Source organism: Chiloscyllium plagiosum, chromosome 3 (assembly GCF_004010195.1).
Source record: "Chiloscyllium plagiosum isolate BGI_BamShark_2017 chromosome 3, ASM401019v2, whole genome shotgun sequence".
NCBI classification, from domain to species: Eukaryota; Metazoa; Chordata; class Chondrichthyes; order Orectolobiformes; family Hemiscylliidae; genus Chiloscyllium; species Chiloscyllium plagiosum.
Genome location: NC_057712.1, coordinates 74,035,230 through 74,176,850, shown reverse-complemented (window position 1 = coordinate 74,176,850; position 141,621 = coordinate 74,035,230). Strand labels below are relative to the sequence as shown.

The following is a 141,621-nucleotide window of genomic DNA, read 5'->3' as shown; positions in this document are numbered from 1 at the left end:
GGTCTGTATTAGAGTCTGCCCTGTGAGGGGCACAGTGAACATGAGAATTATATTGATATCATTTTGATTTATACACTTGTTTTAATACCTGGCATTAAAAAAAATTACAATGTCTTTATAATTCCAGCTTAACTAAACTCTGTATAACTTAAAATGGTGGGTCATCCTCAGATAAAGGTGTCTATAAACTGTTTGATAGCAACAGTTAATTAAGGAAACTGATTTAAAATGTTTTTTTTTTAACTGGGGACTCAGAAAATTCTTCAGTTCAAAACATATAGTGTCCCAATGCGATTTAACATGGAGCATGACTTGAACAGAGTACTAGGAGGTAGGTGAGATGAGGGAGTTAAAAGAGAATTGGAAGGAGGTGTTGCTTTATTTTTAAAACCATTTTTGTCCCATAGGAATTGGTTCTCACCCTTACCCTTAAGTATCCGATTTATAGGTCCAAGGGGAGTTGTTTGGGGAGTAATTCTGCTTTCTCTTTAATCATTAGTTTATAATAATAGTCTAAAAGTACAACTTAAAGCATGGCAGCTCAGGCATGTGGAATGTTGGTGAGGGATTCATGAACATTTCATGTAACTCAAATTAGCATGTTCAGCCAGTATCACCATCTGCAGAAATATGCGCTCCGGGTTGGAGTCTCTGTGCTGCATCTGCAAAGCAAAGCATTGCATTGGATAGAGCATAGGTGAGCAGAGAACCAGGGAACAGGCGCATGCTACTGTGGCTCCAGACATGACTTCAGAATGCTATGTTGTCTCCTAGTGCCAGACTTAAGAATGTCACAGCAGCAGCAGGACACACAATTTGGGGAGGGTGATCAACCAGAGGTCGTGGTCCATATTGATACCAGTGTGGAGAGGAAGGAAATGTACTGCTGCAGTCAGAAGTTAGGGAGCTAGCATGAAAATTAGTTGTTAGAATCTCACTAGTAAATAATATCCAGATTACTCCTTATGCCATATAAATGTGAGTACATAAATGGGAAGATAAGACAAATGAATGTGGCTGGAAAGCTGATATAGGAGGCAGGGCTTGAGATTTCAGGGACACTGGGAGAAGCTCTAGCGAAAATGTACCCGAACAGAACTGGGATTGAGTTCCTTGTGCAGCATTTTTCTAATGCTGTTGTGGAGGGATTAAACTAACTCAGTGGTATGGGAGCAAGGAGAAAGAATATCAGAGAGGAATACCAGGGCGCATAAAATACTGCGGGAGACAGATAACACTACAATAGAGAATAGTAAGTTAATAGGTAAAGTTGAAATAAGGATTGAAATATTCTGCAGTGATTACTGTGAATACACCGAATATAGACAATTAGACTGGTGAGTTACAGGCACAGATGACATGGATTGCTGATGATGTGGCTGTATTAAAGACTAAGAAGAGCAGGACTGAGTGTTAAATATTCCTAGATACAAGATGTTCATGAAAACTAAGAAAGAGTAGGAGGAGTGACAGTTTTGGTTAAGCAGAGTATTACATTGCTGGAGAAAGAGAATGGTTTTGTTCTTGAACCCTGAGAGACAATCTGGCCAGAACTAATGAACAAAACAGGTGCAACTGCATTGCTCAGATTAGACCACCAATTAATGGGCATATAGGAACACATTTGGGGCTTTTGTGGTGCAGTGATAGTGTCCTTACCTCTAAGCCAGGAGGCCCAGGATCAGTCCTACCTGCTCCAGAGGTGTGAAATAACATCTCTGAACAGGTTGATTTAGAAAATATCTTCACACTTGCATTCTGACATTTCTCTGGCTCTGCATTCCCATAAAGCTTAGGGTGGGCCTATGATCTTTCAGTCTGTTACACCAGTGCAGCAAAAATATAAAGGCCATCAATTAGTGGGAAAGACATAGAGGAACAAATTTGGCGTTCGTGGTACAGTATCCCACTTCTGAACCAGAAATTCAAGTTTCACCCGCTCCAGAGGTGTGTCATACAATATTAATAGGTTGATCACACAATATTAATATATCAAAGGAAAAAATCTGCAAGTAAATCACAGTTAGCAAACATTATATTTCTAAAGGGAGAATTTACCACTATTCTAGACGATATTCAAATAATTAATGTAAAATGGAAGAGGAGGCAACTATTATAAATTGTGTTCAGGAGAATTTCCTCCAGCAATGTGTGTCCAGTCCAATGAGAAAGGACACATTGCTAGACCTGGTTCTTGGGAATGAGACGGGCCAAGTAAATGAAATGTCACTTGGGATCATTTAATAGACTGTAATTGTTGAATCATAAGGTTTTGCATGATGGCGCAAATGAACAATGAGCAAACCAGAGTAAGAACAATGAACTGGGAGAAAGGTAACCTCAATGGGTCATGAACAGATTGAGCTACATAGCTAGAGCCAAAGGTTGGTGGGACAAATTTTAACTAAACAATGGGCTATCTACAAAGAAGAGGAGCAAAGTCAGATAATGAATGAAGACTGGCAGCTAATGAGAAAGGGAATCTCAATCTTCTATAAGCCGTAAATAGTAAAAGGAGAAATTAGGCTATTGAGGCATTAAATATCTTTACCGAGCAAACCAATGCTATCCAGGCCAAGGCAACAGTGAAAGAAATTCAGGCACCAGAAATATTGAATAAATTGTTAGTACCTAAAGTTGTCGAGGCAATAGGACCAGATGGGATGCATCCAAGGGTACTGAGGAAATGAAAGTGGAAAGTGCAGAGGTAGTGGCCATGGTTTTTCAGAGATTCTTAGTCTTGGAAGTGGCCTTGGGGGACCACAAAATTACAAGCATCAGACCCTTGTTCAAAAGAAGGTGTAAAGATAAGCTCAGCAATTACAGATCAGTCAGTTTAAATTCAGGGGTGCAGAAACTTCTGGAAACAATAATTTGGAATTGAATGTTTAGTCACATGGTTAATTAAGGAGTGCCTGCAAGGAATTCATAAGGAAAAATCATGTTAAATATCTTCACACTCTTTTGAGATAACTAGAAGATTGATGAGGGTAGTATTGTTAATGTATTTCATACAATGTTGTACAACAGATTTGTGAGAAAAGTTAGAGCTCATGGAATAAAAGGAACAGTAGATGTGGTACAAAATAGCTGAGTGATAGGAAACAGAGTACCGGTTAAATATTATTTTTCAGGCTGGAGGAAGATTTGTAGTGAGGTACATAGATTTCAATATTGGGAACTTTGCTTTGCCCAATGCATGTCACAGTGGATAATTTCAAAGTTTGCAGATTAAACAAACCTCCAAAAGAACATTGAACTTTATCTGCACCTATCTGCCCAAATTATCAACTTGCTAATGTGAAGAAGTGAGAAGTGATACCTTTTGGTAGAAATAATTTGCACAGTGTCAAGTAAAGGTGTTTCTCTAAATACTGTGCAGGCGCAGAGTGACCTGCATAGACGTGTGCATAAATCATTAAAGGTAGATGGAGAGAGCATCCTAGGCTTTATTATGAGGGTATAGAATGTAAGAGAAAGGAGCTGAAGATGAATTTATGTAAAACTTTAATTAGACCTCAGATGGAGTATTGTGCACATTTTGGGATGTCACACTTTGAAAATAATGTGAACACATCAGGGATGCAGAAGAGGTTTGAGAATAGTTATAAGAAGAAGAATATTAAATGAAGAGGGTTCAGAAAAGACTTACCAGGGTGTTGCTAGGAATAGAGATGTAGCATAGAGTTATAAAAATTGGCTGGATAGTCTGGGACTTTTTTTGCTGGAGTGTAGGTGGTTGAGGGGTGACCTGCTCCTGTAGCCATTGTGTTTATGTGATGAGTCCAGTTGATTTCTGGTCAATGGTAATCCCAAGGATGTTGATGGTGGGCGATTCAGTAATGGTAACACCATTGGATATCAAGGGCAGTAGTTAGATTATCCCTTATTGCAGACGGTCTTTGCCTGGCATCTGTGTGCTGCGAATGTCATATGCCACTTGTCAGCCCAAACCTCAATGTTGTCCAGGTTTTGTTGCATTTGAGCATGGACTGCTTCATCTGAGGGTTCGCAAATGGTGCTGAACATTGCTGACCTTATGATGGAGGGAAGGTCATTGCTGAAACATCTGAAGATTGTTGGGCCTAGGATACTACCTTGATGAACTTCTGCAGAGATGTTCTGCAGCTGATATGACTGACTAACAACCACAATAATGTACCTGGCATGACTTCAACCAGTGGAGAGTTTGCTTCCTGATACACATTGATTCCAGTTTTGCTCATTTTCCTTGACACCAATAGATGCTGATATCTTGAAAAATGTCCATATTACAGAGGAGGAACTGCTGATGTCTTGAAACACATAAAAATGAATAAGTCCCCAGGACCTGATCAGGTGTACCCTAAAACTCTGTGGGAAGCTAGGAAAATGATTCCTGGGCATCTTACTGAGATATTTGCATCATCGATAGTCACAGGTAAGGTGCAGGCAGACTGGAAGCAGGCTAACTTTGTGTCACTGTTTAAGAAAGGTGGTAAGGACAAGCCAGGGAACTATAGATCAGTGAGCCTGACGTCGGTGGTGGGCAAGTTGTTGGAGGGAATCCTGAGGGACAGGATGTACATGTATTTGGAAAGGCAAGGACTGATTAGGGATAGTCAACATGGCTTTGTGCATGAGAAGTCATGTCTCACAAATTTGATTGAATTTTTTGAAGAAGTAACAAAAAGGATTGATGAGGGCAGAGTGGTGGACATGATCCAAATGGACTTCAGTAAGGCATTTGACTAGGTTTCCCATAGGAGACTGGTTAGCAAGGTTAGATCTCATGGAATACAGGGAGAACTAGCCATTTGGATACAGAACTGGCTCAAAGGTCAAAGACAGAGGGTGATAATAGATGGTTGTTTTTCCAGACTGGAGGCCTGTGACCAGTGGAGTGCCACAAGGATCGATGCTGGGTCCACTACTTTTCATCATTTATATAAATGATTTGGATGTAAGCATAAGAGGTATAGTTAGTAAGTTTGCAGATGACACCAAAATTAAAGGTGTAGTGGCCAGGGAAGAAGGTTACCTCAGATTACAACAGGATCTTGATCAGATGAACCAATGGGCTGAGAAGTGGCAGAAAAAGTTTAATTTAGATAAATGTGAGGTGCTGCATTTTGGAAAACAAATCTTAGCATGACTTATATAATTAATGATAAGGTCCAAGGGAATGTTGCTGAACAAAGAGACCTTGGAGTGCAGGTTCATAGCCCCTTGAAAGTGGAGTCACAGGTAGATAGGATAGTGAAGGTGTTTGGTATGCTTTCCTTTATTGGTCAGAGTATTGAGTACAGGAGTTGGAAGGTCATGTTGCAGCTGTACAGGACATTGGTTAGGCCACCGTTGGAATATTGCGTGCAATTCTGGTCTCCTTCCTATCAGAAAGATGTTGTGAAACTTGAAAGGGCTCAGGAAAGATTTACAAGGATGTTGGCAGGGTTGGAGGATTTGAGCTATAAGGCGAGGTTGAATAAGCTAGGGCCTATTTCCCTGGACTGTCGGAGGCTGAGGGATGACCTCATTGAGGTTTATAAAATCATGAGGATACATAGACAAAGTCTCTTCCCTGGGGTGGGAGAGTCCAGAACTTGAGGTCATAGATTTAGGGTGAGAGGGGAAAGATATAAAGGAGACCTAAGAGACAACTTCTTCAACTCAGAGGATGGTATATGTATGGAATGAGCTGCCAGATGAAGTGGTGGAGGCTGGTACAATTGCAATATTTAAAAGGCATCTGGATGGGTAAATGAATAGGAAGGGTTTGGAGGGATATGGGCTGGGTGCTGGCAGGTGGGACTAGATTAGTTTGGATATCTGGTCGGCATGGACGGGTTACCGAAGGGTCTGTTTCCATGTTGTACATCTCTATGACCACACTCGGTCAAATGTGGTCTGAATGTCCAAGGATGTCACTTTCGCCTCACCTCTGGAATTCTGCTCTTTTGTCCATGTTTCAAGCAGGTCAGGAGCTGAGTGACCCTGGCAGAATCTGAACTGAATGTTACTGAGACTATTGCTAAGTGGGTGCTGCTTGAAAGCACTGAATTATTGAATCCCAACAGTGTGGAAGTAGGCCATTCAGCCCATTGAGTCCACACTGACCCTCCAAAGACCATCCCCTAATCTATTCCCATAACCCTGCATTCCCATGGCCCATCCACCTAACTTGCACATCTTTGGACATTGGGAGGAAACTAGAGTGCACAGAAGAAACCCACACAGATATGGGGGTGAATGTACAAACTCCACTCATCAGTCCCTGGTGCTGTGAGGCTGACTACTGAGCCACTATGTCATCCCATGGTTGATGATAGCTTCCACCACTTTACTGATGATCGAGAATAGACTAATGGGGCAGTAATTGGCCAGCTTGGATTTGTCTTTTTTGTTTATAGGACACACCTGGAAAATTTTCCAAATTGCCAAGGAAATTCCTGTCTTGTAATAGAACCTAGTTAGGGGGAGTGGAGAGTCTGGAGCACAAGTCTTCATAACTATTGCCAGAATGTTGCCAGGGCCCATAGTCGTTTGGAGAATCGCTTGCCTCCAAACACTTCTTAATATCATGTGGAATGAATTGAATTGGCTGAGGACCACTGGAGGAGGCCAAGATGGATCATCTATATCTGGCGAAAACTTGCTGCAAATGCTTCAGCCTTATCTTTTACATTAATATATTGGTTTTATCCATCATTGAGGATGGGGATATTCATGCAGCCTCCTCATTCTGTGAATTGTTTAATTGTCCCCATTAATGGATGTGGCAGGACTGCAGATCTTAGATTTGATTCTTTGATTGTGGAATCACTTAGCTCTGTCTAGATTAGATTAGATTTCCTACAGTGTGGAAACAGGCCCTTCAGCCCAACAAGTCCGCACCAACCTTCTGAAGAGTAACCCACCCAGATACAGTTCCCTCTGATTAATGCACCTAACACTATGGGCAATTTAGCTTGGCCAATTCTCCTGACCTGCACATCTTTAGACTGTGGGAGGAAACCTACGCAGACATAGGGAGAATGTGCAAACTCCACACAGTCACCCGAGGCTGAAAACGAACCTGGGACCCTGGTACTGAGAGGCAATAGTGCTAACCACTGAGTAACTATGTGTTGCTTATGCTGTTTGACATGCAAGATCATCTATTTGGGTGCTTCATCAGGTGGATACCTCATTTTTGCATATGCCTAGTACTGCTCTTAGCATGCCTTCCTGTAATCTCCATGAACCATAGTTGATCCCATGATGTAATGCTAATGGTTGAATGGGGGGAATATACTAGGACTTCAGGCTACAGATTGTGTCAGAGTACAATTCTGCTGCTAATGATGATCCATCGCGTTTCATGGATGCCTAGTCTTGAGTTGCTAGATCTGTTTGAGGTCTGTTCCATTTATCATGGTGACTGCATGGGTTTCCTCCCACAATCCAAAGATGTGCAGTTTAGGTGAATGTGCCGTGCTAAACTGTCCATAGAGTTCAGGTATGTATAGATTAGGTGTATGAGTCAGAGGTAAGTGTTGGGAAATGGATCAAGGTGGGATATTCTTTGGAAGGTCAGTGTGGACTTTTTGTGGCAAAGAGCCTGTTTCCACACACTAGGGATCCTACAAGCCATCTTTCATATTCTCAGGATCCCCAAAAACCTCATAACCAATGTAGTACTTTTGCCAAACCATAATAACACAAATCAAACTTATTTAATGGATTATTTTTCTTGCAGTATTGTGATGCTGTTTTAAACCTCAAGAGAAATCTGCTACTGTTCAGAAAATGCCACAGCATTCTCTTTTCTCCATAGGAGATATAGATATCCTCAGTGCAACATTTGATATGTCAGATAGTACCTCAGTATTGCAGTGATGTGAAGCTACACTGAAATCTTGCATAGGATGACTTTTTTTGATTCAGAGATAAAATTACTATCACTAAGTCAGGCACTATCTGGTAAACAGCAAGCAGCTGTCAGTGTTTTAGGTTGATTGAAAACATCAGTCAACCACTTCAGAAACAGGTGAGACATGAACCTAAGCTCTCAGGTACGGAGGTAGGGATACTATGAAAGTATCACGAGAGCCCTTCTGCTTGTGTTCTTTTCAATCTTTGTTACTCAACAGTAATTACAGGTAATTAAGAAGTCTGAAGCTATATAAATGAGAAGTATTTTCTATTCCTTCAAATTATTTTGTATTTAATATTTCCCACTTCTCTTGAACTTTAAATAATTATACCATTCCCACTTGCCCAAACAGGATAGCTGTTTTTATCACTTGCTGTAGCTGAATGGGTAAAGAATCCAATGGCATGTGGGCCTTCTGAGCAAGAGAATTCAAATACAAAAGCAGAGATTCTTGCTGCAACTGCACAGAACCTTGATGGGCTCATACCTGGAGTATTGGGCACAGTTTTTGGTCTAGGAGAAAGTGAGGACTGCAGATGCTGGAGATCAGAGTAGAGAGTGTGGTGTTGGAAAAGCACAAATTCTCCTGCTCCTCGGATGCTACCTGATCTGCTGTGCTTTTCCAGCATCACACTCTTGCAAGTTTTTGGTCTCCTTATCAGTGGAAGGATGTTCTGGCTATTGAGGGAGTGCAATGAAGACTTGCAATCTGAGGAATCCGTCTGGTAAGACTGATATATGAAAATCCTGGATCGGTTTGACTATATTTAGTGGAGTTTAGAAGAACAACGGGCATGATCTCATAGAAACCTATAAAATTCTAACAAGACTAGACAAGGAAAACTCAGGAAAGATCTTTCTGATGACTAGGAAAGTCCAGAACCAGGGTCACAATCTAAGGATATGACTTAGTCATTTCTCCTTATCTCCATCGTAAATGGCCTTCAAACAAAGTGGTGAGCCTGGGGAATCATCTGCCACAGACAGCGATTGAGGCTAAAACCTTGAACTGTTTTCAAGAAGTTATTAGTTACTGGGACTAAGGGGACTTAAAGGGATAAAAGTATATGGGGAGAAAACAGGAACAGAGCACTGAGTTGGTGAATCATCCATGATCATACTGAATGGCTGTTCAGGTCTTGAAGGGCCAAATAGCCTACTCCTATCCCCATTTTCAATGATCACCTGTTATAATAGCTGTATAAATTAAAGTTGTTTTCAGTCATTGAGTTAGTGGGTCCAAATAATCTGTTTCAATCAGGTTTGATCACTAAATGCATTAAAGGTTTGACATGCTCTAAATCAGAATTCTGACAGTTTTGGTTTGAGGTTTGTCAATAAAAATGAAGGGATACAAATTGTTCTAAACTACTGCTTCCCCACTTCACTCTCTAAAATTACCTAGTGTCTACTCTTTTGCCACTGACTGAATCCATGTCCACAAAAGCAGGTACACAGAAATTACATGAATGACAGCTATTACATTCTTTTAGGTCTTTGGGCCATCTGAACATTGGTCACTCGGGCTAACAGTTAAAATATATTCAGAATTGAAGAATGATTGGAGGGAACAAAAAGTTAGCCATAGCTGTGAAAATGTCTTGAATGTTGCCTTGTATGCACCCCAAAGAAAAAAAACTCAGTTTTGATGTACTTTACTAGCAATTCAACCTGCCAACATCTGAACTAGAATTTAGTATAAGAAAAACAAAACTCAAACCTTACTTCGGCAGAAGGGCCCAGGCCAAGTTCAGATCGAAGTCCTGACCCATTCAGCCAAACAAAGAAAATCCATGCTCACCTGTTATAATAGCTGTATAAAAATTTTTTATTCAGCCTATTTTTCTAATCAACCTGTTCAGAGAGATGTTATTACACACCTTGAACCCACCGCCCGCTCACAACTCTAAAATAGCACCAAGAAAAAAGGGAAATCTGCTGATAATAGCTCTGAACTGAAACTCCTAATTGTCATACTGTTTCTCAATAATTCAAGAAAGCAAAAGGTTATCATAATGCATTAAAAATTAAAATAGAAGGTAAACCCTACAAACAATACAGTGCTAATAGCAGACATCTTATTATATGTTGATTCTCTTTTTAGAAATACCTTTCAATGTCAAATGATTTATAACCTTAATGCCTCCTCTGATGAGTTTTTGATGTAGTTAACAGGACAGAAAATGCCTCTAGTTTAGAATCAAATGGTTGATACACAAACTGGAAAATAAGTCCATAATCAATTAAGTAACAAGTATAAACTTCCCTCATCTAGATGAGCAAAATTAAACTGTTAACACAAATAATTTCAATGCTCCTGCTTTTTATCTTCCAATGAACCTTTATGGACAAAACCTGCTTCACATTTAAAGGAAAAAAAACTTTCATACAAAGGCATTTTTTAAAAAAATACATTTGCCATTACATAACTAATTTTACTAGCTGCTGTTTTGAGTATAAGGAAACGTGTTGACTTTTATGTACCAATATTCATAAACAATATTTCATCTCATTATACAGATGCATATATTATGTATTATATTCATAAACATCAATAATTTAACCATCCCCTACGGAACAAAAAAGGAATATTGAGGGAGAAAGCAATATTACAAGATGTCCCTGAAATTCATTCTGCCACTAAGGGTCAAATATAGTTGAGAACTAATCATAGCATTTGGCCAGCACATCAATTAGGTTGACCTTTTTTTGTATTGTAATTTTATGTACTCAATAATAAATGAGAGAAGATTCATTTTGAACTTTCAGGATGAAACACTTAAGGAATATTTTCATATAGATGACACTGGAAATCAAGCCATTTGAAGTAGAACGATGTACAGTCATCTGTCCTTCATTCTCCAGTGACATTTGAACTGGAATACAAATGTCTACAAATTATTTTGTACAAGTCTCAAGTACATCCATAATATCATAAAATTAGAATCCACACTTCAGATACTTTTGCCATGGTTTTCATGGCGTGCAGTAGTTTATCTGCACCATCACTGTTATAAATGTAGATTTTGCTTTGATTCATTAACAAAACATCAGACATCAACTGCTGAGAATATGACAAGGAGAACACATTTCACCTCAGTTCTTTTATACGTTAGTTATGTTGCACCTTCGTATTGATACAAATCACTTTCAGCTTTGGTTCCACAGAAAATTTGTACAGCAACTCCAATGTGAAGCTGCTTAATTGAATGTAGACTTTCCAGCAGGTAGCTTCACTTCAACCAGTGCAAGTTAAATAACCTGGGAGTTTTTTTTTTAAATATAACTAGAGTAGTGGCAATTTTGCCAGCTTTGTGTCAACATTAAAATTCAACTTGCCTTTCAACACAACTGTACAGAGAGTGTTGCTAATGCTGATCACAGAATGAACAGAGAATGTTGATGTAATTTTAGTCCACCAGCTCTACACTACTGTATACAGGTACTGCACTTGAAATACAATATACACTCATAAAACAATATAATATTATTGGACACATTACTGATCAGAAATCTCCAAAAATGGAAGAACGGAATACTTAGCATGACCAGTGTTACATTTAAATTTGCTCCAATTTCTATGGTTTTGTTTTCTTCTTCAAAACATTGAATGGACACCATAAAGAAAATTATTTAAAAAGTAAATGGTTTCCAGTTGATTAAATAAATGAATCAGAGGCTAAAAAAAAAGTGTTTAAAAATAGAAACATTAGAAATGAAAATATTCCCATATGCCATCCATTTTGCACTTGTGTAATTGGATGCTTCCTCTACAAATTCACATTTGCAGTTAACTTTCAGCCTCTAATCCTCCCACATCCCTTGCTTCCCCAGCATGGTATGAAAGATTTAATTCATTTTTAAAATCTTAAAAGAAAATCACTTTTTCCCATTTAGTCTACTTTTGGTTTTCTGTAATTATACCTGGATGTAAAACCTGGATAAAAATTATATTCTCATCCAAATTAAGACTTCCCAATTCAAAAGGAAATGAATATAAGCCATAAATATATTGGAGTGTTAAACTAATGTAAACAATACATTAAACACTTTATAACAAGTGAATATGAAATAAATTACACAGAGCTTTTCCATTTTCTCCACTGTTTCGCTAAAAAAGCCAGAATTTTATGCTGAGGCAAGAAGCAAAGATCACTCAATGAATGAAATTCACTGCCAGTATTACTGGTGTTAAAGAATATTAAAATGAGTTGTTATGTAAAAGAATATTCCAGTACATACTGTAATGAGACACTGAGATGAGACATTTTCCAGCTCAGTAAGGATGCCACTACCACGTGTGTTATCATGAACATTGTGAAATCAGAAGTATAAGATCTTGGTACATCAAAGGTTCCTATGCATTCTATTTGGCCACTTGTAACAGGAAATGAAATTGCAAGAAACAAAATCTACATTCCCACAGATGCACAACAAATTTATTATATCTCAAATTACGTGCACCTATCTAATGGTGACTCATTGTCATCAATTGACAAAAGACAGCAAGCTTAGAAATGTATTGCTATTTCTGTTGAGGCTTCAGAAGCAGTGGAGAATGAATTTGGTATTTAAAAGTCAAATCATCATGGAAAATAAGTGGATGATATAATGTGGAAGAAATTTCAAGCTGCTTCAGCAAGCAACTAAACCCAAATGTCAGTGTGTAATAGCAGTCAACAGTCACTTACAGTACAATTTTAAAGTAATGAAAGGGGTTGGGTAGGGACATAAAAATAAGCATAAACTGTAACTTTATAAATAGTTAAAAATCCAATAAAGATGTATGTACAATAGAGTTGCTTATACAAGAATGGTGAGGAAATCGCTGCTGAGAATGAACTTACACTATAAAAGTGAAGTATATTTTCATTATAATATATAAATAGAAAGAGTGTGAACTCTAGTGTGTAAATATAGATAAAACTGGAGAAGCAAGGATTTTTTTGGGGAGTTTTTTGTTCAGAAAGTAAGTTATTTTCATCTAACAAAAAATAATTTGACTGAAATGCAAAGCTTGTTGCACCCCCACCCCCTCCTCTCTCCTCTCAAGTGCTGCCTGACCAAAACATTTAATGCATTTTCTGATTTTATTTTAGGTTTCCAACAGCTACTATATTGTGGTTTTAAAAACCATTTTTTCCACCTAAATAGCTATCTGTTATAGTACTGTGAGCTTTCCCCAGCCTAAATTCTTGTTATTAAGTATTCTTAAGCATGTCTGCACACATGGGAAATTGTTTTGAATTTCAATGCAATATGGACTTCATCCTGCACCTGCACTACTTGAAAACCAAATTCATAGGTCATATTAACTAATTGCAAGAGATCAATGAGTAGAGGCTAGTTCATACAACATGCATCTCTTCCAAGGATGCAATGCACCTGAAGAAATGATCCTACATCAAATATGTCGAGGTCACCTTAACTTTACTCGATGTTCTATTTTATGTCCTTAAAAAGGATAACCTGATCATTATAAATAGTGCATTTCAATTCTGGATTGAAGATACATAAGAATTGAGTACTTACAACAAAGTAACTGTCAAGGTAACATTAAATAATTCTTCCTGCTGAATTAAGGAATGTAGTTCAAGAAATTAGTCTTTCAATGAGATTCAGTTATACAACCTAATAATCTATATCTCACTGACTCATTATTTCTGTATCGTAAAGTTTAAACATAAGATATCACACTTTTACTATTTGTAGATATTAACTATTTGTTAACTGTGAATTTCTATCTACATTAATAGCAACATTTAGTACAATGCAACTACATTCTTTATGGAGAAGGCCAAGGGTGAGGACAGTTCTATTGTACCTTTAGGAAAACCAATTAACAGTTCTGCATATACTTCAAGAAAAAAAAATAGATTTTCCAATTAATCACATATGAAAAACAAGGAGCAAATGCAATATCAAATTTTCCCCAAAGGCCTATGGTTTAATTTATAAGCAACATCACTGAATAGATTGATAGTACATAACTATAACAGGATGAAAGTGCTTTTTTTGTGCAAATATTGTGCACAAAAGAAACCCCAAGGAGAAAGTGCAACTGGCAGTTTGAAAATACCTCAAAAGACACCAACTAGTAAGTTAGCACCTAGTACATGCCAAATCTCCCACTAATTTCAAAACTTAAGTTAGCTGTAACATCAGAACATACAGACCCAACAATTTACTTGTGTTGGTCAATTAACACATCAAAATATTTTCATACATGCAGAACCATTAATAATGCAACTCTATGGTGTACAATATTTGGAACTCCTTAGGCACAGAAGATAATCATGGTGATCCCTTATAGACATTATTTTCAAATATAGGTATACACAGTTGATCACATTCACACAATGTTCCTTCGGTATTGCCAGTCAAGTGCAGAAATATCACTTTAATGTTCAAGTAACATAGGGACAATTTAAGATGAGCATTCTGCACACTCTTTCTGTTTCGGTGTTGCATCTTCTGAAGCAGTTTCACTGCTTGTTCCTGCATCCCCATTTAAGATGGCATCTAGAACTGGTTTCTGTTCTGTCACTATTAAAAAAAAAGTCAGTGTTAATATCTTATGCGAAAATGCATGAAACTGGTAAAGACATTTTAAAATTTATATTAGGTGACATTTTTCACTTTGCAAAAAAAATGTAATGATGTTATATAAATTATAAAACAAATTTTCAGGAATACTGAAGTGGTTAAGTTGGCACACTGACTACCTGCGAGCATCTGGCAACAATCAAAAATACAGAGCTGCCCTGTCACATGGGAAATACGCAGTCATTTAGCAGGGAGAAACAGAAACTAATTTCCAAAACAGAACATCGAGTGAGAAAGAAGAAATAATATTCACCCAACAATTTGGCTGTTAATAGCAGCATTAAATTCAGTTCACAGATCAAAAAAACCTGATCTTTATTGAAGTACATACCAGCTGCATAATAAATGCCCGTAATGGCCTCAATGCACCAGAATACAAAAAGGAGAAAAATCAACCAGAATTTTTTTTTGTGCATATAGAAACGATATTTTTAAAAAGGGGGTAACATATAGCTTGTTTGTTGATAGATACAATAACTCTGCTGGTACTCAAGTCTGGCTTCACTTGAAAATTACCCAATTTGGCAAGGTACTGAAATGCAGCAAGTTCCAGAACAACCATATTATAATTTCTATTCAATCCAAACGCATAGTCATCAGTATTGATTCAGTGATAGAACTCTTGTCCCTGAACCCAGAAAGTCATGGATTTGGGTTCAAGTTCCAATTCAGAGTCTGGAGCATACAATTCAGTTTAAAACTTGTGATGGTACACCAAGAATTCAGCCAGATTTCAGGCAGAAATGGCACTATTTGAAACAAAAGCAAGGCATTCTCTCAGTCTCTTGGCCAAAATACATTCCTTAACCAACATGACTCAAACAGATCAACTGGTTATTATCACAATGTTGTTTATGCGTCCTTGCTGAACACAAATTGGTGTCACATTTCCCTACATTACAACCAATGCTGTGTAATAAGTGTTGTAAAGTGTTTGAAGAGTCTTTAGGCTGTGAAAACTTCTGTGCAAATGTGCAAGCTCATTCTCTCTGTAGTATTTAAAATGGTTTTGTAACACCTTAAGATGTTTAGTCACTCATGGTGAACATTTTGAAATGTCTACCTGCTAGGGGTTTGGCGTCACCACTGCCATCATTTCTGCCAACAGCTGCATTTCTGCTTTCTTCCAGCTCATCAAGATATAAGCGATATCGGTGCCCAGTCTCATCTTCGTAATCCACATTTTCATCATCAGAGTCTATCTCTGGAGCAACATACACCACTTCAAACTCAATCTCTCCTCTCTTTAAAACAAAAAGTTGCTTTTGTTTTAGTCCTGAACTAAGTAATTATACAAATTTTTAAAAAAATACTGGCATTGCTGGAAATCTAAAATAAAAACACAAAACATTGAAAGAATTCAGCCAGTCAAATAGAATTAATAGTCAGGAAGGTAGCAATTACATATCCGGGTCTTTGACTCATTGTCAAAACTCCCACATGATACTTCAGAAAATGCTGAGGCATAAATTTAAATGTCTTCATATGACAAATAAAACTTCAAAGTGAATAAAAGTGTGAAGTAGTACAGTTGGTTGAAGAATAAAGTGACCTACTACTTGGAAACTATGTTTAAATGAGGTAAATGAACTTTGAGATCTGGCAGTACAAATACTTAACTCAATGAAGTTATGATTTGGAGATGCCGGTGTTGGACTGGGTATACAAAGTTGTGAGATTTTTAACTTAACTCATTGAAAGTAGCAATATAATTCACTTTTAGGAAAAAAAAAATCACAGGTTCACTTCTAATGGAACAGCAATGAAGGGCAGCTAGGTTACGCTGAACTTGAATTACACTTTTTAAAACATTTATTCATGGGATGCAGGTGTTGCTGGCTGAGCCAGCATATTTTTTACTGAATGACAATTCTGTATCGAACCTTGATTGGACCAAAAAGGGGCCTGTGAATAGTTATAAAAAGGACAAAGAGGCATGGAAGGGAGATGTAAAACAATTCACTAGAGTTTTGGAATTGTAAGGAAACATTCCACAAGCTGAGACCATTTTTCATTAAAAAAAGTTATGGTGTGACCTAATACAGGTTTTTAATATTATGAAAGGTTTGACAGCGTGGACATATAGATAAAGCATTTCCACTACAGTTGAAAATCAGTGGTAGGGTTCATAAAGTAGATATTATTAAATAAATTGGGAAATTCAGAAGAAACCGCTTCAAACATTGGTTAGAATATGGAACTGCCAAGGAAAAATGAACAGCTGAGGTGAATAGCACAAAGACGCATTCAAGGGGAACCTTGATAAGCAGACAAGGGATGAAGGATATGTTGATCTTAAACAAGGTGGTCTGTATGGAGCAGTAACATTAACTGATATATTGGGTTGAATTGCATGTTTTTATGTTGTTAGTAATTTGAAATATTTCATTTATGCTTTCAGAAAACACTTAAATATTCCACAGTTGAACACTGAAAAAAGGTTATTGTAACCTTCTGTTGCTAATAAAGCAAAATTATTGAATTATATGAAAAAGCAGAGCATTCTTAGATTTGCAAGATGGTATAAATGGACTATAAAAGTTCCTCATTTGAGTTCTTAAATATCTTTTGGGCAAGATAAGTGCAAGTCAAAATGCAGGAAATATATGGTGGCAAATGTCCAGCAAGAAATCATTAAAATTACACATGTAACTTAACAGGAGGTCAGTTTAATTACCTGCTGAGAGAGAATTGTAACAGCTTCTTTGTGTTTGGCATCTCTCAGATCGATTCCATTAACAGCTAGTATGGCATCTCCAACATGCAGGCCATCACATCGCTCAGCAGGTTGACCTTGATGGATTTCTGATATTAGAATTGGAACTCCATGCTCCTTGCCACCCTGTTTTGTATTTAAAACACATTTAGTTAACATCTAAATAATGCAATTTTATTTTATTTTTAATCCCATAAAATTATCCCATTACATGTATGCTACAAAATGTTACAACAGCTCCCAACAGAGTAGTAGCATTCAAATAAACTAAACTTTAAAATCTACTGTAGTGTTTTTATTGATTTACAAGTTTAATGTAACTTCGCTTATTAAATTTTTTTTAAAAACTGACATTGTGACTCAATGTTGTTATGGGAATTTTCTTAACATGCATATAAAAATATCAATGCATGCCCAATATTAGGAAATATAATATAGATCAAAAGGAATACTACACTTGTAAAAAATCTCACTCTCACATTTGAGCTACATTTTGCACTTTTGACTGAAGATGGGATTATAGACTGCATGTTAATATTCTCAGGCAGCATTAAAGCTCCTTTACGGAGGTGCAATTTCCTCCAGACAAGTATTTGTAAATTTGTCACTGTGGTCTTTGGCTCCCAGTCATACCCCGTTGCCATTGCCCAAGATTTAAATAATCTCCCAAATTGCTACTTTGAAACTAGACTAGGAGTTGCAAACATCAGGCGTCTTATTTAAACCCGAGCTGAGATTCATTTATCCTTGCCAACATTTATCAAGCTCAGAATTTTCCTTGCCTTTGTTCCCAAATTTATGCTGCTGCCAAGTCCCTGTTTTGACACTCCAAGATTCAATTTCTTGAATATCTTGAGGTGACCTCCTTTTCCTTTCAAACTAGTTATCTAGATTGCATGATTTGGAGGTGCTGATGTTGGACTGGGGTGTACAAAGTTAAAAATCACAACACCAGGTTATAGTCCACCAGGTTTAATTAGAAGCACTAGCTTTCGGAGTGCCGCTCCTTCATCAGGTGGTTGTGCCTGATGAAGGAGCGGCACTCCAAAAGCTAGTGCTTCCAATTAAACCTGGTGGACTATAACCTGGTGTTGTGTGATTTGTAACTATCTAGATTGCAAACCACAACTTGCTTGTTTTCTCCTTCACTGCCCAACAATTTCATCCTCTGCAAACTTCAACTTATCATACCCAAGTGGATTTATTCATCCTTGTTTAAGTCCCTCATGTGTTCACCTACTCTACCTCATCAGTATTTCCAGCTGCATATCTACATGTACCACCCATTCTCCAAACATTGAGTCCAAGAAAATGAGAAATTAATCATACCTGTTTATTTAGCTACAACGAAATTCTGGGTTCCATGTCAAAACTCCTTCAATTCATCACCAGCCTACTTCCAAAAACTTAATTTCAACCTTCTTCTTCAAACTTAACTTTGCCTTATCACTATAGTCTCTGATGTTGCTTTTTATTTAGTGTACACTTTACAAATTGCTGAGATTTTGTTCTCTACTCTTGTATTTAATGGATGTATATTCTTGTTATATTAGCTGGGAAATCATTACATCAGTTGTTTCAATACAATCTTTTGCAACTTTACTTCAAAACTAGACAATATCGGTTATTAGCTTGAATGAGATGAAAAGTCAGATTACATTCACAAATTCAATCATGATTCATTCATTTTAATATACGTTACAACAGGAGGTTCTAATCTGTTTAACTTTGTACGCCTCATGGAACATTATAAAACTCAACTGTTTAAGTAAATATTGTCATTGATTTGCTTATACCTCAATCAATAGACAACAGACATGGTATCCATCAATCAACAAAGCAACAAGTACAAAATAGTCATTTACAAACTTGCTGCCATAGAGATTTCAAAAAGTCAAATCAGAGAGCCCACAGGAAACCAAGTAGCCTATTTTCTGTGACACAGAACCTAGAGTTTCTTGAGCTCATTTGTCCCATTGCAGTGAGACTTTGTATTAGAGGTGGTTAACTGACATCTCCTACATTACTTACCACACAATCAATACAGATCCACGATGTAAAACACTTGGCACAAAAAAAAAGAGTAAATCTTGAGACACTAGGTGCTACTGCTCATAGAGCTACAGTATATTGCAAGATCGAAGATAAGTGGTGTATCAATTTCAGGTCATAGAAATCAATGAAAAATTAGTCCTTTACAAGATCTACCATTTAAGCCTCCTAAATATAGACAAAAGTGAAGCTCCTGCATCTGGTCTTCAGCATCCCTTGGTTCTGTCCAAACTGATGTTTTCCTGTTCTAGATAGTTATGTGAATCTCAGTAAGTAGATATGAAAGCAGACTTACTGTAATTGATATGCCAAGACCTTCATGATCCTCTTTTACTAACAGGATTTTCCGAATTGGCCCAACACCTTGGGACTTCCTTATAACATTTGGATCCTATTTTAGGAAGAAAAAAATGTTGACTAATTCCAACAAATGAAAATAATGACAAACTTAACGAGCCCAAAAAAGTATAGATTGGAGAAAATAAAATTACATGATTTGCTGAAGCACTGAAAACAAAGCCCTAGTGAAACTTAATCTTGGGACCCAATGATAAATTAAAACTCCAATCAATATTCTGCTCAATTATTAAGAGAATATGAAGTTCAATTTAAAAGACAAAACATGTTATACTTTCAGGACTTTTATTATTCAAAAATTCCAGCATTGGGAGAACTGTATACAGAGATGATGCATATAATGATAATGCCTGGTACCATTCCAAAAAATCCTTTCTGCTCTCTCTTGAAGGCCTTGATATCTATCTTAAAATGTGGTGCTCAGAATTGAATATAAAGGTGTTTTTGTGTAAATTATTTTTAAATACGCATGTCAATATTTGAGGGGAAGGGATTCTTCAGAGATGAGAATTTGTAGACAACCATGGCCAACTTGCAAAACTGACCAATCACCAATACTTTATCAAATGCCTACTGGAAATATATTTAGGCCACATTAACTACATCATCAATAAGAATTATTTTGCTACTTCATTGAAAAACACAAAATGTTTAATGTACATAATTCATTTTCCTTAATTTTGTTAACTTTCTCCCTAGTTTATTGTTTCTGAAAGCTTTCCCACCATCAGGTTAAGCTAACTGATGTACAGTTGCTGGGCTTATCCTTACACACCTATTCAAAAAAACGTGTAACATTTAGAATTCTCCTGTTCTCTGGTCTCAATTCTGTATCCAAGAAGGATTTGAAGGTTACAGGCACTGCCTTTTCTACTCTGACACTGACTTCCTTCTGTATTCGTGGGTGCAGCTGATCAAGTGCTGGTGACATGTCAACTTTAAGTATATCCAGACAATCTAATACTTTCTTTCAACCAAAATTTAGCCCATCGAATGGTTCTATGACTAAGACTTTCTCAGCATCTGCCTTGGTTAAAAAAGTAGTTGTAAAATAGTCATTTAGCATCACGTCCTCTGGCTCCATACACAAATTCTCAAACTGCAGAACTCCAGGGGATTTTCAGCCTTTGGGAGGTTTTTAAATTTACATGCAAGTAAATATCATCTTTTATTGAAAAAGTGAAAACTTAAATTTTACATACGTGCCCAGGTGGCATGGGCAAAGGTCGTTTTGGGTCATTGCGCCCTCGACATGCCCTAATAACAGTTTTATGTCTGTGAAGATGTATTTCTGCTTCCAACTGGTTCCAGAGTTTGTCATGAGCAGGTCCTTTCATGTCTCGACCCAACAGCTGGATTTGTTGCACTCTGCACAAAGTATTAAATATTAGAAAGATTGATGTTTCTGCCCGGAAATGTGTCAACAAAAACAAAATAGAGGCTGCTTGCTTGCTAAACCAATGTGTGACCCAGCTGAAGTTCCTGTTCACCTAAATGGGAACATCAATGTGACAGGAAATAAAAATAAAAGGTACAGAGTATGTACAGTGGACACCTAAGGGAGAGAAACAGGCAAGTACCTCAGGTGCAACCATTTTGCCTTTAGAAACTGAATATTGTCTTAGGCAACATGTTCAGCACAATGAGTTTATCTAAATTTCATGGATTGTTGTGTTACAGAGGGTGAATAATTTCCAGGGAAAATTAGGGATATCAAATGAATGCTGGCCTTAGGGAGTTTCTCCTTGTAAGACAGGCTAGGGCTAGAGGGCATAATCTCAGAAGAAAAGGTTTTTCTCTCAGTGGATAGTGAATTTGTGGAATTCTTTACTAGAGCTGTAGAATCTGGGTCATTAAGCACATTCAAAGCTGTGATAGATTTTTAATTGGTAAGGGAATCAAGGGTTAAGGGGAAAAAGGCAGGAAAGTGGAGCTGAGGACTAACAGATCACCCATGATCCTATTGACTAACAGAGCAGACTAGATGGGCTGCCGTGCCTGCTTCTGCTCCTTTGTCTTATTGTGTTACATTTCTCACACCCAGAATTCTTGGTGAAGTCTGCATAAAATCTACCACACGAATTAAAGGTGTTTTATATAGAATATGCTAATTGAGATAACCTGAAACTCTACATAAGATAAAGATTATGCTCATCAAATGCACCACTGTAAAGTGTATGAATTCCAATTTCCTTCGACTCAGGTTGTGACAACTTAATTTTGTTTTAACACCTTAAAATGCTACCTTATAGGTGCATCACTATTGCAAATGGTAAAGAAAGGTGATTTTATTTATTGGCGTCATAATTTATCACAATTGAGATATTAAAGGAAGATAAATAATTTATGTCTGCAAAGTCCTGGCTTGCTTTCTGTTAGAGATACAATAACATACATTATGAGTGACTCCTCACCTGCCTGCCAGCTCTTTATCAAGGTACTTCGCAGCCAGCCTTGCACCATATACCTCAGCTTGCAGAACTGCTATATGGCGACGCAAGGCTTCATTCTCTTTTCTCAGCAGTTTCACATCAGCTTCTAGCTTTGCTTCCTTCACTTTTTCTTTTTTATTGGATTCTAGTTCTTTCTCCTTTCCAGAAAAACAAACACATTGGTTACCAATATATGTAATTTCCCTCATTTGTATATATATTGCCCTTTGAAGTTGCAAGCATTGCCAAGATTGTGTTGTCTTCACACTTAATATCAAAGTCAAATCCTAAAGGATGAGAACAATTTTGGCTCAAATGCAATAAGACAGTCCAACATAGTATTCTAATAAACTACTCAAATGACAAGAAAAATATTTCATAAGATTGCAATACTTTAGGTAAAGTAGGAAATAATAAACATTTAGCTATCTTAATTTTTAATCTTCAACTGTATAGAAACTGAAAAAATATTCTATGAATTAATAGCAGAGATGTGGGAAGTGGTAAAATACATGCATTTAACATCACTAATTATCTTAAGCATTAAATCTACTGGCTGTTATGGCTCATAAGATGAAGAATATTCACTGCACTTAGAATAATTTATAAAGACTAGTTTTATTGTGATAAATGACAAACTAATAATTAGTTTCTAGCAGATCTATTACACCTAGGTTAAAAGCCTTTTGAAAAATGTATAAAACTATGCTTTAACTAAAATACTCAAAATTAAAAATCTTCAACTAACTGAAGTTAGCAGAAATGGTCAATTTACATAGCTTCAGTAAATCATTCTTAAAATATTTTTTAAATTATCATTGTTGCTCACAGCAGTAAAAATAGTCTAAGTTTTACATTTATGAAAGGACACATTAAGTATTGTACTCTGTGACAACCATTAATCCAGCACTCTAGTTCAAAAATCTATTACCCTGCGTGACTTATAATGAAAGAGTAAGATCAATGGATGGCAGTGACAGTTGCCAGTGAATCCACAGAAAAGTAGTCACATTAGTGCACTCACTTACCAGCTCATCCACTGAAAGGACAGACTTAGGGCAGGAAAGAAAATGGTATTAGGAAGATAGCAGACATTTTAATACATTTTAAATAGTTAAACCTTATTCACAGGAAAACAAAGGAGTAATCAGTGAATTTTGTGCAATATCAAAGCAGAGATTACATTTCAATATTAACACAAACTTACAAACTAGAAGGTGGTCATTCGTACCTTGAGCCTGCTCCATCATCTAACAAGACCATGGCCTCCGCTTTCCCCTATAAATTTTCACTCGTCAGTCAATAATCTAACTAGGCTTTATCTAACTTTATAGGTTCCACTACGCTCTGGGCTAAGAAGAATTCCACAGGTTAACAATCCTCCCCTATCCTCAATGAAAGACCCCTTATTTTATAAACTATGTAGCCTAGTTCTACTGTCTCCCAAAAGAGAACACATTTTCAATATTTGTCTTGTAAAGACCCTTGGCTCTTAAGATTGCCTTTCATTCTTTGAAAGTCCAATGTATGCATGCATAACCTGTAGAAACTTTGCTTATAAAGCAATTACTTCATCCCTGGCAGTCAAGAGAACCTCATCTGCTCTGCTTCTAATACAATTATATTTTATTTTAAAATAGGTGATGCAAACCATACACAATGTGTGAGATGTGATCTCATCGATATTCTTACATTCCACATCCTTTGCAATAAATAACAATATCCCATTTGCTTTCCTAATCACTTGCTGTACCTCCATACATTGTGATTCCTGTACCAAGACAGTCAAATCTCTTTGTCCCTCAGAGTTCGGCAGTGGTTCAAGAAGGCAGCTCACCTTCTTGAAGGCAACTAGGGATGGACAATAAAGCGATGCCCACATCTCATGAATGAATTTTAGTAATCCTCTCTCCATTTAATTAATACGGTGCTTTTGTAGTCTGTGTACTAAGGGGAAAGGTTCCCAATTTCTTACATTATGCATAACCTCTCAAAGTTTTGACAATTCTCTGAATCCATCTACTTTTGCTTTATGTTCTTTTCACAACTTACTCTCCTTTGTGTCATCAAGTTTAGCAACTGGTGATGTGGCAGTGCCCTACCTCCGGGCCAGAAGGCCTAAGTTCAAGTCCTACCAGCTCCTACCTACCTTTCATAACATGACTGAAAAGACTATTTAAATATATTTCCAGCATTTCATGCAAGTCATCAAAGGCTGTATGATTAAGCTATGTGATTACATTAGTGAATAAAGCAACACTTCCAATAAAACATCAAAAATAAACCCTGCTTATGGCAACATAAAGTGAAGAAAGGTAACCATTTCCATGGGCCACTGCTTAGAGAAAACCTGAAAGATTACACTATGAGGCAGGCCACCATACAACAACTTAAATATTATTGACATGTGTTTGAAGCCTCAGAAAACCCAGCTGATGAATTAGGACTGCTTCTTGGAAAAACCAAATGTATTTACAATACAACTGTGGCGAGGAGAGGCAGGAGTGTTTCTCCCCAGTCTACCAAGTTTACCTACCCCAGCTTACCATCAGAACAAGCTGAAGACCATCCATCCATTCCTATACCTCCGCCCAGGATTGGGGATCAGAACCTCCTCAACTGATTAGTGACCATCCACTAAGTCCAGATTCCAAACCACACTCTGATGAATGCAACTGCAATCTCATGGTCTATTTCTGAAGTTAAGGTCTGTTCATCTACATTCTCAGCTCAGAGAAACAAGCCTGCCAATCAGGCTAGTTTGCAGGAAAGAAACCTGCCTGAAATTAAAAGATGCACAATGTGGAGTTAAAACCCTGCAATGTGTGAACAGCCTAGATTCCAGAAGAAAGCTGCTACTCATCCCATTTACTCCCATCACAAAATTCTCCTCTAGCAATAACAAGATCACTGACAGTGTTTCCAGAGACAGCCTGTACAATATCTAGTATATCCATTTGACTGCGTCTTAAAAGTCAGTAGGAATGGACTCCAATTTTATTACATTACTGTTAATGGATGGAAAATCACAGCAAATTTCAAGCGGTTGCATCTGATTTCAGAATCATCCTTCAGGACTCTCAGCTGAGAACGGTTTTAAGAAGAAGATTCAGCAGATTAGTGTTTCAGTCCACATTGGAGTTATTCATCCAGCATAAAACAGCTTTGTGAAGTTGCAAAGCTTTAGTGAGTAATATACAACATGACATAAGACTAAGTTAAAAATCACACAACACCAGGTTATAGTCCAACAGGTTTAACTGGAAGCACACTAGCTTTCGGAGCGACGCTCCTTCATCAGGTGATGATCAGGTGACAATCACCTGATGAAGGAGCGTCGCTCTGAAAGCTAGTGTGCTTCCAATTAAACCTGTTGGACTATAATCTGGTGTTGTGTGATTTTTAACTTTGTACACCCCAGTCCAACACCGGCATCTCCGAATCATGACATAAGACTAAACTGTGCCAATGAAAAAGTGTCTCAGGTTTACTGATTGAGTTGTCCCAAATTAGCTGATCTCAGCAGGCAGCAGTAGAGAACAGTAACTGACATCAATGTATCTAAGCTACCTGGAAATGCAGGCTAGAGTGGGAGGTACAGCAACAAAATTTTCATTTTTGATTATCATTCATCAGTCTCTCACTGAATATATGCATGCTTCAGTTTCCATGAGAGCTTAGAGATGTCATTACTTTCTAAGGTTAAAAATTTAATGAGAATAAAATATCACAAAATGGAATAAACCATGAAAAACCCAGCCTACAGAAGTAGTAAATGTCTCTGGGGAAGCAGACTTTTTTGCTCGTCTTTGGAATATTGAACTGTGGCTTGATAGGCTCAAGGAAAATTGATCTGAAAAAAAAAACCCTTGAAACAATTCATCCTAAATAAGGGTGAACAAAACAATTTTCATTGTTTGTGAACTAAAGTAGCTTTGTTGCTAGAACATACTAGTTTAGCCTTGATTGAGCTGGAGTCAACATTCTGCCCAGTCTTAGCATGCAGCTGCAGTTGGACAGCATGAAGCTGGAGAAGTTGATCATGTACTTCTTTCTCTAACACAGCCTTCTCAGCCTGGGTGTCGATTAGCTCTGATTTCAAATCCAGTAACTGAGCCTGCAGAGGAAAATGAAAAGCAGATGGTAACAGCTGAAAACATTGTACAAAATGAAAATGTGATCATTACAAATCTCAAAGGTTTTATTTTATTTGTTTACAATGAATATCTGAATATATATCAGGTTCTATCTGGTTCCCTCATCAATTATATAAAACTACATATATCTAAGTCTTGCCTTCAGAAGTAAACTTTCCATAGTCCATCAGGAATTCAACCAATTCAAACAAAGCAAACTTTTCAGAAAAAAAACCACATTGTACTCAATTTGCTCATGTTGCAGTTCAGCAGCAAAAAGATACTCAATATATGAAGTTCACTTATGGTTTAGTTTAATTGAATGTCTATGTTTAGCTTACAGCATTATTTTATCATGGAATCAAAGATTTTAAAAAAGAAAATTAATGTTCTAAAACAGTGGTTCTCATTTGGTGCGTCATAGCAACCAAAAGGTGAGAAGTATGCTATGAAAAGTTCTCGAGAAGCAGCATTGCTTTAACTGAAGGTCAAGGCTGTATGTGCGCTTCCAAACTGCTCTGGAGTCTCAGTGCCGATTATTGAAGGCAGTACTTGCTGATACCAGCCACCATTATTTACAGTGTAAGTGCAAGTCTCCAGAGCCCTGTATATGTAGACTTCCCCACAGCACACATGAGATGTGAGAAAAGTGGGTGTGCTGGGGAATGGTTTGTCTTATTGGAATGTGTCTTGATACAGAAAAAGTTGAGAATCACTTCTAAGCTCTAGGAAATTTCATCACAACAGCATTAAGCATACAAAACAACTATGAGAAGAAATTACATGCCCCAAAATATTTTCTTTATAGCTTAAAACAGTAACCGGAAAAAAGTAATTTCTCCAATGTGCAGTACCACACTATACGATAAAGTAGAACCTGTAACACACCCATGTTTGACATTCTGGGAGCTTGCCAAACAAGTCACCACCATACCCGATTCTCAGAATTAACTGTACTACCATGTCTTGCAGATGCTCACAAGTTGTGGTAGCAATTTAATCCTTGTGCCAATGTGTATATTTGAACATGTTTCTTAACATGACGTAATCATTAATTTTTAAACTCTTCTTCCACCTATTTCCAGCATGATGATTTGCTACACTACGTGCATTGACTTTCAGCTTGGTATTAAATGTCTAAAGGCTGCGACAAACCCTAATACTGCCATCAAAAGATTAAATACTTAACACAGAGACTGAAGAAACATCAATAAACATCTTAAATAATAACATTAACTGAAAAAGAGGAAGCATGAAATCTTCTTTTGTCTCAAAATACTTATCAATTTACTCACAAAGATGCAATGCTCTCTGCCTCAATCACTCCTTGTGGCAAAGTATTCCATGCTCCAGCAACTTCGTGAACAAAGATTTCTCAACCATTGTTCAATTAGATTTAAATCAATCACATCACTGGTGCACTAACCAAAGGAAACAGGTCTATAAATTTATCCATACAGCTAGATGAGAAACCACTTTGACTACAATCAGATAGCCAAGTGTGGAATTAAACTAGGGCAGGACCATGAAGATGTTCAAAATAGAAGAGATGATTCGGAGATGCCGGTGTTGGACTGGGGTGTACAAAGTCAAAAATCACACAACACCAGGTTATAGTCCAACAGGTTTAATTGGAAGCACACTAGCTTTCGGAGCGACGCTCCTTCATCAGGTGACAATCACCAGCTCCGAAAGCTAGTGTGCTTCCAATTAAACCTGTTGGACTATAACCTGGTGTTGTGTGATTTTTAAAATAGAAGAGGATTTTGAGGAGGATGGCCTACTCAATTGTGTCAAAGGCTACCAGGGTAACGTACTGCACACATCGAGGCTCTGTCTTTGATTGGGATGCTTCCACTGCTCTGCAGAGGCAGAAACTGGACTCAAATTATTTGAACATTTTATGGAAAAACCAGAGGACACATCTAACATGGAGTCCTTAAAAATAAACAGATATTTTTTGATGGAAAAATCAATCTTGGATGGTGTGCAAATGTCTTACATATAACAAAAAACAAACATAGCTGATCATCTTGTGTATTTCCCCAAGATATATGTGGCCAACAAATTATTTTTAAAATTTATTTTCCAGACATTGATAATATTGACAAAGCCTCCTTCTTGGAGTCTGATGTTTTTTACTTTAAAATCAGTTCTGAAAGGTGATCATCTCTGTCGGGGTCAGTTTTTGAGATTTTTGAGAAGATTTGTAGCTCAGGTTGATGATATATACATTAGCTCGCTGAGCTAGAAGGAAGGTTTGTTTTCAGACATTTCGTCACCATACTAGGTAACATCATCGGGGAGTGTCCCTGGTGAAGCACTGGTGGTATGTCCAGTCTCTCTATTTATAGGTCTTGGTTTCTTAAAGGTGGGTGATGGCATTTCCGGTTCTCTTTTTCAAGGGAAGGTAGGTGGGATATAAGTCAATTCTCAGGACTTCTGGTTAGAATGCCATGCCTCAAAGACATGCATGAGAATTCTTAGGAGGCATGGCATTCTAACCAGATCTCCATCAATAAACACATTGATTTAGATCCCATCGACCTTCCCTTGAAAGAGAGAACCGGAAATGACATCACACCTTTAAGAAACCAAGACCTATAAATAGAGAGGCAGGATATACCACCAGCGCTTCACCGGAGACTCTCACTGAAAATGTTCCCTAGTATAGCGACGAAACATCTGAAAACAAACCTTCTAGCTTAGTGAGCTAACTTACATACAGGCCACGATTTATTTCCAATTCCCAATTAACACAAGGAAGGTGATGGAGAAACACCTCTTTGGCTGGCACGGTGGCTCAGTGGTTAGCACTGCTGCCTCACAGCACCAAAGTCCCAGGTTCGATTCCAGCCTCGGGCGACTGTCTGTGTGGAGTTTGCACATTCTCCCAGTATCTGCGTGGGTTTCCTCTGGGTGCTCCGGTTTCCTCCCACAGTCCAAAAAAAAAGTGCAGGTCAGGTGAATTGGCCATGCTGAATTGCCCATAGTGTTAGGTGCATTAATCAGAGGGAAATGGGTCTGGATGGGTTACTCTTCAGAGGGTCGGTGTAGACTGGTTGGGCCGAAGGGCCTGTTTCAACACTATAGGGATTCTGATCTAATCTTTATACTGTGCTGCAGCCAGTGTTGTACATGTACATCATATGCTGTTAAGTAGGAATCCCAGAATTTTGATCCTACAATAATGAAAGAACAACAATACATTTCCAAGTCAGGACAATTACTTGGAGGACAGCTTGCAGACGGCGATATTGTGATCTCCTCGCTCCCTTTTATTTTGCAGATGATAGAGGTCACAGGTTTGGTGGTGCTATTTAAGAAGCCTTAGTAATGTACTGCAATACATCTTGTAGCTGGTGCACACGGTAGCCATGATGCACAGTGGTGGAGGGAGTGAATATTTAAGCTTAAGGAAGGGACCACAAATTAAGATATCTGCTTTGTGTGCCTGGTGTACGTAGATGGTGTTGTATAGGAGAATAGTTCTGAAGGGTTAATGTTCTGTCACACTGTCTCAGTCCACTCTACTAATGTCACACAGTCTGCTACTGAAGAAAAAGAGTCCTACTCACTTCAGAGGGAGCAGAGAGATCTCCCTGAAGATTAATAATTACACTTCAAACACAGGGTGCACTTATTAATATCAATCAATTAACTTCCTTGCTACTTCAGAACAGTGTCTGCTGCTTAGAAGCTCTGTCTATCACTAAAGCACTCAATAGGCTCAAGACAAAATGAAGACAAAGGTAAGTTGGTGACAACCATTACCCTAGATCGATGATCATCTCAAAAGACAAAGAACAGATACATGGGATCACCACCAACAGCAAGTTTTACACAAAACCACTCACCACCCAGGTTTTGAAACATATCACTAATTCTTCAGTGTCACGGGGTCAAAGGCCTGGAAGTACCTTCCTAAATGTATTTTAGGTCTACCGACAACAAACAGACTACAGCAGTTCGAAAAGACAACTCACCACTACCTTCCCAAGTGTAACTTCAGATGGGCAATAAATGCTGGCCCAGACAGTAATGCCCAAGTCCCATGAGTGAAAAAATTAAAACATATGGCTGGGCCAGTTAGCTTCCTAGTTAATGGCGGCTCCAGGATCTATGAAGGATTAAGCAATGGTAATCCCACTGAATGTCAAAACGACATAGTTACACTCTCTTTTTCTGGAGATGGTCATTATTTTGTCTTTGTGTAAGAAAGGTATAGCTTGCCCCTTTATCAGCCCAACCCTGCAGGTTGTTCCAAATATGTTGCATGGAAGTCTGAGGAATTGTGAATGAAATTGAAAATTGTATAATTATTACCAACCATCTCTACTATTTATCTTAAGGCAGACAGAAGATTTTTGATTGAGTTCATGAAGATGGCTGGGCCTGGGACACTACCCTGAGAAATGCCTTGCATGATGTCTTGGTGATTAGATGGTTATCTTCCAATTAGCATTGCACAGAACATAGAAAAATACAGTGCAGTACAGGCCCTTTGGCCCTCGATGTTGCGCCGATCCAAGCCCACCTAACCTACACTAGCCCACTATCCTCCATATGCCTATCCAATGCCTGTTTAAATGCCCATAAAGAGGGAGAGTCCACCACTGCTACTGGCAGGGCATTCCATGAACTCACGACTCGCTGAGTAAAGAGTCTACCCCTAACATCAGTCCTATAACCTCCTCTGCACCCGTTCCAGTGCCTCCACATCCTTCCTATAGTATGGCGACCAAAACTGCACACAATACTCCAGATGCGGCCGCACCAGAGTCTTATACAACTGCAACATGACCTCAGGGCTCCAGAACTCAATTCCTCTACCAATAAAAGCCAGTACGCCATATGCCTTCATTATCGCACTGTTTACCTGGGTAGCAACTTTCAGAGATCTGTGTACATGGACTCCAAGATCCCTCTGCTCATCCACACTACCAAGTATCCGACCATTAGCCCAGTACCCCATCTTTTTGTTACTCTTACCAAAGTGAATCACCTCACACTTACCTACATTGAACTCCATTTGCCACCTTTCTGCCCATCCTGAATTGACAATAAGTCAATGGACTCAAAGTGTTAACTCCATTTTTCTCTCCACAATACAGAAACAGGAGAAATTAAAGGTCCAAACACGTGCTCAGATATAGTTTAGACTGAGAGGCCAATGTACAGGTTTTGTGAGAAAATGTTTTTAAAAAATGTACGATGAGCATGTCACTGGCTAAGCAGCATTTATTGTCCATTCCTAAATGCCCAGTGAACAGTCAACAGTCACCTACATTGCTATGGGTCTGGAGTCACATGTAGACCAGACGAGATAAGAAAAGCAGTTTCCTTCCCTAAAGGATATTAGTGAACCAGATGGGGTTTTCTGACAATCGACAATGGTTTCATGGTCATCATTAGACTCTTAATTCCACATTTTTTTAAAATTCAAAATTCCACCATCTGTCATGGTGGGTTTCAAACCCAGGACCCTAGAACCTTATCTGGTTCTCTGGATCAACAGTCCAGCGATAATACCATTAGGCCATTACCTCCCCTCTAAGACAGGGAGTGAAAGAGACACATCCACACAGAGAAAGAGACACACACAGTGAGACACACACAATGTTGACAAAGAGAGAGATTGTGGATTATGAAGAAGTATTAAATCTGAAACCATACACTTGAGAATGTTGATTATCTAATGCTTAGAAAGTAGTATGCCAATTAGCTTACTAACATTTTTGGTTATCTGTCAAATACCACTGCAATGACTCTTTTAAGACACAACATAAACAAAATACCTTCTACTTAGGAATGCAGAATCAGATACTTTGTTTCTTATTATTAAGTGCAATGTGAGAAATAGACACTTGTTGATGAGATTGGCAATAGACATACATCATTTTACATTTTCCACATTTGTTAGTAAAATTGAAAGGCTGGAGACAGACTATATAATTATTGTTTCAATCTTTGTGCTTACTTTCTTGACCTTTGCATGGCAGTTGAGGTTTATTTAGTAGATATATACACATGGTGCCTGTATTGTGAAAGATATCTTACACGGACAAAAACTACTGTATGTGGCTTAAACAGTGTCATTGTCATAACACCTCACAACAGTAGGAGATCTCTCCAGTAATCTCATTGGTTTCGCGACTTAGCTCTGGGTAAGAGTATGGTGGAGTCATTTTCAATTTAACCTTCCAAAGGGAACTATACAATTCTCTTAAGTGAAAAAAAAATGGAGGCTATGGGTGAAGGACAGGGTAATGGAGCTAGGTGAATTGTTCTTCCAAAGAGCCACCACAAACATAATGGGCTGATTGGCCTTGTCTTTGTCATAACCACTCCATGACTCCTCATTTAGAAATAAAGCCACACTTAAAATATGGCAAACATGCCTGACTGAAGTAACTTTTCAAAGCAGAGGCAATTGTATCTATGCTTTGAAGAAGACTGCATTGCAACACCATTAAAAAGAGCCAAAACGAGGTGACAATCAGTTCGGCATGAATTTCAAGCAGAGAAAATACAATCTTAATCAGTTACTACACGGAATATGGCTGAGGATGTCAGTTTGGATTTTGAAGGAAAGGCATGTGGAAGATTTGCCTTAGATTAGATTAGATTACTTATAGTGTGGAAACAGGCCCTTCGGCCCAACAATTCCACACCAACCCTCCGGAGAGCAACCCACCCAGACCCATTCCCCTACATTTACCCCTTCACCTAACTCGACGGGCAATTTAGCCTGGCCAATTCACCTAACCTGCACATCTTTAGACTGTGGGAGGAAATGCCATTAGAAGATGAAATTTGTGTGGTTCGCATATGGCTTTGTGGCAGAAAGTAGAATTATCTTAGAAAGCTGTGGTAAGGCTATTAGATATCTACTAGCAACCTTTACAAAGGGCAGAGGCATCCACACAGTTGTAAAAAAGGTGGAGAGTCACATAGCCAAAAGCCAATGGAAGGATCTCCACAGAATCATAGAAGAATCGCTTTACTAACAAGAATTAAAGCAAAACAGAGAGGATTATGGGATATTTTTGGAGTAATCCCAGAAGCCTTCAAAAGCTATAATGTTAATTTCATAGTGCTTATTTTGTTTAGCTCTTTTTGAGGCATGAAAACATGCTATTGTTTAAAAAACATGAAATCTTGTGCTGTGGTTCTATTGATTAATTTCAGGGTATTCTGATTTCTGTCCTAAATGCTAGTGGTCCTGAACATGATTACAACAATTGCAAATCAGCTCAGTTTGGATAGCATTACAGATTACACATACACATGCAAGCTATCATGGCATTATTTTCTTGGTACAAGTACAGGTCTACAGAATGATAGATTTAATCTTTTTTCAACGACTTATACCTCTCTGTGACAATCTACCTGCTGCAGTCATTACCAAATTATCATTTAAGTATTTCAGTCTGACATTAAATGTTAACAGAACGATAACAGGAAGTTAAACAAAAATATATTATGATTGAACTCAAGTACAATGTCAGAGGAATGTAAATTTAACAAATATGAAGTTGTGCAAGAAAGCAGCACAGTTCAAAGGATGGTCCTCCACATTCTTTAAACAGACAGGAGGGTTCCCTCCCATTTGGGGAACACTTCAGTGGTCCACAACATTCAGCCTCGGACCTTCGGGTGACGATCCTCCAAGGTGGAATTCGGGACAGGCAGCAGAGAAAAGTGGCCAAGCAGAGGCTGATAGCTAAGTTCGGCACCCATAGGGAGGGCCTCAACCGGGACCTTGGGTTCATGTCACATTACAGGTGATCACCATTGCACTATACACACACCCACACACTCTCTCTCTCACACATACACACAGATGCGCACACAGACACCCACACACACCCTTACGGACACACACACACCCACACTCACACCTGCACCCCCTCACAGACTTAAGACACTCTGCACTCACTACACACACACATACACACAGACAAAGACCCACATGCACACATATATTTTGTGGGGTGAATTTGTACTTGCAGGGTTACATTGTACTTTGCTCAAAAACTGCATGCATTCATGTAGAACTCTGAGCTCAAAAACTGTATGAATTTATGTAAAACTCTCTTATCTCACTTTTTAGATTAGAATCAATCTAAACATCATGGCATAGACAGAGAACACAGGGGGCCAACACCTTCAACATATTGGCTAGCTATCACCATTGTTAACAGCTAACCCGAGAATGCAACTTTAAAAAAAAGGTTTTGAGATTTACACATGAAAGAAGTGAAACTATCACTGTATTCTAACAGATGAAAGGCTTAACAGACAATCAATTTCTCAATGTATAATTTCAGTTACATCACACTGTAAATTTTGGCTATAAATTCTGTGTTACAATCGAGCCCTCCATTATCACCTGATGAAGGAGCGTCGCTCCGAAAGCTAGTGTGCTTCCAATTAAACCTGTTGGACTATAACCTGATGTGTGTGATTTTTAACTTTGTACATATTCTTTAAAGGTAGACTGGCCAGCTTTACAGGTTCCACTGGCTGTTAAAATAACATTTACTACATTTCCTGCTTATATCCATTTTGGTAAACTGACAGCAATTTTAGTGAACTCTCAGTATCCGCATCTTCAAAACAATTTTATTTACTTTCTTACCACACTTCTCTTCCTGACAACACAAAGTTTCCGGCAGCATGTTTACATCATCATGAGGCATCTAAAGTGGCCATGATTGATCATCAACCTCTCTGTTACTGAAGGTTATTTAATCCTGTCCTCATCCAACATTCATTTCCAATACAACTTGCAGGTAAAATTCACACCTAGGCAATTTTCCCATGTGCAACGGAGGGCCAGGTAAGAATAGAAATTCAACTCAGGTCTGGAATCACATCTGCAACTTTCGTAGTTATTGCACGACTCACTAGAAAAGCATGTTTCATTAGAAGTGAAGCATACCTCACCACAGGAAATTCCAAACCTATTTAATATGTTTGATCAAAGCTCCCTGCTAGAATGGAGTTTTGTTTTCCTTTTTGTTTCACATTGAGGGGAAAGAAAAGTATGTAGTTTTCAGGTCATAGCACCTGGCCCAACATCCCTCCAAACCCTTCCTATTGATATACCCAGCCTGATGCCTTTTAAATGTTGCAATTATACTAGCCTCCACCACTTCCTCTGGCAGCTCATTCCATACACGTACCACGCTCCGTGAAAAAGTTGCCCCTTAGGTCTCTTTTATATCTTTCCCCTCTCACACTAAACCTATGCCCTCCAGTTTTGGACTCCCCCACCCCAGGAAAGAGACTTTGTCTATTTATCCTATACATGCCCCTCACGATTTTATAAAACTCTATAAGTTCACCCCTCAGCCTCTGATGCTCCAAGGAAAACAGTCCCAGCCTATTCAACCTCCTTGTAAATCTTTTCTGAACTCTTTCAAGTTTCACAACATCCTTCCGAAAGGAAGAAGACAAGAACTGCATGCAATATTCCAAAAGTGGCTGAACCAATATCCTGTACAGCCACAACCTGACCTCCCAACTCCTGTACTGAAACGCCTTCTTCACTATCCTATCTACCTGCGACTCCACTTTCAAGGAGCTATGAACTGCACTCCAAGGTCTCTTTGTTCAGCAACATTCCCTAGGACCTTACCATTAAGTGTATAAGTCTTGCTAAGATTTGCTTTCCCAAAATACAGCACCTCGCATTTATCTAAATTAAATTTCATCTGCCACTTCTCAGCCCATTGGCCCATCTGATCAAGATCCTGTTGTAATCCGAGGTAATCTTCTCCACTGTCCACTACACCTCCAATTTTGGTGTCATCTGCAAACTTATTAATTATACCTCTTATACTCAAATTCAAATCAATTATATGCATATGATGAAAACTAGTGGACCCAGCATCGATCTTTGCAGCACTCCACTGGTCACAGGCCTCCTATCCGAAAAAACAACCATCTACCACCACCCTCTGTCTTCTACCTTTGATGGAGAACCATCAGGAATGAAGGGCTCCTGCCTGAAATGTCAATTTTCTGCTCCTCAGATGCTGTCTGACATCCTGTGCTTTTCCAGCACCACTCTAATCGTGACTCTAACCTTCTTCACCGTCCCCTACACCGCTAATTTTGGTATCACCTGTAAACTTACTAACCATATCTCCAAGGTTCACATTGAAATCATTTATATAAATGATGAAAAGCACTGGACCCAGCACTGATTGTTGTGGCACAATGCTGGTCACAGGCCTCTAGTCTGAAAAGCAACCCTCCACCATCACTCAATGCTTCCTACCTTTGAGCCAGTTCTGTATCCAAATGGCTAGCCCTCCCTGTATTGCATGTCATCGATCATTTCTAAGCACTCTGCCATGAGGCACCTTGTCAAATGCCTTACTGAAGTCAATTTTGATCAAGTCCACTTCTCTGCCCTCATCAATCCTCTTCATTACTTCTTCAAATATAAACACCAATAGGTTCAGACATGTTATGAATTTCCTCTAGAGTAGGTGAGATATGAACCCAGGCCTCCTGGCTCAGAGATAGGGACATTACCACAACAGCTCTTGGAGTATATATAGACTCCAAGGAAGATTCTGAACAATGGAAGGGGTCCTCTATTGACATATCAACATAATTACATTGATCCTCAGACAGGGTCTGACCTAATGGAAGTATTAACATGAATGTATGACCCTCAGTAAGGGGGCTGATCCAGTGTGGTGGATGGGATGTCTGCTGAGATATTCGCAGTAATCTGCAGATCCTCAGGAAGGGAGAAGGGGTGGGGGATTCTCTATTCCCACAGTCACATTAAACCACTGGTCTGACCTCCAGTTTATGGTTGATCTGGAAGACGGTCTGCGCCTTGTGACAAAGCTGTGCGAAGCAGGAGCTAAGCGCCGTCATTTTCTGGCGGCCCTCGTAGGTAATCTCGGACTGGTCGGGGTCGATCTCCCCCAGGAGCAGGTCCACATCCACGAAGGCCTTGTCAAACTCCTTCTCCAGCACCTCCAGCCAGCGGAACATGGAGGGGCCGGTTACCGCTGCCGGCGCAGCCCCGGCTGAGGAGGCCATAGCCGATGGAGTGGGACGGGAGAGAAAGAGGCAGGTGGCGGTTGGTGACTGCGACCCCGCAGCCTGAGCCCTGCCCCGGAGTTTCCTCTCGCCTCCTCCCTGGAGCCGGCACCGCCTCCGGTTCTGGTTGTCAAGGAACCGACTCTCGATTGCTCGCGCCTGCCACAACAGTAGAAGGCCGAATGAGTGGCGCGTGGAACCGTCGTTCGAGCCGTCACCATGGAGAAAGGGGCGGGGCAAGAACATGCGTTAGAAATATCGGCCACGCGCTGTGGCTCAACCGGCGGTCACACTGCAACAACGACAACAACATTAACTTGCATTTATATAGCGCCTCTCCGCAATAACAGTATTTACATAGTTCTTTGCTGCAACAAGGTTGAAACTTTATTGCTGGAACAGCACAGCAGGTCTGGCAGCATCCAGGGAACAGGAGATTCGACGTTTCGGGCACAGGCCCTTCTTCAGGAAGGCCTGTGCCCGAAACGTCGAATCTCCTGTTCCCTGGATGCTGCCTGACCTGCTGTGCTGTTCCAGCAATAAAGTTTCAACTTTGATCTCCAGCATCTGCAGACCTCACTTTCTCCTTTGCTGCAACAACCATAACTTGCATTTATATAGCTCCTCCATCATGACTAATGTCTTCTTGGAGGTACAACACAAAATATGACGCTGTATCCCGCCCAGAAGCTGCACAGCCCTTTGAACCAAAACTTTACAATGAACCAAAAACGCCATGGATGCTGAAGATCTGAATTGAAAGGTGAGATTACTGAAGAAACTCAGAAGGGCTGGCAGCATCCACGGAGGGATAACCCAATTGTTGGGTTTCTCCAGGAATTTCCTGTTTTTGAACCAAAACATTGGAGGTCAGACGTAGCTTCTAAGGAGTATTGCGAAGAAGAACAGTGAGTTGGTGGGGCAAAGAATTTTATGGAGTAATTTCAGAAATCAGGGACAAAACCGCGAGCATGGCCACTGGTAGTAGAGTGTTTAATGTGCAGGAACCCAAATTGGAGCAACTCAGGTGATCAGAGGGTTGTGAGACTGCAGGAGATGAAGAATATAGGGAGAAAAGGGGACATGAATAGAACTTGATGTAAATGAGTACACAGGCGTGAAGGGTTGGATAACTTCAGGTTCACAAAGAGCAGAACAAGGAGAGCTTTGGAATAGAATGTGTGTTTGCTCACTGAGCTGGAAGGTTCATGGTTTCAGGGGCCTCTGAGAAAAAGAACAGGAACCGAAATCACCACAGGAAGTGACATCACAAACCCAACAACACCTATACACATACATAGAAAGTGGGTCACCAACACCAGTGCTTCACCAGAGCCTCACTGATTATGTTACCTGTTATGGTAATGTAATGTCTGAAAATGAACCTTCCAGCTCAGCGAGCAAACTCACATTCAGAACCTCAACCTAAGCTACAAACCTTCTCAAAACTCGCTAGCTCTGAAATAGTCAAATCTGGAGGAGAGGTTGTATAGGACGTTGGTGAGGCATCTTCTGGAGTACTGTGTCCTGTTCTGGACATCCTGCTATAGGAAGGATATTATTAAGCTGGAGAGGGTTCAGAACGTTTTACCAAGATGTTGCTAGGAGTTGAGGATTTGAGTTGTAAGGAGAGGCTGTATAGGCTGAAACTCTTTAAACTGGCAAATGTGAGGACTGCAGATGGTGGAGATCAGAGTCGAATAGTGTGGCGCTGGAACCATTACCTATGACAATGACCTGCTGTGCTTTTCCAGTGGTACACTTTCGACTCTTCACTAGAGCAAAGGAGGTTGAGAGATGCTCTTACAGAGGTTTATAAAATCATGAGGGATGTAGATAAGGTGAATGGCAGGTGTTTGTTTTTCCCTAAAGTGGCAGATTTCAAGACTAAGGGGCATACTTCTTAGGTGAGAGGAGAAAGATTTTAAAAATGCATGAAGGACATTTTTTTTACACTGTGGTTCATGTGTGAAGTGAACTTCTAGAGAAAGTGGTGCATGCGGGTACAATTACAACATTTAAAAAAACATATGGATAAGTACATGAATAAGAAATTTTTGGAGGGATTTGAGCCAAGTGCAGGCAGGTGAGACTAATTTAGTTTGAGACTATGGTCAGAACGGACTGATTGGAAGGGTCTGTTTCTGTGCTGTATGACTCTATAATCTATAACGATAATTCGAATGAGAGTATCAAAAGCACAATGGCTGAAACAGTGTCAGAACTGTATGATGTTATCAAGGTTGATATTGGCTGTGTTAATGATGACATGAATATGTGGTTGGAAGCTCATCGTGGGATCAAATATAACACTAAGTTTCAGAACAGTCTGATGTAGTCTCAAAACAGTTGCCAGGAGAGGGATGTCATTGGCAGTTAGGGATCAGATTGGAGTCTAGTTGAAACTTTCAATCTTCCCAATATTTATTTGGAGGAACTTTCTGCTCATTCAGTGGTGGATATTGGATAAGCAGTCTGCTAATTTCGCAACATCAGAGAATGTTCAGAAGCCCTTGTTTAATAATATCCAGTCACACAGAGAAGTGCAGTTTATAGGAACAGAAGTAGGCCACTCAGCCTCAAATCTGTACTACCACTCAATGAGATCATAGCTGATTTGTGGCCAAATTCCATAAACCTGACTTTGGTATTATATCCCTTAATACCTTTTTTAAATGAAAAACATCTCAAATTTAAAAGGAACAATTGACCTAGCATCAACTATCATTTGTGGAAGAGCATCTACCAGTCTTTGTGTATGGAAGTGCTTCCTAACATCTTTCTGAATGGTCTAGCCTTAATTTTTATACTATATCCCCTAGTCCTGGAATCCCCAACCAATGGAAATAGCGTATCTTTATCAACACTGTCTTTTCCTGTTAGTATCTCGAAAACGCTGATCAGATCACCCTTTAGCCTTCTAAATTCTAGAGAAAACAGGCCTAATCTGTATGGTAATTTAACCCCTGAAGTCCAAGTATCATTCTTGAAAATCTTTGTTGTACTCCCTTCGAGACTAATATTTCCTTCCCAAGGTGGATTGCATAGATCTATCCACGGTACTCCAAGTGGGATCTAATCAGAGTTTTATATACCTGCAGCAAAATGTCTGTGTCCTTATACTCAAGTTCTCCAGATAATTAAAGACCAGAATTCTATTAATCTTCTTGGTTACTTTCTCCATCTGTTTGTGGCATTTAAAGGATCTATGCGCCTGAATCCTGGGTCTCCTTAGTCATCTCTTCAAACATTCAATAAGGTTTGTCAGGCATGACCCACCTGTCACAAATTCATGCGGACTCTCCTTGATTAACTAAAAACCCTTGAGGTATTCAGTCATCCTATCCTTGACTATAGACTCTAACAATTTCCCCACCACAGATGTTAGACTCACTGGTCTGCAATTCCTGAGTTTCCTCTTTCACCCTTCTGAAAAAGCAGAGTGATATGCAATTTTCCGATCCAGAGAGACAACACTTCTATCTAGGGAACTCTGAAAGTTTGACCATCTCTCTTGTGTCAGTGATGGGTCTTAATTTAAATGTCACGATTTATACCAAGGAGAGGATGAAAGGAAGATTTTGAACAGAAGGCCCATTAAGCTATGAGGTGCTTCACCAAATGGCTATTGATGGAGTGCTTTGAATGTCATTGAAAAGGATATTGAATCACTATTGAAAAGGTAGAATAGGACGCAGTCTGGGAAGACTGGGTTTATAGAAAAGGGTACAAACATTGAGGGTCAAATAATTTTAATCATTCTCCAAAAGCTTTCCTCACTATAGAGTCCAGATTTACAGTGGTTAACAAATATTGGTTCTGTAAGAGGTTTCCCACACATTGAGTTCATGCCCTTTTTGTAGCCTATTGATTTAATCCAGATTAGTTGTTCCCGAATGGTTTTGATATGTCAAGTCCAAGTACATATAGGGTATGATTGATGCTCCCAGGTCAAATTTGTCACATTTACAGAGAGTATCAGTGCAACACATGTGCAAAGGATAGGGAGATAAGTCAATATACATTCCTGCAGAATTGACAGATATTTATCTTTTAATTATATTTAAACCATGAATCTGTTGTTGATTGTCAGAAAAATCCATCTGGTTCACTTAAGGAGGAAAACTGCCATCCTTACCCGGTCTGGCCTTCATGTGACTCCAGACCCTGATTCAACTGCCCTCTTGGGGATTAGGGATGGGCAATAAATGCTGGCCCAGCCAGCAACAACCTAATCATGTGAATGAATAAAGTGTATTAAAATATTTAGTTTTAAAATATGATACACATTTTTGATTGTATGACATTATTTTTGAGGAAAGTAATTAATAGCAATGTAAATCTTTTTTTTAATTGAAGTGTTTCTCTCAATGGCTTCACATATCTCGATGTTGCTTCCTCTGGTATGGAAACTTTTTTTCAACAAGCTCACCTTAGTGAGAGTAAGTGATGGTGTTACTAACAATCATTCTACTTTCATTATCCTGTTTACTGGATGGATTACATGTTCTATTGCACAGAATTAGCAGGAACCTACTTTAGAATAAAGGGTATTAAGCTCAAACTAGCCTGACATAGTGAATATTTTTATGTACAAGTAAAACAAAAAACTTGAAGCACAATACTGCAGCAGATCATAAAAGGTGAAAATATATATGGACAAGAAAGCTTATAATTAAGTACATAACTTTAACCATAAAAACAATCTATTGGGCCCAGATTTGGCCACCAACCCTGTTCGATTTTATATGGCATTAAGTCAAGATGTTCAGGACAGAGAATGGAAGATTCTATCTCTTCAGAAATAAACTTTCAAAGGTATTTGCAAATTGTAATTTATTTAGGATTCTTTGTGTTTTGAATTATTGATATAATCAGATCTTTTGATCTAGTGCGATATAAATTCAAACAAAGCTAACTCCGTTTCAAAATCAATGGTTATTTTATTTCTTATTTTACAATGGACAGCAGCACTGCGCATCAAATTTCTGTTTCATTGTAAATAAACATTCGCTACTTAAGGCAGGTTTGAGATTAATATTGGCAAACTTTATAATTTACTCTTTCAACTTGTCCTGTCACCTCTAGTTACTCCTGCACATATCCACACAGGTCTCTTTGCTCCTGCATCCCATTTAGATTTGTACCTTTATCTTAAACTTTGTCCCCCATGCTGTTCCCACCAAAATGAATCATGATAATGTTCTTTTTGCATGTATATCCTGGATTACTGAAGAAAGCATATTTATATCAGGAGTTCAGGAAACCTCCTTGGTTTATTTGCGAGATAACGTGTTGCAAGGAACAGCTGCAATTATGAATTTATTTTATTAATCCTGGATCAGTCGCTGAATGAACTGTCTTCCAGGTAGTGCTGCACTGCGGTGCTTCTACCATTCCAGTTCGGAGTAACAGTCCATCTTTTGCCATCTTTGGGCAGTTTAATTCAAGGTATAGATTATTTATTTGGTGACATTGATCAGGGTTCGAGCAGCTCTTTAATCTTTAATCGCAGCTATATAGACACATGAACAAACACCGTGAATAAGGAACAAGGGACATATTTTTCTAAACCTCCTTTATTTTTTTGCTTTGTTCTAATTTTCTTGCTCCCTTCCTGTCCTTTCAACGGCCATTCTCTGCAATAATTTAAAGCTAAAAGTGCAAAAGGTAAAACCAGGTAGAGAAAGAAGAAGCGTCAACTGTTGCCCTTTTTCAGCAACGTCGGAATTAAATTTTATTGTAGCGCCTCCTTGCAGCTTTGCGGAAAATTTCTCATTTCTCATTTGCCCATATAACGAAAATTGTTCGACATTTGGTAGCTGCCTGAGTGAGCATTTTAGGATTTTTGACATATCGACTGGATTGGACTTCGTTTAGTTTTAATGGACGAGGGCTGGGGGACCAAAGGGGGTTAAAACCGGTAGATTTATTTTCCCAGCTTAGTCATATTCCATACCTTAACTCCACGAAAGCAAGTGATTTAATGGTATTCCCCCACGCGTGTAAAATAAAAGTAGTTCAATTATTTGGGTTGCTTCCCCTCAAATTTGAGGAAAAGTGATCTGAAGGGGGCACCCGGATTTGAACCGGGGACCTCTTGATCTGCAGTCAAATGCTCTGCCACTGAGCTATACCCCCTCGCGGAAATCACCGTTCGGAATGGCCCTGATGACTGTGTAAGGAAGGGGAAGGGAGCTTTGTTGCCGGCTCTGAGGCTGAATGAGCGCATCCCACTCGCTGACGGACACGCGCCGCTGGTGTTACCCAACTGGAGCGACCCCAGGTACAATAGGTTCTTACAGCCGGCGGCGTTTCCTACCACTTTGAAAAGTTTCGTTTGGACTTTGTACTGAATTTCGGATAATATTTAAAATAAAAACATTGCCCCTACTGACGCTGGGAAATGCTAACATTTTATTTTAGCCGTGTTGATAAAAATGACCTTCTGTACTGATCTCGTTATTGATTGGAGACCAGCTTTCTGCAGAGTGCAACTATATTAATTTGGATTTGGAAATGTCCGTGTTGGACTGGGGTGTACAAAGTTAAAAATCACACAACACCAGGTTATAGTCCAACAGGTTTAATTGGAAGCACACTAGCTTTCGGAGCGTCACCTGATGACGGAGCGGCGCTCCGAAAGCTAGTGTTTCCAATTAAACCTGTTGGACTATAACCTGGTGTTGTGTGATTTTTAACTTAATATTAATTTGGGGTCTTGCACAGCCTCTTCCAATTATAATTGTATCTAAAAATGACGGCATGAATGTGCTACACTCAAGGAACTGTAGTGGAGCTACAGCCTCATAAATCTTGTCTGGCTGTAGTTTCAGATGATTTGTTTGCATTGACGTGGCAAGCCCTGGTGGTCTCTTCTACTTGATTTTCCATCAGGTTGACTTTCAATTGAAAACTAATTAGCAAAGGGTTCTCTTTTAAAGGAACTCAGACTATAAAATTTCAATGGTAACTATGTTTTTAAAATGAAGCGTAAAATGCGAATACTATTTTGTGCTAAACTGAGCACTCTGATTCACTTGGTCAGAAAAGATCTCAAAAAGTCATGATTTGGAGACGCTGGTGTTGGACTGGGGTGTACAAAGTTAAAAATCATCACAACACCAGGTTATCGTCCAACAGGTTTATTTGGAGGCACTAGCTTTCTGAGCGCTGCTCCTTCATCAAGTGATTCATCAGGCAACCACCAGATTAAGGAGCAGCGCTCAGAAAGTTAAGTGCCTCCAAATAAACCTGTTGGACTATAACCTGGTGTTGTGTGATTTTTAACTCAAAACATCAGGACCCCACACCTACCAAAACTCAGAAATAACTGCAGAAAAGAGACAGTCAGTCAAAGTGAATAATTTCATGGACTGGGTACTATCTGGACCTGTGAATGAAAATATTGGCCAGGAGCACAGAAGAATCCTCCAGCTCAATACCTCTCTGCTCGGTAATCAAAAAGGAACAGTAGAGAGATCTCCACTGGGGATGGAGGGGTTCCAACACCATGAACATCAAAAATATAGTTATGATACAAAGCATTTTTTCTTCCAATTGATTCTGTAATTATAGTGTAAATGTGGAGTTATTGCAGAGTTAAGGCCCAACGTGACTTGAAGGAAGAACTCTCACTCTGGTTTGCGTGCAGCAATGTAGGAAAAGGCAAAAGTCCCTCCAGTCTGTTCTACCATTCAATGAGCATGTTCATCTATACCCTGATTCCAGGAGGAGGGGCCAGGTGGGAGTGGACTCAAACATACATTCAGCATATTGCAAATTGCTGCAAATGATGCCACCTTGAAGGAGCTTGCAGTCCAGACCATGGACAATGGGCAAGGAACTCTTTTGCCAAGTGTAGAAATGCAGTTTCAAATGATCCTCCATAGTTGGATGGACTGATAGGTGTTTCTATAGCCATCATCATAGTCCCACACGCTATGTTCTCTCCCTGGGCAAAGGACTTCATGGATATTGTGCAGGAGAATATATGAATATTCTGCAGGAGAAAGTGATTGAGCCAGATGTCAAAGCATATGCTAGTACCAATGATGTACAGAGGGTAGATATTGAGGTCGGGTTGTCAGATTTTCAGGAAGTAGGGCAAAAGTTAAAATGTAGGATCTGGAAGGTGGTAATCTCTGGATTATACCCACTTCTACATGATGTGAGATTAGAAATAGGAAACTGGAGGGAATTAATGTGTGGTTTTGAATTGTGGACGGTTCTAGGCTCTTGGAGCAATGGGATCAGTTCTGGAACAAAAGGTACATGTTTGAAAGGGACAGATTGCACCTTAACAGAACTGGGACCAATATCCCTGTCAGGAGATCTGTATGTATGGGAATGGGCACCAACATAAATAAGGAGAAGAGAGGAATTAGGTGAATAAAATGAGATTGCTGAGCAATTTGAGGAAAAGTTTTTCATACAGACAATGGTAATGACTTGGAACTCACTGTCAATGATGGGGTGAAAGTGAAATCAATCAATGATTTCAAAAGGAAGATTGTGCCTAAGACATGTGCAATTTCCTCATTTTTTCTAGAATGCAAATTATCAGGTCCTGAGGATGTCCCAGTCTTTGGTATCATTATTTTTTGAATACATTTTTTTGCTTACTAGTCATTTTCAATCTTTGAGTCATAATTCATTTCCTTAGACTGCTTTCTAAAATGTTATCATGCCTTATATGCAATGATATCTGTGTCTGTTGAGACCCATGGCTGGCACAAGTCTTTTTTTTCAGTCATTCATGGGTACTTTAGGAGGAACCTAGTGAATTGTTACAGTGCATCAAGGAGCTGGTGTACATTGCTGGTTAGTGGTTTACAATATACAGTGATGCCACCAACATGAATTCAATTCCTGCAGTGGCTGAGGTTACTATGAAGGACACTCCTTCTCACACCTCTGCCCTCCCCTGACCTGATAGGCGGTAGCCCTCGGGTTAAACGACCACCAGTTGTCTGTATCTAATGAGAGAGTGGCCTGTAACTATGGTGACTTTATCTTACACACTCCTGTCAGTGAATGTGTCATACTGTTTAATGAGGTTTCAATCAAGCAGGCTGTTTTGTCATAGAGTAATAAGGCATAGAAACTGACCCTTCAGTCTAACCTGTCCACGCTGACCAGACATCCAAATCTGATTTAATCCCATTTGCCAGCTCTTGGCCCATATCCCCCTCATTCTGGATCAGTGGTGCTGGAAGAGCACAGCAATTCAGGGAGCATCCGACGAGATGCTGCCTGAATTGCTGTGCTCTTCCAGCACCACTGATCCAGAATCTGGTTTCCAGCATCTGCAGTCATTGTTTTTACCCCATATCCCCCTCAACCCTTATTATTCATATATACATCCAGTTGCCTTTTAAATGTTGTAATTGTACCCACCTCAACCACTTCCTCTAGCAGCTTCTTCCATACATGCACTACACTCTGCTCGAAAAAGTTACCTCTCCAGTCCTTTTTAAATCTCTCTCCTCTCACTTGAACCTATGCCCTCTAGTTTTGGACTCCCCTACCCTGGGAAAAATGCCTTGGCTATTCATCCTATCCATGCCCCTCATGATTTTACAAACCTCTATAAGGTCACCCCTTGGTCTTCCACCCTCCAGAGAAAATAGTCCGAGCCTATTCAGCCTGTCCCTATAGCTTGAACCCTCCAGTCCCAGCAATATACTTGTAAATCCTTTCTGCACCCTCTCAAGTTTAAAAACATCCTTCCTATAGAAGGGCAACCAGAACTGTGTGCAGTATTCTATAAATAGCCTCACCAATGTCCTGCTCAGCCACAACATAATGTCCCAACTCTTACACTCAATTTCTGACCAGTGAAAGTAAACATGTTTTTCACCACCCTGGCTATTTGCGACTACTTTCAAGGAAATATGAACCTGCATCTCTTTATTCGGCAACAGTCCCCTGGGGCCTACCATTAATTGTAAAAGTCTTGCCCTACCAAAATTTATGAGGAGAAAGTGAGGTCTGCAGATGCTGGAGATCAGAGCTGAAAATGTGTTGCTGGAAAAGCGCAGCAGGTCAGGCAGCATCCAGGGAGCAGGAGAATCGACGTTTCGGGCATAAGCCCTTCTTCAGGAATGGCTACCACATGGAACCCTAGTCAAGAAAACACCGTGCAGGGCCTCCTGGGGTTCAGACATTCCTGAAGAAGGGCTTATGCCCGAAACGTTGATTCTCCTGTTCCCTGGATGCTGCCTGACCTGCTGCGCTTTTCCAGCAACACATTTTCAGCTACCAAAATTTACCTAAATTGAACTCCATCTGGCATTCCTCAGCCCATTTGCCCATCTGATCTTCTTTACTGTCCACATATCACCTATTTTGGTATCATCTCCAAACTTACTAACCAAATCTCCTATATTCACATCCAAACCATTTATGGAAATGACAAAAAGCTGTGAACCCTGCACTGATCCTTGTGGCACACTACTGGTCACAGGCCTCTAGTTCAAAAACCAACCACCCACCACCACCATCTGTCTCCTAGCTTCAAGTTAATTTTGTATCTAATTGGCTAGCTCCCCTTGGATCCCATGTGATCTAACCTTACTAACCGGTCTAAAATGCAGAACCTTGTTGAATGCTTTGCTGAAGTCCACATAGACAATGCCTACTCTTCTGCCTTTGTCACCTCTTCAAAAAACTCAATCAAGTTAGTGAGCATGATTTCTCACATACAAAGCCATGCTGACGATCCCAAATCATTCCTTGCCTTTCCAATGCATGTAAATCCTGTCCGTTGGAATCCCCTCCAGTAACTTACCCACCACTGACGTAAGGCTTATCAGTCTTTAGTTCCCTGGCTTATACTCACAGCCTTTCTTAAATAATGGCACCACATTAGCCAACCTCCAGTCTTCTGGCACCTCACCCATCCTGCAGGGAATTCATCAACATTCCTTGAACAGCATCTCAGAATAAGAAATTGTCCTTTTCAGATTAGGATGAGGAGAAATTCAATACCTCAGAAGACAGTGAATTTGTGAATTCTTTACCACACAGGACAGTTGAGGCTGTGTCATTTAAGTATATTCAATGCTGAGATAAACAGATTTTTAATCACTAATGGTATCACCAGATGAAATGAAAGATCGTGGTGAGGGTGCTGGGCCGAGTCCTGTGAATCACAGTTGTCAAGAGGCAATTTTGCATGGGGTTGGGACTGAGGTTGTGTTGATAGTAGTTTCCCCACACAGATTACCAAAGGTCAGGAGCATATCAATCTTGTGCCAGAACTCCTGCTTCATGAAGATTATACCCATAATCTCCCAGAGCGCTTATACACCCACTTGTACCCATCTCCAGTACTTTCATCCCAGGATCCCTTTTCTCAGCACCTAGCCACACCAAAGGAGCCACGCACCTCACAGGTCATAACTGTGGTTACTGCTGTCCAGTCATCTGCTACCACATGGAACCCTAGTCAAGAAAACACTGTGCAGGGCCTCCTGGGGTTCTGACACAGTCAGCTGTCATCTGTCAAACAGCAAGGATGGCCAAAGTTGGCACACATGCCATGTGAGCAATGAGCACTTCCTCAGGGCAGTGTGAACAGAAGTGCTATTGCTGACCACCACCATTGCTGGTGTGACACTCACTCATACTATTCTCTTGCTTTGGGCTGTAGTTCTGCAGCATCTCCTAGTGGTCACTCTTCCTCAGTATGGGCAGCACCTGGCCCCTTTCTGTTTTTATGATGTTTGGTTCCTGCTGCGCTTAAGCAGCAGTGCTGAAAGGGAAGATGCCAAAGCCCATACTGTGGAAGATTGGTCAAATGCAACTTCCAGCAGGGTGGCCAAGTAAGATGTTTGGGTCAACTGACAGAAGGACGAAGATGTGAGAAGAAGGCATTGGTGCACCAAGGGTAAGGTTGATGTTAAAGGAGGGGCAAGGATGAGGCAGACATCAAGGGATGAGCAATGGTATGTTCACTGGGGAAGAGGAAGGATGCAGGCTTTGAGAAAGTGCTCATGTGGTCTAGTAGTAGTGACCTTACCTTTCAGCTAATTGCTGGCAAATGGGACTAGATTAGGATAGGATATCTGGTTGGCATGGACGAGTTGGACCAAAGGGCCTGTTTCCATGCTGTACATCTCAATGATTCTATGATTCCATAACTGGGTTCAAATCCCACATTTTCCAGAGGTGTCCAAAACCTCTCCGAGCAGGATAATTAGGAAAATATCTGCAGGCTTTGAAGGAGCACTGAGGACACACAGATCCAAATGGCAAATCTACCTAAATGTTGAGATCATCATATTATAATGAGGCATGCAGGGTATGGACACAGTACTCATATTATAATGAGGCAAGCAGGGTATGGACACAGCACTATGAATTTATGTAATGATTCTATGCCAGAAAAATGGGTTTTGTGGGCAGAGTATGCGGACAATTCAGAGAAAGCAACACCAACCTCAGGTTCAAATGGAAAGCCACTGTACTCAAAACATTAACTTTGCTTTTTTGTCCCACAGACCTGTTGAGTTTCTCCAGCAATTTCTGTTTTGTTTCAAATCTCCAGCAACGACAGTTCTTTATTAACACGACATGAAACTGGAGCTTTCTGGCTTTGTCTCCTGAATGTTCTTGCATAGATACACTGACATCAAGCTAATGTTCTTCTCTGACCACTGCCTCTTGTTGGGTGACTGTCATCTACAAGTCAACCAGCAGCTGACAACAGAACGTAGAAGCTGAATGTGAAACTTTTGACCCCAGGAATCATCGAGGAACTCAAAAGGGACTACAAAAGTTTAACAAGTGTGAAGCCCCTCTTTGAGTCTCCAGCTAACTGGTGGGAAACAGTCAATCGGAACATCATGAGATTATTCATCCTCAAAGGTGTTCAGACGATGAGAGAGAGATGGGGAAAACTGTCTTTGCCTCAGAAGCCTCCACGATAATCTTCCGGGTCAGGGTCCACTCTGTGCAGAAGGTGCATAGGGAGAACTCTGATCATTAGCTTGAAGGAAGAAGATGGCTCAGTAATGTCATCTCAATCAACATTTAAGAAGCATTTGGATGGGTATATGAATAGGAAGGGTTTGGAGGGATATGGGCCAGGTGCTGGCAGGTGGGACTAGATTGGGTTGGGATATCTGGTCAGCATGGACAGGTTGGACCGAAGGGTCTGTTTTCATGCTGTACATCTCTATGACTCTATGACAATCTGACATACTGAGGATCAGGAAATTCTTTTGTGTCAGATTGTACGACATGCAGTCCACAGACAGCGTAGCCACCCAGCATCCTGTCCTCTGTCATGGAGGTCTTAGATGGCAGTCCATGGGAGAGACTGGACCATCAGTTGTCTCTGAATGAGCTAGTTAAGGCCATTGAGTCCTTTGAAATGAAGATAGCTCCTGGAAGCAACACCTTACCAGCCAAGTTATACTCTGTGGGACTTGATTGTCCAGGACCTGCTGGAAGTGTAAGATCATATGCTTCTGTCAGATGGCATGTGTAAATCCATGAGAAAGGTATCAATGCACTCATCTGCAAGCTTAAGGGGGAGAAGGAGGAAATTAGAAATTACCGACTAGTCTTACTATTGCATGCAGGTTACAAAACTCTGTCTAAGGTCAAGTGGGTCAGATCTGCTGTGGGATTGGTGATTCATCTGACAGCCTTGTGTTCCTCAGGGATACAATAGCCTACGTGCAGGAAAGGGGCTGGATGCCTGCCTCATTAACCTGGACCAGGCGAAGGCCTTTGACAGGATATCACACGCATACATGTGGTACATGGTCTCCAAAATGGGCTTTGGGCAGGGACTCCTCAGTTGAATCAGACTGCTCTACACTAACATCGTTAGTGCAGACTCAACCAAAGGGTAGGAATCAGAAAACTTCCCAATCAGATCCGGGGTCAGGCAAGGCTGCCCAGTCTCTGCTGCCTTGTTTCTGTGCCTTCCTGAGTCCGTCAGGAATGATACAAGCCTGGGAGGGGTGACTATTCTGCAGATCAAAGTTTGCCTGTGCATAGTTGACATCACCATTTTCTGCTTGGATCCACTGTCAGTGCGCAGACTCTGCATCTGTGACAAGTTCAAACTGGCCTTGGGAGCCAAGGTAAATCAAGGCAAGAGTGATGCCATGTTCCTTGGGAACTGGGCTGACCAATACGTTATCCCTTTCACCATCAAGACAAATTATCTGAAGGTACTTTGGAGGGTAGAGGGCATTTGCAAAATCTTGGGAGGAGCCAAGGTGAGGCAGAAATTAGGATTATGGGAGCATCACTCCCTCTCCATTGCAGGTAAAAACATGGTCATTGGTGTTGCTGTATGTGGGGCAGGTCTGGCCTATTCCCCAAGTCTGCCCTATTGCAGTCCCCGAGCCATCTGGAGGGAAGAGACTGTCACATATCTCCTTCTGGAATGTCACTTTGCAAAGAAGATCAGGAAAGAGATGCAGTGGTACTTGGTGAGGTTTGTCCCAAGCAGCTCCATGACGGAGGACCCTGTGCTCTCTCGGCCGGTCCCCGGGACATTCACTGAAACAAACATTGACTGCACCTGGAGGACCATTAACTCAGTAAAAGATGCTCTTTGGTCTGCCTGAACATGTTGGTATTCCAGCGTAAAGAGATGGGCTCGACCGAGTGTTGCAAACTGGCACATTCCAAAGCCCCAAACTACATATTGAGGGATATGTAGGTAAAGCTTAGGGCAGCTGTCATGAAGGTGCAGTGGGGAAAGGCCACTGTCTAAGGTCTTTCTGCTGATATATAATGAGGGTTTGTTGAGTTATAAGACTCTCTCTTTGTCTCATGTGTATAAATAATGTTCTGCATGAGTGAGAAATGCCTTTGGTTTTTGCAACTGCAGGAATGTCAAATTTGAATATTTGTTTTTCTTGATATACAACTTCTGAACAGAATCGCTTTAGTATCTGTGAAAGTCAATAAACTTTTTTTATGAATAAAGTATATTTTTGCAATTTAAAAATCAGATGAGAATTCCTGTATCTATCTACCCACAACGCAAAAAATGTAAAACTTTCTTTATACCTATTGAAATCTATTTTTAAGTCTCTTTGTCCCCACTTATAAAAATAGATTAGAATTTATTACAGTGTATATCAAAAATCCCCTTCATGGTTGTGGAGGTAAAAGCTTCTTTGATAAAGGGAACAGTTCAGTTGATGATTCATTGCAAAGGGAATAACCCAGATATTGTAGTGGTGATAATAATGAAACTCAGCGTTCACTGACATTATAATTTGAAACTCCACTAAAGTCCACATCTGTTAACACTGTCAGTGATTCTACTCTTCTCCGTGTGGTGCACTGTTTAAGTTCCCACAGACTGTAATCAATTGGCAAACAGTGAACTGATAAAACCTGCTCTTTCACACTGTCTTTCTATAAAAACCCTTGATAAACTTAATTTGTTTTCTCAGATGTGACTGTGCTTGAAACAGCACTGAGTTCATAATTATTTGCAAAATAGCATTTTCTCAAATTCTGAAAAACAAATCTATAAAAATAAAATTTAAGATAAAATTTTGTTTCTAACCTAACCACCCAGTTACAACAATGTATTTGACTCTGTGATATTAAGAAGTGAAGAAAATCAGTGCATTTTACTTCCTGATTTGCGATCTGTGAAATTACTTCAACATGGCTCCTTACCCAGCTTAATGGTGTCACTACTGCTGGATATCTCAAGATCCTCTTGATTTGACTTCAGATTCAAACTTTATCTTGGGAAAATGCAAATCCTGCAAAATGCTATATTTTAAGTTGGCTTGATGTGAGTAATGAATGCCATCACATTGCAACTCAAAATCTGGACCATGAATATACTGAATGAAAAATGCAAAGGCCAGAAAATCTACTGTTTGAAACCAAGATATAAGCAACTTGAAGGAGATGTTTTCCACTGAAGAAAGTAGTGTTTGAAAGAAGTAGGGAAATGTAGACAATGAAGGAAACAAAATAGTGAATATAAAGGTCTTCTCCAAGACCTGGGAGTAGACAGCCATATGGGACAGGGAGAAAGTGATGGTGGAGATCAGAATCAAAGAGTATGGTGCTGAAAAAAGAAGATGGAAAGTCAAGAGGGTGGTGCCAAATTGGAAGTTAGCATGTAGAGGTCAGTGTGCCAAACTACCACCAGTGACCCCCTTCCCCCCTTGTCTGCTGATTTGATGGTGAGGTTGGAGTTGAAACGGATGGAGTGGAGGGCTGCATGTTGTGAGGGTGAGAGGTTAGAGTCGTGAAGGGGGTGGACAGGTTGAGGCAGTCAATGTCAAGCGGTGTAGAGTTCAGTGCGCCAAACTACCACTATGGCCTCCATGTCTGCTGGTGGAGAGGTCAGCGCTCAGCACCGCCCTCTTGACTTGTCCTACCTGTCCATCTTCCTTCCCACCTATCCACTCCATCCTCCTCCCCAACCTATCACCCTCACCCCCACCTCCATCTACCTATCACATTCTCTGCTACATTCCCCCCAGCCCTACCTCCTTTCCATTTATCTCTCAGCCCCCTCAGGTCACCCCCTCATTCCTGATGAAGAGCTTATGCTCAAAACATCAATTCACCTGCTCCTCGGATGCTGCCTGACCGGCTGTGCTTTTCCAGCGCCACACTCATCAAGCCACATGGGACAGCCAATTTAAGGGATATCTGTAAATATAGTTGACAGAATTTATATGCAGAAGTAGGTTTAGTGTATATCATGTAATAAAGATATGCTTTACATCAAAAATGATTGTGTATATTTACTGACTGAAATCTACTTAAGTTTTAATACTGAATTTTAATGAGTTAAAAAAGAGAAACAGAGTTATGTTTTGAGTCCTACATGACTCTATTTCAAAAAAGAGTAAGTCTATTTCTGTCACCACAGATGTTACCAACCTGTCAAGTTTCTCTAGCATTTTCTATTTGTACCTCAGACAATGTACTCTAGCTAAGAAAGGAATTCGTAATTTGTCCAGCATAATCCAACCATGTAAGCTATAAGCCTTGAATCCAGTAGCCATGATCCAAACTTTGGTGAACCAGTCAGTTGGAGAGAGAAGTTTATATGATAAGTCATTTAAATCTTTTTTGTGATTAACAATTTGCTTTATTTCAGGCCACAGAACAGATGCGGAAGAGATGCTGAAGAGGTTGATCCTGAGTGGGCCATTGGCTCTTTTATTCTCTTCATCCATCTGCAAGTTTAGTTTCTGTCTGTTGATTGACTGTCTACTCACCACAAACAGAATGTACAAAAGTAATCCATAACAACTATCTATTGTCCATCAGTATATTTTAATCATTTCAGTGTTAAATTCAGAAGGGCAATTGAGATGAGCCTGAAAACAAATATTCATATACCTTTTACTTTTAAGACAGCTTAAGGAATTCTCCCAAACTGTAGCTTGCTGGTGTATGTGAATATTGGTGTGTGTGTGTGTGTGAGAAAATCAGAACCTTTTTTAAAAAATTATTTTGATGAAACTGGGTTAAGTACAATAAATCATATTAGTGCTAATGTAATTGGCCAAGTCTTCAAGTAGTGAAACTTTCTGCTCTGGGACATGGGTCATTTAACCACAGCACCTGGTGGAATTTAAATTCAATTAATAAAATCTTAAATTGAAAGCTAGTTGCAGTAATGGTGACCATGAAACTAGCATTAATTACTGCAAAGCCTGTCTTGTTCACTAATGTCATCCACGAAGGAAATTGGCTGACTTCCCCTGGTCTGGCCCCAGATCAACAGCAATGTGGTTGATTCTTAACTGGCCTCTGAAATTCTATGGACAAGAAAAGGCTGAGAACCCTATTCACTTGAAGGGTGTTTAAGGTTGGGCATCAAATACTGGCCTTGCTCATCATGCCCACATCAGATGAAAAAAAATTAAAACATTTGGATGAGATATGAGTGCAAGGCTAACTGCTGATCTTCGAAGTGAAGGTAAGCAGTTTTCTCATCCTCCTCAATACACATTTCTAGGACAGACTGCTAACAGATAATACTTGGACACTGTAAACATAGGAGATAAGTAGTTTCAATTTGCATATGTGAATTTAGAGTCAGCACTATGCTTGATATTTCCACCAACTTGGTTTGATTTCAGTGAAATTAGGCTCAATATGTAGAATGAAAAAAATATTTCACACAGATGTAATTGTAATTATTGTATAGATTCCGAATTATCCGTTGGGTTCACGGGTATGATTATAATAGAATTTAGAATCGATGAGAATGTAATGAGCCAGTAATTGACCGTGATATCTAACACATGAAATTGCAGCGATCACAAATATTCAGTATCCAGAATCTTTCCTCTCATTCCCAGCTAGAGATGCTAAAACTGCGCCTTGCAGTTCAGATGGCTAGAATTCCGGATTCTTCTTCGGCACTTTTAAATGCAGCGAGGGTTAATGGCGAGGTGTACTTTTCCCTTTAAATTGTAAGGGACTCAAATTCATTCCCTCTAATCTTAAAGCTTTGCAGCTCACCTGTAGACCTCAGCCACCTGTGGCAACAAATGTTATTGGGCTTTTGTTTACCTCTGCAGGTTAGAAAGCACAGCGAGGTGATGGAATGTAATATGATTGTAACTATACAAAGTGGTGTTATCTCAACGTTACAGCAGAAACAGGTCAGAATCGAAAAAGAAAACCAAACGGAATGTTCCTGTTTGCAGATGGACATCCCACACAATAGACAATTGAGTAATATGGCCACAACGTTTCTGTTAGCACTACGCTTCTTTGCAAATATCAGGGCAATATACCATTCTCTGGATTTGGCTTTTCCGTTTGTAACAAAACGTTTGCTTACTTTTTAAACCAGATAACATAGTTTTCAGGTATTCTTTTGATCGATGTTTTCTATCAAGCAGACACGCTCATTCTATGAGCGTCTGATGTTTAAAAAGGGGGGAGATACAAAGATACTTTTTTTCTCTCGAAGTTGAAACTGAGATTCTTTCCAGGGAAAGTGGAACTCCTTCCTCATTAATATCGGTTTCTCTGCTTGGTAGACTGGGCCACCAATAGATAATATTGGGAGCTCTTGAATGAAAAAAAATGTTATTAATTTATTTGCTTTCAATTTTGCCTTTTCTGATGTTCTGCCAGAGCGACTGCCCCACGAGATGTGTCTGCGACCCCTCCAAATCGGTGCAATGCTACAGAGTTACAACAGTTCCCAAGGCCATCCCATCCGATACCAGGAAACTGCACCTCGGGCACAACAACATCAAGCAGCTGCGGGTGAGAGAAAGACCCTCACTGAGTTTGTCAGCATCATTTTCCACAGGTTTTGAAAAGCAGGATTTTGCTTTTGTTCATAATCATGATATCGATGTGAGTTTAGTGTCATCCATTTGAATTGATTTATTTCGTTTTCCTACATTCAATTGTAGTTTTCACATTAAATTGTGAGCGGTTTTGTGTTTCGGTGCGTTGGAATGAATTACAATTTCCATTTCTGAGGTAAATGTTCTTTAATACTTAGGACTTGCTAAATTCAATTTGCAGGATGAATTAAAAGCGGTAATGTTTTTGTGAGTACTGTAGAAAGTCTGAATGCAGCAAATGAGATGAAGTTTTGAAACAAATGTGTAAGATGTAAAAAAAAAACTCATTAAATGACTTTCCCTAGAGCAATAAAATCACAAAAAAGTGCTGCTTTTAGGGATCAGAATTTGCCTGTAAATGCTGAGCAGATGGGTGGGAGTTTAAACTTTATAAAATTGAGTTAGATTTTTTGCTCCTAGATTTTCGATTTTTATGCAAGAAGCAAATATTTTTTGAGCCAGGATTATGTTCTCACTTTATACAAAAACTTTTACAACAGTGGTATTTAGTGCAGACACATTGATAATTTCTCTCATTATCCTCATGCAAAAGCTCTTGATCAGTGACAGATTAAAGTGCTTATCTGAATATTCTTATTCACTTTTGGCATGCTTTTTGAAGATGATTAAATACAGGGCAATCAAATTTATATTTGAATATATTCAAGGAAGATGACTATTAGGGTCTTGATGTATATTCTGGCTTTTGGAAGGATCTAGTAATTGCCATGCTATTTGCTCTCTGTCTCTTTCCAATTAACTTCTACCCTTTACAAAGTTATCCACATTCTCTGAAAAAGAACTACCGATTTTGCCTCAACTATTCCCTTTAGCACTTTACACCTCAACAATTCATAACCTCCCTGCTCACTCTTCATTGCAATTTTAAAGTGATAGCCTCTTATTGTTGTCGAGCTAATGAAAGAAAATAGACTTTTCCTAGTAACTCTTATTCCTATTTTTTTAAAAAGATCAATTAAGTCTCCTTAGTACATAAAACATTCAAATTAGGAACAATATTCAGGCCCTCCTGTCTGCTCCACCATTCAATAAGTTCATGGCTGATCTGATTATAACCTCAAGTATACATTCCCTCTTACATCTGATTAACTATTTACCTCCTTGGTTAACAAAAATCTATCTACCTCTGCCAGATAGAGTAATAGAGTCATACAGCGCAGAACCAAGTCCTTTGGCTCAACTCACCGTACCAACCAGACATCCGAATCTGACCTCATCCCATTTGTCAGCATTTGGCCCATATCCCTCCAAACCCTTCCTATTAATATATGCATTCAAATGCTTTTTAAATGTTGCAATTGTACCTGCTTCCACCACTTTCTCTGGCTGCTCAATCCATACACACACGATTCCCTTTCTGTTCAGCCAATACATGCCAGCACTGTTCCCAAACTAAACTAGTCCCTCCTGCCTGTGCTTGGCCCACATTCCTCCAAACTTTTCCTCTTTATCTACTTATTCAAATGCCTTTTAGATGTTGTAACTGTACTTGCTACCACCACTTCCTCTGGATGTTCATTCATATACCAACCACTCTCTGTGTAAAATGTTGTCCCTCATGTACTTTCCAAATCTTTCTCCTCTCACCTTAAAAGTATGCCCCTGATTTTGCACTCCCCCACCCCATGGGAAAGACCCTTGTTATTCACCTTATCTATGCCTCTCAATATATTATAAACCTCAGTAAGGTCACCACTCAACCTTCTACACTCTAGTGAAATAATTCTCTGCCTTTCCAGACTATTTTTATATCTCAAACACTCCATTCCTGGCAACATCCTGGTTAATCTTTTCTGAACCTTCTCCAGTTTAATAATATCTTTGCTATAACACCATGTTCATTATTAAATTTAAATTTAAATCATCGATATACTCAGAGAGAAAAGCTGAAGCTATCACTTACAAGTCTCTTTAAACCAAGGAGGATCCATTTATTATAATCATTTTGTCATCATATAATCTATCTCATAATTTCTTATTTATGCAATTACATTTTCCTATACCATGCACTTGACTTATTGCAATGACAAATGCTTGAAGTACACCTATTGCCTTCCCAACATGTATACAGACTGATAAAATCATGGAACTTTCAGCACAGAAGGATATCTTGCAACCAAATGTTTCTTTGCTGCCTTTCATTGAAAAAAGTTATCAAATTAAACTCACTCACTTGGTCTTTTTGACAATTTTCTCCTCAAGTATATATTCAATTCTGTTTTGCAAGCTACTACTGAATATATTCTAGGTTTTTCTATGTTCAGGCATTATAAAAAAAGTAAGCTAATGGTGAGAATGAAGTTCAGTGGTTGCACATGAGCATAAACCTACACCAGAAGTAGGATGGGAGAAAGATGTGCTGAGATTTGTAAACAAAACTACTGAATTATACACATCAAAAGACTGGTTGGTAAAGGGTATAGTGATACCATAGTGGAAGTCAGTGAGAATGGGTTAATAGTCAAATGACTGGTGACATTTTAAATGCATTGTGAAATAGCTATGGACAAGCAAAACACTGATTCATGAGGTCAAGGGTATGCCAAAAAAAGGTTGTAAAATCTGCAATTTAGGACCCAGATTAAGTTTAGTGATTCCAGTGTCACCGCATTCATTTTGTTTTTTTGGAGTATTTTCTTGTTAACCAATAGAAATTGACCTTTTTCAAGAACTGTACTTTCAGGTAATGCAAATCTGTCTTTTCCGGAGAACTCCCAAAATTCAGCGAATGCAGTAATTGATCTGCCAAAAATATCAAGTGATTGTACAGTTAAATGAATTCAGGAAAAAAACTTGCATGATGAAATGCTTGGAGTAGGCATAATATATTATGCAGGTCAAATAAACTTAAAAGCACAGCATATTTAAGTGGAAAGTTATCTTTTGTTCCAAATTTCTTGTTTGTTCACTTTCTCTGGTTTTATTCCTATATCCCTTTGCACCTTTCAGTCATTTTGTCCACAAGATCTACCTCTTGCTCACTCAACCCTGCTTCCATGAAACTGCTGTGATTCCTGGAGAAAGGGCTGGGGGTGTTGGGCTTATTTTAGTTTTTCATCATTTGTACTTTTCTTTATCCTAATGTTATATTAATGTGATTAGAATAAACCAAGATTAACTCTTGGTGCAAGGTAATCTCTGCTGACTAAAATTACATGTCAGTGTCTATCTTCACACAACACCAGGTTATAGTCCAACAGGTTTAATTGGAAGCACACTAGCTTTCGGAGCGACGCTCCTTCATCAGGTGATAGGGGAGGGCTCAATCCTAACTCAGAATTTATAGCAAAAATTTACAGTGTGATGTAACTGAAATTATACATTGAAAAATTGGTTGTCTGTTAAGCCTTTCATCTGTTCGAATACAGTGATAGTTTCACTTCTTTCATGTGTAAATCACAAAACCTTTTTTTAAAAAGTTGCATTCTTGGGTTAGCTGTTAACAATGGTGATAGCTCGACAATATGTTGAAGGTGTTGGCCCCCGTGTTCTCTGTCTATGCCATGATGTTTAGATTGATTCTAATCTAAAAAGTGAGATAACGGAGTTTTACATAAATTCATGCAATTTTTAAGCTCAGAGTTCTACATGAATGCATGCAGTTTTTGAGCAAAGTACAATGTAATCCTGCAAGTACAAATTCACCCCACAAAATATTTGTGTGCATGTGGGTCTTTGTCTGTTCTGTGTGTGTGTGTCTGTCTGGGTTGGGGGTTGTGAGTGTGAGAAAGTGTATGTGTGTGTGTGTAGTGAGTGCAGAGTGTCTTAAGTCTGTGAGGGGGTGCAGGTGTGAGTGTGGGAGTGTGTGTGTCCGTAAGAGTGTGAGTGTGGGTGTCTGTGTGCGCATCTGTGTGTATGTGTGTTCATGTGTATGTGTGTATAGGAGTGCCTGTGTGTATGTGAGAGGGTGTGTGTGTGTGGGAGCATCTGTGTGTGTGTGTATAGTGCAATTGTGGTCACCTGTAATGTGACATGAACCCAAGATCCTGGTTGAGGCCCTCCATATGGATACCGAACTTAGCTATCAGCCTCTGCCCTATCCCAAAGTTTGCCTTGGAGGATGGTCACCCAAAGGTCCGAGGCTGAATGTCCTGGACTACTGAAGTGTTCCCCAACTAGGAGGGAACCCTCCTATCTGTTGATTGTTGTGCGGTGCCCATTCATCCATTGTCGTAGCCTTTGTTCGGTTACCCCAATGTACCATGTCTCCGGGCATCCTTGCCTGCAACATATAAGATAGACAACGTTGGCTGAGTTACATGAGTACCTGCAATGGTGGTATCTATGTCCACACTCTGACAAGTCTTGCAGCGTCTACCGTGACAGGGTTGTATGAAGTTCTGAGAGCCGGGCAGCTTGCTACGAACAACGATCTGTTTGAGGTTTGGTGGTTGTTTAAAGGTAAGTAATGGAGGTGTGGGAAAGGTCTTGGTGAGGTGCTCTTGGTGAGGAGCCCTCCACTATCACCGATGAAGGTGCTTCGCTCCGAAAGCTAGTGTGCTTCCAATTAAACCTGTTGGTGTTGTGTGATTTTTAACTTTGTACATCCCAATCCAACACCGGCATCGCCAAATAGTGTCTATCTTGTATTCATTTTTTGCAGGCATCAGATTTTGGTGGACTTTATGGCATTGAAGAGCTTGCATTATCTTCATGTGGAATGGAAGCAACGGAGGCACACACATTTTCAACCCTGACAAATCTGAGGACTTTAGAACTGTGGAAGAATAAGTTAAGGAGTGTTCCTAGTAAGCTTCCCTCCAATGTGGAAGTGTTGAAACTGGGTAATAATCAGATTCAGGCATTATGTGAGACTGACTTTGAAGGTTTGGCAAAACTGAAAATCCTTGACCTGCAAAATAATAAGATCTCCAAAATATATTCTCGTGTTTTGTCATCTGCTCTTAAACTGGAAAGTCTCATTTTGGATAGTAATAGTCTTGAGCTACTGTCAGGACCATTAAAACTTCCTTATTTGAAACGTTTAAGCATGCAAAATAACAGGCTGTCTTCCCTACCTTCAAATTTTTTCAGTTTTTTACAATCCCTGCGCTTTCTCAGTTTGTCAGGAAATATGTTTTGTAAAATCCCACAAAAAATGCCACCTTTATTGCGGTCCTTAAAGATGGACAAAAATTTGATCAATGAATTGCAGCTACAAGACTTAGACTATCTCAGTTATCTCTTTGAACTCTCCCTGTCTGAAAATCAACTTTCAACAGTGAATGATGCACTGGCTTTGACCAACTTATCCATAGTGGATCTATCTAAAAATCAACTAAAAGCAGTTCCTTCTAGACTGCCAGCACAACTGCGAATGTTGGATTGCAGTCACAACTTCATTCAAAAAATTTCACTGCAAGAATTCTCCGGATTGTGTGAACTGAAACATTTGTTTCTGGAGTATAACAACATTACAGTTATTGGCATAGATGCATGGCAGCACTGTTTGCAACTTTCGGATCTTGCACTGGAGCAAAACCAATTGTCATCCTTCCCAAAAGGGTATGTTTGTAGTGTTAGGATAGGTGAAGGACAATATTAATATTCTGAGAGGGTGGAGAGGAATGTTTCTCAATATTAAGTATTTTTACCAATGCATTATCAAGCAGAAAATTACCGTGGAATTAAGTATTTTTCTCAGTTTTACGACCAATTATGATTTCAAATGAGGGTTTATAATTGCACCAAATTGTCTCAAGGAGTGGATGTCCCCACCCCTGTAAGAGGACAATCATATCTAGCAAATTTGATTCAATTATTCAAAAAGGAGGCTAATTGTGTAGATGAAAGTCATGCTGTTGATGCAGTTTACAAGATCTTTCATTGCAGACTGGTTAAGAAACTAAGAACACCTGGGAACCAAGCGAATTTGGCAAATTGGATCCAAAATTGGCAAGAGACAGGAAGCAGAAGGTGATATTTGAAGAGTGTTTTTCTGACTGGAAACCTGTGTCCAATGACGTACCTTAGGTTTTGATGCTGGTTCCTTTGCTACTTGTTATGTAAATTTAATTATCTAGACATCAATGTGGGCGATATAATCAGTAAGTTTGCAGATGACACAAAAATTGGTGTTGGAAATAATGAGGAGGAATACCTCCGATCACAGCAGAGTTTGTCAAATGGGCTCATCAGATGAACTGAACAGTGGTAAATGGAATGTAATCCTGAGAAGTGTTAGGTAATGCATCTTGGGAGGTCTACCATCGAGTAATATATTTTGAATGGTAGAATATTATGAAGTACAAAGAATCAGAGGGTCCTTGATATACCTGTCCATGAGTTCTTGAAAGCAGCAGGGCAGGTAGATCAGCTGGTTAAGAAGGTATGTAGGATACTTGCCTTTATTGTTCAAGGCATTGAATGTAAGAGCAAAGAGGCTATGATGGAGTTATGTATAATATTAGTTAAGCTACAGTAGGAGTATTTTGTACAGCTTTGGGTGCCATAGTATAGGAAGAATGGTATTGTACTAGACAGGGTTCAGAAGAGATTCACCAGGATGTTATCTGGGTTGGAGTGTATCAGCTATGAAAAGAGACTAAATAGGCTGGGGTTGTGCCAAGGAGTATCTGATGAAGGTGTACAAAATTCTGAGGGACATAGATAGGGTAGGTAGGGAAAATTTATTGCCCTTAGTAGAGGGGACAAAACCTGGGGTCAACGGTAAGGAGCAAGTGATTTAGAAGGACTTGAGGAAAAGAATTTCACCCAAAGAATTGTGGGTATGTGGATCTCACTGCCTATAAGTGTGGTAGGGACGAAACAGTCAAGACATTTAAGAAGTATTTAAATGACCACTTGATATGCCATTGGCATACAAGGCTATATATCAAGTGCTAGAAAATTGGTTTAGAATAGATAGATGTTAAATGACTGGCACAGATACAATAGACTGAAGGGCGTAATTCCATGCTATTTTAAAAAAACTCTATGATTCTATTAGAAAATAAGGAGGTGTGGGTTTGATGGAGAACAATAAAAGAGAAACAGAAATATAAGTCAACTGAAGCTCTTCAATCTTGCTTCTTCCACACAATGTAAGACTCAGACAAAATAGTACTCAAGAGGGCAGAGAACCCCTCTAATGCATCGCATTCACAAGGAACTGAAAAGAAACAGGTTTTCTTTGGGCTACAAATCAATTCTCAGTACAATTAGTTCAATTCATAATTTTGGGATAGAGGAGAGGAGGGGATAAGGGATGCTGAGAGTTAGCTAGTCACTGATGTTATTTCATAAATTGTGCAAAGAAATGTATTATCAGAAAATCACAGGTGTTTATCATCTCACAAAACATGTCATTTAATTACCAAAAACAAATTGTGTTCTTCTCTTTATTGTATTCATTTATAAATCTCCTAAACGGTGGAAAATTTTGAATGGAATTAATGTTGCTACAGAACTGTCTAACAGTAAATGGGGCTTCCATGTATTTTTAAAATTATTTTAAACATGATTTGATAAGCATACATGAAGTTTCTCCATGGTGGATTTTGCTCATCACAAAATATGGCACCACCTCCAGACATAATTCTAAAGCGATATTAATAATTTTATACAATTTCATGATACATTCAAAAATTTCAATATTGAAATGTTGCAGATAAGCTTGATGAACTTCCTTGAAATGTGTTTGCTGTTTGTGAACAGTGAAAAGAAATTTAAGCTTCTTAATCACGTTACCTTTCCTTTACCTTTTATCACGAGTTATGTCAACTTCTTTATACCGACTAGCTCAATTGTATGTGTGAAATCTGACTAGTTTCAACTGAGATCTGACTGGATTACTTACCCTCTGACAATGGTGAGTATAAACTTGCTGATGAAATGTGATATGTTTCTTTCCATTGCCTGATGACTTAGCAACCTCATGGAATAAGTTACTCGTTCTATCTCCAGTTTGTGTATTTTTTTATTATTCGTTCATGGATATAGGGGTTGCAGGCAACCCTAATTGTCCTTGAGAAGCCGGTGCTGCTCCATGTTCCTGAATTGCTGCAGGCTATCTGGTGTGAGTACACACACACACAGAGTTGTTTAGGTGGGTGTTAATTGATTCCAGCAAGGGTGATGATATGATTCCTGAAGCTGTCCTCTAGTCCCTCAATTTTCTTTGGAAGATGATAACACATATTGCATTAACTTTTATGTGGAGAATTAGTATACACCAAAATTAATACTTTGAGTGTTGCAATAGCATGTCTTCAATTTTCTTTTTCAAAGCACTCAAGATTTTTCAGTTTGCTTTATGAAATCTGTAGCATCTACAAATAAAGAAACATTCCTTAAATTCAGCTTATAAAATGATCAAAATAGTTTTCAGAGGTTACAATGCAAGCACCCTTTCAGTATTCCAGGGAACTGTTTTTGACAGAGGTTATAAATTGTGGTGTTCATCAACCTCTTTTGTAAAGATAGTTCCATAAATTTTTTAATGAAAACTTTCTCAAGCTTCTTCAAACAAAAATGAAAAGGGATCCAGGAGTAGCTTGCATAAACAGGATCTCTACCAAAAGCTGATCATCAGGAGTCTCCCTGAAGAAATACCCTTCTTACAGATCTTTCAATGGCCTTGCTAAATTTTGAAAAAATTATACTGCCCATATTCTGCCCCACACAAATATCCATTTGCCAATTAATCCAAATTACCCTGATTCTGTATTCTATTGTACATTTATCTCAAAATCCTTGTATCTGTTTACGAATGTCTCTGCCGCAGCTTTGAAACCGTGTAGGTAATGTTGCAGATAAGACGTATTTTCCTCCCTTTGGTTGATTGTGAAGCCTCCCTTGCCATCAATTAATTGTTGGCAACCTGTTTTTGGATCTGTAGCATAATGGAGACAGCCTATTTATGCTAAAATTACATCCTCCCATTAGGGTTGGTGCAGTAATAATGTCTGTTTACAACTAATAATTGTATATGTTTATCTCATTCTGGGACAACATTACTATAATTGTTATGCTTTGTCCTTAGGCTTCCTGATACTCTTGTGAGACTAGATCTGAAAGGAAATACTATTACAGACATTTTCAAAGAGTCAGTTGAAAACTTGAAGCGGCTGCGAGTTTTGAATCTGCGTAATAATAGGTTGTTATCTCTTACCCCTGATGTGTTTGGATATTTACCTCGACTGAGACAGCTTTACCTGGATGGTAACCCCTGGAACTGCACATGTGACCTCATGAAAATCAGAGTCTTATTGACTGCAAGGCAAGTGGAGATCAAAAGTGGCTACTGTGCAACTCCAGACTATTACCAAGGTGAGACTTGGCTATCTTCCACCAAGATTCTAAACAGCTGTGGATATAATACTCTACATGGTACAAAAGGAAAGGCACTTCTCAAAATTGCTACAAAGATAGCACAGGAAGACGATAGCTCAAATGTTAATGGTCCAGCTGACAATGAAGATTATTATGACTATGATGCAGACTGAAAACCAATAACCAGCCTGACTTAAAATCTCATTGTGTGATGTAATCAATGTTGCATTGGAACCAGAATTATATGTTTGCAGTTTCTTAGTATTCTCGTTGCTTTTTAAGTCTTATATATACTTCTAGAATAGGTAAACATGGTTTGAAGTGTCTTCCTTGAATTTGTTATTTGTTGATCTACAATTCAAAAATATTCTGGGTGATTTCCTTTTGTTACTGCATGAATTAGGTGTGAGTTGCATCAACATTGATTCAATTCTGCTGAGCAGAAAATGAAGAAGAATCAAAATTATTAGTTTGATATAACTTTTAAAATAGGATAATGTTTTGCCTATTTATTTTTCAAATTTGTTGCCAGGCAAATAGTTTTATTTCATAATTTCAACTGAAATGCCTATTACAATTGCTAATATTGAAGTCAAACAATAGGTATCTTGAATTCAGACCAACCAGAATTTAAATCAATGGCATTACATCATGCAGAACTGGTTTATAACTAGTGGCACAGTTTAACATACATTACTGTTTTAGTTTGATTTTTTAAAAATTACATTAAAATAATATTATTGTTTTTGCCCATTATTGGTTTACTAATATTGAACAGAATTACAAAGAGCAAAAGGAAACTGAAATCAGCAATGTTGTATTTACTTTGCACTGACCTTGGAATCAAGATTTTCTTATTAAAACATTTTATTTCAAGAAATTATCCTTGACTGTTGTATGTAAATTACCACAATCTGCCTTTAATTCAGCTACTTTTTAAGCATTCCTACAGACATTCAAATATGGAACAAATTAATTAAACTTTTTATTGCATGTAGCAACCAAAATAAGACCCTTCAAGTAAGCAAGTTAAGTCTCGCAATCCAACTTAGCTATTACCCAATTAATGATGGGATTTAGCTATGATTCCAAATAACAGCATAGGTCTTTGGATGTCCAGGGTTCGATCCTTGTGCAGTGCTGTTCTCCGGATTCCTGCTGCTGAAGAATCCTCAAGTTGAATTCCGGTTGGATTTTCTATCTTGTTAAGCTTGTGATATGAAATTTGACACTTCTGAAGTCACCAAGTTCTTAGCTTTCTTTCTTATCAGGAGCAGCTTTTCTGTTCTTTGTGACATGTTGCTTTTAATTCCTTGTCCCTTTATCTCAGGAAACAATTAATTCTAGAAAGAGTCATTGCTGATTATTTCAATCCATGAAAGTTACTGAAGTTCTGACTTGTACAGTATCACATGAAAACAAAAGGAGAGCAGAACCTAAAATACAGAAATGTTTAATATTTCACATTTTGTTTTAAAAATTCACATCAGTTTTCATATTGGCCAGTACAGAAGAATGACACTTTAGATCAATAGTACCCACTCAAATACTTTTAATAGGTTTATCAGTGTAAATTTCTTCTAACTTGGTCTCTTTTCTAGCTCAATGTCCGGTAGAGGGAACCTCTGGCATTCAGAAGCAACACTAAGGCTCTTCAATGAATCAGTATTAACAGGATCCAAATCAGAAAGTATAAAGTGGGGAATATGAATCAGATTTAATTGATTATGGAAAGCCAAATAATGACTGGGAAACATAGAAAGAGTTAAGGGAAAGAACTAAACATCCAAGTCAAAACAAACATTTAAAATCTCCTAATACATATTTTCTTTTGAGGGAATGTGATTGTACACTTATAAAAGTACTCTTTTTAGGCCAGCAAGACTGTTCAGTAGAAATTATTGCTAATTATTCTGAAATCTCATATTTCTGACTGCACTAGTCCTAACTTTTTCAACTACTCATAGTGCAGAACAAATGGGTCAATACAGCAAGTTCATACAGTTGACATTATTTTCAGTGACCAGATTATTAGCAAAGACTGGGACAGAAAACACTATAGAGGAATCAGACAAATCTGACTGCAGCTTCTGCATTTCCATGCACAGCTTTGGCCAGATTTCCTCCAATACAATGTGAGAGCAATGACAGTCTCACCATTGCTTTCATCACAATCTTAAATTGGAAGCCCCTAATTTTGAAGCTATGTCCCTGAATCTAGATACCTTAAATCTTTCCTTTTCCACCTTAAACTTTGCCCTCTAATTTCGTACTCCTTCAACCTAGGAAAAAGTCCTTGGCTATTCACCCTGTCCATGCCCCTCATGATTTATAAACCTCTTTAAGGTCAGCCTTCAGCCTCCGAGGAAAAAAGCCATGGCCTCTTCAGCCTCTACCTGTAACTTAAACCCTGTAGTCCCGGCAACTGCCTTGTAAATCTATACTGCGCCTTCTCAGGTTTAACAGCAGCAATCAGAATTGTATGCACTATGCTAAAAATGGCCTCTCAATGTCCTGTACTGTTGCAATTTGACATCCCAATTCCTATATTTCCGATGGCCAGGGAGCCATTTTGCAGTGCAATCTGGAGTTGTGCATCAAGACCATGTAGAAACCTCTGCAAGAGTTGTTCAGATAACATGAATTTCTGATTGTGAATTCTGCCATGTCTGAAACCTTCCAGATAAGCCCTTAAAGTTGGAAATTTCTGAGGGTTCCAACTCATTGGAGTTTAACAGTGAATCAGGAAACATAGTGGATTAAAAATCTGCTCTCAGTTCTGGATGATGATTAAACTGAACCCCAGGAATACCAGTAATCCCTGAAAAACAGTTACAATTTTCTTCAGGATCCTGTCCAACAAGACATTGTAATTGCTGTCGATATGCGTTTTTGGGACAGCAAGAGAGTCCTTCTAGACTTAAATGGAGTATGTTAACTGGTAGGCCAGTATCCAGGAGAATGTCTAGGAGAGTTCATATTTTGGAATCTCACTTTGCATCTGGTTTGGGGCAATTAAATTGCTTAGCAACATTCAAATCAGAGCCATTCAAATATGAACTGCTTAAATGCCCATCCGGTTCAAATGGAGGTGATGCCAGCAGAGCTGTATGAGTGATTGCAAAACCAGTTTTTAATAAAATCAGGCCCAACGTTGATGGGGTGAACCTGGTTGAGAAAGATTCACCTCGATTGGCTCAACATTTTTTGATCAGAAAATGGCTGCCTGAGTGAAGTCCTAATTAAATACCTTTAAGTTTTCCAGAAAGGTCTAGGGACCATCAGAAGAGTTAAAGTGACAAAGCAATTCAGTGATTCTGCAAGACCTGTCCAGTACCATTTGCCTTACAGGCAAAAGTAGAAGCAGAACTCAGAAGATTGGAAAGTGAAGGAATTATCCAATTCATGGAACGGGCAACACCGGTCATACCAATTTTGAAGCCCAATGTGTCAGATCGCCTTCGTGGGCATTTTAAACAAACACCAAACTGTTTTGCACAGTTTAATAATTACCCAATACCTTAGATAGAGGATTTGTATGCAAAGATGGCAGGAGGTTTGTCCTTTATGAAGTCTATACTTACTTGCAATTGTGTTTAGACCAGGAATCTCAGAAAATGCTACAATTAATACGCACAAGGGCTTGTACCATTATACAAGACTGCCACCATGCTCCTGATCTCTCGGCATCCAGTACAGAGGGGGGAGGGTAGGTCAGAGGAACTCCTCCTGGGCCTGGCCAAACTGGCCACAAACAGGTCCAGGCAGCGGGCTGTGGAGGGGGTTGTTATGGCCTACTGGCTGCCCCTCTTCCGTGGGTATGTCAGAGCCCAGGTGTCCCTGGAGAAGGAGCATGCGGTGTCCACCAACACCCTCGAGATTTTCAGGGAAAGTTGGGCACCGCAAGGTGTGGAGTGCATTATTTCCTGCTCCAACTCTATTTTGAGTTAATCCCTGCCTTCCCCTTCACTATTTGATCACACAGCATTGCCCTTTGATGAAAAGAGCACTGCTTGTCACTGGCTACTTGGGTGTTTTCTTTGTTCCTGGTTGTGGGAATTGAATAAAGAGTTGTACACCTGTTATCTTTCACTGTGTCTCACACCTGCAAACACACATGGGTGCGAGAGTAAATATAAGCATGACCGCCTAACTGTGGTAGTGTGGGAGTTTCGAAGAAAAAAAATATAACCAGGAGATTCAGAATTATTTTTTTTTTTTAAATACAAGACTGCCATTCGGCATATCATCAGCCTGTTCAATGTTTCAGCAGGTAATGGAGAACATTTTGAGAGATCTACCTCAGGGTCACTGTTTACCTCAATGACATCTTAATAACAGGGAAAACAAGTAAGGAATACTTAGAGGACTTAAATATAGTCGTAAGACATTTTTCTAACACAGATGTATGCCTCAGAAGGGAAAACTGACTTACTTGGGATACAGGGTTGATAAGATTGGGTTACATCCGTTAGAAGATAAAGTGAGGGCAATCAAAGGTGCCCTGGCCCCCACATCTGTCCAGGAGCTTAAGTCATTTCTGGATCTGGTAAATTATTGTGGAAGGTTCATATACAACCTGACATCCACCATTACATCAACTCCTAGAAAAGGGTCAGTCTTTGGAATTGGTCTCATAGACAAACCCGAGCTTTCAAAGTAGTAAAGAAATAACTATCATCCTCTAATGTGTTGGCACACTATGATCCCAAGAAAGGTCTGTGATGCTTCTCCATGTGGCATTGAGGTGGTATTAGTTCAAACATGGCCCACTGGAGAGGAACACCCAGTAGTTTATGGATCCAGGAAATTAGCTAATGCAAAGTGTAAATGTGTACAAATAGAAAAACAAGGATCATATTTGGTGTCAGAAAATTCCATCAATACCATTATGGAGGAAAATTTGTGATAATCATGGAATACAAACGCATTCTTGGCCTACTTAAAGAGGATAAGGCAGTGCCATCCATCACTTCGGACCACATTCTAATATTAAGTAAATGTAATTACAAATCAGAACACCATGCAGGTGGCCGAGTAGTGAATGTTGATGCACTAAGCTGACTTTCACTGGCAGATGCACAGAGGAACCTCGATTCTCCAGCATTCGATTATCCAATGTGACATTATCTGACAAGATCGCAAGGTCCTGATGCTTGGCTAAACTATGTTATCTGGCATTCGATCATCCAGAATTTGATTAACAGAATGAAATATTTGTCTGCATGTCCTTCGGATAATTGAGGTTCCTCTATATTACCATGGTACCCCCAATGGAAGACACTGTCATAACACTGAATTTTCTGGACACGCTACCAGTCACAGCAAACAATATCAGGCTTTGGACGCAGACATATCCAGTCCTTTCCAAACAGAAACAATTGGCATTAATGGGGGAAAGCAAAGTGCTGTCTCAGCTAGAATTAAAACCTTTTTGAACCCAGAGAGTTCACAGTGGAGGACTGCATATTCCTGTGGGGAGCAAGAGTGACTGTAGCAAGCAAAGATCACCGTCAAATAATTGCTGAACTCTACCAGGGCCATCCAGGGGTATCTAAAATGAAGATGTTGATGATGAGTTATGCTTGGTGGCTGGGTTTGGATGCAGACATAGCTGCTTTGGTGGGACAGTGTCCAGACTGTCAACAAGGACAAAACCTACTGCCAGCAGCTTCCTGGGATGGCCAGAAAATGATGGATCCAGTTGTATGTCGACTGTGCTGGTCCTTTCAATGTTTTCAGTCGTTGAAGATGCCTACTGGAACTAGTTGAACGTGCATAGAGTCCATTTGTCAAATACTGAAATGACAATAGAAAAGTAGTGCACATCTTTTGTGGCATATGAGTCCCAGAGGTATTGGTCATGGATAACAGGCCATCATTTACCATTAGGGATTTCAGTTGCTTCTTAATGTCAAACGGGATTCAACATATTAAGACAGTTCCACATCACCCATCATCTAATGGCCTGACAGGAAGAGTGGTGCAAACTTTGAAGGCTGAAGAAACAGTCTATAGCCTCACTAGATACCAAGCTGTCACGGTTCTTATTTGACGAAAGGACCACCCCACAGGCAACTAAAGGGACAGTACTGGCAGAGAGGCTAATGGATAGAAGATTTCGCACCATGTTAACTCTGATCTTCCCAGACCTGGGAGTTGGTGTCTGTGTGTGTGAAATTGCATCAGAAACTTCAATGGTGGATTCAAAACTCTGCCAAGTGAGAGACAGTTTGATACAAGGGACAAAATTTGGTGCAAGTATCACGGAAATGGCAAGGTCAACACTAGTACAGGACCAGTGACTTACAAAGTTAGGGTAGGTACGACTATCCTGAATAAGCATGTTTGAAAGCTGCACATTCACAGATTGTGTGGAAGCAAAACTTACCCTGCTCCTCAATCTTCAGAAATACTTCAAGGATCTATTGATTCACCCTCTCCATCAAACGGTGGCACAGTGGTTAGCACTGCTGCCTCACAGCCCCAGACACCTGGGTTCAATTCCCGCCTCGGGCAACTGTCTGTGTGTTGTTTGCACATTCTCCCCATGTCTGCAGGTTTCCTCTGAGTGCTCCGGTTTCCTCCCACAGTCCAAAGATATGCAAGTTAGGTGAATTAGCCATGCTAAATTGCCCATAGTGTTAGGTGAAGGGGTAAATGTAAGGGAATGGGTCTGGGTGGGTTGCTCTTCAGAGGGTCAGTGTGGACTTGTTGGTCCGACGCGCCTGTTTCCACACTGTAAGTAATCTAAAAACACCATTGCTGAGTCCTCTGATCTAGAGGTATACCTGATGAAAGTGGCTGCCTTGACATTACTGTAGTTCGTGTGAGGTCAGAACTAAGGTTTCAAGGTCGCAAGAAGGCACTGGCAAGCAAGAAGTTGGTTTGAAGTGTGTCTACTTCAACGCCAGGAGTGCCCGGAATACGGTGGGTGAACTTGCAGCATGGTTAGTACCTGGGATGTTGAGGTTGTGGCTATTTCGGAAACATGGGTAGAGCAGGGCCAGGAATGGTTATTGCAGATTCCAGGATTCAGATGTTTCAGTACGAACAGTGAAAATGGTAAAGGTGGGTGGGTGGAGAGTGGCATTGTTAGTCAAGGACTGTATTATGGTTGCAGAAAGGATGTTTGAGGACTCGCCTACTGAGGTAGTTATGGGCTGAGATTAGAAATAGGAAAGGAGAGGTCACCCTGTTGGGAGTTATCTATAGGCCTCTGAATATTTCCAGAAATGTAAAGGATAGAATAGCAAAGATGATACTCGACAGGAGCAAGCATGACAGGGTAGTTGTTATGGGGGACTTTAACTTTCCAAATATTGACTGTGATTACTATAGTTCAAGTACTTTAGATGGGTCAGTTTTTGTACAATGTGTGCAGGAGGGTTTCCTAACACAGTATGTAGACAGGCTAACTGGGGGCAAGGCCACATCAGATTTGATACTGGGTAATGAACCCGGCCAGGTGTTAGATTTGAGGTAGGTGAGCAATTTGGTGATAGTGACTACAATTCAGTTATGTTTATATTAGTGATGGAAAGGGATAGGTATATACCTCAGGGCAAGAATTATAGCTGGGGGAGAGGCGATTATGATGCAATTAGGCAAGATTTAGGATGATTAGGTTGGGGAGGGAAACTGTAGGGGATGGGCACAATTGAAACAGCTACTGCGGATCCTTGATAAGTATGTACCGGTCAGGCAGAGAGGAGGTTGTTGAGCGCAGGAGCTGTGGTTTACTAAGGAATTTGAATCTCTTGTCAAGAGGAAGAAGAAGGCTTATTTTAGGATGAGATGTGATGGTTTTGTTAGGATGCTTGAGAGTTACAAGTTAGCCAGGAATGACGTAAAGAGAGAGCTAAAAAGAGCCAGGAGGGGACATGAGAAGTCGTTGGCGGATAGGATCAAGGAAAAGCATAAGGCTTTCTATAGGTGATCAGGAATAAAAGAATGACTAGAGTAAGATTAGGGCCAATCAAGGATAGTAGTGGGAAATAATGCATGGAGTCAGAGGAGATAGGGGAAGCGCTAAATGAATACTTTTCATGAGTATTCACACTAGAAAAAGACAATATTGTCGAGGAGAATACTGAGATACAGGCTACTAGACTAGATGGGATTGAGGTTCACTGGGAGGAGGTGTTAGCAATTCTGGAAAGTGTGAAAATAGATAATTCCCCTTGGCCGGATGGGATTTATCCCAAGATTCTCTGGGAAGCTAGAGAGGAGATTGCAGAGCCTTTGGCTTTAATCTTTATGTTGTCATTGTCTACAGGAATAGTGCCAGAAGACTGGAGGATAGCAAATGTTGTCCCCTTGCTCAAGGAGAGTAGAGACAATCCTGGTAATTAAAGACCTGTCAGACTTACTTCGATTGTGGCTAAAATGTTGGAAAAGGTTATGAAAAGTAGAATTTATGATCATCTAGAAAGGAATAATTTGATTAGGAATAGTCAACACGATTTTGTGAAGAGTAAGTCGTGCCTCACAAACCTTATTGAGTTCTTTGAGAAAGTGACCAAACAAGTGGATGAGGATAAAGCAGTTGATATGGTGTATATGGATTTCAGTAAGGTGTTTGATAAGGTTCCCCATGGTAGACTATTGCACAAAATACAGAAGCATGGGATTGAGGGTGATTTAGCGGTTTGGATTTGAAATTGGCTAGCTGAAAGAAGACAGAGGGTGGTGGTTGATGGGAAATATTCATCCTGGTGTTAATAGTGGTGTATTGCAAAGATCTGTTTTGGGTCCACTGCTGTTTGTCATTTTTATAAATGACCTGGATGAGGGCGTAGAAGGATGGATTAGTAAATTTGTGGATGACACGAAGGTCGGTACAGTTGTGGATAGTGACAGAGGATGTTGTAGGTTACAGAGGGTCATAGATAAGCTGCAGAGTGGGGCTGAGAGGTGGCAAATGGAGTTTAAAGCAGAAAAGTGTGAGGTGATTCACTTTGGAAGGAGTAACAGGAATGCAGAATACTGGGTAATGATAAGATTCTTGGTAGTGTAGGTGAGCAAAGAGATCACAGTGTCCAGGTACACAGATCCCTGAAAGTTACCACCCAGGTTGATAGGGTTGTTAAGAGGGCATACAGTGTTTTAGTTTTTATTGGCAGAGGGATTGAGTTTTGGAACCATGAGGTCATGCTGCAGCTGTAAAAACCTCTGGTGCAGCCGCACTTGGAGTATTACATACAGTTCTGGTCACCCCATTATAGGAAGGATATGGAAGCTTTGGAAAGGGTTCAGAGGAGATTTACTAGGATGTTGCCTGGTATGGAGGGAAGATCTTACGAGGAAAGGCTGAGGGACTTGAGGCTGTTTTTGTTCGAGAGAAGAAGGTTGAGACATGACTTAATTGAGACATATAAGATAATCAGAGGTTCAGATAGATTTGACAGTGAGAGCCTTTTTCCTCGGATGGTGATGGCTAGCACAAGGGGACATAGCGTTAAATTGAGGGGTGATAGATATATGACAGATGTCAGAGGTAGTTTCTTTACTCAGAGGGTATTAGGGGCGTGGAACGAACTGCCTGCAACAGTAATAGACTCTCCAACTTTCAGGGCATTTAAATGGTTATTGGATCAGCATATAGACGGTAATGGATAGATAGGCTTCAAACTGGTTTCACAGGTCGGCGCAACATCGAGGGCCAAAGGGCCTGTACTGTGCTGTAATGTTCTATGTACTGCCTCTGAAGAAGGAGTGAGTCTCTGCTGACAGCAGAGGTGAGCTCTCATTCATTACATGCCTTCTCTGTCGGATTCTGAATTGGAGGAAGCTGACCTAGTGCTCAAACACCCCAGGAAGCTCTCAAGGAAATCAGACCACCCTGCATCAGTGGACCCACAGTGACTCGGTGACGATAATGAGCTCAGCCAGCTAGATCTCAAAGAATATGAGTTACCTGATTGGGGTTGTTAATCTGGTTCAATGAAGGAGACCTGGCTGACACAAAAGGATAAATGAGGTAAAAACAATAACTGCAGATGCTGGAAACCAGATTCTGGATCAGTGGTGCTGGAAGAGCACAGCAATTCAGGCAGCATCCAACGAGCAGCGAAATTGACATTTCGGGCAAAAACCCTTCATCAGGAATCAGGCTTTATTCCTGATGAAGGGCTTTTGCCCAAAACGTTGATTTCGCTGCTCGTTGGATGCTGCCTGAATTGCTGTGCTCTTCCAGCACCACTGATCCACAAAAGGATAAATGCCAATGGATATAGGGCACTGTGAATGCCTGACTCAGTCAGAGACAGTGACATTGTCAAAGGCTGCATATTTGCAAATAGAGGGTGATTGATCTTGGGATTCCAGCCTCTGAAGAATTATTTTAGCTGGGTGCTCTGGTTTCCTCCCACAGTCCAAAGATGTGGGTACAATTACAATATTTAAAAGGCATTTAGATAAGTACATAAATAGGAAAGGTTTGGAGGGATATAAGTCAGGAGCAGGCCAGTGGGACTAGTTTAGTTTGGGATTATGTTCAGCATGGACTGGTTGGACCGAACAGTGTCTTTCCATGCTTATGACTTTGTGTGCAGGTGAGGTGGATTGGCCACAGTAAATTGCCCCATAGTGTCTAGGCTTATGCAGGGTATGTGGATTAGCCATGGTAAAACTAAGGTTACCAAGATTGGGTGGGATGCTCTATGGACTCAATGGACCGAATGGCCTCTTTCCGCACTGTAGGGGTTCTCAGCTAAAACTGAAGCCACACCTACCTGCTCTGGTGGACGTTAAAAATCCCAAAGCACAGAAGAGAAGTAGGGTTTTTTTTCCGGGTTGTTGCCTCATCAACCTCACAATTGGGAAATAGTAACCATCACATTGCTGTGTGTGGGAGAATTCGCTAACGCCCTTTTAATGTTTCAAAGGTTGTTTTGCAAGCAGTTCCGCAGATTTATCTATGGTGTGATTTGCTGTGTCCCTTTCAGCATTGCATTGACCGATGTTGAAGCTGTGATTTGGAGATGCTGGTGTTGGACTGGGGTGTACAAAGTTAAAAATCACACAACACCAAGTTATAGTCCAACAGGTTTAATTGGAAGCACACTAGCTTTCGGAGCGCCACTCCTGATTGTGGAGGGCACAAATCTAAGGCACAGAATTTATAGCAAAAATTTACAGTGTGATGTAACTGAAATTATACATTGATAGACTCATCAGACATTCATCTGTTCGAATACCATGATAGTTGCACTTCTTTCATCACAAAAGTCTTTTTTAAAAGTTGCATTCTCATCTTAGCTAGACAATATGTTGAGGTGTTAACCCCCTGTGTTCTCTGTCTATACCATGATGTTTAGATTGAATCTAATCTAAAAAGTGAGATAACAGTTTCACATGAATTCATGCAGTTTTTGAGAAAAGTACAATGTAACTCTACAAGTACAAATTCACCCCACAAAATATATGTGTGCATGTGGGTCTTTGTCTGTCTGTGTGTGTAGTGAGAGTGTCTTAAGTCTGTGAGGGGGTGCATGTGTGAGTGTGGGAGTGTGTACGTGTCTGGGGTGGGTGGGTTGTGAATGTCTATGAGAGAGAGTGTATGTGTGTGTGCATGAGTGTAGAGTGGTCTAAGTCTCTGAGAGGATGCCTGTGCGTGTGTGGGAGTGTGTTCGTCTATAAGGGTGCGTGTGAGTGTATGTGTGTATATAGGAGTGCCTGTGTGTGTGTGTATAGTGCAATGGTGGTCATGTGTAATGTGACATGAACCCAAGATCCCGGTTGAGGCCCTCCTTATGGGTACCGAAGTTAGCTATCAGCCTCTGCTCGGCCACTTTTCGCTGCTGCATGTCCCGAAGTCCACCTTGGAGGATGGTCACCTGAAGGTCCGAGGCTGAATGCCCTGGACCACTGAGGTGTTCCCCAACTGGGAGGGAACACTCCTGTCTGTTGGTTGTTGTGCAGTACCCATTCTTTGCTCAGGTCCTCAATGTACCATGCCTCAGGGCATCCTTGCCTGGAGTGTATAAGATAGACAATGTTGGCTGAGTCACATGAGTACCTGCCAAGTACAAGGTGGGAGGTGCACCCACGTGTAACGGTGGTATCTATGTCCACACTCTGACACGTCTTGCAGCCTCTACCGTGACAGGGTTGTATGGAGTTATCCTGAGAGTCAGGCAGCTTGCTACGAACAACAATTTATTTTAGGTTTGGCGGTTGTTTAAGCTGGAGATGAATCGAGCTCTGCCGAGTTAGGGGACGCTGCAGCACCAAGCGAGCAGTCTTCAGAGAAGTGCACTCCTCTTGCTGAATTTCAGCCAAGGCCGGCGTGCACCTTTGTGAACCAATCCCAGCGCTCCATGTGTTGTTTCAGTCAAAGGTGAAAGTTAACAATTAGAGGGGAGAGGAAAAAAAACCGAGTGAAGATGGCGGCGGGCGTGTTGGGGAGTTGGCACTGACTCGCATTCATTCAAAGACAGATTTTGGCAAAGCTGGCTTTCCTCCTCCCCATGTGAATCTTTACAACGGGGGAGGGGGACCTTTGTTATTTAGCTTTGGTTTCACACGCTCCCGTTTTCCTTCCCAACCCCACCCCCTCTCTCCCATCGCATGGTTAGGTGATGGCACTGTTTGAGTTGCTCTGGAGGGTACTGCATGCGATGCTGTGCCTGCACCGGACGCTGTCGGCCTGGCTGCGCCATGGAATGTGGGCCTGGAGGCGCTGGAACCCCGCGAGCCTGGCGTTCCGGTTCCAGAACGCCAAGAACAAAGGCAAGAGCCGGCGCGCGCGCTGGCGCTCGGACGGCCGCCGCCTGAAGAAGCTGCCGCTGCACTTGGGGCTGGTGGTGACCGAGGACGAGAGCAGCTACACGGACATCGCCAACCTGGTGGTGTGGTGCATGGCTGTTGGCATTTCCTATGTCAGCGTCTATGACAACCAAGGTGAGCCGAAGGTGGGTGGGGTGAAGGACCGCTGCCCAAATGTAAACGAGCCACCCTCCTTCCAGACCCACTCTGCCTGTCCATAAACTCGCGAGTTGTGCTCTGAGCCTTTGTACAAAAAGGATGCTGTACACTCATTGCTACAGCTTTTTTTTTGCAAGGGGAGAGCAAGCCGCACTCCGCCTTAGAAATCATACGTACATTGCACAGGTGGGCGGGAATTTTCTTCCTTGAATGTTAAAAAACCGGAAAATCCGATCCAAGGTTTGTTCCTTTTAACCTTGTCTTTGGATGATTGAGCAACCGTTGCCTTTCCAAATCAGTCGTAGCTTGGTGATTGTTTCTTGGTTGTCCAGGTCAGGTGGGCGTCCGTTTAAAATAAAGGGAAATAAACTTTTTCGTTTTTCGTGCGTTTTACAGATGCAAGCTCTATCCGCGCTAAAGGACTGTAGCTCAGTTAAAATTCTTTCGGTTTAAAACTACTTTTTTTCATGTGCTAAGTGCTTTACTTAATGCCATCAAACTAAATGTGACTACTATTGAAAAAGATACAGCTGATACAGCTATCGAACAGCAAGCTGGGATTGTTTAGGTTCACGTCACGTGCTGGTGTTCTCAGAATCCAAGTTGTGTTCAAGCCACAGATTTGAGGGCATAATTCGGACGGACTTTAATTTGGCATGGAGTGTGCCTTGTTGCGATAAAATGATATTTTGGAGGAGGATCTTTTCAAATCGGCCTGTTTCATGGGAGGTGGGACAAAAACCCAGACTTTCTAGTCTAGCGGTACTGCCCCCTTGGGAGAGGCATCACTTCGCACTCTTCATTGACAGAACTGATCTCCTTGACATTTCTTCTGAAGATTGGAAAAGCCTATCAGTGTCACCGGATATAATGATACGTTGCCATACAAGTAGTTATTAATTAAAGTTTGTGAGAAGATTTGTAGCTCGGGTGCTCGTTGTTGTGGTTCTGTTTGCCGAGCTGGGAATTTGTGTTGAAGACGTTTAGTCCCCTGTCTAGGTGACATCCTCAGTGCTTGGGAGCCTCCTGTGAAGCGCTTCTGTGATCTTTCCCCCGGCATTTGTAGTGGTTTGAATCTGTCGCTTCCGGTTGCCAGTTCCAGATGTCCGTTGCAGTTGCCGGTATATTGGGTCCAGATCGATGTGCTTATTGATTGAATCTGTGGATGAGTGCCATGCCTCTAGGAATTCCCTGGCTGTTCTCTGTTTGGCTTGTCCTATAATAGTAGTGTTGTCCCAGTCAAATTCATGTTGCTTGTCATCTGCGTGTGTGGCTACTAAGGATAGCTGGTCGTGTCGTTTCGTGGCCATTTGGTGTTCATGGATGTAGATTGTTAGCTGTCTTCCTGTTTGTCCTATGTAGTATTTTGTGCACTACATTGGTTTTGCTCATGCTGGGTATCGGGTCCTTCGTTCTGGTGAGTGGCTGAGAGTGGCTGTTGGTTTGTGTGCTGTTATGAGTCCTAGTGGTCACAGTAGCCTGGCTGTCAGTTTGGAAATGCTCTTGATGTATGGTAGTGTGGCTAGTCCTTTGGGTTGTGGCATGTCCTCGTTCCGTTGTCTTTCCCTTAGGCATCTGTTGATGAAGTTGCACGGGTATCCGTTTTGGCGAATACATTGTATAGGTGTTCTTCCTCTTTTTGCAGTTCTGGTGTACTGCAGTGTGTTGTGGCCCTTTTGAACAGTGTCTTGATGCAACTTCTTTTGTGTGTGTTGGGGTGGTTGCTTTCGTAGTTCAGGACTTGGTCTGTGTGAGTGGCTTTCCTGTATACCTTAGTGGTGAATTCTCCGTTAGGTGTTCTCTGTACCATCACGTCTACGAATGGGAGTTGGTTGTCCTTTTTCTTCTTCTCTCGTGAATCGGATTCCTGTGCGTGTGGCGTTGATGATCCGTCGTGTGTTCTCTCTTTCTGTGTTTTTAATGATTACAAAGGTGTCATCCACATATCTGACCCAGAGTTTGGGTTGAATTTGCAGTAAGACTGTTTGTTCTAATCTTTGGGGTTCAAATGGGGTCTGATTATGTAGTGAGTCTGACTTCAATATCAACAGCAGTGGCAAACAGCAATCATTGAATCATAAGTAACTACTTCAAAATGTATGGACATGAGTTTTGTTTCTCAGCTGTTCCTGATAGGGAGCCTATCTAACGATTTGAATGGGCAGTGAGTGCTTAGTTCCCCTGTGGCTGGGAAAAGCAATGCAGCCTGCAGCAGAGCATCCTGTCAAGTGAAACATTTGCATTTGACTCTCAACATCTGTGGGAATGAAGAAAGAGAAAAGGGGCACATTTCTTGAACTGAGCGTTCATGGAATATCAATGAACTGGCCAATGTTGCCTCATTTTTATTGCAGTGCCGTTTTTAAAGCTGATGGTGTCATTCGTGATTATCAGTATAGTGAAAAGAAAACAATTTATTTCTCTCACCGTGTCTGACCTGTTTGTGGTTGAGGTCTACAAGCTCCAGTAGGGCTATCTACCCAAGTTTTCTTGATGAAAGTGTTGTTAACAGTATGAAAAAGATAATGTAATCAAAACAAATCCTACATCTTATTTAAATGGAAATTACAGCGAGCTGTAATTAGATGGCATTATTTTGATCTTGTCATCAAAGCAAGAGAGGCACTGAAATGATAGCCTACTTATTTTTTAATAAGACCTTTGGTAATGTTTTCCTGCACTGACGGTACTGGATGATTTTGTTTTAAAAAAATTATTCGTTCATAGAATATGTGTCGGTTCGACCAGCTGTTCTTGCTTGTACATAATGGCCCTTGTGAAGGTAGTGAGCTACCTTGTTGAACCACTGCAGTCATTAGGATGTAGGGACACCCAAAGTGCTATTAGGGTGGGAGATCTACGATTAGACTATAAGTGACATTAAGAAATAGTGATCTGCTTTCAAATCAGTGGTTCATGGCTTGGAGGGCACCTTCCTGGTGATCCTTTTCCTATGTATCTGCTGACCTTGCCCCTCTAGGTGTTGAAGGTACTGGGTTTGAAAGATCCTGTGGAAGGAACCTTGTGAATTGCTGTGGTCTTTATTATAGATGGTGTTTCCAGCTGCTGGTTTGTATCCAGAGTGAAGGAAGTGAATGGATCAGGTGCCACTCAACTAGGCTACGTGTGCATTCTCCATTCTGAACTTGAAGACAGTTAACAGGCTTTGCAGAGTCAGGAACTGAAATATTCTCTATAGATTTCCCAGTACTTTTATGACCAGTCTAGTTCTGTAAATGGTAACCCCCCCCCCAGGAGATTGATTGATTGTGTGGGATTCATTGGTAATGGTATTGAATGTCAAGTAAGAATGCTTTGACTGCCTTGGTGGAGATGCATATTGTCTGGCACTTTATGGTGCAAATATTATTTGCCACATATTAGACCAAACCATTGTGTTGCCTAGATTTTTCTTTTTGTGGACATAGGTGACTTTTGTATCTGAAATGTTGCGAATAGCACTGAACACTGTGCCTTCAGCAAACATCCCCACTGCTGATCTTGAGGGGAAGTTCATTGGTAAAGTAGCTGAAGATGCTTTATAGCATTATTGTCGTCTCTGTTCCATCACATCGCTGAGAGCTGAGCACAGACTGGTAGGATGGTAGTTAACTGAGTTAGATGTATCCTGCTTTTTCTGGTTAGGACATAGCTGGACAATTTTTCACATTTCTTGGTAGCTACTGCTGTTGAAGCTGTGCTGAAACAGCTTGACTGGTCTGGAGAAGGTATTTCATAATATTGCAGAAATGTGGTGAGAGTCCATAGACTTTGCAGCACCCTGTGCATTCAACTGTTTCCTGATACCACATGGAGTGAATTGCATTGGTTAGTCTGTCATCAGTGATGTTGGCAACCTTAGGAGGAGACCGAGATGGATATTGGCATTTCTGGCTGAGTGTAGTGATATTTGTGGACTCTACAGCCCCAGTTGTTCAACTATCCATCACCATTCATGACTGAATGTGACAGAACTACAGAGCTTAAATCTGATCAGTTTCTAATGGGTTCACATAGACATGGGAGTAGAAGTAGGCATTTGGCCTTTGAGTCTGCTGTGCCATTCAGTGAAATCATTGCTGATCTGATAGTCCTCAACTGCCCTTTCCTGCCTTTTCCCCAGAAGCTTGATTCCTTTATTAAATATCTGCCTATGGGAAAGTGTAGGGGGTTGGCTTAGATTAGTTCACAGTTTGGCACAACATCGCGGGCTGAAGGGCCTGTTCTGCACTGTATTGTTCTATGTTCTATTTCAACCATTGTTTATACTTGCTGAACCAACCTTGATAGCCCTCTGTGGTGAAGAATTCCACTGGTTCATGAGAGAAGAACATAATCCATTTCATCTGTGTCATACTTTGAGGTGGTCTTTACTTTGAGGTTATGCCCTCTGGTCCTAGGCTCTACCCCTAAGGGAAACAGCCTCTCCATATCTATCCTGTCATGTCCCTAAAGAATCTTATACATTTCAATAAGTTTGCCTTTTATTCTTTTAAACTCCAATGAGTAATCGTCAAGCATACTCAACTTTGCTTCATAAGATAATTCCTTCATAAATGGGATCAACCTAATGAACCTTCTGGATTGCTTCCGATGCCAGTACGTCGTTTGTTGTATTACAGGTATGGTCTAGTGTCTTGTATAGCTTCAAGTCTTCCCTATTTTTATGTTCCATTCCCTTTGAAATAAAGACCAATATTCCATTTGCTTTCCCTATTACCTGCTGAATTTGGATGCTAGTTTTTTTTGTGATGCTCAAAGGATCCAAAATGCCTCTTTACTGTAACTTACTGCAAAGTTTCCCCTTTCAAATAATATTCAGCTCCTGTATTATTGTCAGTTTGGTGTTTCATTCGTTTGTTTCATACTGCTTTTGCTGTTCGGCATACAGCTTCATCAGGTGGGCACCATTTTTTAGGCATACTTGGTGCTGCTCCTGCTGTGATCTCCCATTCTGTTTATACAAGCATGGTTGATCTCCGAGCTTGTTGGTCATGGTAGGATATCCTAGGCTTGTTACAGATTGTGATGTAACACAGTTCTTTTACTGGCGATGGCCCATAGTGCATCATGGGTGCCTAGTTTTGAATTTCCAAATCTGTTTGAAATCTATCCCATTTAGCACGATGATAATGCCACACAGCATGATGTACATTTTTACCTGTTGTTGGTTCCCACACCAACTGCCTCAGCCCCATTCTATCAACCATGTGTCTTTAGGAACCGGTTAGTTTACTTGGCAGTGGTGCTACCAAACCACTCTCTGATGGATGTCCTCTACCCAGAGTGCATTCTGTGCACTTGTCAACTTTAGTGGTTCTTTCCAGTGGTCAACATGGCGGACTATTGCTTCATCAGCTGTGAAGGGAAGTGGGAGGGAAGGAGGTGGTAGTTGGTAACCAGCGAGAGTTTCCTTGCTTATGTTTGATCTGATACCATGAAATTTGGTACTTTCAAGAATCTATGTTGAGGATTCCCAGGTGAGCCACCACCTCTTGTGGGTCTATCTTCCAGTGGATCAAGACATACGCAAGGATGGTGATGGTAGTTGCAGACACGTAGTCATATCTTCTGGACAATGTCAGACTGTTGCTTTGTAGGGTTGCTAGGACTGGGTGTGCCATTGTTGCTTCTAGTGCCCAAGTCCGTTCTGGGTGGTTTGTCCTGTTTTATTTCTTTTATTTGTTTATTTCCATGATTCTAAGACGTTACTCTTTAATGGGTATGCCTGGTCCATTTTAGAATAGGCCCATCTGGACACAGAGGGCCTTCCATGGATCAAGCAATTCAGGTTTGGTGGTATAATGGACAATGAAGAAGGTTATCGAAGAGTATGACAGGATCATGATCAGCTAGCTCAGTGGGCCAGCGAAAGGCAGATGGAGTTTAGATTAAATAAATGTGAGCTGTTGCATTTTGGGAAGTCCAGGGCAGGACTTATACAGTTTTTGGAATGGCCCTTGAGACTGTTGTCAAACAGAGACACATAGAGGTTCAGGTACATAGCTCCTTGAAAGTGGCGTCAGAGGTAGACAGGATGGTGAAGAAGGCATTTGCCATGATTGCCTTTATTGGTCAGGGCATTGAGTAGAGGAGTTGGGATGTCATGCTGGAGCCATGTTTGGAGTACTGTGTACAGTTCTGGTTGCCCTGCTATCAGAAGGATGTTATTACATTGGAAAGGGTGCAGAAAAGGTTTGCAAGGATGTTACTGGAACTAGAGATTGAATTGTAGAGAGAAGCTGGATAGGTTGGGATTTCTTTCCCCGGTGCTTAGGAGGTGACCTTATTGAAGTTTATAAAATCATTAGAGGCATAGACAAGATGAATAGCAATGGGTTTTTTTCCCCTGGGGTAGGGGCGTTCAAAACTACAAAGCATAGGTTTCATATGAAAGGGGAAAGATTTAAAAGGAACCTGAGGGGTACCTTTTTCACACAGAGGGTGGTGCATATGTGGAATAAATTGGCAGAGGAAGTAGTAAATGCGGGTGCAATTAGAACATGTATAAGAAATTTGGACAATATATAAATAGGACAGGCTTGGGGGTATATGGGCCAAGAACAGACAAATGGGACTAGTTTAGTTTGGGTACATAGTCGGCGTGAACAAGTTGGACAGAAGGGTCTGTGTTTGTGCTGTATGACTCTAATGATTTGTTATAACTGAAAGGCTTGCTTGATTTTCACAGGACATTTAGGTGTCAATCACATTGCAATGAGTCTGGGTCCCATGTATGCCAGACCGATGAGGATGGCAAACTGCTATCTCTCTGGGATATTGGTGAGACATTTAATGACCATTGTCAGTTGTTTTTTTGATCACTATTACTGAGTCTAATTTTTCAAAATTCCAAATTAGCTGTACTTAAATTTACCCAGCTGCCATCCCCAGAAAGTTAGTCTGGACCTCTGGATTATTAATGCAATGACATTCCACTGCATCTTGCATTTGTACAACAGATGCATAAAGTTTCATTTATGTTTGACCAGAATGCGCTGTTGATTAATGAAATAGGTATTTTTAAATGTAGCTAAAGCAGACATTCCTGATGAAGGGCTTCTGCTCGAAACATCAATTCTCCTGCTCCTTGATTGCCGCCTGACCTGATGTGCTTTTCCAGCACCACACTTTGACTCTGATCTCCAACGTCTGCAGTCCTCACTTTCTCCTAAAGCAATTCTGCCAGCCTGTTTGAATTCAAATTAGTGAACATATTTCACAATGTGACATATGTAAGCAAATAATTTGAACCAACAAGTCTGTGCTATCCTCTTCATCTAGCTCCATACTTGCACCCTTCGTTTTTTTTTTCCCCTTTCATGTGCCTATCCAGCTCCTGCCTGGATGCATTTGATTATTCACCTGTATGACTCTATATGGTCACAATTACCACATTATAACCACTTCGGGTAAATAAATTTTCCAAATTGCTGGCTTGGACTTTTTTTTTAAAAGAAACTAACTAATTTATGGCTTTTAGTTCCTGTTCCAAATAAAGCATTGTTTTTTCAGCTCTTCTATCTTTCCCACTCATAACCTTAAGGACAATTGGTTGCCCTTCAAGATCTTTTTAGGAGAAAGAGCCCAAGCCGCCTTCTGAACCTTTCCTGAGGTAGAGAGCTTCTCCATTCTTCAGTGTACAGTCCAGTGGTAGAGAGAATAATTTGAGGCAAAATGTACACGTTACCTGACAGCATTAAATTGTGCTGACAAGTGGTTTCCATCAGAGTGTAAAAGCTGTTATAAGTGTAGCCTTTTTGATGTCTGGTTGACATCTCAAAGTAACCTTGAACAATTATTTCAGCATTTGTCTGACCATTGCACTTTATAGAATCTCTCAATTGTTACAGCTCAGAAGGAGGCAACTTGGCACATTGTCTGTGCTAGCTCACTGAAGGATCCCATTACCTCTTCCTGTTCCCAACCCTCTTCCATTGTCTCAGCATGTTTTTCGTTTTTGTAAAGTAATTCAATTCCCTCTTTAATGCCTCAGTTGAACCTACCCCCACCACACACTGTGCATTTTAGGTCCTAACTACTCATCTATTTGGGTTATATTTTTTGCCAATTCCATAAAATCTGTGCCCTCTTGATCTTGGTCTTTCCACCAGTGTGAACAGGTTTCTTTCTATCACAGTGAAAAATCTTACTAAACGTTTTCTTTAAGATCAGCAAACAAATCCTGTGCAGTTCTTAAACCTCTCTCTCATTACTGACCTCCACAACCACGGAACATACCTACTTCCAATGAAACAGGCAGCAAAGACTGTAAATCAGACTGGCTGTTTAGTGCAGAACTGGTGAACCACACATCATCCTGATTTGGAACTATATTGCCATCCCTTTTACTGTCCCTGGGTCAAAATCCTGGAACTTCATCCTGACAGCATTGTGGCTGACCCTGTTTCTCTGCACATGTGGACTGCAGTTTTCCAAGCTGTGGCTTACCACCGCTTTCCTGAGGATAGTTGGGGATGTGTAATACATTCTGGCCTAGCCAGTGATGCCCGCATCCCATGCAAGAGCAAAAGACACCGTAGCCCATGGGGTTAAGGGAAAACTGCACTTCTGATTTTCCTGATTTGTAATTCCTCCCACCAAATTCCAAAATCAGACCAGGGGGAATGTTGTCAGGGCCGGGGAGTTGGGAACGAGTGTGTGCTGAATAGGAAAACAGCTGCAGAGAGTCTTTTTTGTGTAAATGCAGATGATTGGCTAATAACATGGAACGTCTTGATGAATACTTTACTGGAAATCAGGCTTTGTATGTTTGATTGTGGTACGTGGTAACTGTTCCATGGTGAGCTAAAATAGTTGTAACTGTTTCAACTCAGTTTTACAGCTTGGTTCAGGCTGGTGCGAACAATCTGCATTCGTACTTTGATTTTGCTTAAGGGTTGAGACTGACTGGTGTAGCATTCAAGTTTGTTAACAAACTTAGTTAGCAGACTGTTTTTACCTATCATACTTGACCCATCAATGAGCCTTTGACCACACATCTGCATTATTGATAAGATTGCATGCTTGCACCTCCAAAGCCTGACCAAACCCAGGGCAGTCTGTCACATTCTGTTCTTCGTAAATTGCTGCTGCATCAATAGTGTGGAGCCATCACTTTGTTGACTTGTGTTGGCTGCTGGTTAAGGAACGTTGCCTTTACAAACTTCCTTGTCCTCCCTTTCGGACTCTTCTGTTGTCTCGCTTTCCTTAACTCCGTAAACTTTACCAGCTCCACAAGTCTGATGATATCTGACCCTATCTAATCCTGTCCTCTTGAGTATCTGTAAACCTTTCTGCTGCTCTTTCCTCCTTTTAATATGCATTTAACAACCTTCAAATTTGCCTCTTGGAACTAGCTTTTCTTGTCTGATTGAGCTGTATAAGATTGAAGGGCATTAGAGAGGGTGAAGGCACTTTTGCTGTTAGTGGAGGGGTGAAGAATTAGATTCGTGGATGTGAGGTAGAAGTTGAAAGGAAAGAGGAGAGTTGAGGAATTCTTTGTTTCACTCCTTCGGCGTGGGAGCCTTGAACTCTGTGTCTGAAAGAGTGGTTGAGTCAGAAACTCGTGCAACGTTTAAACATTATTTATGTAATTGCTTCCTATAACCTCCAGAGCCGTGGACCAAAAGTTAGAAAAAGGCATTAGAGTACTCAATCTTTGTTGACCAATGTAGACACCAAATGTACCTTCTATGCCACAACCATCTATGATGGAAAAATACAGGTGAATTCATTCTGTGAGATATTGGCTACTTGCCTCTGACTTATATAGATGTATGTTGCGATTTATTCAGTTTGGTGTATTTAAGAGTGAGTTGCAATAGAATATATATTGTTGAAGTTTGATTATTTGTTTATTGGATTTTATTTTGGTAATTTTCTGTTACCTATAAAATAAAGATTTTGCTTTTGCAGATTGCTTATAAGCCCTACTTTGTGGGCTACTTCTGTATTGCAACTTATTCATGATTGATCTTTTAGGTCTTGGATACTTAAACATTTTCAAACTATTCTTCTTTAAGTTAAATTTATTTCAAGCTGAGTTTTTTTTAGAAAATTGAGGCTCATCAGATAATGATTTTCTTTGATCTCCACTCTGTCTCAGATCTTAAAGACCTCAATATTTTAATTTCGTTTTAAAAATACCTTCAGGGCCTAAATTGTAGAGTTGAAATTTTGCTCCATTTGTGCATTGTAGTAGAAGAGGCTAATTGAGTCAAGATCTCTTTGTTTAAAACTGTAGTGGAGTATATATTCTGTGGTGGTGACTTGTGACTGTCAGCTGACTGTGCTTTTTTTTGTTTTAAACAGCTGTAGGGCATGGACAAAAGGATTTAATTCAGTTTTCTCACTTCTCATGTGAGATACACCACAGGACTGACCAATTAAGGGCTCTGTTAAAATGAGAATTCTGTTTTAGCAGAGTTGATGAAAGTATGAAATCTTCCACTCTGCCACTGAGGTGGTGAGCAAAAACTTGATATAACGGGAGAAGTTTTAAAGATTATCTTTGGTGGAGGGGGGGGAAGTTTGGAAGTGAATGGTGGAGCTTGGTGCCCAAGCTGCTAGTGGTGGAGTGATGGAAATCTGGAACGCAAGAAGTCAACATTGGAAGAATTCAAAGATCTCTCAAGTTGTAGAGCTGACTGTCGTTGGAGATAAAAGGCTGAGACCAGGAGGGATTTTGGAGACAAGGATGAGAACTATCAAATTACAATTTCTTTCTGATTGTACACATGAGATTTGTGTAGGAGTTATATCTCAAAACTGAGTTTATCCTGGATGTAGGTTTGTTCGCTGAGCTGGAAGGTTCATTTTCATGAAAACTAACCTTCCAGCTCAGTGAGCAAACCTACATCCAGAGCCTCAACCTGAGCTACAAATCTTCTCAAATCTCAGAGTTTATCCTTTCAAGTTACAAAAAAAAAGTGTAAAACTTTGCTCAACTGTTCCATTATTGATAAATCTGTCAAGGTGAGTTCAGTTATGCTCTGAGCAACTAAACTGTGCAACTACTTCAGAAGCTTTTCTATCATCCAGAAATGTTGTTTTATATTTACCTTTTGGACTTCAAACGGCTGTTGGCCAGCTCTTTGTGTTTGGATTTGAATCAGGAGAATCAGATGCTTATGAATGAAATGTTTTTCCCATTTTATTGTTTTTCTCTTAATATATTTTGATTTGATATGTTCATTTTCTGCTGCCATTGACCCCAAAGAGCTGTATAATCTGTGTTGTTTATTATAGTTACTCGCGAAGATACACTCTATTGAAAGTAAAAGCTGGTATTGATGGCGGTAGCTATGGTTTGAATCACTTCATATGTGAAATTCAGTTTTAAAGTTCTCTTCAGTTTGATGAAATATTTTTAAAGGAAATTTGATATAATTTCCTTTGCAGTATCGTTACATCTAGTACTTGTTTGTCAGTGTCTACTTGCAGGCGAAGAGGCTGGTTTAGTCCAAATTTTAGTCCACGTTGGAAGTTATTATGCAAGCACTGCATGTGAAAAGGTTGACTCATCAGGGACTGCTGGTTAAAGGTTATGGTCGTGCTGTCTTTTGGTTCTCTGCCCACACACATGCAAAAGGCTAATGTTGAAATGTAGAATTTTACTTAACCTAATGCTAATGTTGGATACATGACAAGATTGAAAAACATGTTGCTGTATTCTATATTTTCTTCCGACTGCTGGTATACTATGAAGGGTTCAGTCTGAAGTGTGGAATAATCTAAATAGTCGGATTCTGTAAAAGAAGTCAGGGAACTTATCAGGATGGACAATGAGAAGAATAGGTCTCTTCCTAATCCATATTGCATGATCTTCAACATGGTTTTAAACCCCTGAACCCCAAATTTAATTTCTAGTGTGTGTGTGTGTGTATTTCCAAAGCATTTCATTTCAACATTGTAATGAGATTGAAGATTACTTGGAGATCTTTCAGGCTGCTATGATATATATTTCATGAAAATGAATGATTAGTAAAATCTGAACTGGATTTCATGTCTTCTGTTCATCCATTTAGCATTCTGATAACTACTCCTGGTACAAATGACATTTCAGGAAGTTTCTAAACGTTACTGCTGACAGAAGCAGCTAGTTCATGCTCAAACAGGAAAATTTGTTTTTAGTTTGTTTCACCCTCCTGTGATTTGTATTTGATGCAATTTTGACTTTCTACAAATACCATCCAATTGTAACGAGTAAATGTGACTTGAGGTATTTATACAGTCAACTTTTTTTGACTGAGATTACAATCATTTTTACACAAGGGCAGCAAATAAGTACATCGTGAATGCACTTGAATTTTGTTCACCTGTTTTAATATACTGTACATTTTATCTGGAACAAAAATATACTTGTGTATGTATTCCTGACACTGAGCTTGTTGCCGCTGCTAAATAAAGGGCTAGAAATGATTGTCAAGAGCAAAGAACGTCAAATGCAAAAATGCGGATGGTTTGTGTTACCTGCATCATTTAATTCGTCCTTTTATCCAACTTTGATCTTTGTAACTTGCAATTTGTACTTCACACCAGTTTTCTCAAAGTTAGATGTTGTTGTCACTCATTGATGCCCTTGGTGAGGACGCTAACCAGTCTTGGCTGCTTCAATCATCTTGTCTGACCAGTGTCTATCTTATTGTAATCACTGTTTTTAGTCATCTCGCTCAAATGACTTTTTGTGCTTTTCAGGTATTTTCAAGAGAAATAATTCCAGATTAATGGAGGAAATCTTAAAACAACAGCAAGAATTGTTAGGTCTAGACTCTTCAAAATATTCTACTGAATTTTTAAATAGTAACAAGAAAATTGAACAAGGTGAGTACCTTTACAGAAATTGCATTTCTGTAAATTGAAAATATATTTTGCCAAAATTAAACTGTGCATAGATCTCCAAGTTCATTGCTAGCTTAACTACTTGTATAATCCAATCATTACAGTGTCATGTCATATAATCAAGATAATCAGAGGGTTAGATAGGGTGGACAGGGAGAGCCTTTTTCCAAGTATGGGAACGGCAAACACGAGGGGACACAACTTTAAAGTGAGGGGAGATAGGTATAAGACAGATGTCAGAGGTAGTTTCTTTACTCAAAGAGTAGTAAGGGTATGGAATGCTTTGCCTGCAACGGTAGTAGAATCACCAAGTTTAAGTGCATTTAAGTCGTCATTGGACAGGCATATGGATGTACGTGGAACAGTGTAGGTGGGATGGGCTTCAGATTAGTATGACAGGGCGGCGCAACATCGAGGGCCGAAGGGCCTGTACTGCGCTGTAATGTTCTATGTTTTATATATCCATCGAAAATATTGTCATGTAAAGAAAAGTATCAACTTTGTCATGGTTTGCAGTGTCTTTTGTAACGTTTGCTGAGATGAACTTGCTGACGTAGTATTGATGTAGCTCAGTTTAAAAAGTAAATTCTTCAATGTACAAACTCATGCTTGAAAACATACTGCACTAGTCAAATCTTGAAACTGCCATTAGTAATCTACAGTGCACTTTGATCATTACATAACTGATTCCATTCTTGGATTACTGGCTTGCTTGTGTCACTTGCAATAATTGAAGGAATTTAATTTGCTCAATGGTCCTTTTACTTTCAAATTAAATAACCTATTTTTATCCATAACAACATATATCAATGTTACTTTTATACCTTAAAAGTACCGTAGCTAAATGTCAGGGTTTTGAGCTGCCCTACTGCTCTCTTTGACTATCTGTGTTTGGAGGGTAATATAGAACAAAGGATTTTGGGGTTCCTGGCTATCAACAATTGCAACATCAGATTGTGTGGAATACAGTGGACAAGATCCTGTGATACTTGTAAAAGCTCTCAAACCCGGTTGAATGTTATTTTTCTTTTACAAATTAAGTCTTTGTGCAAATATTATGCTATTGATATTTGGTACAGTATATTTTAACTTTTGTATTTTAGTTCTATCTTGTCCGACTACAGTGAAAGTGCTTTCACCTGATGATGGAAAAGCCGATATAGTGAAAGCTGCTAAAAAGTACTGTCAGTTAGTTGCTCAGCAGCAAAGGAGGTCCACTGATCTGAATGTGAATATTATGGACAGTTTTCTCAGAGGTAAGTGCCATTTGTTAGTCATTGGAAGGAATGCCATCTTTACATGTGCAAGTAAAGTTTGAGAATGGGCACAGAATCACCCCTTCATTTGCATCACAACAGATGCTAATGTGTGTTTCTAAAGCACCCTTTTCTGGTTCTGGCACAAAGATCAATGGTATACAAAAACACAAACCCTCTAAGTGTTGGCCACCTTTATTAACCAATTGTACATGATCACAATGATACTGGTTTCTTAGAAGCTCTGCAAGCTGTTGTGGTCAAATCCATTAGCATATCTCCAAACATGTCTTCAGAGCGGCTGTCCGAGCCCGTCACTACCCACTGCCGCAACAAATCCTTTCACAGAGCTTTGTTTATATCATATTGCTGTAGAATGCGTTATATTAAGTAACCCCTGTTTTTGGTCATCTTGATTCATTTTTAATTACAGCATTTTTATATTTGAAGCACATGTCAAATTTACTTCTTCTGGGTCACATTCTCAGAGAGGTGTGTGGGATGTTACCTGTATCAATCTCTAATGCTAGTGTGAGGGCAACATTTTATGATCACACAGAGACTTTTGTTCAGCTCTAGCACATTTCAGTATCAATTTACAGACTCGCTTGCTGCTCTTAACAAGTCGCTATCTTTACTAAATTTCTCATTCTGCCTTCCTATTCTCAAACCCACAATGCAGTTCTTCAGCCATAGTCCAGAGAACAGAGTCCAGTGAATAGTCAGGTGCATGTTTTTGACTAGCACAGACTTGATGGACCAAAGGACCTTTTTCTGTGCAGTAGACCTCTATGGCTGTGACTCCATTTCTCTTCCCATGGTCCATTCCACCAGTGAGGGACAAATTCAGCACGTGACTTTGCCAAAACCAGCTGCATTCATTAATATGAAAGAAAACAACAGTTGCAGGTTCAAAGTGATTAATTCAATGCATTAGCTTACATTTCATTTAAAATGTGTTTTAATTTCTTTGGATGAAATTGTAATTTGTCACAATCTTTAGGTTTTAATCAGGTTGTTCTTAATCTAAAATGCACTGGCTAGGCCACTACTGTGTAATATTTAAGTTTGCAGTAGTTTTCAATTGTTTGTGCATGTTAGGTTTTTACAAGTTGCAATATGATTTCATCCTTGTTTGTTTCTTGTAAAACATGAGGCATAACTGTGCTGTTAATAGTTTGATCCTGTGTTGATGTTTATTTTTTTTCAAAGTTCTCTTATTACCAGACTTATTCTTGTGTATATTCAATAATATTTAAATGGTATGACACTTTCATATATTTAAGACGTGCATACTTCTTACTTTTTTCCCTCTTCAGAAAGTGCATTCGGTTTACCTGACCCAGATCTAGTTTTAAAATTTGGTCCTGTGGACAGCACACTTGGCTTTCTGCCGTGGCACATCAGACTTACTGAGATTATGTAAGTAACAAGATGCAGTCTAATTTTAAATGAATATGCAATTATTGCTGAGGACATTTTGATGGAGGATGGTGCTTAATTGTATGTTTACAAAATGTCAGTGTACTTTGACTGCTTTAACTTACCGGACCTTCATTATGTAGCCTCCATAGAATAGCAACCTTCAGATGCCCAGAAAGTGCTCTTGTTCATCATCCAGATAGAGATAATGAGACACGGATATGCTTTCAAAGGATTTGGTAACCTTCTTCACTGCTGAGCCTATTGCACAAGGGCAACAGTCAAATTGAAATAAGCTGGATGGTGTTAAGCTCCTTGTGTGATGCAGCTGAGTATCCATTCACATATCTGGTATGGGTATTGCAGACAGTGGAGCAACTTATTGCAAATTCCCCACCTTCTGCCTTGTTCTTGCAACCGTGGTGTTCTTATGACTGATTTGGTTCAACTTCTCATCAGTGTTGATCCTCAGAATGTTAACCTTGTGCGCTTGAAAGTTAGCGCATGGTTTTCATAGGTAGAGAAGAAGATGAGTTTTTTTCTTTATCTGAAGACATTTGATCTATTCATGATTAAGTTGATGAAGGAGAGGGGCCAATGTCAGATTTAAGTGGTTTGTTTAGGGTTTTGTTAATTTGTTTACAACCACTAGATGGCACTGTGTAGCTGTCATATTGTTTGCAGGTGTCCACTTGCTTGACTAAATTTAGGCTGAAAAATACAAGACAATGTAAATTAAAGGCGCACTAATTTCTGGTACTGTCTTGGTGGGAATGTTGCTCATTGGGAAGCATTGATCAATTCCTTGGAGAAATTGGCTATTTGAAAATAGGGAGCAAATTAGTTATAAAAAGGATGACTTTTTTTAAGCAGAAAAAGTAGAAACGTCAACTGACCAGAATGGGATTCCTAGGCACTGGGGCTGATCATGGTTGTTCTGTGCCCTACTGTGATCTTTTTGACGTATCTTTGAACACCTTTTAGTTAACAATCATCTATCAATCTTGGATTGAAAATTATGAATGATCCAGCATCAATTGACATTTGAGCAAAAGCATTTCCAGATTTCAGCCCCTTTGTGTGTGGAAATGTTTCCTAATTTCACCCTGAAAGGTCTGGCTCTCGTGTTTAGGCTATGCCCTCTAATTTTGCAGCCCTGACTACCTATCTGCCCAATCAGACCCCTATTAATAGTTTAAACTTGACCAAATCAGAATTTAACCTTCCAGTGAATACAACACTTGTTTTTGCAATCTCTCCTTGTGAGTGTATGTATCACTCTGGTACATCTATACTGCACACCCAACAAGGTTGGTGAGGAAAGTCAGGATGATAGTTGTCCAGAAACTGGCTACAATTTTCCAGTGTTGCTTTAGTTATGGGAATAGTGCTACAATACTAGAGGATTGCAAACATTACACCCTTTTTTTAAAAAGAAAAGGAACAGGATAAACACAATAAGCAATTTGGTGAAATGGGCACACTCCAATCAGATGAAGCTTAATGCACAGAAATAGGTACTGATTTGTTTTTATTATTAGACTGAGAAGTGGCAAGTGGTACAATTTTAAACAATAAACAGGAATGAAGAGATCTGAGAACATATGTTTATGAGTTTTTGAAATTGTAAGAACAAGTAAAAACTATGAAAATGATGCATATCCTTGCTTTATAAATGGTATGCAAAAACCTTATAGACAATACTGGTTAGGTCTGATCTGGACGATTGTGTTCAACTCTGGGCACCACATTTTAAGGAAGGTATCACAGACCTTGGACAAGTGCTGAGGAGATTTACTGGAATGGTACCAGGGATGAAACACACCCATTGAATGGTGAAAGTAGGGAAACTGAGGTTGTTCTCCTTAGAGCAGAGAAGGCTAATACGAGGTTGAATAGGAATGTGGAGAAGCTGTTGCTGGCAAAAGCCTCCATTACCAGAGGATACCTTCCCTGGTAAAGGAACTGGTGGTGGGAAGGTGGCGTGAAGTGGAAAAGGTTATTCGGCAGAATATGTTGGCTAAAAGGCTGGTGGGAACGGATTCAGTCCTAACTCTTAAAAGTGGATTTGATCAGTTACTGAAGTGGAATAAGCTTTCTTGGCTACAGAGAAAGAGTAAGGAAGTAGGGCTAATGGAATCGCTGTTTTAATGTACTGTAATGGGCATGATCAGTTGAATGGGACTCTGCATTTTCATTTCAGAATTCTATGATCCAAAACGATCAATGAAAAGCCAGTGAATAAAATCTCTTAAAACTGGATTTACGATAATTAATGTGCTCCAGTAATAGAACGTGCTTTTCTACTTTGTGCATTAATTCCTGCTTTTGGAACAGGAATTTGGTGAATGACTTGTATTTAGGGTGAATAACACAGAAGGTTGCCATTATGCTGAACCAGTTCATCTGGTATTTATGCTGTATTTCAGCATCCACCCATGTTTTCTCCTCTAAATATAACATGGTAATAACCATTGTAAACATTTCTTCCTCATGGTGGTTTCGTTTTCCTTTAAGACCTTTCCATGGGGTGGAGAGTTACATGTTGTTATCATTTGGGTAAAGCAGTTATTATTAAATGTCCTATTGGATTACTGGTGATGATATTATTGATAGGTTTTCATTGTTGTGGTTACATGCTTCACCACATTATCTCCAATTCCAGAGCTAAATGATCTCACGGTCAGATCAAAGCGCTGAAGTCCTGCTGTGTGCAGTTGTGAATGGTGATGACAATTAAACAACACACCAGAGGAGTAACTCCAAAAAAATTCTCTATCATCAAAGGTGTGCAGCCCAATCTAGTAGTGCAAACGACATAACATTTGTAACCATTTTCAGATAGAAGTACCAGTTGGATGATTCATGTTTCTTCCAGAGGTCCCCAGACAATTTTCAGCTATTTCAATTCACTCCATGTGATAGCTGCTGAAAACACTGGATACCACATTTGTTTTTCGGCAATGGTACTGAAGACCTGTGCTTCTGAACTCTGTGTCCCTGGTTGAGCTTTCCAATATAGCTACAAGGCTGGTAGCTGCCTGATAATGTGAAAATTTGCTCAGTTATATCCTGTCCACTAAAAGCAACACAAATCCAATTCAGCTAGTTACTGTCTCATCAGCCTCCTGTTGTTATCTGCATAATGTTAGATGAGGTTGTCAACAGTGTTATCAAATGACAACTACACATCAATAATCTACTCATTGATGCTCAGTTTGAGTTACACCAGGCCTTCTACTTCCTGACCTCATTACAGCCTTAGTCCAAACTGGGACAAAAGTGCTTAATTCTAGAGGTGAGATGAGAGTGACTGTCTTTAACTGTGAGGCAGCGTTTGCCTGTGTGTGAAATCAAGGAAGTCCAAAGCTCTTGATGTCATTGGGAATCATTGTGAGGGAGGGACTTGCTGATGGTATTGTTGGACTAATAGCACAAACTAAGATGGTCGATGTTGGAAGTTAATCATCTCACTCCAAGACATTGCTACTCCTCAGATGCTGAAGCAGTCTGTGTCCATATGCATCAAGACTTGGGCAATATTCAGGCTTGGACTGAGAAATGGCAAATGATATTTGCATCACACAACTGCGAGGCAGCAATAATCTCCAGTGAGCAAGCGAATGATTGCATGGCAGAAATTAGACATTGCTTAAAGGAGCCAAGGAATTGGAAGTTTTTCATCTTCCCCTGAATAGAATTGAGGTAAGAAACAGATTTGAAAAAGGGACACAAATGTATCTCCACTCCCTCTCTCTCTCTGTGTGCACACACTAGCACCAATATTCCTACATCCATTTGCTACATAATCAGTCTTATTGGCAACTTCATTACTTGGGCCCTCACCATCTGCTCACCAACTAAGCTTGATGCTTAGACCTTATCAAATCTATGCTGTGCAATAACATGTTGTACAAACTCATGAAAGGGCTTACGCCCACCACTTTTGACCCTGAACAGTGCTGAGTCTGAGTCTCTCTATTACCCTGAAAGGGAAAGCAGTCTCCAAAATCTGAACAACAAGTGGAGGTAAATGTCTCATCCTGCTTTTACGTAGTTAAACCACTACTAACTGGATGTTGCCTTCAAACTAAAGGGACATTTTTGCCTATCTTACAAAAGAGTAATGTGATGTGAATTCTAGTATCACTGGTATCGGTTATGTAGGCCATTTGTCCAAATAGCTAGTAGACTGTATCAAAACAATGCATTCTGTTGGCCATTCACAGCTAGTGTTATGCTCAAGCAGCCTTTATTTGTAATCCTCAGAAAAGTAGATCCATCATGATCTGTGATTCTGCTATTGGAAGGCATTTATTAAATGATCCAGATTGTGCAGAGTGTTACATCAGAAACCAATAGTTTGACTTGAAATGTGATGCACTTGTGCATGCTGCGAGCTATGTACAAGTATACATAGGACCATGTTTTATGTAGGCAAAAGGAATTTGTATATTGCTTTTTTTTTAATGAATAAAAGGGGCCATGGACACTGGTCAAGGTGCTGCCATAGGAATGCAGAGATTGGTGATCAGAATTGACCTGCTTGGTCTGCGAATGAAGTTGACAGTTAACTCATTTGCTGCATCTCCCTGTCACTGATGGCCAAACCATTCAGCACCCTCCTTTCATGCTGTATAAAAATGTATCCCTTTTTCCAATCTGTTTCTTGCATCATTGTCCTTATGAAACACAACGCAATAATCTTTGATTTGTTTCTTTTTAGCAATGGTTGAGAGAGAATCTGAAAATCTCCCATGGCATTGAATAGCATTACCATCGCAATCAATATCCTGAAGTTTTTTTTTTTGACCAGCACCTGAACTAGACCAGCTATGTAAATGTGATGCGATATTTAGCATGCTTGCCTTCATTGCTCAGTCCTTAGAGTATAGGAGTTGGGAAGTCATGCTGAGATTGTACAGGACATTGATGAGGCCTCTTCTGGAATACTGTGTCCATTTCTGGTCACCCAGTTATAGGAAGAGTATTATAAAGCTGGAGAAGGTTCAGAAGAGATTTACCAAGATGTTGGCTGTGGAAGGTTTGAGTTACGCTGGATAGGCTGGGACTTTGTTTTCAGTGAAGCATTGGAGGAGGAGACTTTAGAAGTTTATAGAATAAAATAATGAAGGGGTATAGATAGAGGAAATGGTAGTTGCTTTTTCCCTCAAGATGGATTTCAAGACTAAGGGGCACACTTTTTAAGGTAAGAGGAGAGCGACTTTTTTTTTAAAAAAAAGACACGAGGGGCAAATTTTTTTTTACACAGGATGGTTTGCATGTATAATTACACCATTTTAAAAGACATTTTGGTAAGTACATGAATAGGAACGGTTTGGAGGGATATGGGCCAGAAGCAGGCAAGTAGGACTAACTTAGTTTGCGATTATGTTTGGCATGGAGTGGTTGAACCGAAGGATCTGTTTTGTGCTGTAAGACTCTACGTGCAGGTCAGAGGCTTGGAATCCTGTGGTGAGTAACTCAAATTCCCAAAACCTACCACTTACAAGAGTAAAGTAAGGATTTTGATGGAATACGGTCTCTTGACTGGATAGGTGCAGCTGCAGTAACACTGAAGAAGCTTGTTACCATCCAGGATGAAACTATCTACTTGATTGGCACCTCTTCCACCACTTTAAACCTTCCCTGCCTCCATACCAATGCTCAGTGGCTACAATGTGTGCCATCTACAAAATACACTGCGGCATCTTTCAAATCCACAATCTCTTCCGTCTAGAAGGAAAGTTCTGCAGGAACAATAGCCTAGTTATATTATTGCTAGACTGTTAATCCAGGTAGTGATCTGACTTCCAATCCTACCATAGTAGATATTGGAATTCAAATGCAATGTTTTAAAAAGTATGGATTTGGAGTCTAATGATGACCATAAAACCATTGTTGATTGTCAGGAAAACCACATTGGGTTCACTGATGTCCTCCTCACCTGGTCTGGTTTATGTGTGACTCAGACCCACAGCAATGGATTGACCCTTAACTGCCCCCTGGAGAATGGGATGAGCAATATATACTGGCTTAGCCATATCTCAAGACTAAATTAAAACATGTGTGTACATCCACATCTGCAAGTTCACTTCTAAGTCTCTGATTGTCCTGACTTTTATATTACCATTCCTTTTGTCGTGGTATCAAAAGTCTGGAGCCCGTGGGGCTAGCTAGGCCACTTGGATTGTAGTGGTTGAAAAAGGCAGCTCAGCACTGCCACCTTGAGGGCTGTTAGGGATATTATAAGTACTCTGTTCATGATGCCCTTTTACAGAGAGCTTTTTTAAAAAACTTTCATAGTTTTAAAGATCTAGTTTTATTGTTAGGTAACACCACAGTGTTTTTTTCCTGACAGAACATATCAACCTGTCAATTCTTTCCTGATTTGTATCCCCAAGCGTTTCTGGTATCATCCTTGTAACTCTCCCCCCCACACACACACACACACACACACACACACACACACACACACACACACACAATTGTCTCTCTCAGTTTTAATAACTCGTGACCCAAACCTCTCACAGTACTTAAGTGCAATTTCAGCAAAGTTCAATGCCTCGGTAGTATAACTTGTTTACTTTTCAGTTTGGCTCCTGTCTACAATTAAAACCTCATGCTATGTTTGTAATTGGAGGTAGCTGAGAACTAAAAGAGAGCTCAGTGTTGTTTCCACACCTGAGGTAATGGTAAGAAATGGAACTGACTCCTCTTTTTGGAGCAGTCAGTTCTTGCATTTCTGATGAAGTCATATTTGACTTGAATGTTAACTTTTTTTTCTCTCTCTCTCTCCATTGATGCTTCCAGACTTGCTGAGCACAGCAAACATTTTATTAACTGGCACCTATGGGACCAGGACTGTGTGGTTGATTAAATATTCCAGTTGCTTGAATAATCAATGTAAAAACACATACTGATGTAATTCAGGGGGTATACATGTCACTGTTACACTTTATTGTTTGAGTGATTTATGCTGAAAATAATGAAACTTGGTCTTAAATAAAACTTACTGGCAGACAGCCTTCTCACTCACCTTCAACTGACAACATGAACATCATGGATATAGCGATAATACTGTAAACATTCGGTCTTTCAGGAATATAATGTTTGCTGGCTTATCGAGAGTACTGGTTCATAAGATTCCGGTTAAAACAATGTTTGCTGTATTTCCTGTTTTTCTTTGGATCTCCAGTGCACCAGTATTTTTGAGTTTTGTTTTATGAATTGTTACAACGGAAAGCAGTGGTGTCAATAGTCTCATCTTCCTGTTCTACCCGATAATACTGTCAGTACCATTGAAAGGTGGCTGCATGGAATACATGCTCCCATCATATCTGTGGGCAAGAAAGCTTAAAAGGCTGAGCTAAGGGGAGTGTGCAATGATGGTGGAAACCCCTGAAGTGGCCCACACACTCCTCTGGGTCATGACCCTGTCCTTGCACCTGTCCTAAAATATTGGTATGTCAATCTCGTGGGTTTCCATTTGACACATGACATTTCAGTAGTCCTATTTAGCTGAAGTTGGGACCTGAAATTGTGTGTGTGTGTGTGTGTGTGTGTGTGTGTGTGAGAGAGAGAGTGAGAGCAACTGGCACACTACCACAATGGCTTACCCAAAAGGCAAAATGGACCCCAATGTGATTAGCTTAGGCCTGTCTTAACATCTAATAAGTGCATTTTGAATTTCGCTGAAATGGTATGTTACATTTTATTAATGTGTTTTCCTCCTCCTCCTACCTCTAGATCATTGTCTTCACACATCAACTTAAGTTATGAAAGATTTATTTCTGCCCTCCAGCAATTTGCAGCCTGTGAACAACGAATGGGAAAATGACCACAAATTAACATGGAATCGCGTCCAGGCTTCAGTCAAAGGGACCCAGAATATCCAATGTTTACACTTACCTGTGAACCATTGAATCCCAATTCAGTGTCTTTCTTTGTCAACTGAGGATAAGAATGTGTCTTCTTTGTTCAAATCTTAGTTGCGTAAGTGTCTGTGAGGGGTCAGTATGTTTTTTTAAAGAAATGGTTGAGCTTGACAATAATTCAGGCATTCTGAAATGGGACTTTTTTTTATATACAAATGAACTGTATGTTCGCAGGATTACCATCATTGGACTCTTCTTTCTTGGATGATATGGACAAATAATTTATCTGCAATGCCTTGCACTAAATGAGTGTTCAATAAATGTGTAAAGATGATCCTATTCCATTTTAAAGTCCTATTTTAATGCAACACCTAGAATTTCAATGAGTTTTAATTAGCCTTAAACTAAAGAGTACAGCAGGGATGTTTGATCACATACTGCTCAAGATTTAAAAAGAGCTATTTTTTCCCCCAAAGCTTTAAAGATATGAATATGGAACTTAAGTAATGTAAAGTAAGAGACTACATTATTCCATTGTACTGTTATGATGGACAACCTGGTTTATACTTGGCTGTCTGTGGTGCAGGTGCACAGTCATGGGCTGGCTCGCACTCTTGTGAATGAATTTGTGGGTCAGTATGTGATGCTGTATTAGTTTCCTGATGAAACCAAACTAAGGCATGAATTGCTTTTGTGTGTTGTTGCTGTTTAGTTATTTTATTAGACCTTCATCAGCTTCACCAAGGCAGATTTGTTAGCAGTTGACTGATAAAGGGAATCTGTTTAAATGCCATATATCATATAAAATTGGAAACTGAAGAGAAACACAAAGGAATAATATTTTGGGTTTTAATTGTACCATAAACTGCAAGCAAAGTTCAATAGGTATACAAGCCAAGCAAGGAATGTTAATTGTACTTTTTCAATTTTATTTTATATATGATATGGCATATACAAAATATAACTTTTTTGATAAAATTTGAAAATCTGAAGATTTAAGTCCTCACCCTCTGTTTCCTTATGGTGGATGCATTGAAATTCAAACTTCTCCGTTGTAACTTAAGTTGATGCATGACACATGACCGTAGATACAGAGTTATGGTTTTCCAGTGTGATTTTGCTCTTGTAAGAATATTGTGTTATGATATCAATGTTAATCTCTTTCAAGCACAAATATGGCATAGATCACAGTGCCAAAGTTGGGAAGCTATATCTTTACATGTCATAGCAGCAGGTATTCCCATTCAGTGACATCGTAACCTTTTATCCCAAGGGAGGAAGAGCATAGAACTCTAGTGATGTGTGTCCTTTTGGCTGATGCATACCCGTCCTTTACATTAATAAACCTTGCACCATAGTTGAGAGTTGTCAGTAATTATGTAATTTTTGGGAAGAAACGGAAGTGCTCTGTTCCTGTTAGTGCCACCTAATTGGAACAGGGCCTGAATAAGAACTGTGATAGGTCTATGACATTTTTTGGCTTGGCTTCTCTAATTAAAATAGTCAAAGCAATTTGTCATTTTTAAATAAATAGCATTGACAAATCACTTGAAGACAAAGGCCCACCAATGTCAGATGGATACCAGTAAGATAGCAAATGTAATTTCTACTTGATTGTAGATTGTTTTGGATATGTAAGGTTTTACCATAAGCTGCTCTGGTCAAGCAGTGTTGCTTGTACTGAAATATTAGCTGCTTGCAGTTGAAAGACTAGTCCTGAAATGTTTCAGATATATGGATGGTTGTTTTTAATTTGAGAACTTTGCAAAGATGATATGTTACAAAGAAAAAAAAGTGTTAATCACCCTTGCTTCACAAATCAACTTCAGTTCTTTTCTGATTATTTTCTGAAATATAATTGTCTACTCTGTATGATTGAGTTTATTTTGTTTTTGGAGATGAAAGATGGGTAAGGACTAACTTTTCTTTATCTAAACTAAGGAAACAGTGCCAACTACACTGAAATCAAATGAAAAATTGTGCTGAATGTATAAGTGACTGAACACTTGTATACTGGACACAGCAATTTACAGAGACAACCAGTGTCACTTCATCAAGTTATAGTCATAGTTGTAATCTTTGGGAATATGTACACTATGTAAAACCAATTTTTACAAATAAAACTTGGATTTTATGAATGGAATATTGTATCATGACAGAGGCGTAGAAGAGGTATGTAAATATTTTTGGAGCACAGTACATAAACTGCAGCTTCACAAATAAGGGTTTTTTTTTCTTAAGTATATGAACAAGACTCAAGTACTTCATAAATAATTTTGATCTGAGGTGCCTTAAAGCTGCAGTCCTACAGGGTTTAGCATGGTGGGCACTAGGAAAGGCCAGTAATCTCTAGGGTGGGCAACACCGTTAACAAGCAACAACAGGACTTTGGCATTCATCTGCATGTGTCGTACTTGGCTGGTTTACCCAGTATATGTGTTTGTAAGTCTGAGGTCAGTGTTTTTTATTTTATTTTTATTTAATATAACCGTATTCTGTTACTGTTGTCCATAAATGTATGTAGTAGTCATTCTTTTTGTACTGTTTTATCACTATAATGGAAACCCAGTGGTTCTGGGGTATAGTGATTTAGTTGTTGCATTGATAATTCAGTATTGAATTATTCCAGAGAATGCAAGTTCGGATCTACATTTTGAGTTTAGTTTGATTTCTAGTTCCAGCTTCTTTCAATCAGTTAAACCAGGCAGCTGCTTGTTCATTTTATCATAAAAATGAATTTATTGTATTGGCTAGCAATGTTTAAGGAGTCTTAGACATTTAAAACGTCTCTCACGTTTTCTTCTAGTGATTCCTAAAAGCATTCAGTTACACAAGATAAAATATGGTGCTGATGTCAACTTATGGAATCCTGTGCTTTCTTTTTGCCCTTTCTCTTTTGCACGGTTTCTCCTGTCAACGTCCTATTCATTTCCCTGGCTTTTGTTCTGTCATCAGGGATACATATGGTTCTTATTAGAAGAATAATTGTCAAGAGCTACCTGCAGTGATGTCCACTTCTCTTTAAGCTATTTCATTTCAAACTGGTTTTTGATGTTACATGTGCCACATCTATAATACAAGGACCAATCTACATTTTATAAGATTGGCTACTCAAACTAAATGTTGAACTCCAGATGCAGTGGTACCAAGATCCATATAGAACAGAGGTGTAACTTCTCACTGAAGAAATATGGAAGTTTACAATCTAAATGGTGGCTGTTTTGTTCACTACAGTTCAGTCCTTTTGAAATAAAGATATTATTCCATTAAACTTTGATTTTTTTTTGTGCTTCTTCACTGACTTTAATTGATTTATGTACTTGAATTCTCAAATCTCTTTGACCATTACCTTGAGTTTCAATATTTTAGTAAGTACTAAGAACTGCAGAGGATCAAAGTGAATTACCTCATGCTTTCCCTCATTAAACCTACGTCATAGAAGTCGACATTCACAGAAAAAGGTCATTCAGCCTATGAAATCTGTGTCAAAAACAGCTACCTAACTATCCTAATCCCATTCACCAGCTCTTTTTCCATAGTCTTCTATGCCTTTGCATTGCAAGTTTACATCTAAATACTTATTAAATGTTGTGAGGGATTCTGCCTCTACCACTGTTACAGAGAGTAAGTTCCAGATTTCCATGATATTCTGGGTGAAAAACATTTTCCTTACATTCTCTCTAAACCTCCTGCCCCTTACTTTAAAGCTGGTCTTTGATCCTTCCACCAAGGGGAAAGTTACTTCCCCTCTCCTGCCTACGCCTCAATTTTATACATCACACTCCTGTTCCCCCTCAGTCTATCCAATCTCTCTCTCAATAACAAAAACTTTCTGGACTAGGCCGCACCCTGTAAATCATCATTGCACCTTCTCCAATGTAATCACACCTTCTGCTTTCCAAACATTTAAACCTATTAAATGTGTTTTAGATGCTGAATAAATTTCCTTTTGAAAGCCAAGAGTGAATCTCGTTTTCAAGTGATTCATGACACATTCTAAACTTCTATATGCAAAGATGATCCTTTTGCCAATTGTCTTAAATCTCTTCTGATTTTTGACCTTCCAACAGAAACAGTTTCTCTCTATTGCCAGTCAATAATCCTTATGATTGAGCATTCTGTTTAAACTCTTTAAGTCTTCAAGAAGAACCAACCTCATCTTCTGTAATCAAGTTTGACATAAGACTCCAGCTTTGATTGAACTAGCGATTTATAAAAGTTCTTCATAACATCCTTGTTTTATCCCCAACCTGCTTTGCCACCTTAAAAAAAGCATGCATTCCCTTGCTCTCTATTCTTGTACTCTCTTTAGAATTGTACCTTTTCAGTTTATGTTGGCCTGTCATCTTCCTTGTCACTAATGTGTCACTTGTGAATTCCTAAAACATTTTTCATAAATTTCTTTACATCGATGTACTTTGGCAGCATTTTGCAGCTGCAATGGTTCACCTGCTGCGCACTATTGCACTGTCTGTATCATCACTCTCTTCATTCAGTAAATTTGCAATTCACTTTCCTTAACAATTCAGTTTTTCTATTGAAGCAACCAATCGATTCATATTCTCCACTCTTGACACTTGTGCAATTGCAATGTTTAAATACAAACAGGTCTATCATGCAACACATTGGGCAGATGATAGACACTCTGCTGAATGATTAAACGTTTGACAATATTTTGCAATTTGTTCAAAATGAGTGGTGAGGGAGAGACAACAGTGAATGCATAACGTAAGTAATGCTGACTTCCTAATTGTGCCAAATACTGGGTGTAGGTTTACAGTGAAATGCTTGAGGATTAGAGATGTTTTAAGGAAACACTTCTCCACCAGAAGGTGGTAAGGTTCTGGAGAGCGCTGCCTACAAGGCAAGAAACTTCCCTAAACTTTTAAAAAGTACTTGGATGAGCTCTTGAAATTTCGTAACATTCAAGGCTATGGGCCTAGTGTGGGAAAGTGGAACTTGCATCGGTAGTAATATATTTTTGGTGTTACAGACTTGATGGGTGAATGACCATTTCTGTGCAGATTGTGATTGTGTTGGCAGTGACTTACGTGTATGTATGGCAAAACAAAAATTGGCATTTGTATTAAAAGCCATTTCATTTTGAACTTATTTTAATATTTCACACATTCCATCTGTGACTGTATTTAAAATTACCATGCTTCTAATTAGTGTAGGTTAATTTTTTTCCCTGAACATTGACAAGTGTATGCAGTAGTTATCTCTCAAATTTTATAGTAAAACAAGCCAAAAAAAAACCGACTTTGCTTGTGGTAGCTCTATTATGGGAATAATTTCTCTTCTGTTACAAAAATCACCCAATCTTATTTTTCTGTTAGTTCCATCAGCTGATTTAATACCTAAAATGCCTTAAAGAAAACCCCCTGAAAATGAACCAGGGCACTTTCCGGTCAAGATCCTGGAACTCCCTCCCGAGCAACAATGGGTGTATCAACACTGTATGAGCAGTTGAACAATATAGCTCACCATCCTTTGAAGGACAACTAGGGTTGGGCAAGGAACCTAAATGCTGTGGGGGAAAAAAACTGTCAATGTCAACTGAATTGCTTTTGCTTCTCTTCAAGGAGCTAAATCAAATAAATATTCAAATTTAACTTTCCAGGATCTTTTAAAATTGTTCAAAAGTATTGTGTAATTGGAACATTACATCCTTTAATTTGTGAAACTGAAATAGGTTATTCATTTCTTTCAGCTTTTGTGTATTGTTATATTGAGTTTTAGATCTGTCATATATAGTTAATCATTTCTGATTCAGTGATACTTGAATGACTTTTTTTTTGCTTTAAAACAATTTTTCCATCTGGTCTATAAGGTTAGGAATAGTGGAGTATTGATCCAAAAAAACCTCCACAATTTCAGCCAGTGAATGTGATTTAGTAGAATCATGTCTCCTTATTAGAAACAAGTGAGTCCCAGAGTTATGAAAAAGAAAAGCAAATGCTGAAAGGTCAAGGGATTTAACAACAACAAGAATTTACACAGTACCTTAAATGTCAAAAATATCCCAAGTTACTTGCAGAACAGAAATGTATGCCCATCAGCACTAGCGTTAGGTTAGAAAGGTGTATGTTGTGGAGATTTTTGGCTATTTAGAGAAGTTGTTTCACATAGTTGTTTTGGGAATGTTCCAAACAACAACACTACTGCCAATAGTGATGGAGTGGATAAAAGCAGTAGACTGAAGATCAATTCTGTGGCGTGGTTGATGGGAGCTCCAGAAGAAAGAGACCAGGCTACAGAGAATTCAGTTTTAAATACTTAAAGGAATAAAAAGCAAGCACATTGGAATAGTGGGGTAAGATTCAGGCTGCAAAATTTAGAGAAAAATGCCTCTACAAACCAGAGTCCATTTGCCCAAGCAATCATCACTCTCCTCTCATTGTATAAATGTTATTTTTCCAGTTAATTTTGTATTCTTGTGAATGCTGCACACAACCCCACCCTGTGCCAATAGGTATTATACAACGTGAAAATATTTGACAAAATATTTTTTTCTGCAAAGTTGTAGTCATCAACAAGTGAGTGGGCAAAATTGTGACATGGAATTCAGTATTGAGAAAAGTGAAGTTGTTTGAATTTTTATAATTCTTTCATGAGATGGGAGTATTGTTGACAAGGACAGAATTTTATTGTCCTTGATGGAACTGAATGTGTAATGATTGTAATTAGGTCAGCCAGATGGCCCACAGAGTAGGAATTCCCTGATTGGGGCTGGTAATCTGGTCCAACCAGGGAGCCCTGGCTGACAGTATAAATATTAGTGTCAGAAGTACTGTTCACTCAGAGCTGGCTCTGAGGGAGCTGCATCAGTGTCAAGGACTCTCCATGTGTAAATAAAGGGTGACTTTGTAACAGGATACCAACCTCTGTGGAATTATTTCAGTGGCAAGGAGAGAAAAGCATGCTCCTGAAGAAATTTGCTCAACAGTTGTCTTTGAGTTGGGGTAAGCCTTTATGGCATCACGTCATTATTTGGGAAGCTTGACCCATTCAATCATGCCACTGAAGAATGGGCCCAGTATGTGAAAAGAATGCATTATTTTCCCTTTGGGGCAGATGAAAAGCAACAAGTAATTCTCCTGACAGCTTGTGGACTTGCAGCCTTTTCTGTTATTAGGAGCCTCACCTTTCCCTGAGGCTTCAGATACTAAAACCTTTCAAGAGTTGGCAGAGTCAGTTAAGGAATATGACCCCAAAAACTTCTAATTCTGAGATGCTATTGCTTTTATTCAGCAATTCAAGAACCAGGATAATCTGTGTTGGTACTTTTGACAAGATTACGACAACAGGCAGAGGCATGTGACTTTGGCCTAACCCTTGATGAACTGCTGAGAGACTATTTAGTATGTGGGATTAATGAGGTAACCATGCAAAAGTGCCTACTAGCTGAAGCCCAACTTGACTTCAAATCCGAACCAATCAAAATAAACATCTGGTTAAATGGTCATCTGGTTCTGATGGAGGTTGATACTGGTGCGGCTGTTTCAGTAGTCACTGAATCAGTCTTTAACAAATTCCGCTCTGGACTCCAATCCTTAAGTTTGCACAAGACCTTGACTAGACTGAGAACCTATATTGGGGAACCTTTACAGATCAGTTCAGGTCTCATGAGAAGCAGCTGCTTCAGTTACCACTGATTGTAATAAAATGTTTGTGCCCAAGCTTGATGGAGTGAAATTCATTGAGGAGAGATTCACATAGATTGGTTCAACATTGAGTGGAAATGGCTGCCTGAGTGAAGTCCTAATTAAGAACCTGGAAGGTTTTCAAGAAAAACTTATGGGGAAAAGTAGATGCAGAAATCAAAGCTGGAAAGCAAAGGAATAATCGGACCAGTCCAATTTGCATGGGTTGTACTGATTGTGAAGTCTGACAGGTCGGTTTGCTTTTGTGGGATTTTAAGGAATCGATAAATTGCTTTTTATAACTGTATACAGTTCCAACCCCTCACATAGAGGGTTTATATGTGAAACTGGTTGTGGGATGGGGCGGGCGGGAGAGGAGGGTTGTCCTTCACACAGTTGGGCATGAGCCATGCATACATGCAATTGCAGTTAAATGCGGATTCCCAGAAGTACGCTACAAATAATACCCATCAGAGGCAAGGAGAGAAAAGCATGCTCCTGAAGAAGCTTGTACCAATATATGAGACAGCCATTTGGGGTTACATCAGCCTGTGCAATTTCGGCAGACAGCGGGGAGCCTTGTACAAGGTCTACCTCAGGTCCCCATTTGTCGAGATGATGAGCTAATAACAGGGAAGATCAATAAGGTGCACTTAAAATAAAAACTTCAACATAGTCCTTAGACATTTCTCCCAGGTGGGCATATATCTAAGAAGGGAAAAATGTGTGTTCTACGTAACCACCCCCGCAGGAAAAACTTTGGAACATTGAGCAGCCAATCCTGTCCCTCACTCATCCAAGTGTCAGTGATGGCCACAACATCATAGTCCCATGTACAATCCAGGCTCTCAGCTCATCTGCCTTACCCATAATTCTCCTTGCGTTGAAATAAACACACTTTAGCCCATCAGCCCCATCGTAATCATTTACCTGTCTCTCCTTTAAGACTTACTGGTCCTAACATCTACCCTCCCCTCAATCTCTCCACTTACTGACCTGCTACTCTGGTTCCCACCCCATGCTACTCTTGTTTAAACCCTCCCAATGAGCATTAGTGAACCTTCCTGCAAAGATATTGGTTCGCCTCCAGTTCAGGTGCAACCCATCCCTTTTGTACAGGTCACCCTTCCCCAAGAAGAGGTCCCAATGATTCACGAATCTGAAACCCTGTCCCTTGCTTCTTAACCACACATTCATCTGTCTTATTTTTCTATTCCTTATCTCACTAGCACATGGCACTTACTACCCCCAAGGCCCTCTCTTTCAGCCTCTTTCCTAACTTTCTGTACTCACTCCACAGGATCTCATTCCTCTTTTTACCTATGTCATTGGTACCAATGTGCACAACAGCCTCTGGCTGCTCATCCTCCTTAAGAATTTTGTGCAACAGTTTAGAGATGTCCTTGACCCGGACACCAGGGAGGCAACACACCATGAACGTAGCCACGAAATACCTGCCTGTGCTCCTAATTAGCATTTTTCATACCGCTATTGCTTGTTTGAACTTTGCCTGACCCTGCTGTACAGCAGAGCCAGTTGTGGTCCCAGAGACCTGGCTGCTGCTGTTATAATCCCCTGAGAGAGTATTTCCGCCCCTGCCCCCACTTCCCCCCCCCCCCCCCCACACACACACACACACACAATCCTCAACAGTACCTAAAACAGTATACCTGTTTGACAGTAGAGTAACCACAGGAGACTCCTGCACTACCTGCCTGCCTCTCCTCGCAGTTGCCTATCCAACTGACTGAACTTGTGGTGTGACCACCTCCCTGAAACCAGTGTCTTTCACACTCTCTGTCCCCTGTTTGTTCCTTAGTGTGTCCAACTGCCGCATGGTAGGCTACTTCAAAAAATACGGAGGTATGGCATTGAGGGTGAGTTGGAGGTTTGGATTAGGAATTGGCTGGCTGGAAGAAGATAGAGGGTAGTAGTTGATGATAAAGGTTCATCTTGGAGTACAGTTACTAGCGGTGTTCCGCAAGGATCTGTTTTGGGACCATTACTGTTTGTCATTTTTATAAATGACCTGGAGGAGGGGCTAGAAGGTTGGGTGAGCAAGTTTGCGGATGATACGAAAGTCGGAGGAGTTGTTGACAGTGAGGAAGGATGTGGCAGGTTACAGCGGGATATAGATAAGCTGCAGAACTGGGCAGAAAGGTGGCAAATGGAGTTCAATGTAGCTAAGTGTGAGGTGATTCACTTTGGTAAGAGTAACAAAAAGATGGGGTACTGGGCTAATGGACGGAAACTTGGTAGTGTGGATGAGCAGAGGGATCTTGGTGTCCATGTACACAGATCTCTGAAAGTTGCCACCCAAGTAAATAGTGCGGTGAAGAAGGCATATGGCGAACTGGCTTTTATTGGTAGAGGAATTGAGTTCCGGAATCCTGAGCTCATGTTGCAGTTGTATAAGACTCTGGTGCGGCCGCATCTGGAATATTGTGTGCAGTTTTGGTCGCCATACTATAGGAAAGATGTGGAGGCACTGGAACGGGTGCAGAGGTGGTCGGTATAGGACAGATGTTAGGGGTAGGTTCTTTATTCAGCGAGTCGTGAGTTCATGGAATGCCCTGGCAGTAGCAGTGGTGGACTCTCCCTCTTTATGGGCATTTAAGCGGGCATTGGATAGGCATATGGAGGATAGTGGGCTAGTGTAGGTTAGGTGGGCTTGGATCGGTGCAACATCGAGGGCCAAAGGGCCTGTACTGCGCTGTATTCTTCTATGTTCTATGGCTATGACTTTACAGAGGAAAATGGGTTTGAGTGAATACATTCTGCCAACAATTCCAAAATCAATGACTTCTAAAAGAAATGGCACAGCCATATTGAGCCAATTGCTTCCTTCTGTTTGGCATTATTACATGGCTTGCATTCGATGGTTAGAATGATCAAGGATGGACTTTTTCAGTTGCAGTAATAGCAGTTCAGAAACAGAATAAGTTTGGAGAGTGTGTGCCAGTGAATATTAAAACATAGATTGATATTTATATGGCCAGAGGTTGAGTGTGAATGCAGTTGAGTGTAAGAGCTGAGTCTTTGTCAGATATTAGTATGCTGAAGAAATGGAATAATGGCAAGGGGATGCAATGGCATTAAGATCACAGCAGGTGGCAGTAACTGATGTAAAATTGGAAGGTTGGAATAGCAGAAAACTGTTTAAGTTGATTGCCCTTGTGGTTTTGGAGAAGGTTATTTGTTGTTTCTAAGATAGATTACCTTTGGTTATCAGGATGCGTGAAAGCACAGTATTGCTTGAGATGATAGATCCAGGTCTAGTGATGGACAAAGAAACCATTCCATGTTCTGTGGATCACCACCTTGATGTAATCGAGAGGTTAATCTCTTGAATGAAGCTACGGATAGCTCCTTGTTCCTGGTTGCTGCCAGATAGAATGACTCCAAAAAAGTTCTCAGTGTCAAAAACAAGTAAAAGAATGCTGTGCATCTCATGGACTGCAAAGGCAGAAGAAAGCTGCAGTGTCAAGGTGGTTCCTGTCATTATAGATTGAAATATTACCAAGATCTGACCATTCCCTCAACAAGAATGTTTGGAGGGTGACTGGCTCCTGTGATCTCATTGTGTTCAGATTTCTAGTAGGGTTATATAGCAGCCCTGCAAATTGTGCTCTTGTGCCCTTCAGAGTACACTTGGACCGAAATTTGGGGAACAGCAGGGATGGGAGACTGAGTGAGTGGTGCGATTAAACACAAACTTTCAAAAAGCCCCTGACTAGGCAATCTAGCAGTCAGAGAATCAAAGAAGATGGCAGTAGAGTTGGAGGGTTTCCTGGTGGGGAAAAATGGGTTAAAAATGTCCAGGATTAAAAAGAAAGATTGGTGAGGTTGGTATTGGAAGGAGATAAACAAGTAATGTAAGATGATCAATGTCAATTATCAAAGCCCGGGGCAAAATCTTACATAAGCTAAGTTTAAAAATTAGTCATTAGTGTGGATGGCTAATAAATTATTACAATGTATCCTTGCAAATTCAATGCATTATTTTTGGAAGAAGTGATCAATAGATAACTAAAGGGGAAAGCAGCTGCATTGCTCTGCTGTGTGACATACGTTTTCTTCATAGTGTAATGGGCCTGGATGAGACCCATTTTTTTTAAGATTTGGCTAGAGTCCAGTAACTTCATTTAAATCCTTGGGATCTCAGAATTTGTCTGCTTTATCAAACAAACATTCCCTGAATATTCTACAATTTCAAAAAAAAGAGCTGTTACTGAATAGAAATCAGCCAAGCAAACAGCCAATGCTAGCTATTTTATATTCTAGCATCCAGATTTAACGTGGTAAACATGAATTAAGAACTAAGCTGTGGTCAACCACAGAACATAAACTGTGCACCAAAAGCAGATGTTACCAATTCCATGCATTCAGTCATCTAACCTGAAGTCAGTGATTTCTATGAGTCACAAAAAAAAATCTACAAACCTCTATCTTTCTCACAAGGAATTTCAACTGTCAAGAAGCCTCCCTCACAGCATCAGGGACCTGAGTTTGATTCCAGCCTCAGATGACTGTGCAGAATTTGTACATTTTCCCTTTGTCTGTGGGAGGAAACCCACGGTCCAAAAATTGATTGGCCATACTAAATTGCCCATAATGTGTCCAGAGATGTGCAGGCTAGGTGGATTAGCAATGGAAAATGCAGGTTTACAGGGTAGTGTGGGTGTGGGGGGTGGGGTATGTTGGGATGCTTTTCGGAGGGTTAGTGTGTCTCTGATGCGCCAAATGACCTGCTTTCACACTAGGGATTCTATAATAATTCATTGGGTTCATCTGATCTATGGTCACCAGCACCTATGACCCTTACCGAAAATACACTATTTCAAATCTCAATTTGCTCAATTAGTCTGGGCCCCAGTGAGTTTACAAGGCTAGCTTTTAAACTGTGCTAAGTAGCCAGCTTCACTTCAGGGAACAGACAACCACATCAGCTTTTCTGAATGAGACTGCTCCCCCCCATTTCTTTGCTCTTCAACTCCCAGCTGAGCTGATGCCAGCAACTGCTAACTTCACAGAGTAACCACTGCTTCAGGGCATCTCCTCGCCTCAACTCCTCAGCAACAAGGAGTTGTTAACTATCACTGGACTCCTCTGAGCCCTGGGCCCCACAGATTTCTCTGAGCCCTCAGCATATAAGTGCAATTACCATACTTCAGCTGCCAGCTCTTTAACTCCCCACAAGTATTGTCATACGGGCAAGCAATGTCTTGGTTTTTGTTGAATTCATTGGTGATTGAATTTTAGTACCATCTTTCATGATGTACAGTATGACGCTCTCATTTCCCCCACTATCTCTCTGACCTCTTGCAGCAATGTTAGCCCTCCTCTGTGGACATACACAATGAAAGCAGTAACAACAAGAGCCGCTCTTGCCATCAGTCCTCATTGTACCCTATGCTTATCCACAACTTGCTGGGAAACCGAGTTCTTTTGTTTTGCCTTGAAAACTCACAATACCATCAGGTACAGATTCCCTCTCATTAGTTGGTCTGATACCAGCACTTTTCCAGAGCTAAGGAACTTAAGAGTATGTTGATTGTTTGATTGTCCACCAGCTTGACATACTATGGCTGTCTACAAGCAGCTGCATTCTGACCTGGAATCTATACCATAATATACACCTGAGGCAGTGGAGATTGGAGAGATTACAGGTTGTAGCACACTTTACTAATGCCACATTAGTAACTGTGCTCCCTGGCCTTGCCTTGTCATGCCTTTTTGCATGTTGCCTCCTCAGCCATATATGTTATGCTCTGTCTGCTTCCATATTGCTTTGTCCCTTAGCACAGGCAGAAAGCTAGGAAGCTTGCCACAGTTATCAGTTATTAGTATCTCACCTCATTAATATTTAGCTTCCGTCATATCAAATGCACTGAACAAGCTCGACATTGAGAAATCTCAACATGGAAGTCAGACTGTTCACTCCAAAGGACCTCCTCGCTCGACACTGAGCACTTACAGTATGCCTTTTCCATTCGATGCTGCACGTTGCACAACTATTATTTTAATGCTGCTGCAAAGACATTGTGCACTCAGGGACACACCCTCCGCTCATAGACTAGACCGGGCTTCATCTCCAGCCTGTTCACTTGCTGTCAAAGTGCTCCTTCACTCTACGCCCCTCCGGTACTCCCTTGCCTTGCCTTGTGCTGCCTCTTTGCATTTTGCCTCCTCAGCCATATATATTATGCTCTGTCGCTTCCACCTTGCTTTGCCCTTCAGTGCATGCAGAAAGCCAGGAAGCTTGCCACAGTTATCAGCAGGCCACAGTCAAGTCAAAGGGGATAGCTTTTGTTCAGGGGTGCTGGCGCAATGTCAAACATGATACCAGTCCAGCGGCATGAATGCGACCAGACAGGCATGCAGGATGGCTAAGAAGCCAAGTCTCAGATAGTCCACCACCTGTAGGTGGCACGGTTGTTGCTCTGCGTGTAGGAGGGAAGATTTCCGTGTATGTGTGAGTAGGCAGTGCAGAGGGCATACAGGGTTAGTACTTCTGCTGGCAGGGGAATGAGAGTGAGTGAGGGAGTAGTAGAGCATGAGTCTTGGTGGGAGTGGGCAGAGTAGCAGATAGGCATTGGCACTTGTGCTGGTGGAGTAGAGAAGATCACTGAACTTCGTCCTGTGTTGCTGTGCAAACCTCCAGAGAGCTAAGACTGCATTGATTCAGCCCCTGGACCAGGCTGGCACGGTCTGGTGCAATGTCCCCCTCATGATGGACTTGGGGGAAGAGAACATCCCACATCTGCACCACCGTGTTCGGCAGGGTTTCCAGCCTGTAAAGCAGAGCACCTGTTTGCTCTTATTTGCCATATATGGGGCAAATATCAGGAGCAGTGCAGGGCAGCTTCACTCTAACTGTGCTTGCCTTTTAAAGATGGCATGGGCCCAAAGGCTGTCGAGCTTTTTGTTGATATCTGGTGAGTGGCGAGTTGTTCGGGGAGCTCCAGCAGTAAAATTGGAATAGAATCAGATTGTAGTTTATAATTTGCTTTTGGTAAGATATAGGAAAAGTGTTGCCGGGCCCCAAAGCAAGGGTCCCTCCAGAAAACATAAAACAACTTGCGCTTAGCTAAAACAAAACATAAAATTCAGCTCATTTATAATCTGCTATATTCAGAGAATGCCTTGATGGATGTTCTAATGTACACATTCTACACCAGTATTGATCTCACTGTTATTCTGCACAAAAACTGTTTTAACTTACTCTGATTCAGTCTAATGGCCTCAGACCACACTTCCCAGATTTGTATTATTAATATCTGTTTCATACTGTCCAGATTCTTAGAGAGTGACGGTCATTAATTCCAAAATTCTTTTCCATCTCCGTGTATCAGTGGAGTTATATACATACCTAATCTTATCTATTCCTCTGTGCAATATTCTACATCTACCTGCAGTAAAGCATTTTTAGATTAGATTAGATTACTTACAGTGTGGAAGCAGGCCCTTCGGCCCAACAAGTCCACACTGACCCGCCGAAGCGCAACCCACCCAGACCCATTCGCCTACATTTACCCCTTCACATAACACTACGGGCAATTTAGCATAGCCAATTCACCTGACCTGCACATTTTTGGATTGTGGGAGGAAACCGGAGCACCCGGAGGAATCCCACGCAGACACTGGGAGAATGTGCAAACTCCATACAGAGAGTCGCCTGAGGCGGAAATTGAACCCGGGTCTCTGGCGTTGTGAGGCAGCAGTGCTAACCACTGCCGCAGATCAATCATATCTCAACAATAGCCCTGATATTTCTAATGCTTCTTCAGAGTTAGAACATAGAACAGTACAGCACAGAACAGGGCCTTCAGCCCACGATGTTGTGCTGACCACTGATCCTCATGTATGCACCCTCAAATTTCTGTGACCATATGCATGTCCAGTTGTCTCTTAAATGTCCCCAATGACCTTGCTTCCACAACTGCTGCTGGCAACGCATTCCATGCTCTCACAACTCTGTGTAAAGAATCCGCCTCTGACATCCCCTCTATACTTTCCTCCAACCAGTTTAAAACTATGACCTTTGTGTTAGCCATTTCTCCCCTAGGAAATAGTCTCTGGCTATCGACTCTATCTATACCTCTCATTATCTTGTATACCTCAATTAGGTCCCCTCCCCTCCTCCTTTACTCCAATGAAAAAAGTCCGAGCTCAGTCAACCTCTCTTCATAACATTAGCCCTCCAATCCAGGCAGCATCCTGGTAAACCTCCTCTGAACCCTCTCCAAAGCATCCACATCTTTCCTATAATAGGGCGACCAGAACTGGACGCAGTATTCCAAGTGCAGTCTAACCAAAGTTTTATACAGCTGCAACAAGATCTCACGACTCTTAAACTAAATCCCCCTGCAACGAGATCTCATGACTCTTAAAACCAAAACACCATATGCTTTCTTAACAACACTTGGGTGGCCATTTTAAGGGATCTATGTACCTGCACACCAAGATCCCTCTGTTCCTCCACACTGCCAAGAATAGTATCCTTAATCCTGGACTCAGCTTTAAAATTCGATCTTCCAAAATGCATCACCTCGCATTTATCCAGGTTGAACTCCATCTGCCACCTCTCAGCCCATCTCTGCATCCTGTCAATGTCCCGCTGCAGCCTACAACAGCCCTCTATACTGTCAACAACACCTCCAACCTTTGTGTCATCTGCAAACTTGCTGACCCATCATTCAATCCCCTCATCCAAGTCATTAATAAAAATTACAAACAGCTAATGAATTAAAATAATTCCTACTTGTCTGGACACCTGTACATTCATGCCAGTTCTGCTTTAGCATTACACTCTAGTTCAAATTAAGCTCTAACACATACTTGCAACAGTTTTGACTTCTTCCTGGGGCTCTCCTACTATTTCTAAGTATCTTTTATTCACTCATTCACTCAAGCAGCATTCTACAGAGGTGGCACATGCGAACAACTGATGTAGCCTGAAATATTATTCTAAGAAATTATGAACGAAATCTATCCAGTTTTATGAGTGATGTGGGCTATGGCAGAATTGTGTGAGATGGTCAGCTTACCCCATTTTGAGATCAAGATCACCTTGCCACGTCCTGTATGCTTTCCACAGGCAGTGTGGTGAGATTCTCACTCAGCAGCACTGAGTTCTCATCTGAGGCTCATTATTGCTTGAAAACAGCCCAACTCACCACAAGTTGCGATTTTACCAAACTCCTCATACACATAGCCATAGGTAGGAACCTATCCGCTCCACACTTCACTCCACCCTATCATCATTACCCCCCCCTCATCTACCTATCGCACTCTCAGCTACCTTCCCCCCCCCCTCACCCCATTTATCTTTCTACACCCTCCGCTCACAAGCCTCATTCCTGATGAAGGGCTGATGCCCGAAACATTGACTTTCCTGCTCCATGGATGCTGCCTGATCTGCTGTGCTTTTCCAGCACCACACTCTCAAGAGTGAGTAAGCAGGCAACACAGAATTAGTGCTGTCAGGGGTTCAGATGGGCGAGAGGTGGCACAGAAGCAAGGGATGCTGGTGAATTCTGGGATATCTGGTGAATTGGTCTGGGAATGGCATGTGATAAAATGAGTAGTAATTGTATGTGATATTTGCCGCAAAGACTCAAATGGCAATTAATAAGACCAGTTTGGTAAGATATGGCGAGAAACATTGCTTAACCTTTAGGCGAGAACCACTCCACCAAACTCAACTTGACTTGGAGTTAGTCAAAAAAACATAGATTCAGATTTGTGTGCATGGACTCACATGGATCCTTTGCATTGTAACAGACTCTTAAAATTGATGGATGGTCAGCCCAGAGCATAATTTCTCATTATTGATTAGTGTACTAGGCTTTTATACCTCTTCATAGTAATGCATGTAAGCTATAAAATTCTCTGCATTCTCCTAGTCATGTATCATTCTTCAAACAAGCAAATGTGTCAGAGTCTTTGCGGATTTCTGTCAACTGCCCCTAGTCACTCGTTGAGGGAGCATATGATCCTGAAACCCATGTAAGAATGATTAGTTTGATCTGATGGGACTGGATGTAGTAATGCACCAGAAAGATGCCATACATATTTACTGCTACTTCAAATCATTTCTGAACAGCTGATCAAACAACTAAGGATTTAGTCAGTTTCAACAGAGGCAGATACCAGTCTGAGATATTACAAGTGATCGCACATGTCCGTTCAGACAAAGGTTGAATGCAATGATAGTAGTATCTCAATTTTGCAAATGTTGAATGCCTTATTTCTCATCTAGCAGCCAAACAGCAGAATGAAGGTAATGTTTTAAGGCTTACAATTCATGATTTTTTAAAAAAGATCATTGTAGTAAAAGTACCAATATAACAACATGAAGCATAATTACGAAATAAAATGCTCACTTCAGACAATCCAAATGCCAGTACTATGTAATGCTGAGCAGCTTTTTCAGTGAAAGACAGGTTCAGGCAACTCTGGGACGAATGAAAATAAGTATGTTTAAATTGAAACACCTCAAAATAAAGACCATTGAGTACTGAAGTGTACTTAATCTGATGTAATAAATATGTACTGATAAAAGAGAAATCATCTCATAACTCTACAAAAATGTACACAAAGTTAATTTTAGTGTACAATAGTCTTAAATATTAGATATGAAAATGTGTTGCTGGAAAAGCGCAGCAGGTCAGGCAGCATCCAGGGAACAGGAGAATCGACGTTTCGGGCATAAGCCCTTCTTCAGGAAGGCTTATGCCCGAAACGTCGATTCTCCTGTTCCCTGGATGCTGCCTGACCTGCTGCGCTTTTCCAGCAACACATTTTCAGCTCTGATCTCCAGCATCTGCAGACCTCACTTTCTCCTTAATTATTAGATAATCTAGCAATGGTGCAACCAGAGACAATTGTGAAAAGGTCAGATTTTTGTTTTCTAACTATAATACAGGATGTTGATGTTTGTGTATGTGGAGAAATTGTACTGTGGCTAAAATGTCTACTACCTTATTTTATCTCTCCTTTTTTTCCTGTAAAACCCAGTATTCCATTAGTTAAAAGCTGTTTGTAATAACTTGTGAACTTGAGCTTCCATTACTCTTTGTTTTTTCATATCAGTCAGTTTCCCCAACCAACATACAATTATTTCTTTTGATCCATATTCAGCATCCCTTTTCACAAAATATGGTTAATGTTGAAGTAAAACTTCAGCATATCAAGGAGAGTATTACAGGAAACAAAATTATTGAGAGCCTCCTTTCGTATGTGCTGTACAAATACTATTTAGTGCAAGTGTGGTAATTAGTGTGTTCTAGCATGAACTCAAAGACCTATTTTAAGCATCAGTAACTCCTGTGATACCTCTGTAATTTTGACCTGATGTAGAACCTGCAGGAGTGCAATGCAAAAACAGGCCATTTGGACGCAGACAAGCTCTCGACCTAACCTCGTGCCCATTGTGTACTCAATATACCTTTCTTCCTTTTTATTTCATTGCCTATCTGATCAACTTGCAAATGTTGACATGGTTGTCTGGTAGTACTTCTTTTTGTTTTACCTGTTCTCTGTCATAAATATCTTAGATTTAATTTTATACCTATGACCCACTGATCTACACTGTCAATCACTGGAAAAAAATCATTCCTTCTACTTTGACTCACAATTTTCATTATCGCTTTTCAGTCATCCCATGATTTTTTGTGCACAAATGAAAATGTTGACATTTTAAGTATTTATTTGTATTTCTATTTCTATTTCCTCACACTAAACAACACCATTGAGACCACTTTTCTAGCCTATAGAGGAGCTCAAAATTGCATATATTAATCTTACTGCAGCCATAGAGTCGTAGAGAGGCACAGCACAGAAACAGACCTTTTGGTCCAACTCGTCTATGCCGACCAGATATCCTAACCTAATCTAGTCCCATTTGCCAGCACTTGGTCCATATCCCTCTAAACCTTTCCTATTCATATACCCATTCAGATACCTTTAAAGAGGGGCAACATTATGGAGGTTTTTAAAATCATGAGGGGCATGGATAGGGTAAATAGACAAGGTCTTTTCCCTGAGGTAGGGGAGTCCAGAACTAGAAGGCATAGGTTTAGGATGAGAGTGGAAAGATATAAAAGGGGCAAATTTTTCACGCAGAAGGTGGTGCTTGTGTGGAATGGGCTGCCAGAAGAAGTGGTGGAGGCTAGTACAATTGCAACATTTAAAAAGCGTGTGGATAGGTATGTGAATAGGAAGGGTTTGAAGGGATATGGGCTGGGTGCTGGCAGGTGGGGCTAGATTGGGTCGGGATATCTGGTCAGCATGGAGGAGTTGAACCGAAGGGTCTGTTTCCATGCTGTACATCTCTATGACTTTAAATGCTGTAATTGTACCAGCCTCCTCTGGCAGCTCATTCCATACATGCACCACCCTCTGTGTTAAAAAGTTATTGTCAGAGATCCAAGATGGCAGCGACCCAGCAAGTCTATAGTGCTCCTCCCAAGACTTGGGCAAAGTGGGCCACCCGCCTCCACCACACCTACTAAATCAGTTAAAATAGGTTTTATTTAATATAATTAGTTGCTCTGTACTAAATTTAAACAGTCTAGTCTCCTGCAAAAATGACTAAAGGGAAGGGAGCCCGCAGTTCTCAGCAGGCAGGAGCCTCTCCCCCACCTTCCCCAGCTGCAGCAGAGGTGTCCGCAGCCACCCTGGGGGACTTATCTACGGTGGCAAGCCTCGTAGAAGTAATTTCCAAATGACGCGCAGATCGACGCTTTCATCGAAGAGTCCCGGAGCAGATGGAATTCACTCTCGGTTGCGCTACAAAAGCACGACTGAGACATCGAGGAAATTGAGCACCAAGTCAGAGGGGCGGAGCTAAAGGCCACGACCGCAGAATTGGCCGTGGGTCAGATCCGGACTCTCGAACAGCGATATATATCGTCCAGATTCGTCTTTTAGGGTTGATATAGCTCTCCTACAGGAGACACACTTATTGGATAAAGAACACTTGAAATTACGACAGGGCAGATTTGATCAGGCCTTCTTTTCTTCCTTCAGCTCAAAAAGTAGGGGAGTTGTTATTCTTATTCGGAAGAATTTCCCTTTCAAAATCCGGACCTGAGAGAATCACAAAAAAAATTTTGTTTGCTGGGCCTTCCCACACGGGAAGAGGAAGGCCAGCTTACAGCGTTCCTCGAGCAGTGGCTTCCACAGCTTTTAAATCTGGAGGCTGGATCAGGCCAGGTAAGGGTGGAATGGGCCTACCGGGTTTCAGTGCATGGGCCTGGCTCGAACCAGCGCTCCTGCCCGGTCCTGTTCCAGCTGCAGAGCTACAAGGAGAGGCAGATGCTCTTAGAAGCTTCCAGAAATCTTGGGAAAGATCCCCAAGCCACGATTTACAAAGGATCCAAGATTATGCTATTTCAGGACTTCTCCCCAGGTTTGGTCCAAAAGAGGAAGGTGTTTGACGAAGCGAAGAAGCGTTTAAGGGACTTAAACATCCAGTACTCCCTGCGCTACCCAGCGACGCTACGTTTTAGCCATGAAGGGTCCATGCACAACTTTGGAAAGGCCAAGGAATTTCTGGGCTCGCTTAGATAAATTGTAAGAGTTAATTAGTGTGGTGAATGATGTTGTTCTGCCCTCCCCCCACCCCAGTTCACCCCCTTTTTTTTCCTTTTATTACTTTACTGTTTAATATTATCTCTGGGGGGGTGGGGAGAGGGGTTTATTTATTTGTTCTTCACTTAGCAATTTCCCCCCCCCCTTTCTTTTCTATATATGTATATAGGCCGGGTGGTTTAGTTAATGTAGGTGGGGGGAGGTGGTTACCTTATCCTATTTTATCTCTGTCTTTAAGAGCGGGGCTGTTTTCCCCTGTTATTTTGTAGGTGCTCACTGTTAACTCTAGCTCTGTAGTATATTAGAATAAAGAAAATTCAATCGTGAGGTGCCTGGGTCAAGGGTGGGGCACTGGTTAGGAGAGGATATGATGGGTTTTTGGAAAGGAAGTGATGCCCCCGGGAACAAGGGGAAAAATCTCCGTCTAAATATGTTTTATATTTTTTCTATTTAGAAGTAGTTTTTTATTATATTGGGGTGAGTGTATTAAAGAATCTCTATTTTTGTGAATTTTGTATGTTCTATGCTCGGGATGTTCTGGACGGGGTTTCTTCTCCCGAGGGGTCTTGGACTTGCCTGGACAATTATGGTTAGTCAGTCATTTTAAATAGTGCACCTGGAATGTCAAGGGGAGTAATTCACCAATCAAAAGGAAGAAAATATTATCAAACCTCAAGAAAGAAAGGGTTGATATAGCTCTCCTACAGGAGACACACTTATTGGATAAAGAACACTTGAAATTACGACAGGGCAGATTTGATCAGGCCTTCTTTTCTTCCTTCAGCTCAAAAAGTAGGGGAGTTGTTATTCTTATTCGGAAGAATTTCCCTTTCAAAATCCTAAATCAGATAAAAGACGAATCTGGACGATATATTCTAATTGAAGCCCTTATAAATGGAGAGGAATATGGGATCTGAAATCTATATTGTCCTACGGCACATCCTTTTAAATTTATAATGGAAGCCTTCTCCAAATTGATGGCTCTCGGTGCTCGTCATACAATTATAGGGGGAGACTTTAATTGTATTATGGATCCGGAAATAGATAGGATTCCCAAGAGTACTGCAGAAGTATCTCCCAGATCCAGACAATTGGTGGATTTGAACAAAGAATTAGGATTAGTAGATGTGTGGAGATGCTTTCACCCAAAGAGCAGAGATTTTTCTTTTTACTCCAATCCACATAAATGTCACACCAGAATTGATATGTTTTTGCCCCCTCGATTTTTTTTTAATTCCATATCATCCTATAAAATAGGTAGTATAACAATTTCTGATCACGCTGCTGTATATATGGAAATCAAGGCGAGGAATAATGAGACATCCCCCTGGCATTGGCGTATGGATTCCTTCCTGATGACAGATAGTAAATTTGTAAAGTACTTCTCTCAAGAATTTAAAACATTTTTAGAAATTAATTCAGGTACGACTAGCAACCCATCAATGATGTGGGAGACCATCAAAGCTTACGCAAGGGGTTTGATCATTTCATACTTGGCGACCCAGAAAAAACTAAAGGGAGAACAACAGCGTCTATTTGAAGCTTGCTTAAAAGCAGCTGAAACAGCATATGCTGACAGATGATAAACCTGGTAGATACTTAGCATTTCTCGCAAAGAAAAATAAGGCCCCTCAAACTATCACGTCTATCAAGGAAAGAGGAGGTATTCTGACTCATGATCACAAAAGGATCAACGCAATCTTTAGAAAATTTTATTCTGATTTATATAAATCACAGGATTGCGAAGACAGGACTAGGAGGATGCAGTCATTTTTTGAAAACTTGACCTTTCCAGGCCTAACCCCGGAACAGGTATCGGTCCTGAATGTTCCTCTAACAATCCAAGAAATACTTGACGCAATCAGGCAACTTCAGAGCAGTAAGGTACCTGGGCCAGATGGCTTTCAAGCTGAATTCTATAAAGAATTTACAGGAATACTGGCTGGCCCTCTTATGGACATGTATAACTACTCATACAGTCAGGGCTGTCTCCCGCCTTCGCTGAAAGAGGTGAATATCTCCCTTATTGTCGAAAAAGGAAAGGACCCAGAAGATTGCGCATCATACAGACCAATATCCTTGCTAAATGTAGATTTTAAAATCCTTTCTAAAATGTTAGCATTCAGGCTAGAAAGGATATTGCCATACATCATAAAGGAGGATCAGACTGGGTTTACTAAGGGCTGTAGATCATCCAATAATGTTAGAAGGGTTTTGAATGTGATTCAAGCCTGTCATCAGGGAAAAATACTGGGAGTGGTAGTCTCATGAGACGCGGAAAAGGCATTCAACAGGGTTGAATGGTCATATCTGTTTTACACATTGGAAAGGTTTGGCGTTGGAAAGGCGTTTGCAAAATGGATCTCAACATGGTATAATGATCCCAAAGCAGTTGTGATTACCGATGGACTCGGCTCGGATAGCTTCAGTGTGGATAGGGGCTGCCGTCAGGGATGTCCTCTCTCACCATTGCTAGTTACGCTAATAATCAAGCCGCTAGCAGAAGCTACACGGGCTGACCCTAATGTAACAGCCCTGAGGATTGGTACAGGTAAACATAAAATTACCCTTTATGCAGGTGATGTTCTCCTATTCCTCAGTAATCCTTTGATGTCCATGCCTCACTTATCCAAGTTATTAATACATTTAGTGTATTTTCAGGCTATAAAATTAGGTTCTCAAAATCGGAGGCTATGCCAATGGGCGGCCTTGCTATTATATCCCACCTATTGGATGGATCCCACTTTCCCTTTTGGTGGTCCCTGGAGTGTTTCTTATATTTAGGCATTTTTATTACCCCAGTATTTGGCCAGCTATACAAGGCTAACTTTGTACATTTATTGGAAAGGATAAGGCAGGATCTCCAGCGATGGGGAAACCTTCCAATTTCCTGGTTAGGCAGAATAGCACTAATTAAAATGAATGTCCTGCCCTGTCTCCTATACCCTATGAGAATGCTTCCAGTGATGCTGCCGAGGCTGGCACTACGTAAATTATATGGCTGGTTGGGTTCCTTCATCTGGAATCTTGGACGACCCCTCATTAAGCTGAAGAAGCTACTGCTTCCACAGGCAAGGGGAGGACTGGATTTTCCAGATTTTAGGAAATATCAGTTAAGTTCCCTATTAAGCTACATAGCCGATTGGGTCTTGTCTGACCCGCAATCAATCTGGCTGGACATCGAGGCTTCTCAAGTAAAATGCCCACTTATTAACCTCTTATTTTCAGACAAGAGGAAAATCATCACAGATGATTGTAAAAACCCTATAATACTAAATACAATTAAAGCTTGGAATATAATGTGGCAAAATGAGGGCAATTCACATAAAATATCCCCCTATACTCCGATAGTGGGGGCATGGGGATTTCAACCGGGGCTTACAGATGCCACATTCAAACTCTGGAGATCCAGGGGTATCTCCTGTTTAGGGAATCTATTTAAGGAAGGGGTCCTGATGTCTTTTGAACAGTTGCATTAGAAATTTGGATTACCTAATGGCGATCTCTTTCGATACTTCCAAATTTGAGATTACACACAGAAGAAGGCTATGCTTTTAGATAGTCTTTATAAATCAGACAGAGAACATAGTGTGTTATGGCCAATGAGGGTACCTTCGATCAGCATTGTTTATCATTTCTTACATGATAAAATATCGGAAGATATGGACAATCTGCTTAAAACATGGGATCAGGGTTTGGGGCTGGAAATCTCCATAGAAGTGTGGAATGACATTTGGGAAAATGCCAGAAAAATCTCCATCTGCAACAGAACCCACGCCATTCAGTTGAAGATACTTCACAGGGCCCATATAGCACTGGTCCGATTGGCAAAATTTAAGGGAGGAGCATCTCCAATGTGTCTCAAATGTAAAACAGAGGTGGGCACACTTGTAAACTGCTTATGGACTTGTCATAAGATCCGTAAACATTGGACTAAAGTAGCAAATGCCCTGACAGAAATCTTGGGAATGGAAATTAGAGTGCACCCAGTATCTCTCCTTTTGGGCTTTTCGAGCTTACCTTCCCTGGATGTGCACAGGAAGAGATTATTTTCCATTCTCTCTTTCTGTGCAAGAAAAAATATTTTGGTAAACTGGATGGCTGAGGGCCCTCATGGACTTTCAAACTGGCACAGATTAATCATGGAATGTATTCCCCTTGACTTCCTTACAAACATGGTGCATCAAAAAACCGAATTATTCTATAAAATATGGCAGCCCTTCTTGAATTACACAGATACAGATATTTTGGCCATCCTAACAAAGGCTTTTATCTAATTGAGACAACGACTCTGGCTGGTCCAGGGCCCCTTGGGAGAGAAATCCCGCACGAATACAGGTTTTGTTACGATCTGATGTTAACACATTCCGAGCATGTACTTTACTACTCAATTTCTGTGTTATCTCTCGTTTTTTCTTTTCTTGAGTAATGTAAGAGATTTAATCATACATCCTAGTTAGTTGTAGGTTCTCGTCTTTTGTTTGATAGATTTTGGCTATTATTTATTTAAGATTTAATTGTATATCAATGTTTATACTTGGGTTTTTTTATTTGTAAACTTGTAAAAACATGTTAAATTTTCAATAGAAGATCTATTTAAAAAAAAGTTATTGTCAAGTTTTACTGAGATTTGCTATTGTTTTTCTATTTTGCTGTGCCTTTTGCCATAAATGCTAGTAATATATTGACTTTTTGTTATAGCCTTTGCATCACAATATGCTGTTTTATCTAATTGTGAATTTAAACACACAATTCCCTCTCCTCTTCTATATCATCCTGCTTGCCACAACCAAAATGTAATGATTACTCTTTGTAGCCAAATATTTTTAACACTTACATTGAATTCCAATTCAGTCTACTTCCTCCATTTACAGTCACAAATACTTTTTTTTCATCTTGTTAATTCCAACTCACCTCTAACCTTTTAATAAAGAAAAAGCAAGCAATGTCCAAGTCAGGATGTTGTGTTGTATTTTAACGGGAAACTTGGAGATGATGGTGTTGTCATGAATCTGCTGCTCTTGACACTCTGGGTGCTAAACATTGCAGATTTTAGAGATACCGGACATATTGCCTTGGTGAATTGCCAGTATTATCCTGTACACAATACAACTCATGCCACTGGCAACTGATAATGTTAATGTCAATCAAAAAGACTACTTTATCCCAGAACTTCTCAGTTTTTTTGCAAATGCAATCATGCAAGTCAATCAAGAATATTGCATTGAATTCCTGACTTATACCTCATAGATGGTGAACTTGCTCTGAGGAATGAGGTGATGAGTAAGCTGGTACAGATTTTGACCTTTTCTCAGAGAAATGGCTGTTACGTGGCTGCTTCAGTTAAGTTTTAAATCTATGACATAGATGGAGGAGAGGGAGAAAAGGAGGCTCAGTTAGACATTTCCTGGTACGTTTATCTTGTAACTGTTATGTCCTACTCGTCATTCAAGCCTGGGTTGTGAATGGGGATTAACACCATGCGATCAACAACAAACAGCTGAAAGGAAGTTCTTTGATGAATTTACTGAAGATAATTGAGTTGTCCTCAGGAACTTCCTGGGACCAAATGATTTACCTCTATCAAACACAATTATCTTCCATTGTTGGATTACAATAGTGCAGTGGTCTTGTTACTGAACAATTAATAGTAAAGTCTGGATTACTAACTCTGAAAATATATGGGTTCAACTGCTACCATGGCAGTATGAGAAATTCAATTGTTTAAAAGATCTGGAAATAAATGGCTTCTATTTTTGAAACTACTGATCTTTTGGATTGTTGTGAAACCCCAACTGATTCAACATGACCTTCAGAGATGGAAATCTGACATTTATGACTCTAATCCCATAACAATATGAATGACCGTTGACTGCACTCTGAATTTCCTAGGAAGGCATGCACTTCAGTGCAACTAGAATCTGGGCAATAAAGCAAAAACCTGGTGAGTTTACCCCTAAGTCCCCATCAAGATTAGTTTAAATGGTGCCATACTAAATAACAAAAATAATAAAGCATGTTATCATAAGAAAACATTCTGAGATCTTTCATAGAGGATTACAGAATGAAACTCAGTACTAAGCCACATAATAAGAGTTTGAAAACAAGGAAGAGAATTTTGGAAATCATGAATTGCTACCCTGGTGGTTTGAAATTCAAGCCCAATACTTGATTACTCTTCTTGAACAAGGCTTCACATAGCCCATTGAGTAACTGATCAAAATGTAAACTTTATTTTCCATATTTGCTAATAGTCCCAGTTCTCACAGTACATATAAGTTCCTGGAACTTGAAAAAGGAGGGTTATGTGATAAATACACATGCCACAGAGTTTTGAATACCAGATATTTGTGAAAGGTGAAATGACTCAGGGAAATAAATAATATGCTTCATCTCACATTCAGAGTGTTATATAAAATATCAACACTTAGTTCATTACACGTGAATGCACTTTTATCAGGGCAAATCATATAGTTTCTGTCTCATTCATAAGCAAAACATTTTCATGTTGGTTATACAAGTATGTCACTATGTGCAGTTCACATATGTATGCTATTCATTGGCACATATTACGTATTATTTGTGCAGTGACTATCTGTTTTGCATGGGCATAGAATAGCTGGCAAAATTCTATCAATTTTTTATGGTATCGCTCTCATTTATTTTTATTGTGAACCTGGTGAAGTGTTTACTTTATCATTTCTGGTCTAAAGCTTTCAGAAGTAAAGATGGCATACAACTCAGATTTTTAGGTTTGAGACTAATAGTCCAGGATACTAATCTATGTCATAATTAAAACATTCCAGAGGCAAAGCTGCTTTTAGATTTGAGTAAACAAACACCTCTTATACATCACTTCAATTAGCTTAGAACTGTCTGTGTACAAATTAATAGTGAACAGTATTAGTTTAAGTCTCCTAGATATTATAAATTAAACTGTTTAGCATCTGATTTTATTAACACCATTAAACACATTAAAATTGCTACACAAGAAACTAATGAGGATATTATCATAGAACATTACAGCGCAGTACAGGCCCTTTGGCCCTCGATGTTGCACTCACTTGTTGTACCAATCTGAAGCCCATCTAACCTACACTATTCCATGTACGTCGATATGCTTGTCCAATGACGACTTAAATGTACTTAAAGTTGGCGAATCTACTACTGTTGCAGGAAAAGCATTCCATACCCTTACTACTGTCTGAGTAAAGAAACTACCTCTGACATCTGTCCTATATCTATCACCCCTCAATTTAAAGCTATGCCCCTCGTGCTCACCGTCACCATACTTGGAAAAAGGCTCTCCCTGTCTACCCTATCTAACCCTCTGATTATCTTATATGTCTCTACTAAGTCACCTCTCAACCTTTTTCTCTCCAATGAAAACAGCCTCAAGTCCCTCAGCCCTTCCTCGTAAGACCGTCCTCCCATACCAGGCAACACCCTAGCAAATCTTCTCTGCACCCTTTCCAAAGCCTCCACATCCTCCTTATAATGCAGTGACCAGAACTGTACACAATACTTCAAGTGCGGCCGCACGAGAGTTTTGTACAGCTGCAGCATAACCTCATTGCTCCAGAACTCGATCCCTCTATCAATAAAAGCCAAAACACCGCATGCCCTCCCAACAACCCTGTCAACCTGGGTGGCAACCTCCAAGGATCCGTGCACCTGGACACCGAGATCCCCCTGCTCATCCACACTATCAAGAATCCTACCACTAGCCCAGTACTTTGCATTCCGGTTACTCCGACCAAAGTGCATCACCTCACACCTGCCCGCATCAAACTCCATCTGCCACCCCCCCAACCCAGCTCCGCAGCCTATCCACGTCTCTCCACAACCTACAACATCCCTCGTCACCATCCACAACCCCACCGATATTGTTATGACATGGAGGTGAAACCCTATGTTAATTAAACCAAACATTCAGAAAAGCTCACCTCGCCTAGTAACCTGTTAAAATATGAGTGACAGAGAACTCCAAAATTCCACTATTTAAAGAAAGTAACATCAATTTACTTTTTTAACTCTAAAAGTGAACATTAAACAACAACTATTCACAACTCTAAGCCCCCCTTTATCTTAACTGCTTACTATCTAACTCCATTTCTATAAAAATATGCTGTTCCAATAAGACACTTAGTAAAATTATGTCCACTTAATTTCAAAACCACACAGCTGCTGTCTTCTTCTGTGTCTTCACTCTTTCAGATGAGGATCTCCTTGGGTCATCTTCTTTCTTTTTACTACAAGTGTGTTTCAGATGAAAAGGTACCTTTGATAGAGAGTATTTTCTAATTTCTTTAAGAGCAAGCTCTCCATAAGTTTCGCTCTCTACGGCAATTGACCTCTGACCAATTTTCAAATATCTGCAATTTTTACCACTCCGCCCCCCAACATTAGATTGTCTCATTGGTTTGATGTTAGCAAAACAATAAATTCAAATTCAATTGGGTTATAGTATCCTCAGGCATAATTTAAACTGACTTGTTAAATGTGAATAGTTGTCAAAACAGCAACCAAAACTCAACTATCAGTTCACAGCCAAATGTTACATATTTTCAATTTTCCAGTACACTCTGGGACTGCCATTTCGTCATATACAAAGGTGCTTATCATCTCTGAGTTAAGAACAGCATTCTCTCCCTCTTAAAGGTACAGTGGACACCTTCAACTTCATAACGATATGTATTAGCGTATTAATATAATGTGAAAGAGCATTTTGCTAAGTGTAATAATGCATCGAATGTACTAAATAAAAGCACATGAGAGTCCAGATCAAGCTGTTCTCATAGCTGGTTTTCTAAGCAATCCAACAATCCTCATAGAGAAAGTTAGATAAAATCTCAAAGCACTAGGATAGCTAAAATCCTATAATGCATGTTAAAAATTTTCCATTAAACATACAAGATACTCATATCTATCTACTAACTACTTACAGATTCTAATGCCATGAAATGTTTGTGTTATAACAGTGGGTTACCAGGATTCAGTTCTGTCATAACAGGAACAGCTCAGGGCAAGTATTTAGGAACAAGGTTGCTAACAATGTTATGTCTGACACTGGATGAGTGTATTGTTGCTCAAGTCCCCTTACATTCAGAAGATAAAAATATTTTGCATTTGCCTAAATGCACAATTAAACATCTTACTCAGGTAAGATTTTAAATAAAAAGAGCAATTGACCAGAAATTTTTATTTTTAAAAATAAAATCACTCATGTGATGTGGACATCACTGACTGGACCAGCAAGCTAGTTACTCTTGAGAAGGTGGTGGTGTGCTACCTTCTTGAACCGCTGTAGTTAATGTGATTTTTAATAAAGACAATGAGTTATTATCGAAATAAAATTTTATTCAATGATGATGCAATAACTGGATAGCATACACGTTGGATCATATGAAAATATGATTGTCTATCCTGCTAACTAATCTAAAACACAAACAAACATACATGATTCAGAAAAGAAGGAAAAATACTTCTCTCTTCAGGGGTTCACTTTTCTAAAAACGAAAAACACTTTCTGGGTTATTCTTGAAGGTGAAAATGATAAGATGTAGAATGTTCTGAAGTCTATTCTTCCGATGTTCTGGCATACATGACCAAGTCACTAATCAAACAAAGTTGCACACACAGCTTACTCAAAAAAATATAACATTGAGACATTCTTTCAATCACACTTTCAAAAGAATGAATAGATTTCACTCTGAATTACATGAGAAGTTTTTTTTTCCAAAAATAAGAGAGATCATTTGGGCTAATTGACTTTATAGACATCTTGTTGTCCATTAATTCTAGATACCAAAGTAATCTTCATCTTGTAGCTTCAGGATTCTTTTAAAGAAACCACTCCAGGTATTTCTACAAAACTTGGAATAAATTATTTTTTCCACAATTCTTCAAAACCTATGTCCTCCCAGAAACAGTAAGCATGAAGTGTTTTTGAAACAACTTACAATTATCAAGTGAATATGTCAGGCAAACTCTGCACAGCTCCAGCTCTTAAAGTAGCATCATATAAGGAATATGCATCTTACATTTCTAACTGGTCCATGAGCTGTTGGACATTGTCACTGGTTGATATACTTTCAAGTGCACATGTTGACTTCCCTGACCTGTTAGTCCCTTTGACAATTAGAACATGGTTCAGCTAATACTTCTTGTTAAGTCTTTTTTTTCAGATTAGGACCTAATTCCTACGTTTGGATGAATGGTCACAGACCTGAAATGTTAACCCTGTCTCTCAGTCCAGAACTGTTGACCAACTTGTTAAATGTTTCCAACATTTTCTGCTTTTATTCCAGGTTTTCAGCATCCACAGTATTTTGTTTTAGTCCTAATGTTTTGTGCATTCTTAGAAGGTTTGCTTCTAATATTTCATTTATTGTTGGTTTTGACAAAGCATAACAACTGGATCCTTCCCTCCATTTCCAAATACTTCTTGGCTGATTTGAGATAAACCGCAAGACAGCTTTTCTATAGGAGTCCTAAGACATTCTTCATATTAGCATTTCTTTTTATAAAATCGATCAGACATTTGGTTATTTGCATCTACCCTTTAACCAAGATTTCCTTTCAGTCCAGTATTGATTTAAGCCAGCAAGATCAATTCGTAACTTTTACTTCTCATAAACTGGAGATTGTCCTGTATTAAATGATCATCTATATAATATTCATTGTGCACACCATCTTCAGTATGGCCCCTGTATAGAATATCACCAAAATGTTTAACAAACATCCATTGCCTCCATAAAAGCTATTTTCAGTAGCTAAATTATTTTTAACAACCCCTTTCTTAGTGTCCTAAGGTAAAGGATATCTACCATCTTTGATAATAAGACATATTATTAATCCAACAGAGTACCTATCAAGGAGATTAATATAAAGCATTATTAAAATGATTAGTTTCAAGTGCTTTGGGTTATCTAAGGACAAGAACTTAGTACACATTTCTTTAGATTTAATGTCTTAATGTTTAATTTGTCCTTAAAGCTTTCTTGATTTGAGGATGATCATTTAAGTACTTAATTTAAGTATATCAAAACTAGCATGTGTCCAACTGATTTAATTGATCAACTAGTCTTTCACAATGCTGCAGCTCTTCTTTAGATATAAAATCAGCTTTCTATGAAAACCTGGCATGATTAACTGGAAGAGGGCCAACAATCGCTAACTCTTGATTTAAACTTATTCCAGGTCGACTGAACTTGAGTATCTATCTATAAATAAGGCTATATTTTCTGCAGCCATAGGGTTGTCAGATAAAGAGGCTCTGCAGTCTCTGCATTATGTAACTTGAAAAGCTAATTACCGGTTTGGGCTGTCACTTCTCCAAGCAAGAATGATGAATTGCACAAATGAGACTGTAACTTAGAGCTTTATTGCACCATGGTCAACTCATCAGCATGAGTGTCAATCACAGTATTTTGTGTTCAGGAACTACTTCATAAAGCAGAGGGCAGCAGGGACTTTATAGCTCCAAATGATCCTGTGTTATCTTCCGAATGCATTTCTCTTTTGCCAGAAAAGTTTCAAAGCTATCCATGGCAGCTCCTTGTGCTATTCATGTATCCAAATAAGGGTAAATAGTAAGGGAATAAAAAATGAGAAATATGATATTCACCATTTTGTCAACTATTTATGAGGACAAATAGAACTAGATTATCACTAGAGGAATAAAGAAGGACATATAGAAAAACAAACATAAGGCACAATTTTGCCCTCCTTGTTGAGAAAAATGGTGTGATAACTTAATCAACCAAGAATCAAAAATCAGATTCTTGCTGTTTAGTTAAACTGCTGCAATGAATTCCTCTCTCCTTAGATGGCAAGATCTGGTGGTAAGAAGCCTGTTTGCATGTATTTGCATCTGATTGATTGCACATATTAACTTCCCAACCCAATTAACTTCTCCTCTATTCAGAAACTTGATACTTCAAACAAACTCAGCAGTAAAACCAAATGGGTATATACCGAGTTCGACAATATGTATATATTCTTCCTCGAGTCTGGGTGAGTTCACAACTGAGCTTATTTTAAATTTCTATAGGATTGTCATAACAACAGCAGGAACTTCCATGGTCAATGGGCACCATGTCTCCTTGGATGCAAAGTTCACAGAACTGGGTGATGACCACACATCAGCCTTAGAACATCAAATGGCTTATTGTTGCACAGGCTCAGACTACACTTGTTCTTTCACAGGTAGCTTTTGTGGGCAGGCTCCAGGAACAGCATCCGACAGAGTGACTGGAAGGGTGGTGCACAGGGACAGTCTGCAGCTTCTGATTCAGAGAGTGGAATTTACTGCACAGAGAGAGACAGGCAGCTTATGGCACTCAGAAAGAATGAAGAAGACATATATCAGAGGACTAGGGATGGGATGGGTGGGAGAGACATGTCAGGGTACAGCACAGTGTCGTGGTGCAGCATGTGCCAGTAGCTTATACTGCTCACAGACTGCATGTACTTCAGTGTAATAATCATTTGTGAAAGTCAAAGTGGAAGGACTTTTGGGAAGGTGAGAGTGGAATCCAGTCATTCAGAGGGATATTTTCACAGTCAGGCTGTTAGACCATTTGTAATCCAGGATGTTTCCACAGACAGTCAGCCATTTGGAATTTTTATAAGTGCAAGGATCTGCACTATTGCAGTCTGAGTTAGGGTGTGATTAGGATTGGCGGTCAAATTAAAGCAGCTCTGGCCTTTCAGGTTGTTCACTCTTGGTGCTATTGCAAATACAGCTCTGGGGTCATAAGGGTTACAGGGATTGCAACACAATAGACAACGTGAAGAACGAAAGGCAATTCCTGGGTCACAGCTACATTCTGCAAGTCATTGATGCAAACAAAACATTGTAACTTCACCATATTCATCTGAAAGTCAACTGTGTAATAAGGTTCCAATGTGGAAAATACTGCTTTCAACGTGGGAGGAGTAAATGACAGATATTTCTAAAGTGAAGGAATATAGCGCTGGAATGTAAGACCTTCTGAATATCTTCTGCAGTCACTGCAATTTCAGTGATGGAAAGAAAAATGCTATTCATCAGCCTTCAATTCACAGGTAACCTAGAAATCAACTATCATCAGGGCATCCACATCAGAAATGCATGGATGAAGTAATCACCATGAGTACATTTTGTCCACCATTTGCTGACTTATGAACTCTGAGGTCAACAAAACTTTTTTGATCACAACCTCAGTCTCCTAATTGGCCAAGGCACACAATCCAAGGACTGCACGCCAACCTATTACAGCTGCCATATCCTCAGATACAACAGGAAGCTTGCCAGGATGTAAACACTGAGGTAGATTTGAGGAAGCGGGCTGTGTTGCAGAGAGGGGTGATAGTAAAAACATGGCAGCAGCGTAATGCCAAGGGAACAGGAACACATTGTTGGGCAACCTGACATGGTGTAAGAATATGTCACTCTATGTTCTTTTGTGAAATTTGATTCCTTGTACAGGCTATTTGTTACTCTTTGTAAGGACATAATATTCAACTTCTGTGTGAAGGATGTCAGGGCTCAGGTATGTCTTTACCAACACGTGTAACTTTCTCATAGATCAGCTTTGAGCTAAGATAGAAATGCTGGGGTTAAGACTCCACATCATCCGACGCTATGTCATTCAATACCATAGATTTAATTTTGTTCTTAACTAACAAGGCAACCCCACCCCCTCTGCTAATTAGTGTTGCTAATGTAAGCAAGTGGGCATAGAGGAGAGCAGAATGAACATCTTGTGTAGTTCCAACATGAACAGCAGCTACAACTCTGCCACACTTTATCCAGAGGGAGAAGCAGGAGAGCAAGATCCACCAAGGAGGCAGAGAGTCCAAAAGTTGAATGTATTGACAGACTGTGAAACAGCTTTCTGCAAACAAGACATTGGACATGGGAACAAAAGTAGGCCACTCAGCTCATCAAGTCTGCTCCGCCATTCAATGAGGTCTTGTCTGATCTGCTATTCCTCAACTCCACTTTGCTGCCTCTTCCGCATAACCCGTGATTTCCTTACTGATTAAAAATCTGAATATACTGAATGACCCAACATAAACAGTCCTCTAAAGTAAAGAATGTACAGATTCAGAACACTCTGAGATAAGAAATTTCTCCTCATCCATGTCTTAAACATGCAACCCCTCATTCTAAGATTACACCCTCTGCCCGTAGACTCTCCCACAAGTTCTCTAAAAATCCTGTGTGTTTCAATAAAGTTGCCTCTCATTTTTCAAAATTTCACTGAGCACAAGCCTGATCTGCCCAACCTCTCTTCATAACCATTTCCTCCTTACCTGGTATCAGCCAAGTGAACCTTCTTTGGGCTGGCTCCAACACCAGTATATATTTCTTTAGATTAGGGGCCTCTAACTTCTTACAGTATTTGAGTTGTGGTCTGACTCGTACCTTGTACATGATTGAGATCCAATGCTAAAGAAAATTAGGGATGTCCCAAGCCACTATGTCACAGCTATGCCAGCTGCTGACCAAGGGCTTGCACTAGCTAGGTCTAGGTTGCATCCCAACATGGTGACCCTCAAGGCTACAGCTGTCCTTAACTTACTTTTGTAAGAAGGTGGTTTCAGGAAGCTGCCGGAGACCTCTGTGGCTTTTCAGTCTTCTACTCAAGTGCATTGGGGCTGCCACTGCTAGAAAGTTCATCAAAGTCCTTATTTTCATATTTTTTCCCCTTGACTTGGACAATCAAAAGGTGATGGTATCTGGATTCTTAACCAATACTGGCTTCTAGCTGGTGCAGGATGCAGTCGATACTGCCCACACAGCACCTTGTCACCATCCAGCAGTGTTCGGAAATAGAAAAGGATTCGATCCTTAATCTTCAAATCACTTGTGGTTACAGAAGAGAGATTTTGCAGGTCTGCTCCTGATACCCAGGGAGGTGCGACGACTCTTACATCTAAAGCATTCACAAGTACCAGCCTCTGCCTAAGACCAAGGTTTGTGCCAGGATGGTTGATGGAAACAAGCAGTACCCTCGCCAAACGTGGGTCATGACCACACTAGAGATCCTCAGACTGTTGCAGTGCAAAGAGGCAGTGCTACCTACACTCCGACAAGGGTCATTGTGGAATTGACAATAAATCTCCTGAAGATGAGGTTCCAGTGTCTGGACCTGTCAGGCAGTGCCACACAGTGTCATCCAGACAGTGTGTCCTACATCTTAGTGTTGTGCTGTGCCTCCACAAGCTGAGTTAGCAAATTGGGTTGGTGTTCTATAATGAGGAAATGCAGTAGTGAAAGGAATTTCCTGAGAAGGGTGATGAGGAAGAGGATGTTGTGGTACACCAGGAGCTGTGTCAAAGAGAGGAAGACAGGACGATGTCTGACAAGCCCACAAAACCAGAGAGAACCTTATGGCAACCCACTTCCAAGATGACTGAACTGGGTGGAGACATTTGATTTACTAGTTATAATTTAATTTGAGCAATTTTTCATGTATCTCTCTGCTTAATGTATGACACATTCCTAACAGTTTGACTTGCTGATCTTGTTCGTGAATCTATTCAATGAAAAAAGTTTTGTTTTCAAACGTGAATCTGATATCATCAGCTGAAGTGCCTGTACAAAACTTACCTTAACTTCTTTATTGCTAACACAAGCTATGACATCCTGACCACTTCCAATATACAGAACTCTTGAAAGTTTGTGCTAAAATGGTCCTTGAGCCAAAGACATGGGAGTGTCACATCAGAGAGTGAACTCCTGAATGAAGACTATCAAGTCGTTACACAGCCTGTGAAAGTTCATTCTGATTGTTTCTCCATCACTACCCCTTCAAAGCTTCAGAGTGCTATGAGCTTCCCTCTACCTTGTCATTCCTCAGCAGCCTCTCTACTGGTGCTTACCTGCATAGGACTGCCATCTGTGTTGCTTTCTCAAGAGTGTATGCAATGAGGAAAACTGAACATATGACTTCATTGTCCATTTCACAGCCTTTGAGAAGCCCAGATATTGGACAGACCTTTCCCTTCTGAAAGTGTGTCAGATTCAGTCCCCTATACCCTGAGGTAACTATGAGGGCTGAATGAATCGACAATGTGGGCCCTGGTGGCTTTCAGCCCAGAGGGCTCCCTGCCTGCTGAAGAAGATACAGGCTCAACCTTCTTGGTATGACCTGCTGCAGACATTGAAGACAACAGGGATGGTGGCGGGAGATGGCATCTTTGGTGCATCCTGAGTGTCAGGGGGCCTGTCTATCTCTCTTCTGCTCTATGGGTGCCTGTTGGCACCACCCTGTCCCCTTTATAGGGAGGTGCACACAGTGTAATGTTGAATCTGCTAGTTGTCCTTTCATCTTGACATTGCTATTGAGCCCCCATGGCTAGAGCAATGGAGTGCAGGTCCAAACATGTATTCAACAGACCACTGAGTGTGCTGAACCTGGGTCTGTAAGGGAACTCCCACATTTACATGGAGGCAGCCATATGTTCACATGCTGAAACCACCACAGTAGTGAGAATATGGAAGGTCATCTCCATCTTTCATTCCAAGCTACCGGGGGTCTCAGGCCCAGCTTCCTGATGTTAACCTGCCTCTTCTGGTTAAGTACAGGGGCCTGCCTTCTGCTTAGGCCAGAACAGATACCTTGGTTTCCAACAAATTCTCTGGGCATCAGAGGCTTAGACTGTTTCTTTCTCCACTGGTTGTAGACATGTATCAGTGATATACTCAGATTGTACACTCATGTCTAATTGAGATAGAGTGCCCGCTGAGATCACAGTGTCTGTGCTGTTGGAGGGCACAGGAGAATATCTTCCAAGTGTAATCTCTGAAGGCTTACAGGCTTCTGTCTCAGAGGGTGGAGCTGGTAAGGAGGGTTTCAGGCTGTAGCTTCTTCCTGGTGAATGGAGTTTGGATGCCACTAGTGTCTGCAGAAAAGAAGGAATTAGCTGCTGAGACTGAGAAAAGCTTATGTTGCACACGAATGTGTTCATGTCAGTGCTCATTCGAGATGACCAGTACACTATGTTTCTCACTGGGTTGGCAGCTCATTTGTGTCTTCCATCATCACAAGAACAATCCTGGTCTTCTTAGGCCAGTTCTATGATCCTTTCCTCAAAAGGAAGATGTTTCCCCTTGTCGGGGGACACTGGGATTCGAGGTAGGGGGAAAGGTCACTTTTAAACAAATAGAGGTTTCCCATTCAAGATAGAATGAAGAGTTGTTTTTTTCTCTCAAAAAGGTCTTGAGTTGTTGGAACTGTCTTTGCAAAGAGAATGGTGGAGATGAGCCATTGAATATTTTTAAAACAGGGTTAGATAGATTCTTGACAAACTTTGGAGGCAAAGGTTGGCAGGGTAGGCAGGAAATTGGAGTTGAAACCACAATCGGATCAGCCAACACCTTACTAAATGGTGGAGCTAGCTTGAGGGGAAAATAGCCTACTCCTGCCTCTAATTCATGTGCTTGTGACAAATGGTATTGCTCATTCATGATGGAAATATACTGATTTCTGTACTGAGCAAAGCTGATCAAAGGCAGGGAATGGCTGTATCTGAAAGAGGAGCTCCCGTATTTCGTAATCATTATCAGAATTCTGATGCTTTTTTTCCTCAGGGTCCTTTAAGAAATTGTTCAGATGGGTTCTCTTAGAACTCAGCAGGCAAATGATATGAGGGGTTGCTGAAGTTATGTACAAAAAGATAAGCCAAATCTTTATTACTTGGTGGTGTTTATTGGCAGGGCTACCAGCAGATGGAGCATGTGACACAGTGTCATGGCTGGGTGCCTTTCACCAGTCCTGTCTGTACATTTGTGGCAGCTGCTTTATCAATCATTACTGTGTCTGAACACAGAGGAACATCACCCCTTCTTCAATAGCTTCACGGTTTTGAATATTTGAGATCCCCCTTAAACCTATGTTAATTCAGCATTCCATATTTGGTATTTTCTGTGTGGCATAAGATCTCATCTAACTTGGTTATATTAATCACTACCACGAGGAGATTGAAAAGTTCATCCACTTTACCAACACCTTCCACCCCGACCTCAAATTCACCTGGACCGTCTCAGCCTCCTCCCTCCCCTTCCTAGACCTTTCCATTTCTATCCCGGGCGACCGTATCAACACGGACATTTACTATAAACCAACCGACTCCCACAGCTACCTAGACTACACCT

General features: G+C 40.1%; 3 protein-coding genes and 1 non-coding gene across 8 annotated transcripts; 2 read left to right on the top strand and 2 right to left on the bottom strand.

The window, feature by feature from the left end:
* Nucleotides 1–9,704: 9,704 nt before the first annotated feature.
* On the bottom strand, nucleotides 9,705–37,527 carry gopc (golgi-associated PDZ and coiled-coil motif containing). Of its 2 annotated transcripts, XM_043684516.1 has the most exons (9): nucleotides 37,021–37,527; nucleotides 26,010–26,174; nucleotides 23,086–23,109; nucleotides 22,040–22,215; nucleotides 20,828–20,993; nucleotides 19,564–19,659; nucleotides 17,178–17,342; nucleotides 15,564–15,744; nucleotides 9,705–14,440 (listed from the first exon to the last, which is right to left on the bottom strand). In XM_043684516.1, exons 1-9 carry the CDS (start codon nucleotides 37,510–37,512, stop codon nucleotides 14,322–14,324), a joined length of 1,584 nt encoding a protein of 527 aa, XP_043540451.1. In that variant the 5' UTR covers nucleotides 37,513–37,527; the 3' UTR covers nucleotides 9,705–14,321. The 2 variants fall into 2 exon arrangements, with proteins under 2 accessions (XP_043540451.1, XP_043540458.1); XM_043684523.1 differs by lacking the exon at nucleotides 23,086–23,109.
* Nucleotides 37,528–43,335: 5,808 nt separating this feature from the next.
* On the bottom strand, nucleotides 43,336–43,407 carry trnac-gca. The gene has a single exon. It is a non-coding gene; the product is annotated as a tRNA-Cys (tRNA).
* A 76-nt stretch (nucleotides 43,408–43,483) lies between these two features.
* On the top strand, nucleotides 43,484–66,723 carry LOC122545482 (nephrocan-like). 4 transcript variants are annotated; one of them, XM_043684490.1, is made up of 5 exons: nucleotides 43,484–43,552; nucleotides 54,383–54,523; nucleotides 56,383–56,517; nucleotides 61,228–62,129; nucleotides 65,608–66,723. In XM_043684490.1, the coding sequence occupies exons 4-5, from the start codon at nucleotides 61,285–61,287 to the stop codon at nucleotides 66,068–66,070; spliced, it is 1,308 nt and encodes a 435-aa protein (XP_043540425.1). In that variant the 5' UTR covers nucleotides 43,484–43,552; nucleotides 54,383–54,523; nucleotides 56,383–56,517; nucleotides 61,228–61,284; the 3' UTR covers nucleotides 66,071–66,723. The 4 variants fall into 4 exon arrangements, with proteins under 4 accessions (XP_043540425.1, XP_043540431.1, XP_043540435.1 ...); XM_043684496.1 differs by lacking the exon at nucleotides 43,484–43,552 and adding an exon at nucleotides 54,219–54,256; XM_043684500.1 differs by lacking the exons at nucleotides 43,484–43,552; nucleotides 54,383–54,523 and adding an exon at nucleotides 55,113–55,210.
* An 11,358-nt stretch (nucleotides 66,724–78,081) lies between these two features.
* Nucleotides 78,082–104,359, top strand: nus1 (NUS1 dehydrodolichyl diphosphate synthase subunit). Its single transcript, XM_043684512.1, has 5 exons — nucleotides 78,082–78,803; nucleotides 91,527–91,652; nucleotides 92,774–92,926; nucleotides 94,246–94,348; nucleotides 102,098–104,359. The coding sequence occupies exons 1-5, from the start codon at nucleotides 78,482–78,484 to the stop codon at nucleotides 102,186–102,188; spliced, it is 795 nt and encodes a 264-aa protein (XP_043540447.1). The 5' UTR covers nucleotides 78,082–78,481; the 3' UTR covers nucleotides 102,189–104,359.
* The last annotated feature ends 37,262 nt before the right edge of the window (nucleotides 104,360–141,621 follow it).

What these genes read in the sequence shown, in the direction of transcription:
- nus1 (XM_043684512.1), top strand. Translation starts at nt 78,482, where the DNA reads ATGGCACTGTTTGAGTTGCTCTGGAGGGTACTGCATGCGATGCTGTGC. An exon ending in TAACAAGAAAATTGAACAAG is followed by an intron (nt 91,653 to 92,773) that starts GTGAGTACCTTT and finishes TTTGTATTTTAG; the next exon opens with TTCTATCTTGTCCGACTACA. An exon ending in TATGGACAGTTTTCTCAGAG is followed by an intron (nt 92,927 to 94,245) that starts GTAAGTGCCATT and finishes TTCCCTCTTCAG; the next exon opens with AAAGTGCATTCGGTTTACCT.
- LOC122545482 (XM_043684490.1), top strand. Translation starts at nt 61,285, where the DNA reads ATGGAAGCAACGGAGGCACACACATTTTCAACCCTGACAAATCTGAGG. An exon ending in TTGTCATCCTTCCCAAAAGG is followed by an intron (nt 62,130 to 65,607) that starts GTATGTTTGTAG and finishes CTTTGTCCTTAG; the next exon opens with GCTTCCTGATACTCTTGTGA.
- gopc (XM_043684516.1), bottom strand. Translation starts at nt 37,512, where the DNA reads ATGTTCTTGCCCCGCCCCTTTCTCCATGGTGACGGCTCGAACGACGGT. An exon ending in AGATCAACCATAAACTGGAG is followed by an intron (nt 26,175 to 37,020) that starts GTCAGACCAGTG and finishes TTTCCTCTGCAG; the next exon opens with GCTCAGTTACTGGATTTGAA. An exon ending in GCTCAATCAAGGCTAAACTA is followed by an intron (nt 23,110 to 26,009) that starts GTATGTTCTAGC and finishes TCCTGCCCTAAG; the next exon opens with TCTGTCCTTTCAGTGGATGA.